Raw genomic sequence first — 144,179 nt, forward strand, 5'->3', positions numbered from 1 at the left:
CCTGAATTCTTTCTTCCCAGGGCTCGTAACTTCCACAGCTATGGGCTTAGAAGGGGAATATATGACTGGAGGGAGACCTCCCTTTTCTCTTCCTTTCTCCTTATTTCTTCTCAAACTAGGATTTGTGTGGGGGAGAGGGTAGGAAATCTTGTGCTTAAAAGTAATTAAATATTGACACCTTCTGTATGCAAGATATTGCCTTTAGAATTACATATGCATTAACTCCTTTATGATTAACAAAACCCTGATGAGGTAGGTGCTCTTTCAGAACTGGGAAAGCAAGAGATGTAGAGCAGAAAAGAAATTTCCCCTGGGCAACTAATTAGTGTTAGCACTCTGATTCAGAACCTGCTCTGTCTCGCTCTAGAAATGAAAAATCCTTAATACTCCTCTTTTAGCTTTAATTTTCCAATAGGGATTGAACTGGGTTGAAGCTGAGTCTTTGATTTAACATGATTCAAGTCTGTCTGTTTCATCCCCATTCCACTAAGACACCAGGTCTGTTTCTCCTTAGCCCTTAGAAATGCAACTGTGTGGATGAAAGACATCAATGTGAGATAGGAATCCACCAAAATCCTTGAGGAGAACATGGGCAGCAACCTCTTTGACCTCAGCTGGAACAACCAAGGGAAGCAAGGGCAAAAATGAACTACTGGGACTTCATTATGATCAAAAGCTTTTGCACAGCAAAGGAAACAGTCAACAAAACCAAAAGACAACTGGCAGAATGGGAGAAGATGTTTGCAAATGACATATCAGATAAGGAGCTAGTATCTAAAATCTGTAAAGAACTTATCAAACTCAATACCCAAAGAACAAATAATCCAATCAAGAAATGGGCAGAAGACAAAAATGGACATTTCTGCAAAGAAGACATCCAGATGGCCAACAGACATATGAGGACGTGTTCAACATCACTTGGCATTAGGGAAATACAAAGAAAGCCACAGTGAGATAACACCCCACACCAGTCAGAATGGCTAAAATTAACAAGTCAGGGAAATGACAGATCTTGGTGAGGATGTGGAGAAAGGGGACCCTCCTATACTGTTGCTGGGAATGCAACCTGGTGTAGCCACTCTTTGAAATGGTACAGAGGTTCTTCAAAAAGTTGAAAATAGAGGTACTCTACAACCCAGCAATAGCACTATTAGGTATTAGCCAATGTCCCCAATAGCCAAACTATAGAAAGAACCTAGATGTCCAACAGATGAATGGATAAAGGAGATGTGGTATAGATATACAATGGAATACTACGTAGCCATCAAAACGCTGAAGTCTTGCCATTGGCAATGACGTGGATGGAACTAGAGGGTATTATGCTAAGTGAAGTAAGTCAATTAGAGAAACAATTATCATATGATCGCTCTGATATGAGGAATTTGAGAGGCAGGGTGGGAGGTCGTGGGGGAGCAGGGAGGGAAAAAATGGAACAAGACAGGCTCGGGGAGACAAACCATAAGAGAGTCTTCATCTCACAAAACAAATTGAGGGTTGCTGGAGGGTGAGCGGTAGGGTTAGGGTGGCCGGATTATGGACATTGAGGAGGGTATATGTAATCATGAGTGCTGTGAAATGTTTAAGCCTGATGCTTCGCAGCCCTGCACCCCTGGGTCAAATAATACATTATATGTTAAGAAAAAACAACAACAACATTAAAATGACACTAAAGCACTTTAAGATTGGCTTCTTTAAACATACTAATTTTTAAAAAAGATTTTATTTATTTATTTGAGAGAGAGAGAGAGAGCGAGCGAGAGAGAAAGTGAGAGCAAGCATGAGCAGGAGAGAGGGGCAGAGTGATAGGAAGAAAAATAATCCTTGATGATCAGGAGCCCAACCCTGAGGTCATGACCTGAGCTGAAAGCAGACACTTAAATGACTCAGCCACCCAGACAGCCCTTAAGCATATTGATTATATCAGAGTTAACCATTTTCAGCTATATAGTCAGTATGTGCCAGGCTCAAGCATGAATCCTTCCACGTGCTTTGCTGTCCTTGTACCTTCTAAATCCATAACTTCTACTTTCAGCTACTCTGAATGATAACACTATGAACATTCGTGAACAAGTCCTTGAAGGCACATAGGGTTTCATTTCTTTTCGGTAGACACCTACAAAGTGAAATGCCAAGCTGCTTTCCAAGAACTCTACCTTTATATCAGCACCACTGGAAAGGATTCCCATTACTCCATGTCCTCACTAATGTGAGTTACTTCCAGTCTTTGTGATATAGCCATTCAGTACAGTAGGAAGTGAGATATCATTTTGCTGGAGGAAGTTCAAGGATATTGGAGGGGTGCCTGGGTGGCACAGTTAGAGGAGTGTCAGCTTCCTGGTTTTAGCTTGGGTTTTGATCTCAGGGTGGTGAGATGAAGCCCCACAGGAGCTCTCTGCTCAGCTGGGAGTCTGCTTCAGATTCTCTCTCTTTCTTTCTCTGCCCCTCCCCAACATGCTCTCTCTCAAATAAATAAGTAAATCTTTAAGAAATATATTGGAGAAAGATACCAAGTTAGAATTGCAAATCATAGTGACAAGGATATTGTCTCCCGAATCAAAAGCACTGCTCAATCTAATAAGTAGACATTTTACCTACCATGGATTTTTTTTATAATCATTTTTTTAATTTATTTTCAGCATAACAGTATTCATTGTTTTTGTACCACACCCAGTGCTCCATGCAGTCCATGCCTTCTCTAATACCCACCACTTGGTTCCCCCAACCTCCCACACCCCCACCTCTTCAAACCCTTCAGATTGTTTTTTATCTACATTAATTTTTATTTTTTTAAGGACTGCAGTAAAATATAATTTATCCCAATTACTGAGATTTGGGTGCTCCCTTACATTTGGCACCAGATATAGGTGACTCAATCCCTTTACCACAGTCCTTGGGAGTTCAATAGGACTTTCCGAGTTTCCTGGCCTCCACCTTCCAAAGCATTTGGTATTTGCCACCGCCAGCTTTGCACAATGCCTCTAGATTCTGCATTACCTCATATTTTTGTGCCAGCAAGGATGCCATAGGAAAAAAGTGGATACATACTCATCTAAGGCAAACCCAAGGAAAGGGTTACATGAACATTTCCTAATGGAGGTAAAACCAGGAAGAGTGATCCATAACAGCCCTTACGGATACGAAGTATGAGTTCATGGATTGTACTGTCACAAAGTCCAGAGATATCTTTGCCAAGAAGCAAAGTGATGCATTCTTGGATTCAGGAAAAAGGAGAACGGTGGGTTCAATATTTATGTGCTTGCCCATTATTACTGTTAAACACAAGCTTGGCAAACAACCTCCAGTAGCTCACAGTGTTTGTCCTTCAGAGATCATACATATCTGACAGCAAAGGTAGACAGTGTATGATTATATACCAGAACAGGTCACACACTTCCAGAACTGTAGGGAGCAATTTTAGAGAGACCATTGAGTTCTAACGAGATAGGAAAGATTTTCACGAATGACACCTAGAGTACAAGTCCATAGAAATACGTAAATGGGAAGGATATTAACTTGGTGCTTCTTTAGGGCCTATGTCAGGGTAACAGAGATAGAGAATGCTTCCAAAAAGATACACTGTGTTATTTTCAGGTTTTTGTTTCCCGTCACCCTTTTTGGGCAAAGCGCTTGGTACAAAAAAAAAAAAAAAAAAAAAAAAAAAGGAGATGGGGAGTGATGTGGGCTGGGAATGCATAATTTAGTGCATCCTCCACTTAACAAATGATGGGGAAATAATGGGAAGGTTTCAAAAATATCTTGAGGGACAAAGGTCCTAGAGTTGAGAGGAAGGAGTCCAAGATGGTGGAAGAGTAGGAGACCTTAGCCGTAGTTTTGTCCTGGTCCTAGAAATTCAGCCGATAGCTATTAAATCCTTCTGAACACCTGTGAACTCAACCAGAGATCAAAGAAAAGAATAGCTGCGACCCTACAAATAGAAAAGTTACCACTTTCTGCAAGGTAGGAGGTGCAGATAAGTGAATCCGAGGTGATATATGGGGAGATTAACCACGGGGCAGGGGCGGGGGTGGGGGTGGCCTCTTTGAGCTGGCTACCAGAAAGTGATAGAGCAGCAGAGCACAAAACTGGAAGTTTTAGAAGCCTCCTCTGGTAAGGGATATCACTCAGGGTGCTAAGTGGGGGGCGGAACCCTCGCTGGCACAGTGTGCTCTCAGGATCCGCGGGGTCATGGGAAGACCCGGGGTGCCTGAGTGTGGCAGAGCTCCCAGGCATTGGATTGGGGAAGCCAGCTGCAATCAGTGAGCCCAGGACTCAGCTCGGAGTTGCCAGAAACCAGAAACCACCAGATGGTCAGACCACTTCTCTCTGAGCGGGGCCCCAACAAATGGCAGAACTGGCGAGCCACTCCCATCCTCCCTTGAGAGGAGTGGGGCAGAAACACACCACAGGAGTCTGCAGGGTTTGGAGACTCGAAATGGGGTTGCCCTTCTAAGATAGAAACACTGGTTCACAGGCTGGGAAAGCACAGAGAGCAGATGGAGACCAGGGAGACAGGAGTGATTGTGGCTTTTTCCCTGCGGGTGCAATGAGGAGTGGGGCCCTGAGCTCTCAAGCTCTCTCCTTGGATGGAGGCTGGATCAATATTGGGAGACTGCCATTTCATTCCCATCCACTAGAGCTGCTCCTGGAGAGCGTTCATGGAACAGAAGCTACAAAGACCAATCCAGAGCCCCTTATTTTAACCTGGCCCCTGGGAAGGGCAGAGCAGTTCCACCAGGGGAAAAGACACCTGAGAATCACTCCAGGAGGTCCCTCCCCCAGAAGATCAGAAAGAATTTCCAGCTAAGATCAAGTTTGCTGGTCACAAAGAACTGCAAAACTCCACCACTAGCCCAAGATGGCATATAAAATCCACATTTTTTGTGCCCATGATTATTTAGTCTTTCCATTTTAATTTTTTTCCTTCATTTTTCAATCAATTTCTTATTTGATCAACTCTCTTAAGTCTTTTTTCATTTTCATTCTATCCTTTCAATGTATTTAATTTTATTTTTGTATATACATAAATTTTTCCTTCTTTCTTTACAACAAGATGCAGTTTCTTCTAACAAACAGACCAAAATACACCCAGGATACAGGGTATTGCTGTTCTGTTCACCTGTCTGTTTTAGTCCCTTTTTTATTTTTTTGTCTTTTAAATTCAGTTTTACAGTTGCATTCCATCCTTTCACCATACCTTAACTATACTTTTGTACATATCTACATTTCTCTTTCTTTACAATTTTGGGATCAAAATAGACCAAAATACACACAGGATCTAGTGTATTGCTCTGGATGATTCAACAACTTGATGGTATTTTTTTTTTTCCAGTTTTGATCTCCACTGGTCTGTTTAGTATATATTTCTCTGGTGTATTTGATCTTGCCATTTTAGCATTTTGTTCTGTCATTCCTCTGTTCTTCTCTGGACAGAATGACAAGATGGAAATACTCACCTCGAACAAGAGAACAAGAGGCGGTCCTGATTTGCCAGGGACCTAATCAGTATACAAGTACGAGATACCAGAACTAGAGTTTAAAACAATGATTAGAAAGATACAGGCCGGGCTTGAAAAAAGCCCATAGAAGGCAATAGGGAATCCTTTTCTGAGGCAGTAAAAGAACTGAAATCTAATGCCTATGCTTCTGAAGCACTTTGTAAAAATAAAAATGGGAGGAATCCTCCCATATTCTTCCAATAGGCCAGCATTACCTTGATGCCAAACCCAGACAAAGACCCCTCCAAAAAGGAGAATTACAGACTAGTATCTCTGATGAACATGGATGCAGAAGTTCTCACCAAGATCCTAGCCAATAGGATCCAACTGTACATTAAAATGACTATTCACCACGCCCAAGTGGGATTTATTCCTGGGATGCAAACATGGTTCAACTTCTGCAAATCAACCAATGTGATACACTACGTTCATAAAAGAAAGGACAAGAACTATATGGTTCTCTCAATAGATGCTGAAGAAGCATTTGACAAAGTAAAGCAACCTTTCTTCATCAAAACTGGAAGTCCTAACTCAGCAATCAGACCACAAAAAGAAATAAAAAGCATCTGAATCGGCAAAGATTCAAACCCCGACTATTTGCAGATGACATGATACACTATGTGGAAAACCCAAAAGACTCCACCCCAAAATTGTGAGAACTCATACAGGAATTCAGCAAAGTGGCAGGATATAAAATCAATGCCACACAAATCAGTTGCATTTCCACACACTAACAGTGAGACCGAAGAAAGAGAAATTAAGGAGTCAGTCCCATTTACAATTGTGCCAAAAAAAAAAAAAAAAACAACCCATAAGATACCTGGAAACAAACCTAACAGAGGAGCAAAGAACTATATTCAGAAAACTATAGAACATCGTGAAAGAAATTGAGGAAAACACAAAGAAACGGAAAAATGTTCCATGTTCACCTACTGGAAGAACAAATATTGTTAAAATGTCCACATACCTACAGCAATCTATACATTCAAAGAAATTCCTGTAAAATACCAACAACTTTTTTTCACAGAGCTGAGCAAATAATCCTAAAATTTGTATGGAAGCAGAAAAGACCCCTGGAAAGCCAAAGGAATGCTGCAAAAGAAAACCACAGCTGGTGGCCTCACAGTTCCAGACTTCAAGCTCTATTACAAAGCTGTGATCATCGAGACTCTATGGCACTGGCACAAAAAACAGACACTTAGATCAGTGGAACAAAATAAAGAACCCAGAAATGGTCCCCCAACTCTATGGTCAACTGACCTTTGACAAAGCAGGGAAGAAGAATGTCCAAGGGAAAAGAGACCATCTCCTCAACAAATGGTGTAAGGAAAATTGGACAGAGACATGCAGAAGAATGAAACTAGACCACTTTCTTGCACCATACACAAATTTAGACTCAGAATGGATGAAAGACCTAAAGGTGAGACAGGAATCCATCAAAATCCTAGAGGAGAACACAGGCAGCAACCTCTGTGTCCTCGACCGCAGCCAATTCTTGCTAGACACGTCTCCAAAGGCAAGGGAAACAAAGCCAAAAATGAACTATTGGGACTCCATCCAGATCAAAAGCTTTAGCACAGCAAAGGGAACAGTGGAGAAAACCAAAACACAACCAACAGAATGGGAGAAGATATTTGCAAATGTCCTATCAGATAAAGGGCTAGTATCGCAATCAATATAAAGAATTTATCAGGGGTGCCTGGGTGACTCAGGGTTAAGCGCTGGCCTTTTCTCAGGTCATGATCCCAGGAGCTTGGGATTGAGCCTCTCGTTGCATCAGGCTCCCTGCTCAGTGAGGAGCTTCTTCCTCTGACCTTCCCGGTGCTAGTTCTCCCCCACCCCCACCTCTCTCTTAAATAAATAAATAAAATCTTAAAAAAAGAAAGAACTTACAAACTCAACACCCAAAAACAATCAAGTCAAGAAATGAGCAGAAGACGCGCACAGACATTTCTCCAAAAAAGACATACAAATGGCCAACGGACACGTGAAAAAAAATGCTCAACGTCCCTCAGCATCAGCAAAACACAAATCAAAACCACAGTGAGTTACGACTTCACACAGGTCCGAAGTCAAAAGTGGACTACTGGGACTCCACCCAGATAAGCAGCTTTTGCTGAGCAAAGGAAACTGTGGACAAAACCCAAGGACAACCAACAGAATGGAAGAAGATATTTGCAAATGTCTTATCAGATAAAGGGCTGGTAATCTAAATCTATAAAGAACTTTCCAAACTCAACACCCCCCAAACAAATAATCTGGTAAAGAAATGGGCAGAGACATGAACAGAGACTTCCCCAAGAAGACACAGAAATGGCCAAAAGACACATGAAGAAACCACTCCACTGTGCATCAGGGAAGCACAAATAAAAAACACAATGAGATTTCACCTCCCATCAGTCAGAATGGTTCAACTATTAAGTCAGGAATTGACAGGTGTTGGTGAGGATGGGGAAAGGGGGGAACCCTCTCACACTGTTGGTGGGAATGCAAAGTGGTGCTGCCACTCAGCAAAACAGTATGGAGGTTACTTTCAAATTTGAAAATGGAGCTATCTTCTGACCCAGTAATTGCCCTACTAGGTATTTACTTGAAGAATACAAATAGTGATCCGAAGAGGCACCTGCCCCCCAATGTTAATAGCAGCACTGTCCACAGTAGCAAACCATGGAAAGAGCCCAGATGTCCATTGACAGTTGAATGCGTAAAGAAGAGGTGGTATATATATATATATATATATATGCAGTGGAGTACTACTCAGCCACCAAAAATGAAATCTTGTCCCGTGAAAGAACATGGAGAGAACTAGAGGGTATTGTGCTAAGTGAAATGATTCAATCAGTGAAAGACAATTATCCTAGGATCTCATTCATTTGTGGAATTTAAGTAACAAAACAGAGGATTATAGGGGAAGGGAGTGAAAAAGAAAATAAGACAAAGTCAGAGAGGGAGACAAACCATAAGATATGTTTTTTTCCCCCAAAGATTATTTATTTATTTGTCAGAGAGAGAGAAAGTAGCGAGCACACAGAGGGAGAGGGAGAAGAAGTCTCCTTGCTCAGTAATGCAGGGCTTGATTCTTGGACCCTGGACTCATTACCTGAGCTGATGTTAGATGCTTATCCAACTGAGCCACCCAGATGTCCCAAGATACTCTTTTTTTTTTTTTTTAAGATTTTTATTTATTTATTTATTTATTTGACAGACAGAGATCACAAGCAGGCAGAGAGGCAGGCAGAGAGAGAGGAGGAAGCAGGCTCCCCGCCGAGCAGAGAGCCAGATGCGGGGCTCGATCCCAGGACCCTGAGATCATGACCTGAGCAGAAGGCAGCGGCTTAACCCACTAAGCCACCCAGGCACCCCCCAAGATACTCTTAATCATAGGAAACAAAATGAGGGTTGCTGGATGGGAGGTGGAGGGGATTAGGAAATTGGGTGATAGGCATTAAGGAGGACACTTGATATAATGAGCACTGGGTGTTATATGCTTCTGATGAATCACAAAACTTTGTCTGAAATTAATAATACACTATATGTTAATTAATTGAATTTAAATTTTTGAAAATGGGCAAAATGTAGGGGCACCTGTGTGGCTCAGTCAGTTAAGCATCAGACTTGATTTCAGCTCAGGTTATGATCTCGGGGTTGTGAGTTCATGCCCAGCTCAGGGTCATGATCTCAGGTTGTGAGTTTAAGGTCCACAGTGGGCATGGAGCCTGCTTAAGATTATCTCTCTTTCTCACCCGCTGTCCCCCACCCCTGCTCATGTGTGGGCATGCTCCCTCTCTCTTAAAAAAAAAAAAAAAGCAAAATGTTGAATAGATATTTTGGCAAGATATACAAATGATTAGAAACACATGAGAAGGTGATCAGCACCACTTTGTTATTAGGGAAATGAAAAGTAAGACAATGATATACTACTTCATATCCCCAAGAATAGCTATATTAAAAAGGCCAGACAATAACAAACATTACAAGGATGTAGAGAAGTAATAGTACTCCTCTTGGTAAACAGATTTGCATTTCCACATCTAGGAGTCTACCCAAAAGAAAGGTAAATACGTGTCTACTCAAAGATTTGTACTTACGTGTTCAAAGCAGTATTATTCATTGCAGCACAAAATAGCAACAAGTGGGCTGCTCTTCAGCACCTTCAGAATTGTTTTAACTTGAGGTAGTTTTGCTGTTGCAGTTGGAATGCAGGGCAACATCTGTGCAACCACCACGAAAGGATGTGCCACGTGCACTGCTAAATAATTTTTTGCTTTTTCCTGGGTTAGAGTTTTTGATAAAATAATAGCAAGAGCAAGATTGTCTTAGTCCATTTAGGCTGTTCGCACATGACACAGACTGGGTGGCTTATAAAAAAGACACTTACTTCTCACAGTTCAGAGGTTGAGAAATCGAAGACAATGCCACCAGGATTTCGTGTCTGGAGAGAATCCCATCCCTTCCTGGTCTTCTCACTGTGACCTCACATGGCAGAAGTGACAAGGGTGTGCAAGGCAGCTTTGACAAGGGCACTAATCCCAATCATTACCTCCCCAAACCCGCCTCCTAGCATCATCATGTTGAGGATTATGATCTCAACATATGACTTTCTGGGGGACAAAAACATACTGTCCATGACAGTACACTTCTTACCTATAACTTAACTATTCAAGCTAGGGGTACAAGGGGAGTTGGAAATGTGGGGAGATTTGGCAAAGACCCATAAATAACTTCACCGATAACTGATCCATCTGAACATGTTTCTTAACCATCTTTTTTGAATAAAACACGAATAAAATATTTACGTTTAGAAAGTATAATAATCCTCAACTTATAAGTGAGGAATTGAAGATCAGAGGCTAATTCATTAATTTCCCAAGCTCCCAGTTAGGAGAATAAACTATTTTTCCAGTTCTCACCTTTCTACCAGAACCATCTCATATTTTTCATACTATAGAAGGCATTAACTTTCAGTGGTGAACTAAAATATTAAGTATTAAACACTAAATCTTCATTTTTTTCCCCTTGTGCTCCAGTTTTCTGAGACTGGCTCAGGTGTGTGGCTTTGTTATCAAAGGGGCACCAATGTCAGAGAGCTCCTTTCATAAACACTATATGGGAAGAGGGATACTTTCTATCACAAAAGTATCCCAAAACATTAGTTGATAATAGCAAGAAAAGGGACAGACAAAAAAGAGAATTTGAGAATTGCCAAACACTCTAATGTCATTTTCAAGGGCCTTGGCACTAAATACCTATTAATTTTTACATGAAGAATTTTAAATTTTATCATATTTACCTTTAAAAAAACATCCTTAATTACTGATCTTAATTTCTTGTGGGCCTTGATATGAATAGAGATGGATCTGTCTGATCTTTCAATACAAAATTTAAGTATCAGAAGATACATCCCAATTGCATCAAGAAGTTCTTTTTTAAAAAACTTTATTCGATTTTAGTTTTTTCAGTGTTGCAAAATTAACTGCTTATGCACCACACCCAGTGCTCCATGCAATACATGCCTTCCTTAATACCCACCACCAGGCTCACCCCCCCCCCACTCACCTCCCCTACAAAACCCTCAGTTTGTTTCTCAGAGTCCACAGTCTCTCATGGTTCATCTCCCCTCTGATTTCCCCCAATTCAGTTTTCTTTCCTTCTCCTAATGTCCTCCACTTTATTCCTTATATTCCACATGTAAGTGAAGCCATATAATTGACTTTCTCTGTTTGACTTATTTCACTCAGAATAATCTCTTCCAGTCCCATCCATGTTGATACAAAAATTGGGCATTCATCCTTTCTGATGGAGGCATAATACTCCTTTGTAGGTATGGACCATATCTTCTTTATCCATTCATCTGTTGAAGGGCATCTTGGTTTTTTCCAGTTTGGTGACTGTGGCCATTGCTGCTATGAACATTGGGGTACAGGTGGCCCTTCTTTTCACTACATCTGTATCTTTGGGGTAAATACCCAGTAGTGTGCAATTGCAGGATTATAGGGTAGCTCTATTTTTAATTTTTTGAGGCATCTCCATACTGTTTTCCAACGTGGCTGTATCAACTTGCATTTCCACTAACAATGTAAGAGGCTTCCCCTGTCTCCACATCCTCTCCAATACTTATTGTTTACTGTCTTGTTGATTTTGGCCATTCTAACTGGTGTAAGGTGGTATCTCAATGTAGTTTTGATTTGAATTTCCCTGATGGCTAATGACGATGAACATTTTTTCATGTCTCTGTTAGCCATTTGTAAGTCTTCTTTGGAGAAGTGTCTGTTCATGTCTTCTGCCCATTTTTTGAGGTGATTATCTGTTTTGTGTGTATTGAGTTTGAGAAGTTCTTTATAGATCTTGGATATCAGCCCTTTGTCTGTAGTGCCATTTGCAAATATCTTCTATAGCACCAAGAACCAAAAGATACCTGGGAATAAACCTAACCAAAGAGGCAAAGGATCTGTACTCAAGGAACTGCAATTTCTTTCTCATGAAAGAAATTGAAGAAGACACAAAAACATGGAAGAGCATTCCATGCTCATGGATCAGAAGAATAAACATTGTTAAAATGTCTATACTGCCTAGAGCAATCTATACTTTCAATGCCATCCCAATCAAAATTCCACCAGCATTTTTCACGGTGCTGGAACAAACAATCCTAAAATTTGTATGGAACCAGAAGAGACCCAAAATTGCTAAGGTAATGTTGAAAAAGAAAAACAAAACTGGTGGCATCACGTTGCCTGATTTCAAACTTTACTACAAAGCTGTGATCACCAAGACAGCATGGTACTGGCACAAGACAGACACATAGATTAGTGGAACAGAGTAGAGAGTCCAGATATGGACCCTCAACTCTATGTTCAAATAATCTTTGACAAAGCAGGAAAAATTATCCAGTGGGAAAAAGTCTCTTCAATAAATGTTTCTGGGAAAATTTAACAACTATATATAGAAGAATGAAATTCGACCATTATCTCACACCATACACAAAGATAAACTCAAAATGGATAAAATGCCTCAACGTGAGGCAAGAATCTATCAAAATCCTCAAGGAGAACATAGGCAGTAACCTCTCAAACATCGGCCACAGCAACTTCTTTCAAGACATGTCCCCAAAGGCAAAGGAAACAAAAGTGAAAATAAACTTTTGGGACTCGATCAAGATCAAAAGTTTCTGCACAGCAAAGGAAACAGTCAACAAAACAAAGAGGCAACCCATGGAATGGGAGAAGATATTCACAAATGACACTACAGACGAAGTTCTTTTAGGGGCACCTGGGTGGCTTAGTGGGTTAAAGCCTCTGCCTTCAGCTCAAGTCATGATCTCAGTGTCCTGGGATCAAGCCCTGAGTCAGGCTCTCTGCTCAGCGGGGAGCCTGCTTCCCTTCCTCTCTCTCTGCCTACTTGTGATCTCTGTCAAATGAATAAATAAAATCTTAAAAAAAGAGAACTTATTTTAAAGAACTTTATCCTTAAAGTATAGGTGAAAATGTTCTAGATCCATACTAACTAGACAACCTAAGTTCCACATGGATGAAATAAAGATATAATCAAATTTGGAGTATAATTCATTTATTTTACTGATTGTATCACATTTAGAAATGTTTTAAGTAACTAATCACCATTTTCCTGCCATTAAACCCCTCCATTGTGTTACTATTGACAAAGTCTTCATACCACTATGTCACGGAGTGAGAGATAGGTCTTGGGGTTGGCTCCTCAGGTATGTTCTTGTCCTCTATTTCAGGAGTTCCACACTCTCTCCAGCCAGTTTGTCTTCCAAACAGAATGGTCATAAAAGATAAACATTCAAAGGTTTATTCAAGTTCCCTCTCTATGTACTTGGATTCTTGACCTTGCATGCTCTTCTCTTCTATTGTTACTTCTTCCTGAACAACAAGCATCTCTTCACAAGTGTTCATATAAATCACCACTCACTGGTGTTTGTTGATTTCATGGCATGCACACTATCAGATTTGGAACATGACTTAAGCCCTTCCTAACCTATCTCCTCTCACTCCTCTTCTGTAAACACTTCACCAGGCAAAGGTAGCTTGTGTTTCTCACTTAGAACGACTCTCAGGAACTTTAGAGTTCATCTTTGGTTTCATCTTTCCTATTGTCACCTTTCATTAAAAAGAAATTTGATCTAAGGAAGGCTTTAATCCCTTTTGTTGGAGAAGTTTCACTGTTCAGAAAATAAGTGTTTAATGGGACAGAAATTTGACCTGGCAATTATTCAGAAAACCTTTTCCTCACAGTTTTCTCTGATTAAAATGTAACACATTCCATGAAGTAAAAGTTGTCCATTGCTAGAACAGAATAGTTGTGATTCCCTAAAATAAATAACTCGAGGAAAGTAAACTGAAACTTACGGTTATTACAAACTTTCATTATTTGCCAAACTTAGGGTGAAAAGTGGAAAAATTACCTATTTAAGGGGTGTAAGCACAACCTCTGACCCATTATTGACTGATTGCTAAGCTATGTTGGTCTTGTCTTAAACAGAACACAGGAATTAAAAAAAAAATTGAGTAGTAACATCAGAGTATGCATAATGCTGGGGATAGACTCCATTCAGTTAGTTCCAGTAAGTCACTATACAAAAAAAATTAAAAATAAAATAAAGCAAAAAAGCAGAACAGCCTCTTTCAGGACAAGATTAGAATCCTAAAATGTCCACTTTTCTAAAAAAATGTACCATATGCCAAAAGATAGGAAAGTATGACACACATGCAGGAAACAAATATCAATTAATAAAAATTGTGTCTGAATGGATCCAGACACTGGACTTAGAAAACAGAACAGCTATAAAAAATTTGTCAAATTTAATGAGTCACCAAATCTCAAAAAATGTTTGATCTAACAGAAGCATCAGGAAACATGAAGACAGATCAATAGAAAAAAGAATTACAGTGAAAAAAATAGAAGGACAAAGAATTAAAAACTGAACATAGCCTCAGAAACCTATAGAAAATATCAAATATGCCAACATGGGTGCAAGGAGTAAAGGAAAGGTCAGAAAATATCTTTGAAGAAATTATGGCCAAGATCTTCCCAAATTTGATGAAAAATATTAATCTGCACATCCATGAAGCTCGACATCCAGTATGATCATCATCGACATGAAGAGATTTAGAACTACCCATATCATAGTTAAACCACTGAACCATACATTTTAGGGTTGTTTCCTTTATTTCTGTGAAGGAGGCTTTTGGTATTTGGATGAGAATTGTATTGAATCATAGATGGCTTTGGGTAGTGGGGACATTTAATGATATTCATTCTTTCAGTCCACAGACATGAACAGCAGTGGTAAGAGTGGGCACCCTTGTCGTGTTCCTGATCTCAGTGGGAAGGCTGTTAGCTTTTCCTCATTGAGAACGGTATTTGCTGTGGGTTTTTCATAGGTGGATTTTATGAAGTTGAGCAATTTTCCCTCTATCCCTATACTTTGAAGAGTTTTAATCAGGAGAAGATGCTATATTTTGTCAAATGTTTTTTCTGCATCAGTTGAGAGGACCATGTGGTTCCTCTCTCTTCTTTTATTGATTTGTTCTATCACACTGATTGATTTGCGAATGTTGAGCCACCTTACATCCTATAGATCAATCCCACCTGGTTATGGTGGATAATCTTTTTACTGTACTGTTGGATCCTATTAGCTAGGATCTTGTTGAGAATTTTGGCATCCATATTCATCAGGGATATAGGTCTGAAATTCTCCTTTTTGATGGGGACTTTGCCTGGTTTGGGGATCAGGGTAATGCTGGCTTAATAGAAAGAGTCTGGAAGTTTTCTTTCTGTTTCTATTTTTTGAAACAGCTTCAGGAGAAAACAGATAATCATGTCAAAAAAATGGGCAGAAGAAATGAACAGACACTTCTCCAAAGAAGACACACAAATGGCTGGCAGACACATGAAAAAATGTTAATCATCATTAGCCATCAGGGAAATTCAAATCAAAACTACATTGAGATACCACCTTACACCAGTTAGAATGGCCAAAATCAACAAGACAGTAAACAACAAGTATTGGAGAGGATGTGGCGACAGGGGAAGCCTCTTACACTGTTGGTGGAAATGCAAGTTGGTACAGCCATGTTGGAAAATGTATGGAGATTCCTTAAGAAATTAAAAATAGAGCTACCCTATGACATTGCAATTGGACTACTGGGTATTTACTCCAAAAATACAGATGTAGTGAAAAGAAGGGCCATATGTACCCTAATGTTCATAGCAGCAATGGCCACAATTGTCAAACTGTGAAAAGAACTGAGATGCCCTTCAACAGATGAACAGATAAAGAAGATGTGGTCCATATATACAATGGAATATTACCCAGCCATCATAAAGGATGAATACACAAATTTTGCATCAATATGGATGGGGCTGGAGAAGATTATGTTGAGTGAAACAAGTCAAGCAGAAAAAGTCAATTATATGGTTTCACTTACTTGTGAAACATAAGGAATAAGATGGAGGACATTAGGAGAAGGAATGGAAAAGTGAATTGGGGGAAATTGGAAGGGGAGACAACCATGAGAGACTTTGGACTCTGAGAATCAAACTGAGGGTTGTAGAGGGGGTGGGGGTGAGTGGAAGGGTGAGCCTAGTGGTGGGTATTAAGGAGGGCATATATTGCATAGAGCACTGGGTGTGGTGCATAAATAATGAATCTTGGAACGCTGAAAAAATAAAGTAAAATTATTTTTTAAAAATCCACAAACATAGGGTACCTGGGTGGATCAGTGCGTTAAGCCTCTGCCTTCAGCTCAGGTCATGATGTCAGGGTCCTGGGATTGAGCCCCACATTGGGCTCTCTGCTCAGCAGGGAGCCTGCTTACCCCGTCTCTCTTCCTGCCTCTCTGCCTACTTGTGATCTCTCTGTCAAAAAAAAAAAAAAATCCACAAACACGAGATGTCTTTCCATTTGTTTGTGTCTTCTTTGATTTCCTTCAGCAAAGTCTTGTAGATTTTGTTGTACAGATCTTTTCCTTCCCTCATTAAATTTATTAAGATTTCATTTTTATTTTTTTAAGATTTTACTCATTTATTTATTTGACAGTGAGAGAGACAGTGAAAGCACAAGCAGGGGGAGCAGCAGGCAGAGTAAGAGGGAGAAAAAGACTCCCCGCTGAGCAGGGACTCCAATGTGGAGATCCATCCCAGGACCCTGAGATCATGACCTTAGCTGAAGGCAGACGTGAAAGCAACTGAGCCATTCAGGCACCCCAGATTTTATTGTTTTTGATGCTACTATTTCTTCTCCAGAAGTTTATTAGTGTAAAGGAATTAAGTGGATTTCTGTCTGTTGATTTTGTATCCTGCAACTTTACTCTGATTGTTGATTCATTTCAACAGTTTTTTGATTGACTCTTTGGAATGTTCTATATATAAAATCATATCATCTGCCAATAGTGACATTTTACTTCTTTTTTTCTGATATGGATGCCTTTTATTTCTTTGTCCTATCTAATGGATCTAGCCAGAACTTCTACTACCACGGAAGTGGTAAGAGTGGGCATCTATGTCTTCCTCTTGATTTTAGAGGAAAAGCTTTCAACCTTTCACCATTGAATATATTAACTGTGGTTTATCATATATCATCTTTATTATGTTGAGGTATATTCCTTCTACACTCAATCTATTAAGGGTTTTTAGCATAAAATGTTGTATGTTATCAGTTGCATTTTCAGTGTCTATTGAGATAATCATGGTATATTATCTTTTATTTTATTGGTACATTACATTTATTGAGTTGTGTGTGTTGAACAAAACTTGCATCCTAGAGATAAATCTCAGTTGGTCCATGGGTATAATATGTTAATGTGCTCTTGAATTTGGCTTTCTATTTTGTGGAGAATTTTTGCATCAAGGACAGTGGTCTATTGTTTTCTTATGATGTCCTTATCTGAAGACATCAGTAGCCCCACCCAATGAGTTTGTAATTGTGCCTTCCTCCTTTATATTATGGAAGACTTTGTGGAGGATTGGTATTGTTTCTTTAAATATTTGCCAGTATTCACCTGTAAAGTCATCTGATCCTGGAGATTTTGTGTTGGGTTGACAACTGATTTAATCTGTTTATTCCTAATTTGTTAAGATTTTCTATATCATCTTGATTCAGTCTTTTTAGGTTGTGTGTTTCTAGAAATGCACCATTTCTTCTAGATTGTGTAATTTGCTGGCATATAATTGTTCATGGTAGTCTTTTATGCTCCGATGTATTATTGCTTTAGTATCACTTGCAATGTCTCCTCCTTAAATTCTAATTTTATTTGAGTCATCTCTCTTTTCTTCTTAGTTAATCTACTTAAAGTTTGTCAATTTAGTTGATCTTTTTGAAGAAACAGATCTTAGTTTTATTGATTCCTTTTATGGTTTTTCTGATCTCTATTTCATTTATTTCTGCTCTGATCTTCTACCTTTATTATTTCTTTCTACTGCTAACTTTGGGCTTAACTTTTTCTTCCCTAGTTCTTCAAGCTATAAAATGAGATACTTTATTTGATATCTTTTGAATTTATATGTGATTATTGGTATTAAATATCCATTCAAAACTGTTCTTGTTGCATCCCATAAGATTTGATATGATTTCTTTACAGATTTGGATCTCAGCCCTTTATCTGTAATGTCATTTGCAAATATCTTCTCCCATTCCATGAGTTGCCTATAATCAAGTCAAAAAATGGGCAGAAGACATGAACAGACATTTCTCCGAAGAAGACATACAAATGGCTAACCAGACACATGAAAAAATGTTCCACATCATTAGCCATCAGAGAAACTCAAGTCAAAACCTCACTGGGATACCACTTTATGCCAGTTAGATTGGCAAAAATTAACAAGTCAGGAAACAACAAATGCTGAAGAGGATGTGGAGTAAGGGGAACTCTTACACTGTTGGTGGAATGCAAGTTGGTACAGCCACTTTGGAAAACAGTAGGGATATTCCTCAAAAAGTTAAAACTAGAGTTACCTTTTGATCCTGCAATTGCACTCCTGGGTATTTACCCCGAAGATACAGATGTAGTGAAAAGAAGGGGCACACGCACCCCAATGTCCATAGCAGCAATGTCCACAATAGCCAAACTGTGGAAGGAACTTAGATGCCCTTCAACAGATGAATGGATAAAGAACAGATAGAACTGGAGGGGATTATGCTAAGTGAAATAAATCAAGCAGAGAAAGACATTTAGTATATGGTTTCACTCATATGTGGAACGTAAGGAATAGCATGAAGAACATTAGGGAAGGAAGGGAAAACTGAAAGGGGGAAATCAGAGATGGAGATGAACCCTGAGTGACTATGTACTCTGGGAAACAATCTGAGGGTTTCGGAAGGGAAGGGATTGAGGGGATGGGTTAGCCTGGTGGTGAGTATTGAGGAGGGCACGTGTTGCAATGAGCACTGGGTATTATGTGCAAACAATGAATCATAGAACACTACATTAAAAACTAATGATGTACTGTATGGTGACTAGCAGAACATAATAATAAAAGAGGAATTAGGTTCACGTATTACCATTGAAAATTTCATTGTGACAAAAAAAGAAAAGGAGATTTAACATGGGGAATATATTGAACATTTTTGAAGTTAATATTTTTGAGGTATCAGTTTTAATCTTTGTGAAATATGTACTTATTACATCAACTGAGATTTTGTTTTTAAGTTGTTTCTATTATCCCCAGTTTACAAAATTGACTGTGCTCTGTTGATTTTGACTTGCTTGGGTATTATAGGATATTTCATCCTCCATCTTCTTAGTGTGGCCCTAATCATCTCACCATTGGTCTATTTTAATAGAAAACCTTCCACATTCTATAAAATTAGAGAACAGTGTTTCCCTGTTCTTTATTACTATTTTAAACTCCAATATTTAGGTTTAACATCTGTTTACAGAGACATCTGGCTCATCACAAAAAAAGTTTTTGAGAATGAACTTTTGAGTGATACTCTAAAGAGAGCACAAGGAGTAAATTCATGTGTAATTAACACTATTTTGGAAAATCATTTCAAACACTGAAAAGAAACAAAATAAATGTAGTTAATAAGTTTAACATAGTGAGCTTTTCCTCATGTGCCTCATGTGTTTTGAAATAAAATTTTTTACCAAGATAGGAATCAGATGAAGTAGTTGCCTTACATTTAGGGGTCATGAAGTATAAAACATACATAATATGTCTTAATACATTCTTAGTTAATATTGGATTGGTACAGTTGATTGTGCATAAAGTAATTGTTTATGTGATTGACTTCTCTATATTTCCCTTTTCTATTCATTAAAGTATTTTGAATGAAAAAAATGTGATTTCTAAAAATGACTTGATATGTTGTATTTCCATTTTTTTTTGAGACAATGTTTTCTTTGGCTTTTGATTTAGTTTTGACCCATTGGTTATTCAGAAGTGTATTGTTCAATTTTCAGATATTTGTGGATCTTCTTATTTTGTTATTGTCAGTATCGTAGAAAGTCAGCAAAAATAGTTGGTATAAATTTAATTTTCTGAAATTTCTGAAAACTTTTGTGCCGTATTATATAATTCTCTAGCAGAATAATGAAATGAATGAATATTTTGCACATATTGGATGGAATGATCTGTGAATATCCCTTAGGTCCATTTCTTCTAAGATATGGTGCCATTCTGGTGTGGTGTTTTCTGGTTGCTTCTCTGTTGGGATAATGTATCTACTACTGGTAGTGGAACAATGAAGACAATGAAGTCCCCTGTTATTGCCAGATTGCTGTATATTTCAGTCTTAAAAAATCCGTTAGTATTTGCTTAATATATTTCAATGCTTGAATGCTGGGAGTAGACATCCTTGTAGTTTTATATTTTCTTGATGTATGGACCCTTACATTCATATAATGACCTTCTTATCTTTTTTGCCACTTTTGACATGAAATCCTTTCTTTTTGATATAAAATGGGAGCCTGCACTTATTCTTTTGGTTACTTGTTTGGAAAGTCATCTTCTGTCCCTTGACTTTGAGCTTATGTATGTCTTTAGAGCTGTCTCTTCTAGGCAGCATATAGTTAGGTCTTACTTTCTTTTATGACTCCAGCCACTGTGTGCTTTATAATGGATGAGCTCATCCATTTATAATTAGGGTGGTTATTAATATGTAGGACTCTCTAGTCTTCTTTTATCTTTTGCTTTCTGGTTATTTTCTATCTATATTGTTTCTTTTTCATTCTGTTTCTATTCTCATTTGTTTAGTGGTGGGTTTTGTCATGATTTGCTCAGTCTTCCCATTTTGCTTTGTTTTGTGTCTGCTCTAGATTTTTGCTTTGTGGTTTATCTGAGCCTTACATTAAAATGCTAGTTCTTTTTTATGGCTAGGAACACATATTACTCTATAATGATGCCACACTGCCACTTCTCCACTTTTTTTTTACTACACATGTATAAATATTTTTTTTAAATTTTATTTTTTATAAACATATATTTTTATCCCCAGGGGTACAGGTCTGTGAATCGCCAGGTTTACACACTTCACAGCACTCACCATAGCACATACCCTCCCCAATGTCCATAACCCCACCCGCCCAACCCCCCTCCCCCCATCAACCCTCAAGTTTGTTTTGTGAGATTGAGAGTCACTTATGGTTTGTCTCCCTCCCAATCCCATCTTGTTTCATTTACTCTTCTCCTACCCCCTTAACCCCCCATGTTGCATCCCCTCTCTCTCATATCAGGGAGATCATATGATAGTTGTCTTTCTCCGATTGACTTATTTCGCTAAGCATGATGCCCTCTAGTTCCATCCACGTCGTCGCAAATGGCAAGATTTCATTTTTTTTGATGGCTGCATAGTATTCCATTGTGTATATATACCACATCTTCTTTATCCATTCGTCTGTAGATGGACATCTAGGTTCTTTCCATAGTTTGGCTATTGTAGACATTGCTGCTGTAAACATTCAGGTGCACGTGCCCCTTTGGATCACTACATTTGTATCTTTAGGGTAAATACCCAGCAGTGCAATTGCAGGTTCTATTTTCAACATTTTTGAGGAACCTCCATGCTGTTTTCCAGAGTGGTTGCACCAGCTTGCATTCCCACCAACAGTGTAGGAGGGTTCCCCTTTCTCTGCATCCTCACCAGCATCTGTCACTTCCTGACTTGTTAATTTTAGCCATTCTGACTGGTGTGAGGTGATATCTCATGGTGGTTTTGATTTGTATTTCCCTGATGCCGAGTGATGTGGAGCACTTTTTCATGTGTCTGTTGGCCATCTGCAGGTCTTCTTGCAGAAATGTCTGTTCATGTCTTCTGCCCATTTCTTGATTGGATTATTTGTTCTTTGGGTGTTGAGTTTGCTAAGTTCTTTATAGATTTTGGACACTAGCCCTTTATCTGATATGTCATTTGCAAATATCTTCTCCCATTCTGTCAGTTGTCTTTTGGTTTTGTTCACTGTTTCCTTTGCTGTGCAAAAGCTTTTGATCTTGATAAAATCCCAATAGTTCATTTTTGCCCTTGCTTCCCTTGCTTTTGGCGATGTTCCTAGGAAGATGTTGCTGTAGCTGAGGTCGAAGAGGTTGCTGCCTGTGTTCTCCTCAAGGATTTTGATGGCTTCCTTTCTCACATTGAGGTCCTTGATCCATTTTGAGTCTATTTTCGTGTGTGGTGTAAGGAAATGATCCAATTTCATTTTTCTGCATGTGGCTGTCCGATTTTCCCAACACCATTTATTGTAGAGGCTGTCTTTTTTCCATTGGACATTCTTTCCTGCTTTGTCGAAGATGAGTTGACCATAGAGTTGAGGGTCTATTTCTGGGCTCTCTATTCTGTTCCATTGATCTATGTGTCTGTATTTGTGCCAGTACCATGCTGTCTTGATGATGACAGCTTTGTAATAGAGCTTGAAGTCCGGAATTGTGATGCCACCAACTTTGGCTTTCTTTTTCAATATTCCTTTGGCTATTCGAGGTCTTTTCTGGTTCCATATAAATTTTAGGATGATTTGTTCCATTTCTTTGAAAAAAATGGATGGTACTTTGATAGGAATTGCATTAAATGTGTAGATTGCTTTAGGTAGCATAGACATTTTCACAATATTTATTCTTCCAATCCAGGAGCATGGAACATTTTTCCATTTCTTTGTGTCTTCCTCAATTTCTTTCATGAGTACTTTATAGTTTTCTGAGTACAGATTCTTAGTCTCTTTGGTTAGGTTTATTCCTAGGTATCTTATAGTTTTGGGTGCAATTGTAAATGGGATGGACTCCTTAATTTCTCTTTCTTCTGTCTTGTTGTTGGTGTAGAGAAATGCAACTGATTTCTGTGCATTGATTTTATATCCTGACACTTTACTGAATTCCTGTACAAGTTCTAGCAGTTTTGGAGTTGAGTCTTTTGGGTTTTCCACATATAGTATCATATCATCTGCGAAGAGTGATAGTTTGACTTCTTCTTTGCCGATTTGGATGCCTTTAATTTCCTTTTGTTGTCTGACTGCTGAGGCTAGGACTTCTAGTACTATGTTGAATAGCAGTGGTGATAACGGACATCCCTGCCGTGTTCCTGACCTTAGCGGAAAAGCTTTCAGTTTTTCTCCATTGAGAATGATATTTGCTGTGGGTTTTTCATAGATGGCTTTGATAATATTGAGGTATGTACCCTCTATCCCTACACTTTGAAGAGTTTTGATCAGGAAGGGATGCTGTACTTTGTCAAATGCTTTTTCAGCATCTATGGAGAGTATCATATGGTTCTTGTTCTTTCTTTTATTAATGTGTTGTATCACATTGATTGATTTGCGGATGTTGAACCAACCTTGCAGCCCTGGAACAAATCCCACTTGGTCGTGGTGAATAATCCTTTTAATGTACTGTTGAATCCTATTGGCTAGTATTTTGGTGAGAATTTTTGCATCTGTGTTCATCAAGGCTATTGGTCTGTAGTTCTCTTTTTTGATAGGATCCTTGTCTGGTTTTGGGATCAAGGTGATGCTGGCCTCATAAAATGAGTTTGGAAGTTTTCCTTCTATTTCTATTTTTTGGAACAGTTTCAGGAGAATAGGAATTTGTTCTTCTTTAAATGTTTGGTAGAATTCCCCCGGGAAGCCGTCTGGCCCTGGGCTTTTGTTTGTTTGGAGATTTTTGATGACTGTTTCAATCTCCTTACTGGTTATGGGTCTGTTGTGGCTTTCTATTTCTTCCTGGTTCAGTTGTGGTAGTTTATATGTCTCTAGGAATGCATCCATTTCTTCCAGATTGTCAAATTTGTTGGCATAGAGTGGCTCATAGTATGTTCTCATAATTGTCTGTATTTCTTTGGTGTTAGTTGTGATCTCTCCTCTTTCATTCCTGATTTTATTTATTTGGGTCCTTTCTCTTTTCTTTTTGATAAGTCTGGCCAGGGGTTTATCAATCTTATTAATTCTTTTAAAGAACCAGCTCCTAGTTTCATTGATTTGTTCTGTTGTTTGTTTTTTTTTTTTTTTTTTTTTTTTTTTTGGTTTCTATGTCATTGATTTCTGCTCTGATCTTTATGATTTCTCTTCTCCTGATGGGTTCAGGGTTTCTTTCTTGTTCTTTCTCCAGCTCCTTTAGGTGTATGTTGTGTACCTGAGACCTTTCTTGTTTCTTGAGAAAGGCTTGTACCGCTATATATTTTCATCTCAGGACTGCCTTTGTTGTGTCCCACAGATTCTGAACTGTTGTGTTTTCATTATCATTTGTTTCCATAAATTTTTTCAATTCTTCTTTGATTTCCTGGTTGACCCATTCATTCTTTAGAAGGATGCTGTTTAATCTCCATGTATTTCGGTTCTTTCCAAATTTCCTCTTGTGATTGAGTTCTAGCTTCAGAGCATTGTGGTCTGAAAATATGCAGGGAATGATTCCAATCTTTTGATGCCGGTTGAGACCTGATTTAGGACCGAGGATGTGATCTATTCTGGAGAATGTTCCATGTGCACTAGAGAAGAATGTGTATTCTGTTGCTTTGGGATGAAATGTTCTGAATATATCTGTGATGTCCATCTGGTCCAGTGTGTTATTTAAGGCCTCTATTTCCTTGTTGATCTTTTGTTTAGATGATCTGTCCATTTCAGTGAGGGGAGTGTTAAAGTCCCCTACTATTATTGTATTACTGTTGATGTGTTTCTTTGATTTTGTTATTAATTGGTTTATATAGTTGGCTGCTCCCACGTTAGGGGCATAGATATTTAAAACTGTTAGATCTTCTTGTTGGACAGACCCTTTGAGTATGATATAGTGTCCTTCCTCATCTCTTATTATAGTCTTTGGTTTGAAATCTAATTGATCTGATATAAGGATTGCCACTCCTGCTTTCTTCTGATGTCCATTAGCATGGTAAATTCTTTTCCACCCCCTCACTTTAAACCTGGAGGTGTCTTCAGGTCTAAAATGAGTTTCTTGTAGGCAACATATAGATGGGTTTTGTTTTTTTATCCATTTTTATCCATTCTGATACCCTGTGTCTTTTGATTGGGGCATTTAGCCCATTAACATTCAGGGTAACTATTGAGAGATATGAATTTAGTGCCATTATATTGCCTGTAAGGTGACTGTTATTGTATATTGTTTCTGTTCCTTTCTTATCTACTAGTTTTAGGGTCTCTCTTTGCTTAGAGGACCCCTTTCAATATTTCCTGTAGAGCTGGTTTGGTGTTTGCAAATTCTTTCAGTTTTTGTTTGTCCTGGAAGTTTTTAATCTCTCCTTCTATTTTCAATGATAGCCTAGCTGGATATAGTATTCTTGGCTGCATGTTTTTCTTGTTTAGTGCTCTGTATATATTATGCCAGCTCTTTCTGGCCTGCCAGGTCTCTGTGGATAAGTCTGCTGCCAATCTAATATTTTTACCATTGTATGTTACAGCCTTCTTTTCCCAGGCTGCTTTCAGGATTTTCTCTTTGTCACTAAGACTTGTAAATTTTACTATTAGGTGATGGGGTGTGGACCTATTCTTATTGATCTTTAGGGGGGTTCTCTGAACCTCCTGGATTGTGATGCTTGTTCCGTTTACCATATTGGGGAAATTGTCTCCAATAATTCTCTCCAATATACCTTCTGCTCCCCTCTCTCTTTCTTCTTCTTCTGGAATCCCAATGATTCTAATGTTGTTTCATCTTATGGTGTCACTTATCTCTCGAATTCTCCCCTCATGGTCCAGTAGCTGTTTGTCCCTCTTTTGCTCAGCTTCTTTATTCTCTGTCATTTGGTCTTCTATATTGCTAATTCTTTCTTCTGCCTCATTTATCCTAGCCGTGAGAGCCTCCATTTTTGATTGCACCTCATTAATAGCTTTTTTTTATTTCAACATGGTTATATTTTAGTTCTTTTATTTCTCCAGAAAGGGCTTTTATATCTCCCGAGAGGGTTTCTCTAATATCTTCCATGCCTTTTTCAAGCCCGGCTAGAACCTTGAGAATCATCATTCTGAACTCTACATCTGACATATTACCAATGTCTGTATTGATTAGGTCCCTAGCCTTGGTACTGCCTCTTGTTCTTTTTTTTTTGTGGTGAATTTTTCCGCCTTGTCATTTTGTCCAGATAAGAGTATATGAAGGAGCGAGTAAAATACTAGAAGGATGGCAACAACCCCAGGAAAATATGCTTTAGCCAAATCAGAAGAGATCCCAAATCATGACGGGGGAGAAAGGGGATAAAAAGTTTCAGAAAGAAGGAAAAAAAAAAAAAAAGAAACAATTAGAAAAAGAAAACCAATAAAGAAAAAATATAAAAAGGAATAAAAATATATATATATTAGATAAACTAGTTAAAAAAACGTTAAAAAAGAAATGGGTAAAATTTAAAATAATTTAGCAAAAGAAGAGAAAAAAATTGAAAAAGAAAATAAAAATTAAATTAACTGCAATGCTAAAGAATCATGGGGAGAAAGCCATGAGTTTCGTGCTTTGCTTTCTCCTCCTCTGGAATTCTGCTGCTCTCCTTTGTATTGAAACTGCACTCCTTGGTAGGTGAACTTGGTCCTGGCTGGGTTTCCCGTTGATCTTCTGGGGGAGGGGTCTGTTGTAGTGATTCTCAAGTGTCTTTGCCCCAGGTGGAGTTGCACCGCCCTTACCAGTGCCCGGGCTGAGTAATCCGCTTGGGTTTGCTTTCGGGAGCTTTTGTTCCCTGAGCGCTTTCCGTAGAGTTCTGGAGGACGGGAATAAAGAAGGCGGCCTCCCAGTCTCCAGCCCGGAGGAGCTGAGAGCCCGGGGCCCCACTCCTCAGTGTGCCCTCTGAGAACAGCTCCCAATTACTCCCATCACCCTGCCTCCGGCCGCGCTCCTAGCTGACCGAGCCTGTGACCGGTTCAAGGTAACCCCGAGCTGAGAGCTCACTCCTCGGCTCTGTCTCTGTAGCCGGCTTCCCCGTTCTAATACCTGTAAGCTCTGCAACACTCAGTCTGTGACCCTGTGGGACCCGAGGCCACGCTGACCCCGCGTAGGCTTCAACCCAGTTAAGCCTCTGGAGCGATGTCCCTCAGCGGAACAGACTTTTAAAAGTCCTGATTTTGTGCTCTGTTGCTCCTCCACTTGCCGGGAGCCGGCTCCTCCCCCCGCGGTCTATCTTCCCGTCGCTTTGGATTCACTTCTCCACCAGTCCTACCTTTCAGAAAGTGGTTGATTTTCTGTTTCTAGAATTGCTGTTCTTCTTCTGTTCTATCTCCCATTGGATTTGTAGGTGTTTGCAATCTTTAGATAAGCTATCTAGCTGATCTCCCGCTACCTGAAGTAGTCTCAGCCTGCTACTTCGCCATCTTGACTCCTCCCCCACTTCTCCACTTTTATGTTTTTGATATCAACTGACCTCTTATTAGCTTGTGAAATTGTTACCAGTTGTAGTCCCTCTCATTTTTTTCAATGCTCTCCTCCTTTAATCTTTATTACGTACTTGTTTAACAAACTATTCTTAAACTGAGTGAATCTTTCTATTTGACGGTCTATATCACCTTTATCAGAGTTTTGTGTGATTTCATTTTTTGCATGTCATTAGTGTCTTTTCATTTCAGCTTAAAGAGCTCTTTCAGCCTCTCTTACAAGGCAGGTCTAGTGTGGCAAACACCCTCAGCTTCTGTTTGTCTGGGAAAGCCCTTATTTTCCTTCATTTCTGACCTCTTTGGTGGACAGATTATTCATGACTGCCATTTGTATCTTTCAGTAACTTGAATCTGTCTCTCCTTTGTTTCCTGGCCTGTAGTGTTCCTGCTGAGAAATCTGCCCAGAGGCTAAGGGGTGAGGTATTCCTTTGTGCACCAATTCTTTTCCCCCTGCCTCGAATTCTTTACCCTTGGTTTTGGACACTTAGAATGTCTCCTTGAGAAAGACTTTTTGGCATTGAGATAATAAAGTGTTCTATTAGCTCTGTGGACTTGTATGTTAAGTTCCTTCCGCAGATTTGGGAAGCTCTCAGCAATTATTTCTTTAAATAAATGCTGTCTCCTTCTTTTCTTCTTCTGGTATACTCATTATTCCTATATTGGCTTTTTTCAGTGTCTGATAACTCACATAAGCTTTCTTGACATGTTGAAAATCTTAGTCTCTCTCCTCTTCTACTGGAATCATTTTTAAATTCCTTTAATACAGATAGTCTATTTCCTTCCATCTGACCTGCTATATTTCCGATGCTTTCTAATTCATTTTCATCTCACTTGTTGAGTTCCTCAGATCCAGAATTTGTTTGGTTCCTTTATATAATTTCAATCTCGTTGGTAAAGTACTCCTGTTCATTAATTTTATGCCTGAGTTCTCAGAACTGCCTTCTAAATGTACTGTAGCTGAGTTTATTCATGAAAGCTGTTTTTAATTATATATGAATAGGATCACAATATTCATTGTCTTTGAATTTAGTTGTCATCATTTTCTTTATGATGCCATCATGCTATAATTTTTCATACCAGATGAAATGTGCCTTTGTCAACTCACTTGAATGTTCAAGCATCTTTCTTATTTAGGAAAGCCTTTGTTGATTTTGATTGTAAGAATTAAGCACATTGACAATCAGAAACTTTGATTTTGTTTCCCAGAAGGTCATAATATTGCACAATATTTCATTTTCTCTTGCTAGAGCTGACTCACCACGAAAATTAGGAGCACAGCTAAGAGACCTGACATGAAGGGGGAAAAATGTTGGTGGTAGAGTGGCAGGAGAGTTGTGGGCTTTAGCACTTGGGTCATGGATGTGCTCAAGGCCAGTGGGATGGGAGGGTGGGGTCTCACAAGTCCTAGACTTCTTGAAACCCCAAGGGGGGAGCAGGAAACACCTTCCTTCAATTCTCTTAGTCTTCCTTCTTCTCTTTCCTTACTTTCTGCCAGTCACAGAGCTCTCCTCAGAAATACAGGTGTTGCTAAAGAGCAATAGGTCCTTCCATGCACCTGAGCAGCCAGGGGGACTCCAACTTATTCTGCTTTTTGCCTCCTCAATTTCTTCTGCTAGGACCAGCACTACCACTGTTGCTGCTGTACCTTCCTTGGCCCCACAGCCTCTCTGATTCCCAGTATACCCACTTTGGGATGCAGATGGAAGATCTCTCAGTATCCTTTAATGCTCTGTAGGGGCACTTCCATCATCACGAATGTCCAATTAGATGTAAATGGATTCCTGCCCCTCGATGAGGTCTTTTGTCCATTTTGAGCTTATCTTTGTGTATGATGTAAGAGAATGGTCGACTTTCATTCTTCCATTCATAGCTGTTCAATTTTCCCAGCATCACTTATTGAAGAGACTGTCTTTTTTCCACTGGATATATTTTCCTGCCTTGTCAAAGATTATTTGACCTTAGAGATGAGGGTCCATATCTGGACTCTCTACTCTGTTCCTCTGGTCTATGTGTCTGTTTTTGTGCCAGTACCATGCAGTTTTGGTGATCATAGCTTTGTAATAAAGCTTGAAATCCCGCAACGTGATACTCCCAGTTTTGTTTTTATTTTTCAACATTTCCTTAGTGATTTCAGGTCTTTTCTGGTTCCATACAAATTTTAAGATTGTTTGTTCCAGCATTTTGAAAAATGCCACTGGTATTTTGATCAAGATGGCATTGAAAATACAGACTGCTCTGGGCAGCATAGACATTTAACAATGTTTATTTTCCAATCCATCAGCACGGAATGTTTTCCCATCTTTTTGTGTCTTCTTTAATATCTTTCTTGAGCGTTCTATAGTTCCTTGAGTATAGTTCCTTTAACACTTTGGTTAGGTTTATCCCAAGGTATCTTATGGCTTTTGGTGTTATTGTAAATGGAATCGATTCTCTAATTGCACTTTCTACAGGTTCATTGTTAGTGTATGAGAAAACAACTGATTTCTTTGCCTTGATTTTTATCCTGCCACATTGCTGTATGAGTTCTAGTAATTTGGGAGTGGAGTCTTTTGGGTTTTCCACATAAAATATCATATCATCTGTGAAGAGAGAGAGAATTTAACTTCTTCTTTGCCAATTTGAATAACTTTAACTTCTTTCTTTTTGTCTGATTGCTGTTGCTAGGACTTCTAGTACTATGTTGAATAACGGTGGTGAGAGTGGGCATCCTTGCCATGTTCCTGATCTCAGTGGGAGGTAACCTCTTTGACATGGGCCACAGCAAATTCTTCCAAGACATGCCTCAAAAGGCAAAGGAAACAAAAGCAAAAATGAACTTTTGGGACTTCATCAAGATCAAAAGCTTCTGCCCAGCAAAGGAAATAGTAAAAGAAAAACAAAGAGGCAACCCATAGAGTGGGAGAAGATATTCGCAAATGACACTAGAGACAAAGGGCTGATATCCAAGATAGATATCCAAGATCTATAAAGAACTTCTCAAACTCAACACACACAAAACAGATAATCAAGTCAAAAAATGGGACACTTCTCCAATGAAGATATACAAATAGCTAGCAGACACATAAGAAAATGTTCTTCATCATTAGCCATCAGGGATATTCAAATCAAAACCACATTGAGATACCACCTTACACCAGTCAGAATGGCAAAGATTAACAAGACAAGAAACAACAAATGTTGGAGAGCATGTGGGGAAAGAGAAACCTTACACTGTTGGTGGGAGTACAAGCTGGTGTAGCTACATTGGAAAACAGTATGGAGATTCCTCAAAAAATTAAAAATAGAGCTACCCTATAACCCAGTAATTGCATTACTGGGTATTTACCCCAGAGATACAGATGTAGTTAAAAGAAGGGCCATCTGTACCCCAATGTTCATAGCAGTAATGGCTGCAGTTGCCAAACTGGAAGATGCCAAGATGCCCTTCAACAGATGAAAGGATAAGGAAGATGTGGTTCATATATACAATGGAATATTACCCAGCCATCATAAAGGATGAATACCCAACTATTGCATCAACATGGATGGGACTGGAGGAGATTATGGTGAGTGAAATAAGTCAAGCAGAGAAAGTCAATTATCATATGGTTTCACTTAGGTGTGGAACATAAGGAATAAAGTGGAGGACATTAGGAAAAGGAAAGAAAAAGTGAATTGGGGGAAATCAGAGGGGGAGAAAACCATGAGACTGTGGACTCTGAGAAACATACTGAGAGTGTAGAAGGGCAGGGGTGGGGGAATGGGTGAGTCTGCTGGTGTATATTAAGAGGGGCATGTTTTGCATAGAGTACTGGGTGTTGTACGTAAACAATGAATCTTGGAACACTGCATCAAAAACTAATGATGTATTGTATGGTGACTAACATAACACAATAAAAAAAAGATGTAGATGAAAAGGGAAAGAAAATGCACTACTCACACTGTGAAGATGCTGATGGCACCCCTCTTACTCTCATTTCAATAGAATTGAATGAGAAATTTTGGATGAGGAATTTTTTCTGTCTGGCGTTTTATCTAAATGAGAACTGAGATGAGTTTGAAAGGCAGTACAGGTGTTACATGGGAAAAAGAGGCATACAGGAAATGTAGGAAAGAACCAGAGAAAGGCCAAGTTCCAGGGATAACCACAGGTGCTTGTTTTTCTCTACAAATATATGACTAACACTGGTCAGTAAGAACCCTTCCAGGATGCCATGACTTTATCTGAGACCAATCCATCCTAGAGCAACCTAAGACACCCATAATTTCCCAAACTCCATTTAACCATTTAATCATAAATCTATCACTCTATCTCTGGTTCCAGAATAATGGCACAAACTCCTTCCAGTTCATCTTTCATCTCTAAATTCTGAACAAATGTAAAAAAGCTCCACAACTAGCCACAGATACCAAAGACTGGTGGGAGACAAAACATGAACACATGGCCAGCAAAAGGAATAAGGTTTCCGAGTTTCTGTATCTTTATTTTTGTGCCTTTTGTTTCTGCAACAGCCCTTCAAGTTTAGGATCTCTGGATTCTTCCCATCCTGATAGGTTGTGACAAACAGAAATGCTTCCACATATTTCCAGGCCACACCCAGAACCAGTTTCCTAGCACCATCTGGGATCTCTGAGGAGCAAGGACCCTGGCTCAACACCTGTCCCACCAAACTCAGTCCTCAGTGGGCTCCATTCCAGTGCTGTCCACCATCGGGTCACCAGGCTGCTTTAATTGAAATAATTTCATAGGATGCTTTCCTTTGGGATCCTCTGAGGACACAGACTGAGATTTGCATGCAGACAAGGAAGGGCTCTTGGGTACACCACCTGTGAGGGAGTGATGGCAGCTACTCTGGACAGAGAAAGAAGTTAAACTGCAATGACAGAGCAGTAACTCCCACAAGTGATCAAACAGGGAGCTAAGGAGCTGGGCTGCCCTTCAAGTTGCTTTAACTTGAGGCGGTTTTGCTGCTAGAGTTGGAATGCAGGGTGTCAGCTGTGGCCCTGCAGCTGAAGGACTCACCATCTGCACTGCTACATGTTTTGTTTGCCCCTGGATCATTTTCATTATTATTATTATTTTTTGATGAAATAAAGGTAAAGAGAAGATGAGGAGTATTTGTCTGAGTCCATTCAGGCTGCCATCACAAGAGGGCAGACGGGTGACTTATAACTGCAGACACACATTTCTCACAGTTCAGAGGCTGGGAAGTCCAAGACAGTGCCACCAGGATTTCGTGTCTGGAGAGAATCCCCCTCCTTCCTGGTCTTCTCACTGTGACCTCATATGGCAGAAGTGGCAAGGGAACTCAAGGCAGCTTTGACAAGGGCACTAATCCCAGTTGTCCCCTCCCAGAGCTCACTCCCTAACCTCATCACCACAGGGCTCAGGATTTCAATGTATGAATTTCTGGGAAAAACAAACATCAGCCCATGGCAGTACACTTCTCCCCTACAATTTCGTTTGTGTGACAGGAGGACAAGGTGGAATGGGAAATCTGGGGACATTTGGAGACAAGGACCCATGAACTGCTGCAGTGTTAACTCACCAATGTGAACATATCTATTAGTTGTCATTTTAAAGTAAATTTTTCATGTTCAGGAAGTATTATAATCCTTACCTTTGAAATGAGGAAACAGGATCAGAGGCTAAGTGCATGATTTCCCAGGCTCCCAGTTAGGAAAAGAAACTATTATTCCAGTTCTCACGCTTTCCACCAGAACCACCTCACATGTTTCATACTATGTAAGACATTAACTTTCAGTGGCAAACTAAAATATGAAATATTAAACATTAAATCTTCGTTTTTATCCTCTGGTGTTCTAGCTCCTAGGGCTGGGCAATGTGTGTTGGTTCATTATCAAAGGAGCACCAAGGTCAGAGATAATCCCAAGCTCCTTTCATAAAATGTACAGAGGGATGTGTCTGTCTCAAAAGGGTCCTCCAAATTAGCTCATAACGACAAGGAAAAGTATAGACATTAATGCATACCTTTGAGAACGTGCCAAATACTCACCTTTAATGTCATTTTCAAGGGTGTAATGTCAACATTTACCTTTTAAAACAAACACCTTTAGTAACAGATGGTAATGTTCAAAAACCTTTTAATAAATACAGATGGATCTGTCTGACCATTGAGAAAAATTAAAAACTTAAAGAAGATAGACCCAAATTAATGTAAAGAGGTTCTTTTAAAAAACATTTTCCCAAATATATAGGTGGAAAATATCCTAGATCCACACTTCTCAACACTCCGAGTTCCACAAGAATCAATCTATTAACAATATCACCAAATTTAAAGTACAAATCATTTTAATTTAATGATTATACTGGATTGAAATATGTTTGGAGTGCTATGGTCCAACTCATACCAGTTATTTTATTTAACATCTCTGACATGTGGCATTAGCCCCCAGTCCAGTAATTTCTAGGTCTTTAATTATTTTGGCTTAACTATCTGCTTGGGGCCATAAGATAGCTTCATTTTCTTTATCCTCTGAGCACCTTCCTTTACATAAAGAATCCACCCTTACCTACAACTCCACATGGTGCCACCTCCAGAGATTTCTCCCCAGTATTCTTAAGATGGAGGCCAGGGAACACTGAAAGCCTTTTGGCTCTACCAAGGACTACAGTACTGTGAGTGAGGCACTGATCTTGGGTGCACAATTGAAGGAGGGACCAAGTTCAGCTGTTAGGATGAATAATATTGTAATAAAGTAGTAAAAAGATTTACATTAACATAAAATCTGTGACAGATACAATGTGAAAACTTTAAAATATTACTGATTTTTTCTTTTACCTCAGGTGCCAAGGTGACATTGCACAGCACTGTTATTTAAAATTTAAGTTCAAATCCCTCTAAAATATTATTTACTCTCAACAGATTTTTAAAATTTAAATTCAATCAATTGACATATAATGTATTATTAGTTTCAGAGGAAGAGTTCAGTGACTCATCAGTCTTATGTATTACCAGAGCTCATTACACCAAGTTGCCTTCCTTAATGTCCCTCACCCTGTTACCCCATCCTCCCAAGATCCTCCCCTCCAGCAACCCTCAGTTTGTTTCCTTCAGTTAGAAGTTTCTTATAGTTTGTCTCCCTCTCGGGTTTTGTCTTATTTTCTTTTTCCGTCCCTTCCCCTATAAACCTCTGTTTTGTTACTTAAATTCCACAAATGAATGAGGTCCTAGAATAATTGTCTTTTGCTGATTGACTTATTTCACTTAGCATAATACCCTCTAGTTCTCTCCATGTTCTTTCACGGGATAAGATTTCATTTTTGGTGGCTGAGTAGTACTCCACTGCATACATATATACCACACCTTCTTTATCCATTCAACTGTCAATGGACATCTGGGTTCTTTCCATGGTTTGGCTATTGTGGACAATGCTGCTATTAACATTGGGACACAGGTGCCCCTTCAAATCGCCATTTGTATTCTTCAAGTAAATATCTAGTAGGGCAATTACTGGGTCAGAAGATAGCTCCATTTTCAAATTTGAAAGTAACCTCCATACTGTTTTGCTGAGTGGCAGCACCACTTTGCATTCCCACCAACAGTGTGAGAGGGTTCCCCCCTTTCCCCATCCTCACCAACACCTGTCAATTCCTGACTTAATAGTTGAACCATTCTGACTGATGGGAGGTGAAATCTCATTGTGTTTTTTATTTGTGCTTCCCTGATGCACAGTGGAGTGGTTTCTTCATGTGTCTTTTGGCCATTTCTGTGTCTTCTTGGGGAAGTCTCTGTTCATGTCTCTGCCCATTTCTTTACCAGATTATTTGTTTGGGGGGTGTTGAGTTTGGAAAGTTCTTTATAGATTTAGATTACCAGCCCTTTATCTGATAAGACATTTGCAAATATCTTCTTCCATTCTGTTGGTTGTCCTTGGGTTTTGTCCACAGTTTCCTTTGCTCAGCAAAAGCTGCTTATCTGGGTGGAGTCCCAGTAGTCCACTTTTGACTTCGGACCTGTGTGAAGTTGTAACTCACTGTGGTTTTGATTTGTGTTTTGCTGATGCTGAGGGACGTTGAGCATTTTTTTTCACGTGTCCGTTGGCCATTTGTATGTCTTTTTTGGAGAAATGTCTGTGCGCGTCTTCTGCTCATTTCTTGACTTGATTGTTTTTGGGTGTTGAGTTTGTAAGTTCTTTCTTTTTTTAAGATTTTATTTATTTATTTAAGAGAGAGGTGGGGGTGGGGGAGAACTAGCACCGGGAAGGTCAGAGGAAGAAGCTCCTCACTGAGCAGGGAGCCTGATGCAACGAGAGGCTCAATCCCAAGCTCCTGGGATCATGACCTGAGAAAAGGCCAGCGCTTAACCCTGAGTCACCCAGGCACCCCTGATAAATTCTTTATATTGATTGCGATACTAGCCCTTTATCTGATAGGACATTTGCAAATATCTTCTCCCATTCTGTTGGTTGTGTTTTGGTTTTCTCCACTGTTCCCTTTGCTGTGCTAAAGCTTTTGATCTGGATGGAGTCCCAATAGTTCATTTTTGGCTTTGTTTCCCTTGCCTTTGGAGACGTGTCTAGCAAGAATTGGCTGCGGTCGAGGACACAGAGGTTGCTGCCTGTGTTCTCCTCTAGGATTTTGATGGATTCCTGTCTCACCTTTAGGTCTTTCATCCATTCTGAGTCTAAATTTGTGTATGGTGCAAGAAAGTGGTCTAGTTTCATTCTTCTGCATGTCTCTGTCCAATTTTCCTTACACCATTTGTTGAGGAGATGGTCTCTTTTCCCTTGGACATTCTTCTTCCCTGCTTTGTCAAAGGTCAGTTGACCATAGAGTTGGGGGACCATTTCTGGGTTCTTTATTTTGTTCCACTGATCTAAGTGTCTGTTTTTTGTGCCAGTGCCATAGAGTCTCGATGATCACAGCTTTGTAATAGAGCTTGAAGTCTGGAACTGTGAGGCCACCAGCTGTGGTTTTCTTTTGCAGCATTCCTTTGGCTTTCCAGGGGTCTTTTCTGCTTCCATACAAATTTTAGGATTATTTGCTCAGCTCTGTGAAAAAAAGTTGTTGGTATTTTACAGGAATTTCTTTGAATGTATAGATTGCTGTAGGTATGTGGACATTTTAACAATATTTGTTCTTCCAGTAGGTGAACATGGAACATTTTTCCGTTTCTTTGTGTTTTCCTCAATTTCTTTCACGATGTTCTATAGTTTTCTGAATATAGTTCTTTGCTCCTCTGTTAGGTTTGTTTCCAGGTATCTTATGGGTTGTTTTTTTTTTTTTTTGGCACAATTGTAAATGGGACTGACTCCTTAATTTCTCTTTCTTCGGTCTCACTGTTAGTGTGTGGAAATGCAACTGATTTGTGTGGCATTGATTTTATATCCTGCCACTTTGCTGAATTCCTGTATGAGTTCTCACAATTTTGGGGTGGAGTCTTTTGGGTTTTCCACATAGTGTATCATGTCATCTGCAAATAGTCGGGGTTTGAATCTTTGCCGATTCAGATGCTTTTTATTTCTTTTTGTTGTCTGATTGCTGATGTTAGGACTTCCAGTTTTAATGAAGAAAGGATGCTATACTTTGTCAAATGCTTCTTCAGCATCTATTGAGAGAACCATATGGTTCTTGTCCTTTCTTTTACAAATGTCTACATTTGCTGTCAGATATGTATGATCTCTGAAGGACAAACACTGTGAGCTACTGGAGGTCATTTGCCAAGTTTGTGTTGTAACAGTAATAATGGGCAAGCACATAAATATTGAACCGCCCGTTCTCCTTTTTCCTGAATCCAAGAATGCGTCACTTTGCTTCTTGGCAAAGATATCTCTGGACTTTGTGACAGTACAATCCATGAACTCATACTTTGTATCTGTAAGAGCTGTTATGGATCACTCTTCTTGGTTTTACCTCCAGTAGGAAATGTTCCTGTTACCCTTTCCTTGGGTTTGCCTTTGATTAGTATGTATCCACTTTTTATCCTATGGCATCCTTGCTGGCACAAAAGATGAGGTAATGCATAATCCAGAGGCATTGTGCAAAGCTGCCAGTGGCAAATACTGAATGCTTTGGGAGGTGGAGTCCAGGAAACTTGGAAAGCGCGGTTGAACTCCCAAGGACTGTGGTGAAGGGATTGAGTCACCTATATCTGGTGCCAAATTTAAGGAGGCATCCCAATCTCTGTAACTGGGATAAATTGTGTTTTAATATAGTCCTTAAAAAATAAAAATTAATGTAGATAAAATTCATGATAAGTAAAATATGTACACATTAGATTGGACAGTGCTCTTGATTCAGGAGAAAATATCCTTGTCACTGATTTGCAATTCTAACTTGGTATCCTTCTCCAATATTTTTTTAAAAGGTTTACTTATTCATTTGAGAGAGAGCATGTTGGGGAGGGGCAGGGAGAGAGAAGGAGAGAGAATCCGAAGCAGACTCCCAGCTGAGCAGAGAGCTCATAGGGGCTCCATCTCACCTTCCTGAGATCAAAACCCAAGCTAAAACCAGGAAGCTGACACTCTTCTGACTGTGCCACCCAGGCGCCCCTCCCATACCCTTGAGCTTCCTCCAGCAAAATGATATCTCACTTCCTACTGTACTGAATGGCTATATCACAAAGACTGGAAGTAACTTGCATTAGTGAGGACATGGAGTAATGGGAATCCTTTCCAGTGGTGCTGATGTAAAGGTAGAGTCCTTGGAAAGCAGTTTGGCATTTCAACTTGGAGGTGTCTACCGAAAAGGGATGAAACCCTATGTGCCTTCAACGACTTGTTCACGAATGTTCATAGCGTTATCATTCAGAGTAGCCAAAAGTAGAAGTTATGGATTTAGAAGGTACAAGGACAGCAAAGCACATGGAAGGATTCATGCTTGAGCCTGGCACATATTGACTATATAGCTGAAAATGGTTAACTCTTACATAATCAATATGTTTAAGGTGTGTCTGGGTGGCTCAGTCGTTTAAGTGTCTGCTTTCGGCTCAGGTCATGACCTCAGGGTTGGGGTCCCTCCTCAGGGAAGATTCTGCTTCTCCCTATCACTCTGCCCCTCCCTCCTGTTCATGCTTGGTCTCTCTCTCTCACTCTTTCTCTCAAATAAATAAATAAATAAAATCTTTAAAAAAATTAATATGTTTAAAGAAGCAAATCTTAAAGTGATTTTGTGTCATTCTAATGTTTTTTTTTTTTTAATTAACATATAATGTATTATTTGACCCAGGGGTGCAGGGCTGTGAAGCTTCAGGCTTAAACATTTCACGGCACATCACACATACTGTCCTCAATGTCCATAACTCAGCCATCCTAACCCTACCCCTCACTCTCCAGAAACCCTCAATTTGTTTTGTGAGATAAAGACTCTCTTATGGTTTGTCTCCCTCCTGAGCCTGTCTTGTTTCATTTTTTCCCTCCCTGCCCCCCATGATCCCCCACCCTGCCTCTCAAATTCTTCATATCAGAGTTATCATATGATAATTGTCTTTCTCTGATTGACTTATTTCACTTAGCATAATACCCTCTAGTTCCTTCCACGTCATTGCCAATGGCAAGACTTCGTGTTTTGATGGCTGCATAATATTCCATTGTATATCAATACCACATTTTCTTTATCCATTCATCTGTTGATGGACATCTAGGTTCTTTCCATAGTTTGGCTATTGTGGACACTGCTGCAATAAACAGGTACACGTGCCCCTTCTGATCACTACATTTGTATCTTTAGGGTAAATACCTAATAGTGCAATTGCTGGGTTGTAGGGAGCCTCTATTTTCGACTTTTTGAGGAAACTCTGTACCGTTTGCAAGAGTGGCTATACCAGCTTGCATTCCCAGCAACGGTGTGGGAGGGTCCCCTTTCTCCACAGCCTCACCAACATCTGTTGTTTCCTGACTTGTTAATTTTAGCCATTCTGACTGGTGTGAGGTGGTATCTCACTGTGGTTTTATTTGTATTTCCTGAATGCCGAGTGATATTGAACACTTTCTCATGTGTCTGTTGGCCATTTGAATGTCTTCTTTGCTTAAATATCTGTTTTTGTCTTCTGCCCATTTCTTGATTGGATTATTTGTTTTTTGGGTATTGAGTTTGTTAAGTTCATTTTTTTGGTAACTTTTTTTTATTTTATTTATTTTCAGCATAACAGTATTCATTGTTTTTGTACCACACCCAGTGCTCCATGCAGTCCGTGCCCTCTCTAATACCCACCAATTGGTTCCCCCAACCTCCCACCCCCCTACCTCTTCAAACCCTTCAGATTGTTTTTCAGAGTCCATAGTCTCTCATTGTTCACCTCCCCTTCCAATTTCCCCCAAATGCCTTCTCCTAACTCCCCATGTCCTTCATGCTATTTGTTATGCTCCACAAATAAGTGAAACCATATGATAATTGACTCTCTCTGCTTGACTTATTTCACTCAGCATAATCTCTTCCAGTCCCGTCCATGTTGCTACAAAAGTTGGGTATTCATCCTTTCTGATGGAGGCATAATACTCCATAGTGTATATGGACCACATCTTCCTTATCCATTCGTCCATTGAAGGGCATCTTGGTTCTTTCCACAGTTTGACAACCGTGGCCATTGCTGCTATAAACATTGGGGTACAGATGGCCCTTCTTTTCACTACATCTGTATCCTTGGGGTAAATACCCAGTAGTGCAATTGCAGGGTCATAGGGAAGCTCTATTTTTAATTTCTTGAGGAATCTCCACACTGTCCTCCAAAGAGGCTGCACCAACTTGCATTCCCACCAACAGTGTAAGAGGGTTCCCCTTTCTCCACATCCCCTCCAACACATGTTGTTTCCTGTCTTGCTGATTTTGGCCATTCTAACTGGTGTAAGGTGTTATCTCAATGTGGTTTTAATTTGAATCTCCCTGATGGCTAGTGATGATGAACATTTTTTCATGTGTCTGATAGTCATTTGTATGTCTTCATTGGAGAAGTGTCTGTTCATATCTTCTGCCCATTTTTTGATATTAGATTATGGATACTAGCTCTTTATCTGATATGTTATTTGCAAATATCTTCTCCCATTCTGTCAATTATCTTTTAGTTTTGTTGACTGTTTCCTTTGCTGTGCAAAAGCTTTTGATCATAATGAAGTCCTAGTAGATCATTTTTGCCCTTGCTTCCCTTGGTTGTTCCAGCTGAGGTCAAAGAGGTTGCTGCCCATGTTCTTCTCAAGGATTTTGGTGGATTCCTATCTCACATTGATGTCTTTCATCCACACAGTTGCATTTCTAAATGCTAAGGAGAAACAGACCTCTTGGTGTCTTAGTGGAATGGGGATGAAGCAGACAGACTTGAGTCATGTTAAATCGAAGACTCAGCTTCAACCCAGTTCAATCCCTAATGGGAAATTACAAGCTAAAAGAGGGGGTATTAAGGATTTTTCATTTCTAGAGTGAAACAGAGCAGTTTCTGAATCAGAGTGCTAACACTAATTAGTTGCCCAGGGGAAATTTCTTTTCTGCTCTACACCTCTTGCTTTCCCAGTTTTGAAAGAGCACCTACCTCATCAGGGTTTTGTTAATCATAAAGGAGTTAATGCATATGTAATTCTAAAGGCAATATCTTGCATACAGAAGGTGTCAATATTTAATTACTTTTAAGTACAAGATTTCCTACCCTCTCCCCCACACAAATCCTAGTTTGAGAAGAAATAAGGAGAAAAGAAGAGAAAAGGGAAGTCTCCCTCCAGTCATATATTCCCCTTCTAAGCCCATAGCTGTGGAAGTTACGAGCCCTGGGAAGAAAGGATTCAGGAAGGCAGGAAGTGGTATACCAGAAGCTGCCCTGGAAGAGGAGAAATCCCTCCCAATGCAAGGACCAGGGGCCCTTTATATCCTTGTGTAAAGCTGCAGCTCAGGAAAGAAATGAGGTGTGTTTCTTAGGAACAATAAAGAGAGCGAGGTTCAATGGAAGTCAAGACACATAAGGCAGCCAGCAACCCCAAGCTGGGCACAAAAAAGCAGACATATGTCAGCTGGTCTGCAGAATCTGATAGGTGACCACACCCACACCCACACACTCCTGCGGGCCGTAGTGACTGCCCTGTTTCCACTCAGCCAGCCTTACTACCAGAAACCCAGGAGATACGTGAACAGGCAAAACTCCTGGAGCAGTGATCAGCAGTTGGAAAACATAACTCAAAAATATGCTCCTCCCATATTATGTTTAGCGAAATATTTCTATTGGAGAAAGACAACTATCATATGATCTCCCTGATATGAGGAGGTGGAGATGCAACGTGGGGGGGTTTGGGAGGTAGGAAAAGAATAAATGAAAGCAGATGGGATCGGGAGGGAGACAAACCATAAGAGACTCTTAATCTCACAAACAAACTGAGGGTAGCGGAAGGGAGGAGTGTAGGGAGGAGGTGGTGGGGTTATGGATATCGGAGAGAATATGTGCTATGGTGAGTGCTGTGAAGTGTGTAAACTTGGCAATTTACAGACCTGTACCGCGGGGCTAATAATACATTATATGCTTATTAAAAAATTAAAGAAAAATTAGTAAAAAAAATCCTCCTCCCAATACCTACAAATACCACAGAGCCCTGCTTAGGATAAACTGCACAGGAAATAAGTGAGGCTTGTATGAGGCCCATGCATCTGTACCAAATGACAGGAAAGAAAACACAAATTAATGCTGAGGGTACAATATCTTTGAGTGGGAAGATAATCAATTAGTGGTGATGCCAGTTTTTAAATGACTTTTTTGGAATAAATCAGTACTCAGCAACATTCTAACACAACTCATTATGACAGTTGATTAACTTCTTTGAGAAATTATGGTGTTGTAAGAAACGTATATCAGCAGAAAAATAGGTCCTTTTGCCTGAGTCTGCTCACGTGCATGGAACTCATTGGAACGAGGTCATGTCTCTTTGAATTATTGAAAATCAAAAGCTTCTGCACAGGAAAGGAAACAGTCAAGAAAAGAAAGAGGCAACCCACGGAATGGGAGAAGATATTTGCAAATGACAGTACAGACAAAAGGTTGATATCCAGGATCTTTGAATTTATTGAAATGCCTTTTTAAAATGGTGGCTCTTTGATAAATGGTCTTGGGTCAATTTGTTATGTGTGAGAAAAATATAGATTTCTTACAACATAAGAGAAAGAAAGATAGGATTTATGAATGCATAAAATACTTGTGATGGCAACACTCAAAGTCAGACACAAAACCTAGAAGCCATAAAATGTAAGGTTGACTCACTACATAAAAATTAAAACCTGACATATGAAGAAAGGCCACAAGTACCCTTTTTTATAAATGATAAGACTTCTATTACAAGATGTAAATTGATCACATATTACGACCTCTTATTTGGCCGAAGACCTTTGGAATTTCTGGATATAAAATAAAAACTCTTCCCTAATTATATGCCAAAACCAAGAGGAAACCCTCTGCTGAACAGACACTGGGGGATCCCTGCCAATGATGGCATCTGATGGAGAGTTGGAATATTCATAGTTATTCATCACTCAGGTTTTCCAGTAATGATTCAGTGACAGTCAAAGATCAACATGGACAATTCAATATGTTTCCTTCTGACAGTGCTTTCTTAAAGGATCTGTGCTTTGCTTCGCATTCTAGTTTCATTCATGTCCCAGGTGAACTCCAGGGGAAAATCTTTCATCTCTCTTTGGAAAGTCTTGTCAAAACTTTCATTCTGCTCAACAGTCAGGTGATTTTTCCAGTCTCCAATGGTACCTGGGAGGAAAAACAAGGCAATTGCAACCGTGAAGATTCCGCGGAAGAGGGGGCTTGATACCTTAGTGCTGATGGGAGAAGCATTGCTGGCACTCTCCTTTTTCTCCCCATACTTACTCCTGCACACGGCCACACCCCATCACTCTCTCACCTCCTGGCCAGGGGACAAACTCATCCTGGCAGTTCTGGTGTAATTGAAGATCATTAGCCCAACTTCTCAGCTGGCAGCCAGCTGGAAAAGAAGAAAACCCTGGCAACTTGTTTACTATTGCGTTCCAGGCTAGCTTGGGCTCTGGTAGTTTTCTGAACTCCTTCAAAGCTCCATACAATCACATATCGATGAGCTAACATTTATTGATGAGGACACGGATGCTCAGAGAGACTTAGAAAATGCCGCCCGTGGTCCTACACTTTGGATCAGCTCACCTGTAATTACTCCTTCTTTACCCACTTTAGGTTCACAACAGTCTTACTTTAAACTTCTAGACACGGAGGGCTGATGACACACAGAAGCTGACAGAAGCAGAGGCAAGAAAAGAGACACTGATCTTCAAACACACTGCACTGTAAACAAATAACTGAAACAAATGGAAACTCTAAGGAAACCAGAGACACAAACCACAACAGTGCAGGACGCTCACGCTAGTGCAACTGATGTCCCGCCCCGTTGCACCTCACCTAAGAGAAGAGTGCGTGTGAGCACACAATAAACCTAAGGGGACGTAAGTCACTTCCACAGGTGGTTTGGCTCCTCCTAGTTTTCCTCTTAGCCATTCCAGTCTGTCATTTTCAGGTGTGTGAAAGATGGAGGAACACAGAACATTTTCTATTTTCAAAGAGAAACAAGTTGCAGGTGCAAGGACAGGGCAGTTGAGAAGGGCCTTAGCCTGGACAACACGGTAGAGTGTGCAGGGCATAACGGGAAGGCAAGTCCCCACCTCAAGTGGGCTCCCAGGTACCAGTGGTCATATTTTCGAGTTGAATAAGAAAAGACATAGGAAGAGGTTAAGTGAAGGAAATCCTAATTTAGAGAACTCAAAGCGAATATTTCTTGTTACTTGACATAGAGGCATAGAACCCTATGATTGACTGTAAAATTTATGTTTCTAATTCTGTATTATATATTTTCCATGTTTTAAAATAATAAAATATCATTAGAATGATGGTATAAAATAAAAAAAAATTTTTAACATGTTCCAATGTATTAGTTATATAAAGAGTTACTCATTTAAAATCCCAGTCACCAGAAGAATCAGATATTTCCTATACCTTTCTATGATGTAAAAATTTGGTTTCCTAGAGGACACATGACAGTCCTGCCCAGGAACAAAAGTGCAGTGAATGTGTGTTCTTAAGTCATCCCTGGAGGAGCTTGAGGGTAAAGCGCAGAGAAGGAAGAACAGCCAGTGAGGGCCACAGACCTGTCATTAACTCTCCAACAGGAGCTGAGCACACGCTAATGATGGGAAGCAGTCTAATACTAAATAAACAACCAATTGTGGAGACATTGTGCTAAGAATCAGTAGATTGTCAGGGGGCCATGAAGAAGACCTTGTGATTATAAGTTACTCATTAGATTCATTCAGAGAACAAATAACAGAGTCTCCTTGTAGAACACCAGAAGAAATCACAGGAAATAATCTTTCTAGCCAAATGAACAGGCCCATGAGGGCTCATGATGTTAGGAAAGTCCACCAACAAGCTTAGAAGCTACACTCTGGCCCATTGCTACCACAGTGCAACATGGCCGCTCACTGTTCACCCTCACCTTTGCGAAGGAAATGACCTTTTGCATTCGGCCCATATCCAGTGGCTATTATATTGTCATAATTTGCCAGTGGGTCATACTTCATGTTCTCAAATGTGGCCTGTCTCACAACCACATCCATATCCTCTTCACTCAATCCTTTCCCCAGAAACTTGCAGATTTTTAACACAGAACCTCTGAGATCCTGAAAAAAATCAGAGTATGGTAAATTATGCACATTATAAGAAAGAAGACTTCAATAAAAGTCACAGCTAAGTATTGTTATGGGAGTGAAAAATGTAGGTGCTTATGCTGGCTAGAAAAATGGAGTTAGACCATGAAGTGACTTGCTTATGCTTTCTTGGTAAATTCATCTTTCACTGTGCACTGTTCTAGAGCACATTTGGGTTCATTTAGGAACACTCATGTTCATTTTATCTGCGTTAACTCAGCAAGTATTGGGGGAGCAGATACCTATGTCAGACACTGCTCGTGTGAAGGAGCAAGTGCACAGAGACACAACAGGGAATTGGAGCTGGGAAATCAGTACGCAGACCTGTGGGCAGAGAGTAGCTGTGTAACAGAATTCAGAGAAAGTATCAACAGCGATGACAAATTTGTCCTGAGAATTCAAGCAAAAAGAGGTGTTTTCTAGATAGTCACATTGAAGGGGTGGAGTCCAGACAAAAGCAAGAATATACGCCGTGTTGCGGTTGCATGGAAGGTATGAGATACCAGGTCACAGGACCATCAGAATTTGAGTTTCCCTGGTGTAGCTTCACAGGCGCTGGGCTCAGATGAGAAAATGGGGAGAAGAGGCTGGAGGCAATGGAGAGGCCATAGTGTGAAGAATGTTACAAGGCCAATCAGAGTCGGAGTCTCTCTTTGGTAGGAGTTACAGATTCAACAAGAGAGTCCAGGCAGGGTGTCAAGAGCTTGGGGCAGGGTAACAGAAACCAGGGACGAATACTCAGCAGGTGGCAGCCCTTATTCTTGCCTGGCTTGCAGCTTTTTCTCCTCTTTCCTGCTTAGAGATCTTTGATGGTGTTCGGGCAGCAGTGCGCAGCCCCTGTCCCGTAATCATCCTGATTGATCCAAGATCCTCATGCACTCCCATTGCTCTCTACAAGACATTCGTCTAGGGTGGTCACAATGCCCCAATTTTGGTATTGAAACAGAAAGATGAAGTCAAACAGAAGCTTAAAAGAGTGATTTTCCTCCCAGTGATGAGATGGTAGCAATGCAAGGCAAGGAAGTCCTTCTTGTCCCACTTCCTCTCTTTCTGCCATACATGCTGTCATCTGAGGACATGACTTTGGAGCTACAACAACCATCCTGCTACTATGAGAGGAGACATCATTGCCACACTAGATATGATAGGAAAGAAGGACAGAAAATGCCTAGGACATTCACGACATGCTGAAGATGCCACAAACAATATCAGGCTAGCCTGCCTCTGGGATTCAATCAGTAATAGAAGTTCTTCTGTTTTAATGCGTTCATCATTGACTAATGGGAGCTGTATTCCTTCTAATCATACACAGACATTCCACTTAATTTTTCGTGCAATGCTTAACCATACACAGATAAGATTAAAGTTTCCCATGGGATGCATTCCGCAACGATGAATATAACATCTAGAAAGTTACCAGAATCAAAATGCAGAAAATTGATTTCATAATCCATCAATGGGTGACCAAAAATCTGGCTCACGAGAGTCAAACACGTGTATGGCCTCATAGATTAAGAGACAATGTCTCACATCCAAGTACTAACCAGGCCCGACCCTGCTTAGCTTCCGAGATCAGACGAGATCGGGCGCGTTCAGGGTGGTATGGGGGTTAAGGGGGTAGGAGAAGAATAAATGAAACAAGATGGGATTGGGAGGGAGACAAACCATAAGTGACTCGTAGTCTCACAAAACAAACTGAGGGTTGCTGGGGGGAGGGGGGTTGGAAGAGGGGGGTGGGGTTATGGACATTGGGGAGGGTATGTGCTGGGGTGAGTGCTGTGAACTGTGTAAACCTGGCGATTCATAGACCTGTGCCCCTGCTGATAAAAATATATGTTTATAAAAAATAAAAATAAAAAATAAATTAAAAAAAAAAGAGAGACAATGCCTCCCACACAGTCAGTTTTTGAAAAGAAAGTTCCAGTTAATTAATTGTAAATGACAACCTAGTAATCAAGGTCCAGGTTGATAGAAGAAAGAGGTCTCCTGTACACCTAATCTGGGATCTCAAATTTGATATTGTTTTTGGGTGTAATACCCACTAAGGATCAATTCATTCGTTCAAGGTGCCTTTCAGCTGCCATGAAGTCTCTGACGTCATGTTTCTCACCTTCTTTGTCTCCTCGTAGGTCATGAACTGAATGTTGAAGAGGCTTCTGTGCTCATACCAACCTTTGATGTGGTCAAACCAAAGACTTCCCATCACTGTGGAAAAAACAGATACATAATTCGATAATTAAGTTGAACAGGTTGAGAAGAAGCTACAGTTATGGGAGGTGCAGGAATTTTATAACATAGAAGGAAAAAGAAGTCTGTTTGCAGATACCTGATTTCCTCTGGCACCTGGTTATGGGAGAGCTATCCACTTTTCCATGGGAAACAATTACATGAGCTCAAGGAGCAATCGGTCTCTTAAAAATGCATTTCATATAGACAGAAAATCATCTACCCACAGGAAGAGAAAAACTGAACCCAGAGAACAGAGAAAGGAATCCTCTCCTCTTTGCTTCTCTCCCTGTCCCCAAAGATACACAGAGCTATTTCCCTGTTGCATGTAACATGAAGGCTCCCCGATGGGTTACTTGAGCTCTGCACAGAGACTAATGTTAGTTAAGTCTCCTGTTCCAGATCATCATCCCTATGTCTGTAGGTGTTTCTCTTGCTCAAGCAGGCACACTGGCACCTCAGAAAAGAATGCAGGGGGCACCTGGCTACCTCCCAGGATAGAGTATGCAACGCTTGATCATGGGGTTGTGAGTTCAAGACCCACACTGGGCTTAGAGGACACTTAAAAATTAAAAAAATTTAAAAAATTTTAAAAAGAGAAAGGAATGTGGAACAGAACTTTGTCAAGTAGAGCTCCCCATGCAATAGGCTGTGCACAGCCCAATCTTGTGATCTAAATTGAGATACTTCTCTCTGAGCTAGACTGGAAAACTGTAAGCTCATGAATCCCTTTTGCCATGGTTAGATGTAAATTTAAATAATTTCTGGTGATATAACTGTAACCTGACGGTCTCCTGAGAGGGAGCAGGAGTAAGCAAAATTTGTAACAATGCCTGGTCATAGTCATCCAAGACAACCCTACCAACTGCCTTGATACATTGATTACTGACCCCTGTTCAACTTAATTTCATCATCTTCTCCCTGCCAAATTCACTAAGCTTAAAAATTTACCACAGGATGCCAAACATGTCGCTTATGCTATAAATTATAGTTACCTCTTCCTTCGAGAAATCGTTTCATGAATTCCTCAAAGGTACCTGTAAATTGTGATGTCACATTCTTTGCAAAGTGAAAATATGAGCACATAACATCCTTAGGGTTTCTGTATACATAAATAATCTGGAAAGAAAGGAGGTATTCATTATTTCTGAGGCTTTCATTCTCTCATATTTTTACCCTACTACCTTCCAATCGGATGAAGCCTATTGTCTTCACTTTACACTTCCCTAATCATGCCGTGTATATACTCAGCCCTCTTTGTATTTTGGGTTTCCCCTTCTCAGCCATGCCTCTCCCTTTACGATTGGCCTGGTGACTCTCAATTACTCCTCAAGACACACCTCCCACGGTACCTCTTCTCAGCTCACCCTGACAGAGAGCAACAGTAGTCTCTTGTCCCTATAGCAACAAGCTAATACATGCCACAATGACCCATACCCATAAAATTGCATATCAATAGGAAAAACGTACTAAGATATTTTCAAATCATCTTAGAAAATTCAGAGTGTGTTTTTTCATCCTTCAGCATATGGCTTACATAGTTCTTATTTATGTATCTTCATAGTGTAAACTACAGGTACTTTTCATGCAGTACTTACTTCAGTATTTTTTGTATTGGAGGAATATAGGATTCGTTCAAAAAGTTGTTTCCTTTAAACAATCCAAAGGCACACTTTCATAGAACACCTAAGCAACCCATTGACATTAGAATATAAAATATCATCAATCTCTGTCCAACCCACATTTAAGTGGCTTATTTGCTGTGTGTACAGAATATTCAGGGGCCCTGGATGAAACCCAAGGCTTGTATTTTCACTGTGCAATGGCATGTATATATTGTGTGCCTCCTTCGGAAAGCATCTAGGAAAGCTTTCATTCACTTACTGCCTCCCTGCACATTGCCCGGAGCCAACCTTAAGCTAGGCGATGGGAAGATGGATGTGAGCACTGAGTGGTCCCATTGTACTGGAAATAGAGCCCTTTTCGCATGGGGATTACCTGATATCAACAAAGTGATTGATAATATGAAACAACTGTCACCAGTGGTTGATATCTCCATAATGAAAGAAAAGATCCTCCTAAAGATGAAGGAAGAAGTTCTTTTTATTCCCTTTCTGTGACTCTTCCTGTCTCCTACTTTGGCCTTGAAAATGGCTTCTTGTCATTAATCTATATGTTTAGAGAAGTAAAATGTGACCTAGACCCAATGGTACAACTGAGTCACTTAATGCCACCTGTCCTGATACTAACTCTCTTAGGTAGATAATGACACATTTTTTAATACAGGGAATGTTGGAAATGGAATGATTTGAAGATAAAATCAAAATACCATCAGGATGTACACATACCACCTTTCTTCTTAAGGAGGGAAGGCAATGAGTGGAGGTTTCTAATGTGGAGGTCATTGACTTTTGAGAGCCATTTACTGCGATAGTTGGAGCAGATGCTACTGAGGTTTTTGAAGACAGAAGACAATAGCAAGCAGTTATTTTAGAAAGGGGAGAGGGGAGCAAAACATTTAAAATGTAAATTTGAGAATTGAGGCCATAAAAGTAAAATGAAGATACAACTTTTAAGTGTACTGGTTTTTTCCTAGCACACTACCAGATTCATGAACACAGGCACAAATATACACGTACTGGGTTTCACCAGAATTAGGGGTTGGCAGCTGATCATAATAGAGTTGGCGAGAGCAAGGGAATTGAGACAAAAGTGATTTGAATGTCAAATATGGAGCCATTGGTGGATGCAGAGAAGTGGAAGAGATGGATGAGAGAATGTGGAGAAGGAGTGGAGAGGTGGAGGGGGAGGGGACTGGAGATCTGAATGTGGTGACTGGTCACTCCAGGGACAACTGAAAGGAGTGGGAGGCAAAGGAGGCAGCTCTCAGAGAACAAGGTGCTTCAAGTCAGGATTCAAGTTAGGGCAATTACTGGTGATGCCTTTGTTCATTCACTCAACTCTACTACCCTCTGGACACTGTTCCATGTACTGCAAACTCCATCTCTCTCATGTTTACACTCTGGCCAGAAATGAACAATAAATAAACAGGTACACAGATGGCAAATGGTGTCATGAATAAAGGCAGGTTTATACCACCTTATAAACTCTGGGGGTTGGTGGAGGAAAAGGTTGCTGGAGGTGGTGTCAATACTAAGAGGTTTGGCAGGGGTAGAGGTATGGGAGGCCAGTGCAGAGCCTGAGGAGGTCAACATGAAGGAGGCAATCCTGCACTTGCATGACCCTGAGAATGACTGCCTCCTTCCCATTGACCCCGCTGGGGCAATTTGGCTCAACTTTGTCTGGTGCTGACAAAACACCATTCGCTTCAAGTTAGAAATAATGCCATGAGAAACAGGAGTAGAGGGAGAGGAGAAAGTCACGAGTCAAGAGCTGAAATTATCAGTGGAGGGAGGTGACTGATCCAGGGAGACAGAGAGACAATTCTTCAGCAGAGACGAATGATTGCCTCTGAGGTTCCCTTGGAATTCCAAGGAACAAGGTACATTTGAAGAGAAAGTAGGCAAAAGAGGTGAAGTGTGAAAAGGAAAGAAGGAGGGCACGCAGAGCAAATAGAAGGAACTGTTAGCATTTTATATGTCCTTGCTAATACAGCTGATTCAAAAATGAAAGGATATATATTATACATGATATTATAACACCCTGTATAAAGTAAATTAAATGGACACATATATACTCTTTCATTTTCTAATGGCTGCATTACTTGTATAATCAGAAAACAAAGGGTGCAAGATACAAATCTGATACTATGAGATAAGAAAAGAGATGGATATTGAAAATTGAAGTAAAGCGGTCCTTTAGTGGCTTAGTTGGTTTAGTGTCTGCCTTCAGCCCAGGTCATGATCCCAGGGTCCTGAGATCAAGCCCATATGGGAGTGGGGGTGTGGGGAGGGGTCCTTTATAGCAGGGAGCCTGTTTCTCCCTCAACCTGCCCTGCATGTTCCCTCTCTCTCTCTCTCTCAAATAAATAAAGTCTTTAAAACAAAAAAGAAAACTAAAGTGTGTAAAATGCTACATTTGCCAACAGCTGGATGAGTGCACAGTGTTGATGTCCTGAAATGAAATGAAATAGTGAAAAAGAGCAGTTAGCTCTCAGTAGTCAAGAGTCCATTTCCTACTTTGGCTTTTTTGTTTTTCAGCCCACTTGGAACCAAGTAGTATGGGAGATGGGTAGAGAAGAGACGAGGCGATGGTCTTTCCTCAAAATCCATTGCTGGAGTTTTGTACTCAAAGAAGGGGACTCGGTCCATGGTTTCCAGTTTTCCAGTGCCTTTGCGATGTTCCTCAGAATAAATCAGACTTAATAATTGCTGAAACCAGATGGTTCCTGTAAAGAAATAATTTTGTTTTCAATGATAATCCAAAATGGAGGTAGATGTATCATGAATTTTTAATCAGCGTTTGTTACTATAAAGAGTACAATGTAATTTTATCTGAATGGAATTGTTAATGTATGTAAAGTGCAGTGTGGGAGAAAGAAAGCAAATGTGGCCTTTCTATTTCTGTTTCAGGAGATGCTCCATTTGAAACTCCGTGGGCATTTGTCCCACAGATTTATTCCTTGACTCTTCTGTGTTTTCTTCTGCTTCACATATGGGACTTTCAAATGATGGTTTATGCCTGCCTCTCTACTTCCTTCCCCAACCCCACTCCTAGAACATGAGTCAAAAGAAGCCAAGGAAAAGGATTTCCATGTAAGGAGGCACTTCCCAGCTGTTGCCCTTCCCGCCATTTGCTTCTGTTCCTGTGATCTCCATTTCAGGAAACAAAGTACATTATAAATCCCTAAAGGAGGCTCCTGGACACCTACATGGAGACGGGAAGGGAAAGACGATGCAGAATGTTGGACATTTCGCTTAAGAGGGATGTGACAATTCTTATGATGGCTATTTCACCTAATTTCACTTAGAGTGGACATTTGTCACAAAGTATGTGGGTGTAATTGCCTGGTAATTTTCCTTATGGTTCATGTGCGTGCTTCATATAGGAGGCTTTAAGGTTGAAAACACACTTCATACAGGTAATCTTTCTGACATACCCAGGCAATGCCTTAAAAGACTTAGCACAACAAAAAGTCACAGGTCCCAGAAAGACTCAAATCAGCTTCTGAAATGAGAAAACCCACTGGCCCCTTGTCAATTCCCATCCCAGGCTTGCTTCCTAAGACCATCCCATTACCCATGCTAAGTAGCAGCACCCAGTGAGCAAGATCACGGTTGGGCATGCATTCCCTGTGACAGGTACAGCTGGTGTGCCCCTTATCTGGTCCACCTAGGACCTTATTATAGGTGTTGTAGTCCTCCAGTGTTGCCCAGGGAAGACCAAGGACACAGAGGCCTTTGTGTTACCACAGCTGGAGCTCAAACTGAATGAAAACTCTTTGTTGCAAAGCTCTGAAAGTCTTTCTGGCATCCTTTCAGCTTTCCCAGATAACAGACACTCCTTCTGCAGGAGGGATCACAGCTTCAGGGTAGCTGAGAAGTTATGTAGAATGCCACAGTTCTATAGAGACTCAAGGAGAGAATACAAAATCTCTGCACAGATTCAAAAATTCAAACGTGTTCAGCTTCTTCTCCCACTCCACCTTTCTTTTTGTTTTTTAAGATTTTATTTCTTTATTTGAGAGAGGGAGAGTGACGGAGAGGGATAACAATAGGGGGAAAGGGTAGAGAGAGAAGCAGAGTCCCCATCTAGCAGGGACCCCGATGTGAAACTCAATCCCAGGATCCTGGGATCATGAACTCAGCCAAAGGCGGAAGTTAACTAAGGCACCCAGGTGCCCATGCCACTTTCATTCATATTGAGTCCTTCTGTCTCTCTTTCTTTCCTTCTTCCTTTTTTTCTCTTTCTTCCTTTCTTTTCCTTCCTTTCTTCCTTCTTCCCTTTCTCCTCCCTTCATTCTTTTCTTTTTTTTCCACCTATTTCATGGTCAGGTGTTAGCATGATGATGTACTAAGCTTTTCCCTTCAGTTCTTCATAGAGTAACATCACTGATACTCAGTAGGCCCTCTCTGATCTGTTTATTCCTTTATCTCATCTCCTGCTTCCATCCTACCCCTAGCCCCACCACAGACAAGCAGGCTTTGGGGCTTAAAATGCATACTTTACTGGAATGTGTTCTTATGAAGTAGGTATTATTGTATGTGTTTGTATTTTCTTTTCTTTTTTTTCAGATTTTTTAAAATTTATTTATTTGACAGACAGACAGAGATTACAAGTAGACAGAGAGGCAGGCAGAGAGAGAGAGAGAGGGAAGCAGGCTCCCTGCTCAGCAGAGAGCCCGATGCTGGGCTCGATCCCAGGACCCTGAGATCACGACCTGAGCCGAAGGCAGAGGCTTAACCCACTGAGCCTCCCAGGAGCCCTGTGTTTGTATTTTCAATCCATGGGCATCATATGTTTCTGTTTACCACTGTACACTGTAGTTTAACATTTATTTATATGCTACGTCTGATCCATTGTGTCTAACAGATGCTGTTTCAGGATGTGCATTCCCACACTGTCCTGTCTGCTCTTCCCCAACGGACACCCCCCCCAAACAATCTGCAGTGTTCACTCTCACTACTGCTCCCTAGGCACCTCCATGAGGTTTTCTTGGAGGCAAATAGGCAAGACAGGAATTGCCTCCTACGTCTGGACTGTGGTCGTGCAGGGAGTACCAGATGGCTCTTTGGAGAATCTGCTTCAATCTGTTCTCTCAGGGGAATATATTAATGCATGCAGATTTCTATGCACTCCCTGTCAGCATTCAGAGTTATCCACCCCTCCAGTGTTGTTCAGTCCAGGAGATGTAAATGAACACATCATTGTTTCCCAGTTTGGGGAAGTTGTTGGTATTGGTGGAGGGTGATTTTTTTCTGCACATTTCCCGCTCATTTCTTTGGCTCTTTTTATAAAGTCAGATTGCTGTGTCCTACTTCTTGATTTATAGTCCTACTACATTATAGATCATTTTAAATTGTCAACATTGCAAATATTTCCTTTCTTCCTGTCCCCTATTATACGAACATCACCAAGATAATAAGCTTCTGCACGGTGAAGGAAAAAATCAATAAAACTAAAAGGCAATCTTCAGGATCACGTGGGTGGCTCAGTGGGTTAAGCCTCTGCCTTCTGCTCAGGTAATGATCCCAGGGTCCTGGGATCGAGTCCCACATTGGGCTCTCTGCTCAGTGGGGAGCCTGCTTTCCCCCCTCTCTCTGCCTGCTTCTCTGCCTACTTCTGATCTCTGTCCGTCAAATGAATGAATAAAATCTTTTAAAAAATTTTTAAAAAGGCAATCATCAGAATGGGAGAAGATACATGCAAATGACATATCTCATAAAGGGTTAGTATCTGAAGTCTCTAAAGAACTTTTCTAACTCAATGCTCAAAAAACAAATAATCCAGTTAAGAAATGGGCAAAAGAAATGAATAGACTTTTTTTTTCCAAAGAAGACATACAGATGCCTGACAGACACATGAAAGATGCTCAACATCACTCATCATCAGGGATACGAACCAAAAGTGCAACGAGATAAAATGACACACCTGTCAGATGGCTGAAATTACAGCCCAGGACACAACACATATTGGGAGGATGACATAAAGGAGAACCCTCTTGCACTGTTGGTGGGAATGTAAACTGGTGTAGCCAGTTGGAGAACAGTATGGAGGTTCCTCAAAAAATTAAAAATAGAACTATCCTATAACTCTGCAATTGCACTATCAGATATTTACCCAAACGTACAAAAATCCTGAAAGAAAGGGATAAATGCACCCCCTATGTTTGTAGCAGCATTATCAACAAAAGCCAAATGATGGAAAGAACCCAAACATCCATTGACTGATAAGCAGATAAAGAAGATGAACAATGGAATATTATTCAACCATCAAAAAGGATGAAACCTTGCCATTGCTATGCTGTGGATGGAGCTATAGTATATTATGCTAAACAAGACACGTCAGTCAGGGAAAGACAATATGATTTCGCTCATATTGTGGAATTTTAGAAACAAAACAGATTAACATGGTCGGGAGAAGAGAGAGAGGGAAACCATACAACAATCTCTTACTACAGAAAACAACTACAGGGAACAGAGTTGAATGACAAGAATGATGAGATGGAGGAGGTCCATAATAAACTGCGACACCAACAGGGAAATGACCCATTTACAGAAGGAGGTCACAGCCACAGTGACCAAGCTTGAACAGAAATGTAGTGACCACCACAATCTGCTACCAGATGCAGGACATCATGTGGGCACTGTGTAAGGACACTATGGATGGCATTAGTCAGGGAGAGAGTAGGTCCCAGAGGGAGGAATTAGTGAGTGTTCCCAGTGAACCTCCAGTAACTGTGTGAGAAGCCCTCATTGAGCTTAACTATAGTGACCTGTGTGAAGATCCGAGGATGCCCAGGCTGAGGAGATCAAATAGGAGGTGAGTACACTGCAGCAGAAGCTGAGTGAGCAGCGAGTGTACTCCAGCATATAGCTGGCCCTAACATGAAAGCTGTGGAAAATCTAGGAAGTATCTGAGATAAGTTTTAGGAGACCTCAGATGAGTTGGAGGGAGCCCAAATGCAAGCCAGGAAAGTCAAGCAGGCATTTGAACAGATCAAAAGGAGCACCTTGACTGCTTCAATGTTTGCTTTGAATGTGTGGCCACCAAAATTAATGAGATCTACAAGCCTTATCTGACAACAGAGTACTCAGACATTTCTGAGCCCTGAGAACCCTGAGGAGTTCTACTGGGATGGCACCAACTACAACTCTCTGGCTCCTGGAAAACTCTTATGGTCTATGGACAACTTGTCAGTGCTTGAGAGAACAGTGGCTGCTCTAGCCTTGTTCCTGGCCATCCAAAATAACAAGCCAGCCCCCTTCATTATCCTGGATGAGATTGATGCTGCCCTGGATGACACCAACATTGGCAAGATGGTCAATTACATCAAAGAATAATCAACTTGCCACATCCAGGCCATTGTCTTCTCCTACAAGCAGGAGTTCGACACCAAGGCTGAGAGCCTCTTTGCAGTCTACCTTGAGCAAAGAAACTGTGTCAACAGCAAAATCCTGACCTTCCACCTCAACAAGTACCCAGAGGCTCCCCCCAACCCCAATGAACAGTAGCAATAATTCTGCCCTATCTCTGTCCCTATGCTACACCTATTCCAACCTCTGGATATTTAGCCCCACCTTCCCCTACCTCTTGTCCCTAACTGGTATAATTATGGGATTCAGGCACAGCTGTCAATTACCAAGTGGAACAGAGGTGATACTAGGTCTGGAGCAAAAATTCCTCAGGTACAAGGAGCACCCAGGCCTTTGGAAGAAGGTGCTAAACTGAACTGAGCTGAACAGGGCCATCTGTCCATTAACCCTATCTCTTCTCCCAAACCTCCCCCCATCATCACCCATAATCATGGGTCTCTTGGGCCCCTTGCATCTTCCTTGTATATGTGTATGTATATGTGTATATATGTGTCTTCGTGTGTATATATGAATGTGTTTGCCAAATAATAAAGATATTGGAGACCCATCCTTAGAAAAGCCTAGGCTGAATCTGATCTCAAGAGAGATCTGTATGAGAGCATCCCAGGGCTGGGCAGAGGTATTTAGGGACTCAATGGAATCAGTCAGGTGAAATTGCCCTCATTCACTCATTGGTGTTTTCATTCATTTGTTATCCATCAGGCATATCCTGAGCATTCTTTATTTGTCAGGCTCTTTTCTCGAAATACAGAGCTGAATCAGGTATAATCTCTACCCTCCTACTGAGGAGATGCAGTGGGTTCCGGATTTCTCATGGTCAGCCGAATCATATTTGTACATACTTTGAATGACAGAAGAGGATGATCACCTCCAGGCTTCCTGAGCTGAAGCTTGATGAATTGGTAGGATTTGGTTAGGTACTAGGAGCAGAGCCTGGGCTCTAAGGACAGACAGCTGTGGGTTCTAGTTTTCTTTTTAAATCACTTACCTGTTTGTTGTTGGGCACATCTTTTGACATTTCCGTGCCTCCATTTCCTTGTCTGTAAAAATGGAGCTAACAATATGACCTACCCCATAGGATTTAATGATGTCAAGCTCCTTGCTGGGGGCCTTATCCGTGCTTGGTGCCCAGTATGCACTGACCCATCAGAAGACAAGCCTTCTCATACCTAGACCCCTGAGAGCTCTGATCCCAGTTATTGGGGACAGAAGGAGCCTCCAAATCTGGAACATGCTAAATGCCTTGGTTATTGAGAAAGTTCCACGGCCCCACTGGGATTTACCTGGTAACTGAAGGGCCTAAGGAAGCCTCTAGCTTTAGTCATGTATGGTATCCAGGTGCCTGGGCTCCAACCTGGATTGTGAGGAAGTAGAGGAGAGGTAGACTGGGCCACATCCTGGCCGAATGTGTGTGAAGGTCCTTCTGAGAACTAGGTGTGTCAGCTGCAGGGACCGTGCAGAGGAAGCACAGCCTGCTGCCATGAGGTCAGCATTTGCTCGTCACGTACACTGTCAGACCGTCACCTTGTCCTGATTGTCTACTGCATTGTGCTTTGTAAATGTTCAACCAGATCTAATTACTCAAGTGTCCCATGAATCCATTCTCTAAAGACATAGATTTATAAAAGATCTAGCCCCTTTGGACTACCATTGGCTGTCTCTCTCAAATGCTGTTATGTATGTTAGACTCTTTTAAAAGACTTTGATATATGAGTTCATTGAAACTATTATGGTGTATATCATACAAATGGTATCTTGAGTTGATCTGAAATTTGCTTTTTTCACTTAACCTTGTTTTTGAGATCTATGTGTGTTGTTTTTGCTAAATGTAGCTTCAACTCATCCTTTGCAACTGCCTCATAGAGTGTCATCATATGGCTCTATCAGACCTTCCCCATTTCTTTTGTGATATCTAGTTAAGACAATTTTCCACTTTTGCTATTATAAAACACGACACAGGAACATTGTGTGTGTGTGTGTGTGTTTGTGCATGCATGTGTATGTATGTTTACCAAGGGTTGCTTCCTTGAAGTTCAATGCAGAGTCATAGGCTATTTAAATTTTTGTTTTAAATAGATACTTCTTGTGTAAACCTGGTGATTCACAGACCTGTACCCCAGGGCATAAAAATACATTATATGTTTATAAAAAATTAAAAAAAAATTATAGATAGATACTTCTAAATTGCCCTCCTGTATTATTATTTTTCTTGAGGTTATCTTAAGTGTAACATTGTTATCTCCTTTAGTTTCATCCTAAATAATGACATCTGTAAAACTATGGATTTGATGTGCTAATTATATATTTTTCTAATACATATTAAAAGGCATAACTCAAAAAAGTTTTCTGTACAGCAAAGAAAACTATCCACAAAAAGAAAAAGCAGCCAATGAAGAGAGAAAAATATTTGCAAATCATTTTAGATAAGGGGTTAACATCAAAATATATCAAGAACTCATAGGACACAACAGCAAATATAACAAAAACAAAACATGAGCAAAGGCTGTGAAGAGACGTGCATGTATATATACACGCACAAAGATGAACATATGCATTATACATATGTCTATATGTTTCAGTCTGATCTGAGTGCTATAGCAAAAGTAGACCCAAATAGTTGGGGATTTTTACACATTATGGAATTAGTATATGTTAATTTTCCTCCTTCTCATGCACTTGGTTATTAGATACAATTTCAACTGTCCAAAGTAGGTGCCTAAATGGTAAATATTTCTACATCCTTTCCAAGCCCATTTTATCACCTTAGTGTTTGATAGGGTGTCTTCAACATAGTTACTTCAGTATTCTCTCCGTTTCCTTGTCCACATCAAAAATAACTTCTAGGGACACCTGGGTGGCTCAGTTGGTTTAGCATCTGCCTCAGGTCAGGTCATGATCCCAGGGTCCTGCTTCTTCCTCTGCCTGCCACTCCCCCTGCTTGTGTGCTCTCTTGCTGTCTCTGTCTCTCTGACAAATAAATAAATAAATCTTAAAAAAAATAACTTCTACCTACATTGTAAAAGACCTGCTTCAAAAGATATTAAATTCAGTTGACACTATTATATCCAATTGATTATGTGTATATGTCCGTATAGAATACTACGAAAAATCAGAGTTCCCACATTATAAAAGTATCATGTTATTCCTTAGATTAACTATTAGAATAGAGAACTTACCAGATTTGGGATATGTGACTATGAAGACATCATTTTCTCTGATTTCAAAATTATCTAAATTCTCTATAAAGCCAATATCAAGTGGTAATCGATTAAAATAATATCCCTTAAATTTGAATAAGAATTTGTCCATGTCTTCCATACTTCAGTCACCTGCAAAAGAGAGACAAAACGATTGGAAAGAAATTAGTAAAATTATATGTTTTCTTCCCTTCTGTCTCTCAGTTGCTGACCATATGCTGAGAAAAGAAATTGATACCTTGTCTTCTTCACAGTCACTGACAACTGGCTGGCTCTGAAAGTTACTGTCCTGGGTTCTGAGTGTGAGTTTGGTCTAATGCCAAGAGCCAGCTGTTCATGGGCTAGAGGTTAGTTTTATGGGTATGTGCTCCATTTTTATAGCTACAGAGAAAATGGTTTAAAAATAATTTTTTTTAAATTTTATTTTTTATAAACATATAGTATATTTTTATCCCCAGGGTACACGTCTGTGAATCGCCAGGTTTACACACTTCACAGCACGCACCATAGCACATACCCTCCCCAATGTCCATAATCCCACCCCCCCTCCCAAACTCCCTCCCCCCATCAACCCTCAGTTTGTTTTGTGAGATTAAGAGTCACTTATGGTTTGTCTCCCTCCCAATTCCATCTTGTTTCATTTAATCTTCTCCTACCCCCTTTACCCCCCATGTTGCATCTCCTCTCTCTCATATCAGGGAGATCATATGATAGTTGTCTTTCTCCGATTGACTTATTTCTCTAAGCATGATACCCTCTAGTTCCATCCACGTTGTAGCAAATGGCAAGATTTCATTTCTTTTGATGGCTGCATAGTATTCCATTGTGTATATATACCACATCTTCTTTATCCATTCGTCTGTTGATGGACATCTAGGTTCTTTCCATAGTTTGGCTATTGTAGACATTGCTGCTGTAAACATTCGGGTGCACGTGCCCCTTTGGATCACTACGTTTGTATCTTTAGGGTAAATACCCAGCAGTGCAATTGCTGGGTCACAGGTTAGTTCTATTTTCAACATTTTGAGGAACCTCCATGCTGTGTTCCAGAGTGGTGCAACCAGCTTGCATTCCCACCAACAGTGTAGGAGGGTTCCCCTTTCTCCGCATCCTCGCCAGCATCTGTCATTTCCTGACTTGTTAATTTTAGCCATTCTGACTGGTGTGAGGTGATATCTCATGGTGGTTTTGATTTGTATTTCCCTGATGCCGAGTGATATGGAGCACTTTTTCATGTGTCTGTTGGCCATCTCGAGGTCTTCTTTGCAGAAATGTCTGTTCATGTCTTCTGCCCATTTCTTGATAGGATTATTTGTTCTTTGGGTGTTGAGTTTGCTAAGTTCTTTATAGATTTTGGACACTAGCCCTTTATCTGATATGTCATTTGCAAATATCTTCTCCCATTCTGTCAGTTGTCTTTTGGTTTTGTTCACTGTTTCCTTTGCTGTGCAAAAGCTTTTGATCTTGATAAAATCCCAATAGTTCATTTTTGCCCTTGCTTCCCTTGCTTTTGGCGATGTTCCTAGGAAGATGTTGCTGTGGCTGAGGTCGAAGAGGTTGCTGCCTGTGTTCTCCTCAAGGATTTTGATGGATTCCTTTCTCACATTGAGGTCCTTGATCCATTTTGAGTCTATTTTCGTGTGTGGTATAAGGAAATGATCCAATTTCATTTTTCTGCATGTGGCTGTCCAATTTTCCCAACACCATTTATTGAAGAGGCTGTCTTTTTTCCATTGGACATTCTTTCCTGCTTTGTCGAAGATGAGTTGACCATAGAGTTGAGGGTCTATTTCTGGGCTCTCTATTCTGTTCCATTGATCTATGTGTCTGTTTTTGTGCCAGTACCATGCTGTCTTGATGATGACAGCTTTGTAATAGAGCTTGAAGTCCGGGATTGTGATGCCACCAACTTTGGCTTTCTTTTTCAATATTCCTTTGGCTATTCGAGGTCTTTTCTGGTTCCATATAAATTTTAGGATTATTTGTTCTATTTCTTTGAAAAAAATGGATGGTACTTTGATAGGAATCGCATTAAATGTGTAGACTGCTTTAGGTAGCATAGACATTTTCACAATATTTATTCTTCCAATCCAGGAGCATGGAACATTTTTCCATTTCTTTGTGTCTTCCTGAATTTCTTTCATGAGTACTTTATAGTTTTCTGAGTATAGATTCTTAGTCTCTTTGGTTAGGTTTATTCCTAGGTATCTTATAGTTTTGGTTGCAATTGTAAATGGGATGGACTCCTTAATTTCTCTTTCTTCTGTCTTGTTGTTGGTGTAGAGAAATGCAACTGATTTCTGTGCATTGATTTTATATCCTGACACTTGACTGAATTCCTGTACAAGTTCTAGCAGTTTTGGAGTGGAGTCTTTTGGGTTTTCCACATATAGTATCATATCATCTGCGAAGAGTGATAGCTTGACTTCTTTGCCGATTTGGATGCCTTTAATTTCCTTTTGTTGTCTGATTGCTGAGGCTAGGACTTCTAGTACTATGTTGAATAGCAGTGGTGATAACATACATCCCTGCCGTGTTCCTGACCTTAGCGGAAAAGCTTTCAGTTTTTCTCCATTGAGAATGATATTTGTGGTGGGTTTGTCATAGATGGCTTTGATAATATTGAGGTATGTGCCGTCTATCCCTACACTTTGAAGATTTTTGAGCAGGAAGGGATGCTGTACTTTGTCAAATGCTTTTTCAGCATCTATGGAGAGTATCATATGATTCTTGTTCTTTCTTTTATTAATGTGTTGTATCACATTGATTGATTTGAGGATGTTGAACCAACCTTGCAGCCCTGGAACAAATCCCACTTGGTCGTGGTGAACAATCCTTTTAATGTACTGTTTAATCCTATTGGCTGGTATTTTGGTGAGAATTTTTGCATCTGTGTTCATCAAGGATATTGGTCTGTAGTTCCCTTTTTTGATGGGGTCCTTGTCTGGTTTTGGGATCAAGGTGATGCTGGCCTCATAAAATGAGTTTGGAAGTTTTCCTTCTATTTCTATTTTTTGGAACAGTTTCAGGAGAATAGGAATTTGTTCTTTTTTAAATGTTTGGTAGAATTCCCCCAGGAAGCCATCTGGCCCCGGGCTTTTGTTTGTTTGGAGATTTTTGATGACTGTTTCAATCTCCTTACTGGTTATGGGTCTGTTGAGGCTTTCTATTTCTTCCTGGTTCAGTTGTGGTAGTTTATATGTCTCTAGGAATGCATCCATTTCTTCCAGATTGTCAAATTTGTTGGCGTAGAGTTGCTCATAGTATTTTCTCATAATTGTCGGTATTTCTTTGGTGTTAGTTGTGATCTCTCCTCTTTCATTCATGATTTTATTTATTTGGGTCCTCTCTCTTTTCTTTTTGATAAGTCTGGCCAGGGGTTTATCGATCTTATTAATTCTTTCAAAGAACCAGCTCCTAGTTTCGTTGATTTGTTCTATTGTTTTTTTGGTTTCTATTTCATTGATTTCTGCTCTGATCTTTATGATTTCTCTTCTCCTGCTGGGTTTAGGGTTTCTTTCTTGTTCTTTCTCCAGCTCCTTTAGGTGTAGGGTTAGGTTGTGTACCTGAGACCTTTCTTGTTTCTTGAGAAAGGCTTGTACCGCTATATATTTTCCTCTCAGGACTGCCTTTGTTGTGTCCCACAGATTTTGAACCATTGTGTTTTCATTTTCATTTGTTTCCATGAATTTTTTCAATTCTTCTTTAATCTCCTGGTTGACCCATTCATTCTTTAGAAGGATGCTGTTTAATCTCCATGTATTTGGGTTCTTTCCAAATTTCCTCTTGTGATTGAGTTCTAGCTTCAGAGCATTATGGTCTGAAAATATGCAGGGAATGATTCCAATCTTTTGATAACAGTTGAGACCTGTATTAGGACCAAGAATGTGATCTATTCTGGAGAACGTTCCATGTGCACTAGAGAAGAATGTGTATTCTGTTGCTTTGGGATGAAATGTTCTGAATATATCTGTGATGTCCATCTGGTCCAGTGTGTCATTTAAGGCCTTGATTTCCTTGTTGATCTTTTGTTTGGATGATCTGTCCATTTCAGTGAGGGGAGTGTTAAAGTCCCCTACTATTATTGTATTATTGTCGATATGTTTCTTTGATTTTGTTATTAATTGGTTTATATAGTTGGCTGCTCCCACGTTAGGGGCATAGATATTTAAAATTGTTAGATCTTCTTGTTGGATAGTTCCTTTGAGTATGATATAGTGTCCTTCCTCATCTCTTATTATAGTCTTTGGCTTAAAATCTAATTGATGTGATATAAGGATTGCCACTCCTGCTTTCTTCTGATGTCCATTAGCATGGTAAATTCTTTTCCACCCCCTCACTTTAAATCTGGAGGTGTCTTCGGGTTTAAGATGAGTTTCTTGTACGCAACATATAGATGGGTTTTGTTTTTTTATCCATTCTGATACCCTGTGCCTTTTGATTGGGGCATTTAGCCCATTAACATTCAGGGTAAGTATTGAGAGATATGAATTTAGTGCCATTGTATTGCCTGTAAGGTGACTGTTATTGTATATTGTCTCTCTTCCTTTCTGATCTACTACTTTTAGGGTCTCTCTTTGCTTAGAGGACCGCTTTCAATATTTCCTGTAGAGCTGGTTTGGTATTTGCAAATTCTTTCAGTTTTTGTTTGTCCTGGAAGCTTTTAACCTCTCCTTCTATTTTCAATGATAGCCTAGCTGGATATAGTATTCTTGGCTGCATGTTTTTCTCGTTTAGTACTCTGAATATATCATGCCAGCTCTTTCTGGCCTGCCCGGTCTCTGTGCATAAGTCTGCTGCCAATCTAATATTTTTACCATTGTATGTTACAGACTTCTTTTCCCGGGCTGCTTTCAGGATCTTCTCTTTGTCACTAAGACTTGTAACTTTTACTATTAGGTGACGGGGTGTGGACCTATTCTTATTGATTTTGAGGGGGGGGTTCTCTGAACCTCCTGGATTTTGATGCTTGTTCCCTTTGCCATATTGGGGAAATTCTCTCCAATAATTCTCTCCAATATACCTTCTGCTCCCCTCTCTGTTTCCTCTTCTTCTGGAATCCCAATGATTCTAATGTTGTTTCATCTTATGGTGTCACTTATCTCTCGAATTCTCCCCTCGTGGTCCAGTAGCTGTTTGTCCCTCTTTTGCTCAGCTTCTTTTCTCTGTCATTTGGTCTTCTATATCGCTAATTCTTTCTTCTGCCTCATTTATCCTAGCAGTGAGAGCCTCCATTTTTGATTGCACCTCATTAATAGCTTTTTTGATTTCAACTTGGTTAGATTTTAGTTCTTTTATTTCTCCAGAAAGGGCTTTTATATCTCCCGAGAGGGTTTCTCTAATATATTGAAACTACACGCCTTGGTAGGTGAACTTAGTCCTGGCTGGGTTTCTTGTTGATCTCTGGGGGAGGGGCCTGTTGTAGTGATTCCCAAGTGTCTTTGCCCCAGGCAGAGTTGCACCGCCCTTACCCGGGCCGGTCTGAGTAATCATCTCGGGTTTGCTTCGGGAGCTTTTGTTCCCTGAGCGCTTTCCCTAGAGTTCCGGAGGGCGGGAGTGAAGATGGCGGCCTCCCGGTCTCCGGCCTGGAGGAGCCGAGAGCCCAGGGCCCTACTCCTCAGTGCACCCTCAGAGAACAGCGCCCAATTACTCCATCACCCTGGCCTTTGCCCGCGCTCCGAGCTGACTGAGGCTGCCACCGGTTCAAGGTAACCCCGAGATTAGAGCTTACTCCTCGGCTCTGTGTCTGTAGCTGGCTTCCCCGTTCTAATACCTGTAAGCTCTGTGACACTCAGACACCCCCGATCCTTCTGTGACCCTGCGGGACCTGAGGCCACGCTGACCCTGTGTGGGCTTCACCCCGGTTAAGCCTCTGGAGCGATGTCCCTCAGCGGAACAGACTTTTAAAAGTCCTGATTTTGTGCTCTGTTGCTCTGCTGCTTGCCAGGAGCTGGCCCCTCCCCCCGCAGTCTATCTTCCCGTCGCTTTGGATTCACTTCTCCGCCAGTCCTACCTTTCAGAAAGTGGTTGATTTTCTGTTTCTAGAGTTGCTGTTCTTCTTCTCTTTGATCTCCCATTGGATTTATAGGTGTTTGCAATCTTTAGATAAGCTATCTAGCTGATCTCCCGCTACCTAAAGTAGTCTCAGCCTGCTACTTCTCTGCCATCTTGACTCCTCCCCTCCCAAAAATAATTTTTGTAGTTGCAAAAAAGATACTTTAATCAGAAAGCATACATATATATGTATATATATGAACACACATACAAATGAACATACAAGTTGGACTTGAACAGGCTTTAGACACACTTTTCCCCCAGCCACCCCTTAATCACCTGGGAATTATCCCCCACCCCGTAACCGAAGTACAATGTGTTAGCTTCCAGCAGGTTTCTTGAAGCTTTTCTTTATATATTTTCTGAGTGTGATTTATTTATTCATGTTCTCTTTGGTAACTTGAAATTTTGTTTTCTTTCTTAACATGACACTTTTTAGATTGACTGGGGTAGAGCAAGCATGAGTTAACAGACATGACTATCTTCCAGTTTGCATTTGAGCAATTCAACTGTCCATTATGACAAAATGAACAAAGGCACAAAGTAAAAGTCTGAGAGAAAACACTCAAATAATGGTTGACACACAGAAAGTGCAAAACCGGCCTCATGAATCATCTTTTATGTGTACTTTTTGCCATTCATTATTACCCCTCACTAACCATATGGAAGATAACCTTGAAGGCTATGAATCCTGAGGTTACAGTGGACTTGGGGGTTCTTCAGGTGACTTTTTTCTGTTTCCCAAAGTAGTTGGACATAGGAATAGCTGAGAAAATCAGAGCTTCAGTATCCCACAATTTGAAAGCAATTCCAGGATGCCCCAGAAAGGGTCATTATAAGACAAGGGGAAATAAGAAATCTTTCAAATATATTGTGACAGTCACACTGTTAATAAAAAACAGAGAACTGAAAATTCTCTTTACAAAGGAGATTTGGGAAAGCTGCAAAGTAGTTGGAATCATCAACATGAATTGGTAGCCAGGGAAGAAAGGGGGACCAGACAGGGAAGGGTAGAGGAAGAGAGAGGAGATAAGTTACTCTGCCACTAGAGTTATTTAAGGCTCCTCATCTTTGCCGTCCTTGGTGTTCAAAGAAACAACCTCATTTACAACTCCATACCCATTGGGCTCTAATGTTAACTTCCATTATCAAGGAGCACTGGCTCCCTAACAGAAGCTAATTCCATGTTTTGGGATCAAAACAATAACAATTAAGTTTAACATGTTGACTTTTTCATGAACAAAACATAATTCTACTACCTTATATTCTACTTATATTACATCCTAGTATAATTACTACACTCATGGTGAATTAAATATTTATTTTAGTGTATGTTCTTAAATGTCTAAATAAATATTTAGAATCAGAAAATGGCTCAGTTCATTGGAAATCAAAGCACAAGAAGGACAGTGTAGTCTTGCTTCCTGCAGAGGAGCTGATACCTTACACATTTTTAGCCTAGTGTTTAGAAAAACACCAAACACCTAAAACTGCATAACTAGTAAGTACAGACAATAGAAAGGAAGCAGAGAGTATATTATCCCAAAAGTATCAATCTGGCATGTGGATGATGTTTTAGTTGAAAGCAATTAAGACCCAGCAGACTCTCAACAGCTTTCTACCTTCTGCTTAAACAGATTTAGATAGGGAGCTACATCAGGTATAGAGCTCCTACCACATGTAACTTTTTCTTAGAAAGACTCTTTTGGTGGCATGGTACACATCTCTACCACATATGAGCTCTCCTCATCTTCCTGTGAATTGTCTTCCTCCTTGACTTCTGAAGCATTTCACCCCCTTCTCCTTACCTTAGGATGATTTATAAGACTAAAATTTCAGACTGCCTTTGACTCATCATGACTTTGTGGGTCTCCCACACACATGTAGTTATATTTCTGTTCTGGTAATTTATCTGACTTATGTCAATTTGATTATTAGACCATCCAGAGAACCTAGAAGGGAGAAGGGAAAAGTGGATCATCCCCAAGGTAGAACGAAGCCACTTACCTTAGAGTTCTTTGAAATGAAGTATGAACTTCTGATATGAAGGCAAGTGAGAAGAACAATTGTGTGCTGCTGAAGGAGAAAGACACAGGTAAAAACTATGTTTGCACAGAGATTTAATACTTCACCAGTTAGAGTTCCCAGAATCAATAAATCACTAAAAAGGAGGGGTTAGGCTGATGTTATCCATTAGATCGTCCAAAGGTCTAGTGAATAGCACTGAGGCATTTACAATAAGTATTTGAAAATAAATGCTTCAAGCAACTCAGCGATGCTGAGTAGGGTTCAAAGTCTGTGGTTTTGAATTATAGCAAAAAATGTGCATGTATGCTTGCTGTCCCACTCCTGATACTGTAATGGCCAGAGACCAGTAGTACAATGGATAAGGTTGCTTCTTCTTCAATAGCAGGAGTATCGGTGTCTTTGATTCTTTGTGTTGTGTCTTATGGAACAGAATGGAGAAAAAGTGTAGTGTGAAGAATTGAGAAGTTGAGGGGAGAAATCCATGTCTGCAAGAAGAAAGTACATGTATTTTGAGGGATTAGAAACTCTCCCAAATTCCACAATATGTTGGACACAAATGTAATATCATTTAACCCCCAAACACCACTTGCCTGTATTAAACCCCTTGATGGTCTTACTGTTGGCAAGGTCTTCATACCACTATACCACAGAGCGGAAGATAGGTCCTGGGTTGGCTCTTCAGGGACTGTTTTGTGTCCTCTTTCTCAGGGGTTCCACACTCTGTCTAGTTTGTCCTCCAAATAGAATGGTCATAAAGTCTAGACATTCATGGGTTTATTCGAATTCCTTTTCTATGTACTTGGACTATTGACCCTAGATGCTGCTTCTCTTCTATTGTAATCTCTTCCTGAATAATAAACATCTCTTCACATCCACACAGATAAATCACCATGCGCTGGCATTTGTTGATGTCATGGCATGCACACTATCAGATTTGGAACATGACTCAAGCCTTCCTAATGCATGTCTTCTCACCCCTTTTCTGTAAATGCTCCACCAGGAAAAGGTAGCTTGTGTCTCTCACTTAGAATGACTCTCAGGAACTTTAGAGTTCATCTTTGGTTTCATCTTTCCTATTGTCTCCATTCACTAAATAAAGTTTGATCTAAGGAAGGCTTTAATCCCTTTTATTGGAGAAATTTTACTGCCCAGAAAATAAATGCTTAATGTGACAGAAATTTGACCTGGCAGTTATTCAGAAAATCTTCTCCTCACAGTGTTGTCTAGATTAAAATGTAACACATTCCATGAATGAATGAATGGAATGAAGCAAAAATCATCATTCCTAGAAAGCAATCATTGAGAGTCCCCAAAATAAGTAACTTCAGGGAAGTAAACTGAAACTTCTGGTTATGCAACTTCTCATTATTTGCCAAATTATGAGGGTGAGAAATGGAAAATTACCTGCTTAAGGGGGTTACGCACAACCTCTGACCCAGAATTGGCTGACTGCTAAGCTATATTGGCCTTGTCTTAAATATAACCCAAGAATTAAGAAAAGAAATCTAAGCAGTAACATCAGAGTGTGCACATGCTGGGGATAGACTGCATAGAATTAGTTCTCATAAGTCACTATACGATAAAATTAAAAATAGAATAAAGCAGAGAAGCAACAACCACTTCCAGGATCAGTTCAGAATCCTAAAGTGCCCAGTTTTCACAAAAAAGTACCATATGCTGAAAAACAGGAAAGGAGGACATACATGCAGGAAAAAAAGAACAATTAAAAACTGTGTGTTGGGCTTAAAGTAAAGCATGAAATCATCCCTAATACCTGGCTTGCTAAAAGGTAACAGGGAGGTCACTAAGGACAGGGAGGGTTTCTGGGAAGGACATAGGCCTTTGGAATGCAGAGACCACTGTGACCATTGTGCCCTGGGAATGCTGAGGGCAGTTGCCTTTCCCAAAGCTTTCTTAGCCCAAACAGCCACCCTGTGATCTGAGAGATGAATGCATTGTCCCTTAGGCTATGTGTAGCAAACTCATAGAATATTCAGATTAACATATCGTATTTTTCCCATAAACAGACCCTCCTACTTCCAGTAAGACCCCTTGTCACACATCACGGGTTTGAAAACCAGTGTTAAAGATTTATGATTTCAAAAAACCACCTTGTAGTTTCATTGATACATTCTACTGTATCTCTAGTTTCTATCCCATTGATCTCTGCTCTAGTCCTGATTATTTCCCTTCTTCTGTGTGGAGTTGGTTTAATTTGTTATTGATTCCCCGGTTCTTTAAGGTGTAGAGACAGCTGGTGTATTCTGGATTTTTCAATTTTTTTGAGAGAGGCTTGGATGGCTATGTATTTCCCCCTTAGGACTGCCTTTGGTGTATCCCATAGGTTTTGGACCCAAGTGTCTTCATTCTCATTGGTTTCCATGAATTGTTTAAGTTCTTCTTTGATCTCTTGGTTGATCCAAGCATTCTTTTTTTTTTTTTTAAGATTTTATTTATTTGACAGACAGAGATCACAAGTAGGCAGAGAAGCAGGCAGAGATAGAGCAGGAAGCAGGCTCCCCGCTGAGCAGAGAGTCCGATGCGGGGCTCGATCCCAGAACCCTGGGATCATGACCTGAGCCAAAGGCAGGGGCTCCAACCCACTGAGCCACCCAGGCACCCCAATCCAAGCATTCTTAAGCAAGGTGGTCTTTAACTTCCAGGTGTTTGAGGTCCTTCCAAACTTTTCCTTGTGATTGAGCTCCAGTTTCAAAGCATTGTGATCTGAGAATATGCAGGGAATAATCTCAGTCCTTTGGTATTGGTTGAGCCCTGATTTGTGACCCAGTATGTGGTCTATTCTGGAGAAGGTTCCATGTGCACTTGAAAAGAATGAGTATTCTGTTGTTTTAGGGTGGAATGTTGTGTATATATTTAGGAGGTCCATCTGGTCCAATGTGTCATTCAATGCTCTTGTTTCTTTATTGATTTTCTGCTTGGAATGTCTGTCTATTACTGAGAGAGGCATGTTAATATCGATAAACCATTGGCCACACTAATCCAAAAGAAAGGAGAGAAAGCTCAAATTAATAAAATCATGAATGAAAAGGGAGAGATCACAATTAACACCAAGGAAATAGAAACAACCATCAGAAGTTATTATCAACAGTTATATGCCAATAAGTAAAGCAATTTAGATGAAATGGATGCATTCCTAGAAAACTATAAACTCCCAAAATTGAACCAGGAAGAAATTGACAACCTGAATAGACTGATATCTAGTAACGAGATTGAAGCAGTGATCAAAAACCTCCCACAAAACAAGAGCCCAGGACTGATGGATTCCCTGGGGAATTCTACCAAACTTTTAAAGAAGAAATAACACCTATTCTCCTGAAGCTGTTTCAAAAATTGAAACAGAAGGAAAACTTCCAGACTCTTTTTATGAAGTGAGCATTACCCTGATCCCCAAACCAGACAAAGACCCTACCAAAAAGGAGAATTTCAGACCAATGTGCCTGATGAATATGGATGCTAAGATTCTCAACAAGATCCTAGCAAACAGGATCCAACAGCACATTAAAAAGATTCTCCACCATGACCAGGTGGGATTGATCCCTGGGTTACAAGGATGATTCAACATTCACAAATCAATCAATGTGATAGAACAAATCAATAAGAGAAGAGAGAAGAACCACATGGTCCTCTCAATTGATGCAGAAAAAGCATTTGACAAAATCCAGCATCCGTTCCTGATTAAAACGCTTCAAAGTATAGGGATAGAGGGAACATTCCTGAACTTCATAAAATCTATCTATGAAATACCCACAGCAAATATCATCCTCAATGGGAAAAAGCTTGCAGCCCTCCCATTGGGCTCAGGAACACAAGAAGGATGCCCACTCTCACCACTTTTGTTCAATATAGTATTAGAAATCCTAGCAACAGCAATCAGACAACAAAGAGAAATAAAAAGTATCCAATTTGGCAATGAAGAAGTCAAACTCTCTCTCTTCGCAGATGACATGATTCTTTATATGGAAAACCCAAAAGACTCCACCCCCAAACTACTAGAACTCATACAGCGATTCAGTTACGTGGCAGGATACAAAGTCAATGTACAGAAATCAGTGGCTTTCTTATACACTAACAATGAAAATACAGAAAGGGAAATTAGAGAAACAATTCCATTTACTATGCAACAAGAACTATAAGATACCTGGGAATAAACCTAACCAAAGTGGTAAAGGATCTGTACTCAAGGAACTACAGAACACTCATGAAAGAAATTGAAGAAGACACAAAAAGATGGAAGACCAGTCCATGCTCTTGGATCGGAAGAATAAACATTGTTAAAATGTCTATACTGCCTAGAGCAATCTATACCTTTAATGCCATTCCAATCAAAATTCCACCAGTATTTTTCAAAGAGCTGGAGCAAATAATCCAAAAATTTGTATGGAATCAGAAGAGACCCCGAATTGCTAAGGAAATGTTGAAAAAGAAAAACAAAACTGGGGTCATCACATTACCTGATTTCAAGCTTTACTACAAAGATCACCAAGACAACATGGTACTGGCATAAAAACAGACACATAGACCAGTGGAACAAAGTAGAGAGCCCAGATATGGACCCTCAACTCTACGGTCAAATAATCTTCAACAAAACAGGAAAAAATATACATAGAAAAAAGACAGTCTCTTCAATAAATGGTGCTGGGAAAACTGGACAGCTATATGTAGAAGAATGAAACTCGACCATTCTCTTACACCGTACACAAAGATAAACTCAAAATGGAAAAAGACCTCAACGTGAGACAGGAATCATCAGAATCCTAGAGGAGAACATAGGCAGTAAACTCTTCGATGTCAGCCAACAAAACTTCTTTCAAGATAGGTCTCCAAAGGCAAAGGAAACAAAAGCAAAGATGAACTTTTGGGACTTTCTCAAGATCAAAAGCTTCTGCACAGCAAAGGAAACAGTCAACGAAACAAAGAGGCAACCCACGGAATGGGAGAAGATATTTGCAAATGACAGTACAGACCAAAGGTTGATATCCAGGATCTATAAAGAACTTCTCAAACTCAACACACACAAAATAGATAAAATAGATAATCATGTCAAAAAATGGGCAGAAGACATGAACACACACTTCTCCAATGAAGACATACAAATCGCTATCAAACACATGAAAAAATGTTTATCATCAGTAGCCATCGGGGAGATTCAAATTAAAAACACATTGAGATACCACCTCACAGCAGTTAGAATGGCCAAAATTAGCAAGACAGGAAACAACATGTGTTGGAGGGGATGTGGAGAAAGGGGAACCCTCTTACACTGTTGGTGGGAATGCAAGTTGGTGCAGCCACTTTGGAAAACAGTGTGGATATTCCTCAAGAAATTAAAAATAGAGCTTCCCTATGACCCTGCCATTGCACTACTGGGTATTTACCCCAAAGATACAGATGGAGTAAAAAGAAGGGCCATCTGTACCCCAATGTTTATAGCAGCAATGGCCACGGTCACCAAACTGTGGAAAGAACCAAAATGCCCTTGAACGGACAAACGGATAAGGAAGATGTGGTCCATATACACTATGGAGTATTATGCCTCCATCAGAAAGGATGAATACCCAACTTTTGTAGCAACATGGACGGGACTGGAAGAGATGATGCTGAGTGAAATAAGTCAAGCAGAGAGAGTCAATTATCATATGGTTTCACTTATTTGTGGAGCATAACAAATAGCATGGAGCACAAGGGGAGTTAGAGAGGAGAAGGGAGTTGGGGGAAACTGGAAGGGGAGGTAAACCATGAGAGACTATGGACTCTGAAAAACAATCTGAGGGGTTTGAAGTGGTGGGGGGTTGGAGGTTGGGGGAACCAGGTGGTGGGTATTAGAGAGGGCAGGTATTGCGTGGAGCACTGAGTGTGGTGCAAAAAAAAGGAACACTGTTATGCTGAAAATAAAAAAAAAAAAAAACATGGATGGAACTGGAAGAGATTATGCTGAGTGAAATAAGTCAAGCAGAGAGAGTCAATTATCATATGGTTTCACTTATTTGTGGAGCATAACAAATAACATGGAGATGGAGAGTTGAAGGGAGTTGAGGGAAATTGGAGGGGGAGATGAACCATGAGAGACTATCAACTCTGAAAAACAATCTGAGGTTTTTAAAGGGGCGGGGGGCGGTTGGTTGGGGGAGCCAGGTTGTGGGTATTAAGGAGGGCAGGTATTGCGTGGAGCACTGGGTGTGGTGCATAAACAATGAATTCTGTTATGCTGAAAAGAAATTAAAAAAAGAAAAAAAAGAATGAAAAGAATAATGTCGTGATCTTTCATGTTTAAAGAAAATAAAGAATAAACCTCATAATCTTAAAAAAAAATATTTATGATTATCCTGAAAGAGCAAGCAGGAGCGAAGAAAAGCACTTCTTCTCTGAGTGCTGCCCTCCTTGCCTTCTCCTCTCCTTCCCACCGAAGTCAGGAGAAATCTTCCATCCATTGGTGCAGGGTTTGCTGGCCATTCCTGGCAACCGTGGCCAAACAGACCCCAACCCCGGGCTTAGCGAACAAGCAGCTATAAAAAATACGCCCTATTTGTTGAGTCACTCCATCTCAAAAATATGTTTGACCAGACAGAAGAAAGAATTAGGATACACGAAGAGGACAGAGAAGAATTACAATGAAAAGACTGGAAAGACAAAGAATGAAGAAAACTGAACATAGCCTCAGAGACCTGGAGGAAACGTCCAGCATGCCAATGTAAGTGCAAGGAGAGGAAAGATCAGAGAAGAATCTTTGAAGAACTTATGACCCAGATCTTCCCAAAGTTGATGGAAAACACTAATCTGCACATCCATGATGCTCAACAAACAGGCAGGATCAATGCGAAGGGATTTAAAGCTACACGGATCATAGTTAAATCACCAAAACATACATTTTAGGGTCCTTTGCTTTCTGGGAAGGGTGCTTTCGGTATTTTGAGGAGGATTGCGTTGCATCTGTCAACGGTGTTGGCGGGTAGGGACATTCAATGATACGCATCCTTCCAGTCCACAAACATGAGATGTCTTTCCATTTGTATGTGTCTTCTTGGGCTTCCTTCAGCAAAGTCTTGTAGTTTACCTTGTGCAGGTCCTTCACTTCCCTAGTTACATTACAGAGATTTCATTGGTTTTGCTCCTCTGAATGAGATACCTGTATTTCTTTTTCAGATATTTCATTATTAGTGTAAAGGAACGAAACCTTTCTATATATTGATTGTGTATCCTACAACTTTACTCTGATTATGGATTAGTTTCAACAGTTTTTTGATGGGTTCATTGGGATTTTCTATATATAAAGTCATTTCATCTGCAAGTGGTGGCTATTTTACTTCCACTTTCTGACTTGGATGCCATTTATTTCCTTGTCTTGCCTAAAGGCTCAAGCTAGGGCTTTTAGTATGAAAAGAGTGGTGAGAGTGGGCATTCATGTCTTGTTCCTGATCTTGGAGGAAAACCTTTAAATCTTTTACTATTGAACATGATATTTGCTGTGGCTCCTCATAGATAGTATTAATTATGTTGAGCTATATTCCACACTCTGTCTGTTTAGGGTTTTAAACATGAAAGGATGTTGTGTGTTTTCATTTGCATTTTCAGTGTCTGTTGAGATAATCATGGTATATTATCTTTGAGTCTATTGGTATATGACATTTACTGAGTTGTGTGTGTTGAATGAAACTTGCATTGTAGAGATAAATCTCACTTGGCCCAGCGGTCTACTACTTCAAGGTGTTATTGAATTTGGTTTGCTTTCTTGCGGAGAATTTTTGCATCACGTCAGGGTTATTGGTCTATAGCTTTTTGTTTGTTTGTTTTTAATTTGTATCAATTAACCAACATAGAGTACACCATTAGTTTCAGATGTAGTGTTTAGTGATTCATCACTTGCACGTAACACGCAGTGCTCATCACATCACGTTCCCTCCTTAATGCCCATCACCCATTGCCCCACGCATCTCCCTTCCAGAAATCCTCAGTTTGTTCCCTATAGTTGTGACTCTCTCATGGTTTGGCTCCCTCTCTGAATCTTCCCATTCACCTTTCCCTGCTTACAAATAGCAAAAACCCCACAACTAGCCGCAGATACCAAAGAGCGTACGGGAGACAAAACTTGAACAAGGGGCCAGCAAAGGGAATAAGCTTTCCAGGTTTCTGTTTATTTTTGTGCCTTTTGTTTCTGCAACAGCCCTTCCCATTGTGGGGCTGTCCTCACATCTCACAGAATGTGTTTGGGATCCCTGGCTTCTTCCCACCCTGATAGCTTGTAACAAACAGAAATGCACCCACATATTTCCACATATTTCCAGGCCACACTCAGAACCAGTTTCCTAGCACCATTTGGGGGCTTGGGGAGCAAGGACCCTGGCTAAACACCCATCCCACCAAACTCTGTCCTCAGTGGGCTCCACTCCAGTGCTGTTCCGCCAACAGGTCACCGGGCTGCTTTAATTGAAGTCATTTCATAGGATGCTTTCTTTTGGGATCCTCTGAGGCACAGACTGAGATTTGCATGGGGACTGGGAAGGACCTTCAGGAACACCACCTGTGAGGGAGTGATGGCAGCTACTCTGGGAAGAGGAAGAAATTGAACTGCAATGACAGAGCAGTAAGACCCACAAGGTTTCAAACAGGGAGCTAAGCAGCTGGGCTGCCCTTCAAGTTGCTTTAACTTGAGGCAGTTTCGCTGATGGAGTTGGAATTCAGGGCATCAGCTGTGGCCCTGCAGCTGAAGGACTCACCACCTGCACTGCTGCATGTTTTGTTTGTTCCTTGATTCACTTTTTTGAAGAAATAAAGGCAAAAGAAAGATGAGGAGTATTTGTCCATTCAGGCTGCCATCACAGGACAGCACAGACTGGGTGGCTTATAACAGCAGACAGACACTTCTCACAGTTCAGAGGCTGAGAAGTCCAAGGCAATGCCACCAGGATTTTGTGTCTGGAGAGAATCCCCTTCCTTCCTGGTCGTCTCACTGTGACCTCATATGGCAGAAGTGGCAAGGGAGCACAAGGCAGCTTTGACTAGGGCACTAATCCCAGTTGTATCCTTCCAGAGTCCACTTTCCCACATCATCACCATGGGGCTCAGGATCTCAACGTATGAATTTCTTGTTGACACAAACATCGGCCCATGGCGCTACACTTCTCCCCTACAATTTCATTGTGGTGGCAGGGGGAAGGTGGAGTGGGAAATGTGGGGAGTATTGGACAAAAGCCCGTGAACAACTGCAGTGTGTACTCACCAATTTGAACATGTTTATTCGTGGTCATTTTTCATGTTCAGGAAGTATTATAATCCTCACGTTTGAGATGAGGAAATTGAGGACCCGAGGCTAAGAGCATGATTTCCCAGGCTCCCAGTTAGGAGAAAGAACTATTATTCCAGTTCTCACGCTTTCCACCAGAACCATCTCACATGTTTTCATGCTAAGCAAGACATTACCTTTCAGTGGTGAACTAAAATCTTTGTTTTTATCCTCTGGTGTTCCAGCTCTCTATGGCTGGGCAATGTGTGTTGGTTCATGATCAAGGGAACACTATCTACCAGAAAGTGATAGATCAGTGGAGTTAGGACTCAATGGTTTCTCTGAAAGTACTTCCTGCTATTCTGGAAGTGTGTGACCCGTCTTGATATATAATCATACAGTGTCTACCTTTGCTGCCAGATATGTATGCTCTCCCAAGGACAAGCACTGTGAGCTACAGGAGGTCATTGCCGAGCTTGTTTTGTAACAGTAAGAACGGGCTAGCACATGATTATTGAAATATTGAAAACCCATATTATCCTTCTTCCTGAATCCAAGAATGCATTGCTTGGCTTCTTGGCAAAGATATCTCTGGACTTTGTGACAGTACAATCCATGAACTCTTACTTTGTATCCATAGGAGCTGTTGTGGATCACTCTTCCTGGTTTTACCTCCAGCAGGAAATGTTCATGTAACCCTTTCCTTGGGTTTGCCTTAGGCCACTATGTATCCACTTTTTATCCTATGGCATCCTTGCTGGCCCAAAAATATGAGGTAAGCAGAATCTGGAGGCATTGTGCAAAGCTTCAGGTGGCAAATACTGAATGCTTTGGGAGGTGGAGGCCAGGAAACTTGGAAAGCCCTGTTAAACTCCCAAGGACTGTGGTGAAGGGATTGAGTCACCTATATCTGGTGCCAAATTTTAGGGGGCACCCATTTCTCAGTAATTGGGATAAATAATGTTTTAATGCAGTCCTTAAAAAATAAAAATTAATGTAGACAAAACCCATAGTAAGTAAAATATCCACATATTAGATTGGAGAGTGCTTTTGATCCAGGTGACAATATCCATGTCTCTATGATTTGAAATTCTAACTTGGTATCCTTCTCCAATATTTTTTTAGAAGATTTACTTTCTTATTTGAGAGAGAGCATGTTGGGGGCATTTCAGAGGGAGAGGGAGAGAGAATCTGAAGTGGACTCCCTGCTGAGGAGAGAGCTCATATGGGGTTTCATCTCACCACCCTGAGATCAAAACCCAAGATAAAGCAGGAAGCTGACACTCACGTGACTGTGCCACCAGGCGCCCCTCCAATATTCTTGAAATTCCTCCAGAAAATAATATCCCACTTCCTACTGTACTGGATGGCTATATCACAAAGACTGGAAGTAACTCAGACTAGTGAGGACGTGGAGAAATGGGAATCCTTTCCAGTGGTGCTAATGTAAGATAGAGTCCTTGAGGGGAGTTTGGCATTTCAACTTGGAGGTCTCTACCGAAAAGAAATGAAAAAAAAACATGTCCCTTCCATGACTTGTTTGTGAATGTTCTTAGTGGTATCATTCAGAATAGCCAAAAGCAGAAGTTATGTGTTTTGGTACAAGGACAACAAAATACATGGAAGGAGTCGTGCTTGAGCCTGGCACATATTGACTATATAGCTGGAAACGGCTAGCTATTATACGATTAATATGTTTATGGGGTGTCTGGGTGGACCAGGGCCCTTTATATCCTTGTGTAAAGCTGCAGCTCGGGAAAAAAATGAGGTGTGTTTCTTAGGAAAGATAAACAGAGCAAAGGTCCGTGGAAGTCAAGGCACACGAGGCAGCCAGCAACCGCAAGCTGGACTGAAACACATAGCCATATGAAGCGGGCCTGCAGAATCTGATGGGTGGCCCCACCCACACCCCCACACCCCTGCAGGCCTGCACTGACTGCCCTGCTTCCTCTCAGCCAGCCTTACTACCAGAAACCCAGGGGATACATGAGCAGGCAAAGCTCCAGGAGCAGCGATCAGCATTTGGAAAACATAACTCAAAAATAGCCTCCTCCCAATAGCTACAAATACCACAGAGGCCTGCTTAGAGTAAACTCCAGAGGAAATAAGTGGAGCTTGGATAAGGCCCCAGTCTCTGTACCAAATGACAGGAAAGAAAACACAAATTAATGCTGAGGGTACAAATATCTCTGAATGGGAATACTCAATTAGTAGTGATGCCGGTTTTTAAATGACTTTTTAGCATGGAGGACATGGGGAGTTAGGAGAAGGCATTTGGGGGAAATTGGAAGGGGAGGTTAACAATGAGAGACTATGGACTCTGAAAAAACAATCTGAAGGGTTTGAAGAGGTGGGGGGTGGGAGGTTGGGGAAACCAGGTGGTGGGTATTAGAGAGGGCACGGACTGCATGGAGCACTGGGTGTGGTACAAAAACAATGAATACTGTTATGCTGAAAATAAATTTAAAATTAAATTAAATTAAATTAAATTAAAAAAATGACTTTTTAGGAATAAAGCAATACTCAGCAACATTTCTTTTTTTTTAATTTTTATTTTACTTTTTCAGTGTTCCAACATTCATTGTTTATGCACTACACCCAGTGCTACATGGAATACGTGCCCTCCTTAATACCCACCACCAGGCTCACACTTCCCCGGGTCTTCCTCCCCTCCAAAATCCTCGGTTTGTTCCTCAGAGTCTACAGTCTCTCATGCGTCACCTCTCCCTCCAATTCCCCCTAATTCACGTTTCCTTCCCTTCTCCTAATGCCCTCCGTGTTATTCCCTATGCTCCACAAGTAAGTAAAAACATATGATAATTGACTTTCTCTACTCAGCAACATTTCAATACAACTCGTCATGATGTTTATTAACTTATTTAAGAAATTCTGGCGTGGTTATGGGAAAAGTACATCATCAGAAAAATAAGTCGGCTCACGTGCATGAAACTGGGATGAGGTCATGTCTCTTTGAATTTATTAAAATGCCTATTTAAAATGGTGGCTCTTTGATCAATGGTCTTGGGTCAATTTGTTATGTGTGAGAAAAATATAGTTTTCTTACAACATAAGAGAAAGAAAGATAGGATTTATGAATGCATGAAAATATGCTAATAATGGGAAGCAGTGTAACAGTAAATGAACAACCAATTGTGGAGACATTGTGCTAGGAATCGGTAGATTGTCAGGGGGCCATGAAGAAGACCTTGTGACTATAAGTTACTCATTAGATTCATTCAGAGAACAAATAACAGAGTCTCCTTGTAGAACACCAGAAGAAATCACAGGAAATCATCTTTCTAGCCAAATGAACAGGCCCATGAGGGCCCATGATGTTAGGAAAGTCCACCAACAAGCTTAGAAGCTACACTCTGGCCCATTGCTACCACAGTGCAACATGGCCACTCACTGTTCACCCTCACCTTTGCGAAGAAAATGACCTTTTGCATTCGGCCCATATCCAATGGCTATTATATTGTCATAATTTGCTAGTGGGTCATACTTCATGTTCTCAAATGTGGCCTGTCTCACAACCGCATCCATATCCTCTTCACTCAATCCTTTCCCCAGAAACTTGCATATTTTTGACACAGAACCTCTGAGATCCTGAAATAAATCAGAGTATGATAAATTTTGCACATTATAAGAAAGAAGACTTCAGCAAAGGTCACAGCTAAGTATTGTTATGGGAGTGAAAAATGTAGGTGCTTATGCTGGCTGGAAAAACGGAGTTAGACCATGAAGTGACTTGCTTATTCCTTCTTGGTAAATTCGTCTTTCACTGTGCACTGTTTTAGAGCACATTTGGGTTCATTTAGGAACACTCACATTCATTTTATCTGTGTTAACTCAGCAAGAATTGGGGGAACAGATACCTACGTCAGACACTGCCCGTGCGAAGGAGCAAGTGCACAGAGGCACAACAGGGAATTGGAGCTGGGAAGTCAGTTTGCAGACCTATGGGCAGGGAGTCATTGTGTGACAGAATTCAGAGAAAGTCTCAACAGAGATGACAAATTTGTTCTGAGAATTCAAGCAAAAAGAGGCATTTTCTAGATAGTCATACTGAAGGGGTGGAGTCCAGACAAAAGAAAGAATATATGCAGTGTTGGGGATGCATGGAAAGTATGAGATACCAGGTCACAGGACCATCAGAATTCGATTTTCCCTGGTGGGGCTTCACAGGCACATGGCTTGGGTGAGAAAGTGGAGAGAAGAGGCTGGAGGCAATGGAGAAGCCATAGTGTGGGAAAGGTTGTAAAGCCAATCATGGTCGGAGTCTCCCTTCTGTAGGTGTTAAAGACTCAACGAGAGAGTCCAGGCATGGTGTCATGAGCTTGGGGTAGGGGTAACAGAAACCAGGGACAAATACTCAGCAGGTGGCAGCCCTTAATCTTGCCTGGCTTGCAGCTCTTTATCTTCTTTCCTGCTTAAAGATCCCTGGTGGTGTTCGGGCAGCAGTGCCCAGTCCCTGTCCCGTAATGATCATGATTGATTGAAGATCCTCAGGAAATCCCATTGCCCTCTAGGAGATATTCACCTGGGTTGGTCACATGACCCAATTTTGGTATTGAAACAGAAAGATGAAGTCAAACAGAAGCTTAAAAGAGTGATTTTCCTCTTAGTGATGAGATGGTAGCAAAGCAAGGCAAGGAAGTCCTCTTGTCTCACTTCCCTCTCTTTCTGCCATACATGCTGTCATCTGAGGTCATGACTTTGGAGCTACAACAACCATCCCGCTACTATGAGAGGAGACATCATTGCCACACTATATATGATAGGAAAGAAGGACAGAAAATGCCTGGGACATTCATGACATGCTGAAGATGCCACAAATAATATCAGGCTAGCCTGCCTCAGGGATTCAGTCAATAAGTAATAGAAGTTCTTCTGTTTTAATGCATTCATCATTGACTACTGGGAGCTGTATTCCTTCTAATCATACAAAGACATTTCACTTAATTTTTCGTGCAGTGCTTAACCATACACAGATAAGATTAAAATTTCCCATGAGATGCATCCCACAATGATGAATATAACATCTAGAAACTTACCAGAATCAAAATGCAGAAAATTGATTTCATAATCCATCAACGGGTGACCCAAAATCTGACTCATGAGAGTCAAACACGTGTATGGCCTCACAGATTAACAGACAATGCTTCACGCACAGTCAGTTTTTGAAAAGAAAGTTCCAGTTAATTAATTGTAAATGACAACCTGGTAATCAAGGTCCAGGTTGATAGAAGAAAGAGGTCTCCTGTATACCTAATCTGGGATCTCAAATTTGATATTGTTTTTGGGTGTTCTACCCACGAACGATCAACTCATTCGTTCAAGGTGCCTTTCAGCTGCCATAAAGTCTCTGACGTCATGTTTCTCACCTTCTTCATCTCCTTGTAGGTCATGAACTGAATGTTGAAAAGGCTTCTGTGCTCATACCAACCCTTGATGTGGTCAAACCAAAGGCTTCCTCTCACTGTGAGAAAAACAGGTGCATATTAGGGTAAATATGTTGAATAGGTTGAGAAGAAGCTACAGTTGTGGGAGGTGCAGGAATCTTATTAACATAGAAGGAAAAGGAAGTCTGTTTGCAGATACCTGATTTCCTCTGGCACCTGGTTATGGGAGAGCTATCCACTTTTCCATGGGAAACAATTACATGAGCTCAAGGAGCAATTGGTCTCTTAAAAATGCATTTCATGAAGTTGGGAATGAAGCAGATGGGTGACTTGGGGAGGATTCTGGCCAACATGCACCCATTACATAGACTGAAGCTTTCCCGTCACCTCTCCTGCCATACTCTGTCAGGAAGACACTGGGCATCACAACCTTCTTGGTCACACTGTGTCTCTCTAAAACTGTGATAAGACACAGGATCTCCCACCAGGGTGCAATGACCAACTTGTGGGTCTGGACGTTCACTCCAAGAATGAGCACAAGACCAGTTCATTATTATGTGGTTTTACCTTGAATGAGTTACACCCTGACTGAGGAAGTCTTGGCATTGTGCATTCAGTGTCACTAAGGAACACCTGGATTTGGGGAATGTTACTTCTGGTTCCTAAACTCTAGTTGTCTGTATGATTTTGTATTAACCAGACACTGAGGGACAAACAACCATAGACTATGCTGGAACCAGAATGGATCAGGCAAAGACACTCAGCTTCCAGTCCCCTGTTCTGCCCAGAGCTTGTGTTCAGCTCCCCCTACAGTCTCTGCCACTGTGTCAGTCACCGCACAGTAGTAAAAAACATTGTAGATTAATAATACAATATATCTCTTGATTTCTCTAAAACTGTTTTAAAAAGATAGTGAAGATACTCCAAAGGGCAGAAAGCCACAAAAATAGAGAGAAACAAGAAAGAAGCTATCAGCAGACAGTGACATCAATCACTTTTAGAAAATAGGCTCTTTATGGATAGAGGCACCCTTGAAGGAAAGACTAGATAAGAGGACACCGGGGCCTACTGTGAAAGCACCTCAGTGTGTGCTGTGCCCTCTGGAAAGGGTCAGGGAAAAGAAGCACCACATGATTTTGGGTAATTGAGGAAGATGTTGGTGCCCATGTTGGTGCATGGGTGGGTGCGTGCATGTGTTTGCATATATGGAAGGTATTAAGGTGGAGGGAAGTAAAATATGTGGACCCAGTGAGGCAATTTTCCAAGTCACAGAACAGCTATGCATCCACAACCCTATAAGAAACAATGATCATCTTCTAAACCCAGCAGAAAATGGGATTTTGGTCTTTGAGGAATTGAGAAGAGGACATAAAACATTTTCCCCAAATTTTGTGCATTACGGAGCTTTTTGATTTTTGCTCACCAGTTCAACTTTCCTTTACTTAAAATGTTCTTCTGTTCCTGCCTCTAATCCCTGGCAACCACTGGTCTTTTTATTGTCTGCATAGTTTTCCTCTTCCAGAATGTCCTATCTTGGGTGTCAAACAGAATGCAGCCTTTCCAGATTAGCTTCTTTCACTTTGAAGTATGCATGTAGGGCCCCTGGGTAGCTCAGCGGATTAGCCATCTGCCTTCAGCTCACCTCATGATCCCAGAGTCCTGAGATCAAGTCCCAGGTTGGGGTCTCTGCTCAGCAGAAAGCCTGCTTCTCCCTTCCCTCTGCCTACTACTACCCCTGCTTGTGCTTTCTCTCTGTCAAATAAGCAAATAAACTCTTAAAAAAAGAAAAGAGGAAAATATGCACGTATGTTTCCTCCATGTCTTTCCATGGCCTGATAGCTCATTTCTTTTCAGCACTGAATAAGATTCCCTTGTCTGGCTTACCATAGTTTACTTACCCTTTCTTCTACTGAAGGATGTCTTGGTTGCTTTCATGTTTTGGCAATTACTAATAAAGGTGCTATAAACAAAAAAAATGTATTTCATATAGACAGAAAATCATCTACCCACAGGAAGAGAAAAACTGAACCCAGAGAACAGAGAAAGGAATCCTCTCCTCTTTGCTTCTCTCCCTGTCCCCAAAGATACACAGAGCTATTTCCCTGTTGCATGTAACATGAAGGCTCCCCGATGGGTTACTTGAGCTCTGCACAGAGACTAATGTTAGTTAAGTCTCCTGTTCCAGATCATCATCCCTATGTCTGTAGGTGTTTCTCTTGCTCAAGCAGGCACACTGGCACCTCAGAAAAGAATGCAGGGGGCACCTGGCTACCTCCCAGGATAGAGTATGCAACGCTTGATCATGGGGTTGTGAGTTCAAGACCCACACTGGGCTTAGAGGACACTTAAAAATTAAAAAAATTTAAAAAATTTTAAAAAGAGAAAGGAATGTGGAACAGAACTTTGTCAAGTAGAGCTCCCCATGCAATAGGCTGTGCACAGCCCAATCTTGTGATCTAAATTGAGATACTTCTCTCTGAGCTAGACTGGAAAACTGTAAGCTCATGAATCCCTTTTGCCATGGTTAGATGTAAATTTAAATAATTTCTGGTGATATAACTGTAACCTGACGGTCTCCTGAGAGGGAGCAGGAGTAAGCAAAATTTGTAACAATGCCTGGTCATAGTCATCCAAGACAACCCTACCAACTGCCTTGATACATTGATTACTGACCCCTGTTCAACTTAATTTCATCATCTTCTCCCTGCCAAATTCACTAAGCTTAAAAATTTACCACAGGATGCCAAACATGTCGCTTATGCTATAAATTATAGTTACCTCTTCCTTCGAGAAATCGTTTCATGAATTCCTCAAAGGTACCTGTAAATTGTGATGTCACATTCTTTGCAAAGTGAAAATATGAGCACATAACATCCTTAGGGTTTCTGTATACATAAATAATCTGGAAAGAAAGGAGGTATTCATTATTTCTGAGGCTTTCATTCTCTCATATTTTTACCCTACTACCTTCCAATCGGATGAAGCCTATTGTCTTCACTTTACACTTCCCTAATCATGCCGTGTATATACTCAGCCCTCTTTGTATTTTGGGTTTCCCCTTCTCAGCCATGCCTCTCCCTTTACGATTGGCCTGGTGACTCTCAATTACTCCTCAAGACACACCTCCCACGGTACCTCTTCTCAGCTCACCCTGACAGAGAGCAACAGTAGTCTCTTGTCCCTATAGCAACAAGCTAATACATGCCACAATGACCCATACCCATAAAATTGCATATCAATAGGAAAAACGTACTAAGATATTTTCAAATCATCTTAGAAAATTCAGAGTGTGTTTTTTCATCCTTCAGCATATGGCTTACATAGTTCTTATTTATGTATCTTCATAGTGTAAACTACAGGTACTTTTCATGCAGTACTTACTTCAGTATTTTTTGTATTGGAGGAATATAGGATTCGTTCAAAAAGTTGTTTCCTTTAAACAATCCAAAGGCACACTTTCATAGAACACCTAAGCAACCCATTGACATTAGAATATAAAATATCATCAATCTCTGTCCAACCCACATTTAAGTGGCTTATTTGCTGTGTGTACAGAATATTCAGGGGCCCTGGATGAAACCCAAGGCTTGTATTTTCACTGTGCAATGGCATGTATATATTGTGTGCCTCCTTCGGAAAGCATCTAGGAAAGCTTTCATTCACTTACTGCCTCCCTGCACATTGCCCGGAGCCAACCTTAAGCTAGGCGATGGGAAGATGGATGTGAGCACTGAGTGGTCCCATTGTACTGGAAATAGAGCCCTTTTCGCATGGGGATTACCTGATATCAACAAAGTGATTGATAATATGAAACAACTGTCACCAGTGGTTGATATCTCCATAATGAAAGAAAAGATCCTCCTAAAGATGAAGGAAGAAGTTCTTTTTATTCCCTTTCTGTGACTCTTCCTGTCTCCTACTTTGGCCTTGAAAATGGCTTCTTGTCATTAATCTATATGTTTAGAGAAGTAAAATGTGACCTAGACCCAATGGTACAACTGAGTCACTTAATGCCACCTGTCCTGATACTAACTCTCTTAGGTAGATAATGACACATTTTTTAATACAGGGAATGTTGGAAATGGAATGATTTGAAGATAAAATCAAAATACCATCAGGATGTACACATACCACCTTTCTTCTTAAGGAGGGAAGGCAATGAGTGGAGGTTTCTAATGTGGAGGTCATTGACTTTTGAGAGCCATTTACTGCGATAGTTGGAGCAGATGCTACTGAGGTTTTTGAAGACAGAAGACAATAGCAAGCAGTTATTTTAGAAAGGGGAGAGGGGAGCAAAACATTTAAAATGTAAATTTGAGAATTGAGGCCATAAAAGTAAAATGAAGATACAACTTTTAAGTGTACTGGTTTTTTCCTAGCACACTACCAGATTCATGAACACAGGCACAAATATACACGTACTGGGTTTCACCAGAATTAGGGGTTGGCAGCTGATCATAATAGAGTTGGCGAGAGCAAGGGAATTGAGACAAAAGTGATTTGAATGTCAAATATGGAGCCATTGGTGGATGCAGAGAAGTGGAAGAGATGGATGAGAGAATGTGGAGAAGGAGTGGAGAGGTGGAGGGGGAGGGGACTGGAGATCTGAATGTGGTGACTGGTCACTCCAGGGACAACTGAAAGGAGTGGGAGGCAAAGGAGGCAGCTCTCAGAGAACAAGGTGCTTCAAGTCAGGATTCAAGTTAGGGCAATTACTGGTGATGCCTTTGTTCATTCACTCAACTCTACTACCCTCTGGACACTGTTCCATGTACTGCAAACTCCATCTCTCTCATGTTTACACTCTGGCCAGAAATGAACAATAAATAAACAGGTACACAGATGGCAAATGGTGTCATGAATAAAGGCAGGTTTATACCACCTTATAAACTCTGGGGGTTGGTGGAGGAAAAGGTTGCTGGAGGTGGTGTCAATACTAAGAGGTTTGGCAGGGGTAGAGGTATGGGAGGCCAGTGCAGAGCCTGAGGAGGTCAACATGAAGGAGGCAATCCTGCACTTGCATGACCCTGAGAATGACTGCCTCCTTCCCATTGACCCCGCTGGGGCAATTTGGCTCAACTTTGTCTGGTGCTGACAAAACACCATTCGCTTCAAGTTAGAAATAATGCCATGAGAAACAGGAGTAGAGGGAGAGGAGAAAGTCACGAGTCAAGAGCTGAAATTATCAGTGGAGGGAGGTGACTGATCCAGGGAGACAGAGAGACAATTCTTCAGCAGAGACGAATGATTGCCTCTGAGGTTCCCTTGGAATTCCAAGGAACAAGGTACATTTGAAGAGAAAGTAGGCAAAAGAGGTGAAGTGTGAAAAGGAAAGAAGGAGGGCACGCAGAGCAAATAGAAGGAACTGTTAGCATTTTATATGTCCTTGCTAATACAGCTGATTCAAAAATGAAAGGATATATATTATACATGATATTATAACACCCTGTATAAAGTAAATTAAATGGACACATATATACTCTTTCATTTTCTAATGGCTGCATTACTTGTATAATCAGAAAACAAAGGGTGCCTTCAATGGACGAATGAATAAGGAAGATGTGGTCCATATACACTATGGAGTATTATGCCTCCATCAGAAAGGATGAATACCCAACTTTTGTAGCAACATGGACGGGACTGGAAGAGATTATGCTGAGTGAAATAAGTCAAGCAGAGAGAGTCAATTATCACATGGTTTCACTTATCTGTGGAGCATAACAAATAGCATAGAGACAAGGGAAGATGGAGAGGAGAAGGGAGTTGAGGGAAATTGGAAGGGGAGGTGAACCATGAGAGACTATGGACTCTGAAAAACAACCTGAGGGTTTTGAAGGGGCGGGGGGTGGGAGTTTGGGGGAACCAGGTGGTGGGTATTGGAGAGGGCACGGATTGCATGGAGCACTGGGTGTGGTGCAAAAACAATGAATACTGTTACGCTGAAAAGAAATAAAAAATTAGAAAAAAAAAGAAAACTAAGGTGCAAGATACAAATCTGATAATATGAGATAAGAAAACAGATGGCTCTTGAAAATTGAAGTAAAGGGGTGCCTGAGCAGTTTAGTTGGTTTAGTGTCTGCCTTCAGCCCAGGTCATGATCCCAGGGTCCTGAGATCAAGCCCTGCATGGGAGTGGGGATGGGGGGAGGGGGTCCTTTACAGCAGGGAGCCTGTTTCTCCCTCAACCTGCCCTGCTTGTTCCCTCTCTCTCTCTCTCTCAAATAAATAAAGTCTTTAAAACAAAAAAGAAAACTAAAGTGTGTAAAATGCTACATTTGCCAACAGCTGGATGAGTGCACAGTGTTGATGTCCTGAAATGAAATGAAATATTGAAAAAGAGCAGTTAGCTCTCAGCAGTCAGAGTCCATTTCCTACTTTGGCTTTTTTGTTCTTCAGCCCACTGGGAACCAAGTAGTATGGGAGATGGGTAGAGAAGAGACGAGGCGATGGTCTTTCCTCAAAATCCATTGCTGGGGTTTTGTACTCAAAGAAGGGGACTCGGGGGGCGCCTGGGTGGCTCAGTGGGTTAAAGCCTCTGCCTTCGGCTCAGGTCATGATCCCAGGGTCCTGGGATCGAGCCCCACATCGGACTCTCTGCTCAGCAGGGAGCCTGCTTCCTCCTCTCTCTCTGCTTGCCTCTCTGCCTACCTGTGATCTCTGTCAAATAAATAAATAAATCTTTAAAAAAAAAAAAAAGAAGAAGGGGACTCGGTCCATGGTTTCCAGTTTTCCAGTGCCTTTGCGATGTTCCTCAGAATAAATCAGACTTAATAATTGCTGAAACCAGATGGTTCCTGTAAAGAAATAATTTTGTTTTCAATGATGATCCAAAATGGAGGTAGATGTATCATGAATTTTTAATCAGCGTTTGTTACTATAAAGAGTACAATGTAATTTTATCTGAATGGAATTGTATGTAAAGTGCAGTGTGGGAGAAAGAAAGCAAACGTGGCCTTTCTATTTCTGTTTCAGGAGATGCTCCATTTGAAACTCCGTGGGCATTTGTCCCACAGATTTATTCCTTGACTCTTCTGTGTTTTCTTCTGCTTCACATATGGGACTTTCAAATGATGGTTTATGCCTGCCTCTCTACTTCCTTCCCCAACCCCACTCCTAGAACATGAGCCAAAAGAAGCCAAGGAAAAGGATTTCCATGTAAGGAGGCACTTCCCAGCTGTTGCCCTTCCAGCCATTTGCTTCTGTTCCTGTGATCTCCACTTCGGGAAACAATGTTCATTTTGAATCCTTAAAGGAGGCTCCTGGACACCTACATGGAGACGGGAAGGGAAAGACGATGCAGAATGTTGGACCTTTCGCTTAAGTGGGATGTGACAATTCTTACGATGACTATGTCACCTAATTTCACTTAGAGTGGACATTTGTCACAAAGTATGTGGGTGTAATTGCCTGGTTATTTTCCTTACGGTTCATGTGCATGCTTCATGTATGGGGCTTTAAGGTTGAAAACACACTTCATACAGGTAATCTTTCTGACATACCCAGGCAATGCCTTAAAAGACTTAGCACAACAAAAAGTCACAGGTCCCAGAAAGACTCAAATCAGCTTCTGAAATGAGAAAACCCACTGGCCCCTTGTCAATTCCCATCCCAGGCTTGCTTCCTAAGACCATCCCATCATCCATGCTAAGTAGCAGCACCCAGTGAGCAAGATCACGGTTGGGCATACATTCCCTGCGACTGGTGCAGCTGGTGTGCCCCTTATCTGGTCCACCCAGGACCTTATTATAGGTGTTGTAGTCCCCACTGTTGCCCAGGGAAGACCAAGGACACAGAGGCCTTTGTGTTACCACAGCTGGAGCTCAAACTGAATGAAAACTCTTTGTTGCAAAGCTCTGAAAGTCTTTCTGGCATCCTTTCAGCTTTCCCAGATAACAGACACTCCTTCTGCAGGAGGGATCACAGCTTCAGGGTAGCTGAGAAGTTATGTAGAATGCCACAGTTCTATAGAGACTCAATGAGAGAATGCAAAATCTCTGCACAGATTCAAAAATTCAAATGTGTTCAGCTTCTTCTCCCACTCCACTTTTCCTTTTGTTTTTTAAGATTTTATTTCTTTATTCTTTATTTGAGAGAGGGAGAATGACAGAGAAGGATAACAATAGGGGGAAAGGGTAGAGAGAGAAGCAGAGTCTCCACTGAGCAGAAACCCTGAGGTGAAACTCAATTCCAGGATCCTGGGATCATGATCTGAGCTGAAGGCAGAAGTTAACTGAGGCACCCAGGTGTCCATGCCACTTTCATTCATATTGAGTCCTTCTGTCTCTCTTTCTTTCCTTCTTCCTTTCTTTCTCTTTCTTCCTTTCTTTTCCTTCCTTCCTTCCTTCCTTCCTTCCTTCCTTCATTCATTCCTTCATTCCTTCTTCCCTTTCTCCTCCCTTCATTCCTTTCTCTTTTTTTCACCTATTTCATGGTCAGGTGTTAGCATGATGATGTACTAAGCTTTTCCCTTCAGTTCTTCATAGAGTAACATCACTGATTCTCAGTAGGCCCTCCCTGATCTGTTTATTCCTTCCTTTATCTCATCTCTTGCTTTCATCGAACCCATAACCCACCACAGACAAGCAGGCTTTGGGGCTTTGGGGCTTAAAATGCATACTTTACTGGAATGTGTCCTTATGAAATAGGTATTATTGTATGTGTTTGTATTTTCTTTTCTTTTTTTATAACTTATTTATTTTAAAGAAAGAGATTACAAGCAGAAAGAGAGAGGGAAGCAGAATCCCTGCTGAGCAGAGAGCCCGATATGGAGCTCGATCCCAGGACCCTGAGATCACGACCTGAGCCGAAGGCAGAGGCTTAACCCACTGAGCCTCCCAGGAGCCCTGTGTTTGTATTTTCAATCCATGGGCATCATATGTTTCTGTTTACCACTGTACACTGTAGTTTAACATTTATTTATATGCTACGTCTGATCCATTATGTCTAACAGATGCTGTTTCAGGGTGTGCATTCCCACACTGTCCTGTCTGTTCTCCCCCAATGGACACCCCCCCACCAAACAATCTGCAGTGTACACTCTCACTACTGCTCCCTAGGCACCTGCATGAGATTTTCTTGGAGGCAAGTAGCAAGACAGGAATTGCCTCCTATGTCTGGACTGTGGTCGTGCAGGGAGTACCAGATGGCTCTTTGGAGAATCTGCTTCAATCTGCTCTCTCAGGGGAATATATTAATGCATGCAGATTTCTATCCACTCCCTGTCAGCATTCAGAGTTATCCACCCCTCCAGTGTTGTTCAGTCCAGGAGATGTAAATGAACACATCATTGTTTTCCAGTTTGGGGAAGTTGTTGGTATTGGTGGAGGGTGACTTTTTTCTGCACATTTCCCGCTCGTTTCTTTGGCTCTTTTTATAAAGTCAGATTGCTGTGTCCTACTTCTTGATTTATAGTCCTACTACATTGTAGATCATTTTAAATTGTCAACATTGGAAATATTTCCTTTCTTCCTGTCCCCTATTATACAAACATCACTAAGATAATAAGCTTCTGCACGGTGAAGGAAAAAATCAATAAAACTAAAAGGCAATCTTCAGGATCACGTGGGTGGCTCAGTGGGTTAAGCCTCTGCCTTCTGCTCAGGTCGTGATCCCAGGGTCCTGGGATCAAGCCACGCATTGGTCTCTCTGCTCAGCGGGGAGCCTGCTTCCCCTCTCTCTCTGCCTGCTTCTCTGCCTACTTCTGATCCCTGTCTTTCAAATGAATGAATAAAATCTTTAAAAAAAATTTTTAAAAAGGCAATCATCAGAATGGGAGAAGATACATGCAAATGACATATCTCATAAAGGGTTAGTATCTGAAGTCTCTAAAGAACTTTTCTAACTCAACACTCAAAAAACAAATAATCCAGTTAAGAAATGGGCAAAAGAAATGAATAGACTTTTTTTCCAAAGAAGACATACAGATGCCTGACAGACACATGAAAGATGCTCAACATCACTCATCATCAGGGATACGAACCAAAAGTGCAACGAGATAAAATGACACACCTGTCAGATGGCTGAAATTACAGCCCAGGACACAACACATATTGGGAGGATGACATAAAGGAGAACCATCTTGCATTGTTGGTGGGAATGTAAACTGGTGTAGCCAGTTGGAGAACAGTATGGAGGTTCATCAAAAAATTAAAAATAGGACTATCCTATACCTCTGCAATTGCACTATCAGGTATTTACCCAAACGTACAAAAATCCTGAAATAAAGGGATAAATGCACCCCCCATGTTTGTAGCAGCATTATCAACAAGAGCCAAATATTGGAAAGAGCCCAAACATCCATTGACTGATAAGCAGATAAAGAAGACGAACAATGAAATATTACTCAACCATCAAAAGGATGAAATCTTGCTATTGCTATGATATGGATGGAGCTAGAGTATATTATACTAAACAAAAAATGTCAGAGAAAGACAATACCATTTCACTCATATTGTGGAATTTTAGAAACAAAACAGATTAACATGGTCAGGAGAAGAGAGAGAGGGAAACCATACAACAGTCTCTTACTAGAGAAAACAACTACAGGGAACAGAGTTGAATGACAAGAATGATGAGATGGAGGAGGTCCATAATAATCTGGGACACCAACAGGGAAATGACCCATTTACAGAAGGAGGTCACAGCCATTGAGATCAAGCTTGAACAGAAATGTAGTGACCACCACAATCTGCTACAGGCCTGCCAGATGTAGGACATCAGGTGGGCATTGTCTAAGGACACTATGGATGGATGGCATTAGTCAGGGAGAGTGTAGGTCCCAGAGGGAGGATTTAGTGAGTAGTTCCCAGTGAACCTCCAGTAACTCTGTGTGAGAAGCCCTCATTGAGTTTGACTACAGTGACCTGTGTGAAGATCCGGGGATGCCCAGGCTGAGGAGATCGAGCAGGAGGTGAGTACACTGCGGCAGAAGCTGAATGAGCAGCGTGTGTACTCCGGCATATAGCTGGCCCTAACATGAAAGCTGTGGAAAATCTAGGAAGTATCTGAGATAAGTTTTAGGAGACCTCAGATGAGTTGGAGGGAGCTCAAATGCAAGCCATGAAGGCCAAGCAGGCATTTGAACAGATCAAGAAGGAGGCCCTTGACTGCTTCAATGTTTGCTTTGGATGTGAGGCCACCAAAATTAGTGAGATTTACAAGCCTTATATGACAACAGACATTTCTGAGCCCTGAGAACCCTGAGGAGTCCTACTGGGATGGCACCAACTACAACTCTCTGGCTCCTGGCAAATGCTTCTGGTCTATGGACAACTTGTTAGTGCTTGAGAGAACAGTGGCTGCTCTAGCCTTGTTCCTGGCCATCCACAATAACAAGCCAGCCCCCTTCATTATCCTGGATGAGATTGATGCTGCCCTGGATGACACCAACATTGGCAAGATGGTCATTTACATCAAGGAATAATCAACTTGCCACATCCAGGCCATTGTCTTCTCTTACAGCAGGAGTTCGATACCAAGGCTGAGAGCCTCTTTGCAGTCTACCTTGAGCAAAGAAACTGTGTCAACAGCAAAATCCTGACCTTCCAACTCACCAAGTACCCAGATGCTGCCCCCAACCCCAATGAACAGTAACAATAATTCTGCCCTATCTCTGTCCCTATGCTACACCTCTCCCAACCTCTGGATATTTAGCCCCACCTTCCCCTACTTCTTGTCCCTAACTGGTATAATTATGGGATTCAGGCACAGCTGTCAATTACCAAGTGGAACAGAGGTGATACTAGGTTTGGAGCAAAATTTCCTCAGCTACAAGGAGCACCCAGGCCTTTGGAGGAAAGTGCTAAACTGAACTGAGCTGAACAGGGCCATCTGTCCATTAACCCTATCCCCTCTCCCAGACTTCCCCCCATCATCACCCATAATCGTGGGTCCCTTGGGCCCCTTGCATCTTCCTTGTATTTGTGTATGTATATGTGTATATATGTGTCTACGTCTGTGTATATGAATGTGTTTGCCAAATTATAAAGCTTTGGAGAACAATCCTTAGAAAAGCCTAGGCGGAATCTGATCTCAAGAGAGCTCTGTATGACAGCACTCCAGGGCTGGGCAGAGGTATTTAGGGACTCATCAGAATCAGTCAGGTGAAACTGCCCTCATTCACTCATTGGTGTTTTCACTCATTGGTTACCCATCAGGCATATCCTGAGCATTCTTTATTTGTCAGGTTCTTTCCTCGAGATACAGAGCTGAATCAGATATAATCTCTACCCTCCTACTGAGGAGATGCAGTGGGTTCCAGATTTCTCATGATCAGCCGAATCATATTTGTACATACTTTGAATGACAGAAGAGGATGATCACCTCCAGGCTTCCTGAGCTGAAGCTTGATAAATTGGTAGGGTTTGGGTGGGCACTAGGAGCAGAGCCTGGGCTCTATAAGGACAGACAGCTCTTGGTTCTAGTCTCTTTTTTAAATCACTTACCTGTTTGTTGTTGGGCACAACTTTTGACATTTCCGTGCCTCTGATTCCTTGTCTGTAAAAATGGAGCTAACAATATGACCTACCCCATAGGATTTAATGATGTCAAGCTCCTTGCTGGGGGCCTTATCCATGCTTGGTGCCCAGTATGCGCTGACCCATCAGAAGACAAGCCTTCTCATACCTAGACCCTGAGAGCTCTGATCCCAGTTATTGGGGACAGAAGGAGCCTCCAAATCTGGAACATGCTAAATGCCTTGGTTATTGAGAAAGTTCCACGGCCCCACTGGGATTTACCTGGTAACTGAAGGGCCTAAGGAAGCCTCTAGCTTTAGTCATGTATGGTATCCAGGTGCCTGGGCTCCAACCTGGATTGTGAGGAAGTAGAGGAGAGGTAGACTGGGCCACATCCTGGCCGAATGTGTGTGAAGGTCCTTCTGAGAACTAGGTGTGTCAGCTGCAAGGACCGTGCAGAGGAAGCACAGCCTGCTGCCATGAGGTCAGCATTTGCTCATTTATGTACAGTGTCAGACCGTCACCTTGTCCCGATAGTCTACTGCATTCTTGTTTTGTAAATGTTCAACCAGATCTAATAACTCAAGTGTCCCATGAATCCATTCTCTAAGACATAGATTTATAAAAGATCTAGCCCCTGTTGACTACCATTGGCCATCTCTCTCAAATTGCTGTTATGTATGCTAGACTCTTTTAAGAATTCTATATATATGAGTTCATTGAAACTATTATGGTGTATTTAATACAAATGGTATCTTGAGTTGTTCTGCAATTTGCTTTTTTCACTTAACCTTGTTTTTGAGATCTATGTGTGTTGTTTTTGCTAAATGTAGCTTCAACTCATCCTTTGCAACTGCCTCATAGAGTGTCATCATATGGCTCTATCAGACCTTCCCCATTTCTTTTGTGATATCTAGTTAAGACAGTTTTCCACTTTTGCTATTACAAAACACGGCACAGGAACATTGTGTGTGTGTGTGTGTGTGTGTGTGTGTGTGTGTGTGTGCATGCGTGTGTATGTGTGTGTGTTTACCAAGGGTTGCTTCCTTGAAGTTCAATGCAGAGTCATAGGCTATTTAAATTTTTGTTTTAAATAGATACTTCTTGTGTAAACCTGGCGATTCACAGACCTGTACCCTAGGGGATAAAAATACATTATATGTTTATAAAAAATTTAAAAAAAATTATAGATAGATACTTCTAAATTGCCCTCCTGTATTATTATTTTTCTTGAGGTTATCTTAAGTGTAACATTGTTATCTCCTTTAGTTTCATCCTAAATAGTGACATCTGTAAAACTATGGATTTGATGTGCTAATTATATATTTTTCTAATACATATTAAAAGGCATAACTCAAAAAAGTTTTCTGTACAGCAAAGAAAACTATCCACAAAAAGAAAAAGCAGCCAATGAAGAGAGAAAAATATTTGCAAATCATTTTAGATAAGGGATTAACATCAAAATATATCAAGAACTCATAGGACACAACAGCGAATATAACCAAAACAAACACAAGCAAAGGCTATGAAGAGACGTGCATGTATATATACACGCACAAAGATGAACATATGCATTATACATATGTCTATATGTTTCAGTCCGATCTGAGTGCTATAGCAAAAGTAGACCCAAATAGTTGGGGATTATTACACATTATGGAATTAGTATATGTTAATTTTCCTCCTTCTCATGCACTTGGTTATTAGATACAATTTCAACTGTCTGTCCAAAGTAGGTGCCTAAATGGTAAATATTTCTACATCCTTTCCAAGCCCATTTTATCACCTTAGTGTTTGATAGGGTGTCTTCAACATAGTTACTTCAGTATTCTCTCCGTTTCCTTGTCCATATCAAAAATAACTTCTAGGGACACCTGGGTGGCTCAGTTGGTTTAGCATCTGCCTCAGGTCAGGTCATGATCCCAGGGTCCTGCTTCTTCCTCTGCCTGCCACTCCCCCTGCTTGTGTGCTCTCTTGCTGTCTCTCTCTGACAAATAAATAAATAAATCTTAAAAAAAATAACTTCTACCTACATTGTAAAAGACCTGCTTCATAAGATATTAAATTCAGTTGACACTATTATATCCAATTGATTATGTGTATATGTCCGTATAGAATACTACGAAAAATCAGAGTTCCCACATTATAAAAGTATCATGTTATTCCTTAGATTAACTATTAGAATAGAGAACTTACCAGATTTGGGATATGTGACTATGAAGACATCATTTTCTCTGATTTCAAAATTATCTAAATTCTCTATAAAGCCAATATCAAGTGGTAATCGATTAAAATAATATCCCTTAAATTTGAATAAGAATTTGTCCATGTCTTCCATACTTCAGTCACCTGCAAAGGAGATACAAACCGATTGGAAAGAAATTAGTAAAATTTTATGTTTTCTTCCCTTCTGTCCCTCAGTTGTTGACCATATGCTGAGAAAAGAAATTGGTACCTTGTTTTCTCCACAGTCACTGAAAACTGGCTGGCTCTGAAAGTTACTGCCCTGGGTTCTGAGTGTGAGTTTGGTCTAATGCCAAGAGCCAGCTATTCACGGGCTAGAGGCTAGTTTTATGGGTTGTGCTCCATTTTTATAGCTACAGAGAAATGGTTTAAAAATAATTTTTGTAGGAGGAGGAGTCAAGATGGCGGAGAAGTAGCAGGCTGAGACTACTTCAGGTAGCGGGAGATCAGCTAGATAGCTTATCTAAAGATTGCAAACACCTACAAATCCAACGGGAGATCGAAGAGAAGAAGAACAGCAACTCTAGAAACAGAAAATCAACCACTTTCTGAAAGGTAGGACTGGCGGAGAAGTGAATCCAAAGCGACGGGAAGATAGACCGCGGCGGGAGGGGCCGGCTCCCGGCAAGCAGCGGAGCAACGGAGCACAAAATCGGGACTTTTAAAAGTCTGTTCCGCTGAGGGACATCGCTCCAGAGGCTTAACCAGGGTGAAGCCCGCGCGGGGTCAGCGTGGCCTCAGGTCCCGCAGGGTCACAAGAGGATCGGGGTGTCTGAGTGTCGCAGAGCTCACAGGTATTAGAACGGGGAAGCCGGCTACAGAGACAGAGCCGAGGAGTGACTCTCAGCTCGGGGTTACCTTGAACCAGTAGCAGGCTCGGTCAGCTCGGAGCGCGGCCGGAGGCCAGGGTGGCGGGAGTCATTGGGCGCTGTTCTCTGGGGGCGCACTGAGGAGTGGGGCCCCGGGCTCTCGGCTCCTCCAGGCCAGAGACTGGGAGGCCGCCATTTCATTCACGCCCTCCGGAACTCTACGGAAAGCGCTCAGGGAACAAAATCTCCCGAAAGCAACCCCAGCAAACCCGAGCGGATTACTCAGCCCGGCCCCAGGTAAGGGCGGTGCAACTCCGCCTGGGGCAAAGACGCTTGAAAAACACTACAACAGGGCCCTCCCCCAGATGATCAGCGAGAAACCCAGCCAGGACCAAGTTCACTTACCAAGGAGTGTAGTTTCAATACCAAGGAGAGCAGCGGAATTCCAGAGGAGGAGAAAGCAAAGCACGGAACTCATGGCTTTCTCCCCATGATTCTTTAGCCTTGCAGTTAATTTAATTTTTTTTTTCAATTTTTTTCTTCCTATGCTAAATTTTTTTTAACTTTTACCCTTTTCTTTTTTAACATTTTTTAACTAGTTTATCTAATATATATATTTTTTTCCTTTTTATACTTTTTCTTTATTAGTTTTCTTTTTTTAATTTTTTTTTCTTTCTTTCTGAACCTCTTTTTATCCCCTTTCTCCCCCCTCACGATTGGGGATATCTTCTGATTTGGCTAAATCATAATTTCCTGGGGTTGTTGCCACCCTTTTAGTATTTTACTTGCTCCTTCATATACTCTTATCTGGACAAAATGACAAGGCAGAAAAATTCACCACAAAAAAAAGAGCAAGAGGCAGTACCAAAGGCTAGGGACCTAATCAATACAGACATTGGTAATATGTCAGATCCAGAGTTCAGAATGACGATTCTCAAGGTTCTAGACGGGCTCAAAAAAGGCATGGAAGATATTAGAGAAACCCTCTCGGGAGATATAAAAGCCCTTTCTGGAGAAATAAAAGAACTAAAATCTAACCAAGTTGAAATCAAAAAAGCTATTAATGAGGTGCAATCAAAAATGGAGGCTCTCACTGCTAGGATAAATGAGGTAGAAGATAGAATTAGCGTTATAGAAGACCAAATGACAGAGAATAAAGAAGCTGAGCAAAAGAGGGACAAACAGCTACTGGATCACGAGGGGAGAATTCGAGAGATAAGTGACACCATAAGACGAAACAATATTAGAATAATTGGGATTCCAGAAGAAGAGGAAAGAGAGAGGGGAGCAGAAAGTATATTGGAGAGAATTATTGGAGAGAATTTCCCCAATATGGCAAAGGGAACAAGCATCAAAATCCAGGAGGCTCAAGAACCCCCCTCAAGATCAATAAGAATAGGTCCACACCCCATCACCTAATAGTAAAAGTTACAAGTCTTAGTGACAAAGAGAAGATCCTGAAAGCAGCCCGGGAAAAGAAGTCTGTAAGGTACAATGGTAAAAATTTTAGATTGGCAGCAGACTTATCCACAGAGACCTGGCAGGCCAGAAAGAGCTGGCATGATATATTCAGATACTAAACGAGAAAAACATGCAGCCAAGAATACTATATCCAGCTAGGCTATCATTGAAAATAGAAGGAGAGATTAAAAGCTTCCAGGACAAACAAAAACTGAAAGAATTTGCAAATACCAAACCAGCTCTACAGGAAATATTGAAAGGGGTCCTCTAAGCAAAGAGAGACCCTAAAAGAAGTAGATCAGAAAGAAACAGAGACAATATACAATAACAGTCACCTTACAGGCAATACAATGGCACTAAATTCATATCTCTCAATATTACCCTGAATGTTAATGGGCTAAATGCCCCAATCAAAAGACACAGGGTATCAGAATGGATAAAAATGGATAAAAAAAAACAAAACCCATCTATATGTTGCCTACAAGAAACTCATTTTAGACCCGAAGACACCTCCAGATTTAAAGTGAGGGGGTGGAAAAGAATTTACCATGCTAATGGACATCAGAAGAAAGCAGGAGTGGCAATCCTTATATCACATCAATTAGATTTTAAGCCAAAACTATAATAAGAGATGAGGAAGGACACTATATCATACTCAAAGGAACTATCCAACAAGAAGATCTAACAATTTTAAATATCTATGCCCCTAACGTGGGAGCAGCCAACTATATAAACCAATTAATAACTAAATCAAAGAAACACATCGACAAGAATACAATAATAGTAGGGGATTTTAACACTCCCCTCACTGAAATGGACAGATCATCCAAGCAAAAGATCAACAAGGAAATCAAGGCCTTAAATGACACACTGGACCAGATGGACATCACAGATATATTCAGAACTTTTCATCCCAAGGAAACAGAATACACATTCTTCTCTAGTGCACATGGAGCATTCTCCAGAATAGATCACATTCTTGGTCCTAAATCAGGTCTCAACCATTATCAAAAGATTGGAATCATTCCCTGCATATTTTCAGACCACAATGCTCTGAAGCTCGAACTCAATCACAAGAGGAAATTTGGAAAGAACCCAAATACATGGAGACTAAACAGCATCCTTCTAAAGAATGAATGGGTCAACCAGGAAATTAAAGAAGAATTGAAAAAATTCATGGAAACAAATGAAAATGAAAACACAACGGTTCAAAATCTGTGGGACACAACAAAGGCAGTCCTGAGAGGAAAATATATAGCGGTACAAGCCTTTCTCAAGAAACAAGAAAGGTCTCAGGTACACAACCTAACCCTACACCTAAAGGAGCTGGAGAAAGAACAAGAAAGAAACCCTAAATGCAGCAGGAGAAGAGAAATCATAAAGACCAGAGCAGAAAACAATGAAATAGAAACCAAAAAAACAATAGAACAAATCAACGAAACTAGGAGCTGGTTCTTTGAAAGAATTAATAAGATAGATAAACCCCTGGCCAGACTTATCAAAAAGAAAAGAGAGAGGACACAAATAAATAAAATCATGAACGAAAGAGGAGAGATCACAACGAACACCAAAGAAATACAGACAATTATAAGAACATACTATGAGCAACTCTATGCCAACAAATTTGACAATCTGGAAGAAATGGATGCATTCCTAGAGACATATAAACTACCACAACTGAACCAGGAAGAAATAGAAAGCCTCAACAGACCCATAACCAGTAAGGAGATTGAAACAGTCATCAAAAATCTCCAAACAAACAAAAGCCCAGGACCAGAGGGCTTCCCGGGGCAATTCTACCAAACATTTAATAAGAACTAATTCCTATTCTCCTGAAACTGTTCCAAAAAATAGAAATGGAAGGAAAACTTCCAAACTCATTTTATGAGGCCAGCATCACCTTGATCCCAAAACCAGACAAGGATCCCATCAAAAAAGAGAACTACAGACCAATATCCTTGATGAACACAGATGCAAAAATTCTCGCCAAAATACTAGCCAATAGTATTCTACAGTACATTAAAAGGATTATTCACCACGGCCAAGTGGGATTTATTCCAGGGCTGCAAGGTTGGTTCAACATCCGCAAATCAATCAATGTGATACAACACATTAATAAAAGAAAGAACAAGAACCATATGATAGTCTCCATAGATGCTGAAAAAGCATTTGACAAAGTACAGCATCCCTTCCTGATCAAAACGCTTCAAAGTGTAGGGAATAGATGGCACATACCTCAATATTATCAAAGCCATCTATGACAAACCCACCGCAAATATCAATCACAATGGAAAAAAACTGAAAGCTTTTCCGCTAAGGTCAGGAACACGGCAGGGATGTCCGTTATCACCACTGCTATTCAACATAGTACTAGAAGTCCTAGCCTCAGCAATCAGACAACAAAAGGAAATTAAAGGCATCCAAATCGGCAAAGAAGAAGTCAAACTACCACTCTTCGCAGATGATATGATACTATATGTGGAAAACCCAAAAGACTCCACTCCAAAACTGCTAGAACTTGTACAGGAATTCAGTCAAGTGTCAGGATATAAAATCAATGCACAGAAATCAGTTGCATTTCTCTACACCAACAACAAGACAGAAGAAAGAGAAATTAAGGAGCCCATCACATTTACAATTGCACCCAAAACTATAAGATACCTAGGAATAAACCTAACCAAAGAGACTAAGAATCTATACACAGAAAACTATAAAGTACTCATGAAAGAAATTGAGGAAGACACAAAGAAATGGAAAAATGTTCCATGCTCCTGGATTGGAAGAATAAATATTGTGAAAATGTCTATGCTACCTAAAGCAGTCTACACATTTAATGCGATTCCTATCAAAGTACCATCCATTTTTTTTCAAAGAAATGGAACAAATAATCCTAAAATTTATATGGAACCAGAAAAGACCTCGAATAGCCAAAGAAATATTGAAAAAGAAAGCCAAAGTTGGTGGCATCACAATTCCGGACTTCAAGCTCTATTACCAAGCTGTCATCATCAAGACAGCATGGTACTGGCACAAAAACAGACACATAGATCAATGGAACAGAATAGAGAGCCCAGAAATAGACCCTCAACTCTATGGTCAACTCATCTTCGACAAAGCAGGAAAGAATGTCCAATGGAAAAAAGACTGCCTCTTCAATAAATGGTGTTGGGAAAATTGGACAGCCACATGCAGAAAAATGAAATTGGATCATTTCCTTATACCACACACGAAAATAGACTCAAAATGGATCAAGGACCTCAATGTGAGAAAGGAATCCATCGAAATCCTTGAGGAGAACACAGGCAGCAACCTCTTCGACCTCAACCGCAGCAACATCTTCCTACGAACATCACCAAAGGCAAGGGAAGCAAGGGCAAAAATGAACTATTGGGATTTTATCAAGATCAAAAGCTTTTGCACAGCAAAGGAAACAGTGAACAAAACCAAAAGACAACTGACAGAATGGGAGAAGATATTTGCAAATATCTTCAGGGCTAGTGTCCAAAATCTATAAAGAACTTAGCAAACTCAACACCCAAAGAACAAATAATCCAATCAAGAAATGGGCAGAAGACATGAACAGACATTTCTGCAAAGAAGACCTCGAGATGGCCAACAGACACATGAAAAACTGCTCCACATCACTCGGCATCAGGGAAATACAAATCAAAACCACCATGAGATATCACCTCACAACAGTCAGAATGCCTAAAATTAACAAGTCAGGAAATGACAGATGCTGGCGAGGATGCGGAGAAAGGGGAACCCTCCTACACTGTTGGTGGGAATGCAAGCTGGTGCAACCACTCTGGAAAACAGCATGGAGGTTCCTCAAAAATGTTGAAAATAGAACTACCCTATGACCCAGCAATTGCACTGCTGGGTATTTACCCTAAAGATACAAACGTAGTGATCCAAAGGGGCACGTGCACCCGAATGTTTACAGCAGCAATGTCTACAATAGCCAAACTATGGAAAGAACCTAGATGTCAATCAACAGACGAATGGATAAAGAAGATGTGGTATATATACACAATGGAATACTATGCAGCCATCAAAAGAAATGAAATCTTGCCATTTGCGACGACGTGGATGGAACTAGAGGGTATCATGCTTAGCGAAATAAGTCAATCGGAGAAAGATAACTATCATATGATCTCCCTGATATGAGGGAGAGGAGATGCAACATGTGGGGTTAAGGAGGTAGGAGAAGAGTAAATGAAACAAGATGGAATTGGGAGGGAGACAAACCATAAGTGACTCTTAATCTCACAAAACAAACTGAGGGTTGATGGGGGGAGGGGGGTTGGGAGGGGGTGGGTTTATGGACACTGGGGAGGGTATGTGCTATGGTGAGTGCTGTGAAGTCTGTAAACCTGGTGATTCGCAGACCTGTACCTCTGGGGATAAAAATATATTATATGTTTATAAAAAATAAATAAATAAATAAATAAATATATAAATATATAAATATATAAATATATAAATAAAAGAAAAAAGAAAACAAAAAAAATAATTTTTGTAGTTGCAAAAAAGAGACTTTAATCAGAAAGCATACATATATATGTATATATACAAACACACATACAAATGAACATACAAGTTGGACTTGAACAGGCTTTAGACACACTCGTCTCTCAGCACCCCTTCATCACCTGGGATTTACCCCCACCCCCGTAACTGAAGTACAACCTGTTAGCTTCCAGCAGGTTTCTTGAAGCTTTTCTTTATATATTTTCTGAGTGGGATTTATTTATTCATGTTCTCTTTGGTAACTTGAAATTTTGTTTTCTTTCTTAACGTGACACTTGTTTAGAATGACTGGGGTAGGGCAAGCATAAATTCATAGACATGACTGTCTTCTAGTTTGCATGTGATCAATTCAGCTGTTCATTATGACAAAATGAACAAAGGCACAAAGTAAAAGTCTGAGAGAAAACACTCAAATAATGGTTGACACACAGAAAGTGCAAAACCGGCCTCATGAATCATCTTTTATGTGTACATTTTGCCATTCATTATTACCCCTCACTAACCATATGGAAGATAACCTTGAAGGCTATGAATCCTGAGGTTACAGTGGACTTGGGGGTTCTTCAGGTGACTTTTTTCTGTTTCCCAAAGTAGTTGGACATAGGAACAGCTGAGAAAATCAGAGCTTCAGAATCCCACAATTTGAAAGCAATTCAGGATGCCCCAGAAAGGGTCATTATAAGACAAAGGGAAATAAGAAATCTTTCAAAAATATTGTGACCGTCACACTGTTAATAAAAGACAGTAGACAGGGGCGCCTGGGTGGCTCAGTGGGTTAAGCCGCTGCCTTCAGCTCAGGTCATGATCTCAGGGTCCTGGGATCGAGTCCCGCATTGGGCTCTCTGCTCAGCAGGGAGCCTGCTTCCCTCTCTCTCTCTGCCTGCCTCTCTGCCTGCTTGTGATCTCTCTCTGTCAAATAAATAAATAAAATCTAAAAAAAAAAAAAGACAGTAGACTGAAGATTCTCTTTACAAAGGAGATTTGGGAAAGCTGCAAAGTAGTTGGAATCATCAACATGAATTGGTAGCCAGGGTAGAAAGGGGGACCAGACAGGGAAGGGTAGAGGAAGAGAGAGGAGATAAGTTACTCTGCCACTAGAGTTATTTAAGGCTCCTCATCTTTGCCGTCCTTGGTATTCAAAGAAACAACCTCATTTACAACTCCATACCCATTGGGCTCTAATGTTAACTTCCATTATCAAGGAGCACTGGCTCCCTAACAGAAGCCAATTCCATGTCTTGGGATCAAAACAATACCAATGAGCCTTAACATCTTGACCTTCTCATGAAGGAAACATAATTTTACCGCCTTATATTCTACTTATATTATCCTAGTATAATTACTACACTTATGGTGAATTAAATATTTCTTTTAGTGTATGTTCTTAAATGTCTAAATAAATATTTAGGATCAGAAAATGGCTCAGTTCATTGGAAATCAAAGCAAAAGAAGGACAGTATAGTCTTGCTTCCTACAGAGGAGCTGATATTTTACACATTTTTAGCCTAGTGTTTAGAAAACACCTAAAACTGCATAACTAGTGAGTTCAGACAAGAGAAAGGAAGCAGAGAGTATGTTATCCCAAAAGTATCAATTTGGCATGTGGATAATGTTTTAGTTGAAAGCAATTAAGACCCAGCACTCTCAACAGCTTTCTACCCTCTGCCTAAAAGGATTTAGATAGGGAGCTACATCAGGTATAGAGCTCCTACCACATGTAACTTTGTCTATTAGAAAGACTCTTTTGGTGGTATAGTGCACATCTCTACCACATATGAGCTCTCCTCATCTTCCTGTGAATTGTCTCCCTCCTCCTAGACTTCTGAAGCATTTCACCCCCTTCTCCTTACCTTAGGATGATTTATAAGACTAAAATTTCAGACTGCCTTTGACTCATCATGACTTTGTGGGTCTCCCACACACATGTAGTTATATTTCTGTTCTGTTACTTTATCTGACTTATATCAATTTGATTATTAGGCCATCCAGAGACCTAGAAGGGAGAAGGGAAAAGTGGTTCATCCCCAAGGTAGAATGAATCCACTTACCTTAGAGTTCTTTGAAATGAAGTATGAACTTCTGATATGAAGGCAAGTGAGAACAATTGTGTGCTGCTGAAGGAGAAAGACACAGGTAAAAACTATGTTTGCACAGATATTTAATACTTCACCAGTTAGAGTTCCCAGAATCAAGAAATCACTAAAGAGGAGGGGTTAGGCTGATGTTATCCATTAGATCGTCCAAAGGTCTAGTGAATAACACTGAGGCATTTGCAATAAATATTTGAAAATAAATGCTTCAAGCAATTCAGTGATGCTGGATAGGATTCAATGTGTCTGCTTTTGAATTATAGCAGAAAATATGCATGTATTTGCTTGCTGTCCCACTCATGATACTTTAATGGTCAGAAATCAGTAGTACAATGGATAAGGTTGCTTCTTCTTCAATAACAGAAGGATTGGTGTCTTTGATTCTTTGTGTTGTATCTTACGGAAAAGAATGAAGAAAAGTGTAGTTACCCCAAAGATAAAGATGTAGTGAAAAGAAGGACCATCTATACCCCAATGTTTATAGCAGCAAGGGCCACGGTCACCAAACTATGGAAAGAACCAAGATGCCCTTCAACGGACGAATGGATAAGGAAGATGTGGTCCATATACACTATGGAGTATTATGCCTCCATCAGAAAGGATGAATACCCAACTTTTGTAGCAACATGGATGGAACTGGAAGAGATTATGCTGAGTGAAAATAAGTCAAGCAGAGAGAGTCAATTACCATATGGTTTTACTTATTTGTGGAGCATAACAAATAACATGGAGGATATGGGGAGATGGAGATGTGAAGGGAGTTGAGGGAAATTGGAGGGGTAGATGAACCATGAGAGACTATGGACTCTGAAAAACAACCTGAGAGTTTTGAACGGGTGGGGGGTGGGAGGTTGGGGGAGACTGGTGGTGGGTATTAGGGAGGGCAGGTATTGCATGGAGCACTGGGTGTGGTGCAAAAACAATGAATTCTGTTATGCTGAAAAGAAATTTAAAAAAGAATAAAAATAATAATGTCATGATCTTTCATTTTTTTAAAAAATAAAGAATAAACCTCATAATCTTAAAAAAAGAAAAAAAAATTTATGATTATCCTGAAAGAGGAAGCAGGAGCAAAGAAGAGCAAAGGGGCTTCTTCTCTGACTGCTGCCCTTCTTGCCTTCTCCTCTCCTTCCCACCGAAGTCAGGAGAAATCTTCCATCCATTGGTGCAGGGTTTGCTGGCCATTCCTGGGAACCGTGTCCAAACAGACCCCAACCCCGGGCTTAGCGAACAAGCAGCTATAAAAAATACGCCCTATTTGTTGAGTCACTCCATCTCAAAAATATGTTTGACCAGACAGAAGAAAGAATTAGGAAACACGAAGAGGACAGAGAAGAATTACAATGAAAAGACTGGAAAGACAAAGAATGAAGAAAACTGAACATAGCCTCAGAGACCTGGAGGAAACGTCCAGCATGCCAACGTAAGTGCAAGGAGAGGAAAGGTCAGAGAAGAATCTTTGAAGAACTTATGACCCAGATCTTCCCAAAGTTGATGGAAAACACTAATCTGCACATCCATGATGCTCAACAAACAGGCAGGATCAATGCGAAGGGATTTAAAGCTACACGGATCATAGTTAAATCACCAAAACATACATCTTAGGGTCCTTTGCTTTCTGGGAAGGGTGCTTTCGGTATTTTGAGGAGGATTGCGTTGCATCTGTCAACGGTGTTGGCGGGTAGGGACATTCAATGATATGCATCCTTCCAGTACACAAACATGAGATGTCTTTCCATTTGTATGTGTCTTCTTGAGCTTCCTCAGCAGTCTTGTAGTTTACATTGTGCAGGTCCTTCACTTCCCCGGTTACATTACAGAGATTTCATTGGTTTTGTTGCTCCTCTGAATGAGATACCTGTATTTCTTTTTCAGATATTTCATTATTAGTGTAAAGGAACGAAACCTTTCTATATATTGATTGTGTGTCCTACAACTTTACTCTGATTATGGATTAGTTTCAACAGTGTTTTGATGGGTTCATTGGGATTTTCTATATATAAAGTCATTTCATCTGCAAGTGGTGGCTATTTTACTTCCACTTTCTGACTTGGATGCCATTTATTTCTTTGTCTTGCCTAAAGGCTCTAGCTAGGGCTTTTAGTAGGGAAAGAGTGGTGAGAATGGGCATGTCTTGTTCCTGATCTTGGAGGAAAACCATGAAATCTTTTGCTATTGAAAATGATATATGCTGTGGCTACTCATAGATAGTCTTAATTATGTTGAGCTATATTCCACACTCTGTCTGTTTAGGGTTTTAAATATGAAAGGATGTTGTGTGTTTTCATTTGCATTTTCAGTGTCTGCTGAGATAATCATGGTATATTATCTTTTTTAAAATTTTTTAATTTTTATTTCTTTTCAGCGTAACAGTATTCATTGTTTTTGTACCGCACCCAGTGCTCCATGCAATCTGTGCCCTCTCTAATACCCACCACCTGGTTCCCCCAACCTCCCACCCTCCACCCCTTTAAAACCCTCAGATTGTTTTTCAGAGTCCATAGTCTCTCATATTATCTTTGATTCTATTGGTATATGACATTTACTGAGTTGTGTGTGTTGAATTAAACTTGCATTGTAGAGATAAATCTCACTTGGTCCAGCGGTCTACTACTGACAGGTATTATTGAATTTGGTTTGCTTTCTTGGGAAGAATTTTTGCATCACGTCAGGGTTATTGGTCTATAGCTTTTTGTTTGTTTGTTTTTAATTTGTATCAATTAACCAACATAGAGTACACCATTAGTTTCAGATGTAGCGTTCAGTGATTCATCACTTGCATGTAACACCCAGTGCTCATCACATCACGTTCCCTCCTTAATGCCCATCACCCAGTTACCCAATCGCCTCCCTTCCAGAAATCCTCAGTTTGTTCCCTATAGTTGTGACTCTCTCATGGTTGTCTCCCACTCTGATTTCTTCCCATTTACCTTTCCCTCCTTTCCCCTGTGATCCTCTGCACTGCTTACAAATAGCAAAAACCCCACAACTAGCCACAGATACCAAAGAGTGTATAGGAGACAAAACTTGAACAAGGGGCCAGCAAAGGGAATAAGGTTTCCAGGTTTCTGTTTATTTTGTGCCTTTTGTTTCTGCAACAGCCCTTCCAGTTGTGGGGCTGTCCTTACATCTCATGGAACATGTTTGGGATCCCGGGCTTCTTCCCACCCTGATAGCTTGTGACAAAGAGAAATGCATCTACATATTTCCAGGCCACACTCAGAACCAGTTTCCTAGCTCACCTGGGGTCTTGGGGAGCAAGGACCCTGGCTCAACACCCATCCCACCAAGCTCTGTCCTCAGTGGACTCTGCTTCTGTTCTGCCATCGGGTCACCACGTTGCTTTAATTGAAGTCATTTCATAGGATGCTTTCTTTTGGGATCCTCTGAGGACAGAGACTGACACTCGCATGGGGACTGGAAAGGGCCCTCAGGAACCCCACCTGTGAGGGAGCTACTCTGGGCAGAGGAGGAACTGAACTGCAATGACAGAGCAGTAAGACCCACAAATGATCAAACAGGGAGCTAAGGAGCTGGGCTGCCCTTCAAGTTGCTTTAACTTGAGGCAGTTTTGCTGCTAGAGTTGCAATACAGGGCGTCAGTTGTGGCCCCACAGCAGAAGGACACACCACCTGCACTGCTACATGGTTTGTTTGTTCTTGGATTCACTTTTTTGATGAAATAAAGGCAAAAGAAAGATGAGGAGTATTTGTCTGAGTCCATTCAGGCTGCCATCACAAGAGGGCAGACGGGTGGCTTATAACAGCAGACATACACTTCTCACAGTTCTTGGACTGGAAAGTCCAAGACAATGCCACCAGGATTTCTTGTCTGGAGAGAATCCCCTTCCTTCTTTGTCTTCTCACTGTGACCTCACGTGGCAGAAGTGGCAAGGGAGCACAAGGCAGCTTTGACTAGGGCACTAATCCCAGTAGTCCCCTCCCAGAGACCACTTCCTCACATCATCACCACGGAGCTCATGATTTCAACGTATGAATTTCTGGGAAACACAAACATCAGCCCATGGCAGTACACTTCTCCCCTACAATTTCATTTGTGTGACAGGAGGACAAGGTGGAATGGGAAATCTGGGGACATTTGGAGACAAGGACCCATGAACAGCTGCACTGTTAACTCATCAATCTGAATATGTTTATTAGTTGTCATTTTTAAGTAAATTTTTCATGTTCAGGAAGTATTATAATCCTCACCTTTGAAATGAGGAAACTGAGGATCAGAGGCTAAGAGCATGATTTCCCAGGCTCCCAGTTAGGAGAAAGAACTATTATCCCAGTTCTCATGCTTTCCACTTGAATCATCTCACATGTTTTCATGCTATGCAAGACATTAACTTTCAGTGGTGAACTAAAATATGAAGTATTAAACATTAAATCTTCGTTTTTATCCTCTGGTGTTCTAGCTCCTAGGGCTGGGCAATGTGTGTTGGATCATGATCAAAGGAGCACCAAGGTCAGAGAGAATCCCAAGCTCCTTTTATCAAATGTACAGAGGGATGTGTCTATCTCAAAAGGATCCTCCAAATTAGCTCATAATGACAAGGAAAAGAACAGACATTAATGCATACCTTTGAGAACGTACCAAACACTCACCTTTATGATAATTTTCAAGGGTGTAACATCAACATTTACCTTTTAAAACAAATACCTTTAGTAACAGATGGCAATGTTCAAAGGTCTTTTAATAAATACAGATGGATCTGTCTGACCATTAAGAACATTTAAATGTCAGAAGATAGATCCAAATTAATGTAAAGAAGTTTTTTAAAAAAACATTTTCCCAAATATATAGGTGGAAAATATCCTAGAGCCACACCTCTCAACACTCTGAGTTCCGCAAGAATCATGTGGAGAAAGGGGAACCCTCTTACACCATTAAGAATATCAGGAAACTTAAAGCATAAATCATTTTATTTTATTTTTTAATTTAATTTTTTAATGTTCCAAGATCCATTGTTTATGCACCACACCCAGTGCGCCATGCAATACATGCCCTCCTTAATACCCACCACCAGGTTTGCCCATCCCTCCACATCCCTCCCCTCCAAAACACTCAGGTTGTTCCTCAGGGTCCATAGTCTCTCATAAACATCTCCCCCTCCGATTTCCCCCAATTCATTTTTCCAAATCATTTTAATTTAATGATTATACTGAATTGAGATATGTCTGAAGTGGTATGGTCCAACTCATACCAGTTATTTTATTAGCGCACAGTCCAGTAATTTCTAGACTTTGAATTGCCTTGGCTTAACTATCTGCTTAGGGCCATAAGATGGCTTCATCTTCTTTGTCCCCTGAGCACCGTCCTTTACACAAAGAAGGCCCCCTTACCTACAACTCCACATGGTTCCACCTCCAGAGATATCTATCTGGTATTCTTAAGATGGAGGCCAGGGAACACTGAAAGCATTTTGGCTCTACCAAGGACTACAGTACTGTGAGTGAGGTACTGATCTTGGGTGCACAATTGAAGGAGAGACCAAATTCAGTTATTAGGATGAATAATATTGTAATGCAGTAGTAAAAATATTTAAATTAACAAAACCTATGACAGATAAAATGTCCAAAGTTTAAAATATTACTGATTTTTCCTTTTACCTCAGGTGTCAAGATGACATTGCACATCACTGTTATTTAAAACTTAAGTTCATTGTTTTTGTACCACACCCAGTGCTCCATGCAATCCGTGCCCTCTCTAATACCCACCACCTGGTTCCCCCAACCTCCCACCCCCCACTTCTTCAAACCCTTCAGATTGTTTTTCAGAGTCCATAGTCTCTCATTGTTCACCTCCCATGGAGCACTGGGTGTGGTACAAAAACAATGAATACTGTTATGCTGAAAACAAATTAAAAAAATGCTTATAAAAAAAAGTAAGCAAAATTTATAGAAAGCTACTTGAAAAGAGGATTCTAATAAAATATATTTGAAGGGAGATCAAATATATATTTGAAAAGAAGGGAACTCACACAGCAGCAATGGCCACAGTTGCCAAACTGTGGAAAGAACCAAGATGCCCTTCAATGGACGAATGGATAAAGAAGATATGGTCCATATATACAGTGGAGTATTATGCCTCCATCAGAAAGGATGAATACCCAACTTTTGCATCAACTTGGACGGGACTGGAAGAGATTATGCTGAGTGAAATAAGTCAAGCAGAGAGACTCAATTATCATATGGCTTCACTTGTGGAGCATAAGGAATGGGGGGTTAGGTGAGCCTGGCTGTGGTGCATAAACAATAAATTTTGGAACACTGAAAAAATTAAAAAAAAAACTTAAGTTCAAATACCTCTAAAATATTCTTATTTACTCTCAACATATTTTTAAAATTTAAATTCAGTCAATTAACATATGATGTATTATTAGTTTCAGAGGTAGAGTTCAGTGATTCTTCAGTCTTATATATAACCCAGAGCTCAATTCATCAAGTATCCTCCTCAATGTCCATCACCTTGTTACCCCATCCTCCCAAACTCTTCCCCTCCAGCAACCCTCAGTTTGTTTCTTTCAATTAGGAGTGTCTTCTAGCTTGTTTTTTTTTTTAAAGATTTTTATTTATTTAATTGATGGAGAGAAAGACACAGTGAGAGAGAGAACACAAGCAGGGGTCGTGGGAGAGGGAGAAGCTTCCTCTGCAGGAAGGGTGTGGGAGAGGGAGAAGCTTCCTCTGCAGGAAGCCTGATGTGGGGCTCAATCCCAGACCTGGGCCAGAGGCAGACGCTTAGTGACTGAGCCACCCAGGCACCCCAGGAATGTCTTCTAGTTTGTCTCTCTCTGTGATTTTGTCTTATTTTCTTTCCTCCCTTCCCCTACAATCCTCTGCCTTGTTTCTTAAATTCTGCATATCAGTGAGATCATATTTGATATTTGTCTTTCTCTGATTGATTTATTTCACTTAGCACAATACCCTCTAGTTCCATCCACATCTTTGCAACTGGCAAGATTTCATTTTTTATGGCTGAGTAGTATTCCTGTGTGTGTGTGTGTGTGTGTGTGTGTGTGTGTGTGTGTGTGTGTATAAAACCTCCTCTTTATCCATTCATCTGTCAATGTGCATCTGGGCACTTTCCATAGTTTGGTTATTGTGAACATAGCTGCTATAAACATTGGGGTGTGTGTGTCCCTTTGAATCACTATTTTTGTATCCTTTGGGTAAATACCTAATAGGGCAATTGCTGGGTCATACCCTAGCTTTATTTTCAACTTTTGGAGGAACCTCCATACTGTTTTTCAGAGTGGCTGCTCCAGCTTGCATTTCCACCAACAGTGTAGGATGGTTCCCCTTTCTCCCCATCCTCGCCACCATCTGTCATTTCCTGGCTTGTTAATTTTAGCCATTTTGGCTGGTGTGTTGTGGTATCTCATTGTGGTTTTGATTTGTATTTTCCTGATGCTGAGTACTGTAGAGCACTTTTTCATGTGTCTGATGGCCATTTGTATGTTGTCTTTGTAGGAATGTCTGTGCCTGTCTTTTGCCCATTTCTTGGTTTGATTATTTGTTTTTGAGGTGTTGAGTTTGATAAGTTTTTTTTTTAATGGATGAAAATAGGTATGCTCATAAGCTTTATTTTGCTTTTTTTTAAAATTTTTTATTTCTTTTCAGCGTAACAGTATTCACTGTTTTTGCACCACACCCAGTGCTCCATGCAATCGTGCCTGCATTTTTAAAATTTTTTTTGTTTTATTTTTTAAAAATTTTTTCAGTGTTCCAAGATTCATTGCTTATGCAATACACCCAGTGCTCCATGAATATGTTCCCTCTTTAATACCCACCACCAGGCTCACCTAACCCCCCACCTCCTCCCCTCCAAAACCCTCAGTTTGTTTCTCAGAGTCCACAGTCTCTCATGGTTTGTCTCCCACCTCCAATTTACCCCAATTCAATTTCTTTTTTTTTTGTTGTTAAAGATTTTATATATATATATATTTATATATATATATAATATATATATATATATAAATATATATATATATAAAGATTTTATATATATTTTATATATATTTGAGAGTGGGAGAGGGAGAGCATTGGGAGGGGCAGTGGAATAAGTAGAATCCCTGCTGAGCAGGGAGCCTGATGGGCTTTGAGGCTAGATCACAGGCCCCTGGGATAATGACCGGAGACAAGAAAGAAGCTTAACCAACTGAACCACTCAGGCACCATCCCTGATAAGTTCTTAATAGATTTTGGATACTTTATCTGATAAGACATTTGCAAATATCTTCTCCCACTCTGTTGGTTGTCTTTTGGTTTTGTTCACTATTTCCTTTGCTGTGCTAAAGCTTTTTATCTGGATGGAGTCCCAATAATTCACCTTTCCCTTTGTTTCCCTTCCCTTTGGAGACATGTCTAGCAAGAACTTGCTGTGGCCCAGGTCACAGCAGGTTGCTGCCTGTGTTCTCCTCTAGGATTTTGATGGATTTCTGTCTTACATTTAAGTCTTTCATTCATCCTGAGTTTGTCTTTGTGTATGGTGTAAGAAGGTGGTCCAGTTTCATTCTTCTGCATATGGTAATCCAATTTTCCCCATACCAGTTGCTGAAGGGACTGTCTTTTTTCCATTGGATCTTCTTTTCTGCTTTGTCAAATATCAGTTGACCATAGAATTGAGGGTCCATTTCCAGGTCCTCTATTCTTGTCCATTAATCTATGTATCCATTTTTGTGCCAGTACCGTACTGATTTTGCTCATTCTTTAAAAAGTGTTGTTTATCTTCTTACTATTGAGTGTAAGAGTTTCACATGTGAGGACCTAGATAATTTTCTAAGTATACATGCTTAACAATCCCATGATATGGCTGGATTATTTCCATTTGGTCCTTCAAATTGTGTTTCTACCATTCTCTACTCTGCTGTTTACTTGGAGCTAGCCATTATATCAATGGGCAGCCTTACCTTCTGGCTTCTGGTTTAATTTTATCAATGGCCTTGGATGGAGGTTTGAGGGAGGTAGGAGGGAGAAATGAGAGTGCTTACTCCTGGTTCCCCTCTTGGAATATCTCAGAGGGCTAACTGTGCCCCTGAGTCCTGTCAGGAAGCCTTCTACACACAGCTATCTGGGTTCTGTTTACAGATATTTTGTCTTTTCCCAATTAGTCTTGGGTACCCTTGTGATTTCCTTGCCACCAACCCACATCAGCATGGAAAAATGTCTTTATTAATGAGACTTCATCAATCTGAGGGTGTCATCTAGTTCCTGTGGGGGAAAGCATAATATGTGCTCTTATAATTCCAATTTAAAAAAGCATTATTTGTAATTCTTACTAAGAAACTTGGGGCTAAGAATAGGTGACCCAAGATCCAGTGACTTGCAGAAATGGAATTCAAACACAGCCCTCATGCTTAATCATCATCCTGGACAGCAATACAAAACATGTTGGAATTAGAGCTGAATAATATATGATGGATTGCTTTAACTAAAATAATTCTTAAGACTTTTAAGAGACATGGACTGATATAGAATCTTTGTGGGAAGATGTTTTATACATTTGCGATCTTGATTAGAAAGCAATGAATACAACAACTGAATTATTTATTTCTTATGAACAAGTATTTACTAGCTGCTCATTTTGTGCTAGACCCTGAGGTTATTTGGGAACATGAAACTAGTTTCTGCCTTCAAGGAAATTAAAACCTATACCCCAAATAATTTTGTAATCATTGAACAATAAATCAGACAAGTAGGTAGAAGAAAACTAGTTAAAAAATTAAGCCAAGTGATAACTAAGGTATCAAGTCATAGGGTTGTTCCCATTTATTGCTAGAAAATTTGGACATATGGCTTTGGGATAGTACTAAGAACTGATTTCAAGAACAGCTAGATTTAGAATTGTGTACCTGGTCCTACCATATATTTTAATTCCCAACATTTTATAGTTTTGGAGATTGAGATTTAGATAGCTTAGATAACCTGCCATACAATTAGTAATTCATAGAACTGAAATTAGACCAGGGCTATTCCTCACATGAAGCCTAAGTGGTTTTCATCTACTACATAATTCCTAGTCCTGGACACACACATCCAAGGGAGAACTTTGTACCCAGTACCCTCAAGTTCTACCTCTTCCTTTGTCTTACATGCACATCTTCCTGACCAGCTGATGGGAAGAAAGGTAGCTCCTCCAAATTATCAATTAATGTTCTTTGCATTTTAATATGGTTTTATACAAAAACATGTAGATTTAGCTAAAACACTAATACAACTAATGAGAAAATTCAGTAAGATGGCTGAAAATAAAATATACAAAATTAATTGATTACTTTACATGGGCGCATGTCAATTTGTGTTGTTTCAGCAGTGGTCACTAAAAAAATGGACAGAATTAGACACGTGATTTACTGGGGATGTATCTGTGAAGAGGAGAGAGAGCAGGAGCTGGTGAGAAGTTCCTTCAGACAGTAGCACAATTCTGTTATTTGTGCCAGGAGAAAGGAAAAGAAGGATAAGAAGGGCCTCAAACTTTCATGAAGTGCTGAGAAATTCTTGACAAGGCCAATGGGAGGGCCAGGGACAAGATTTTCTATGACAGGAGCCCTATGTCAGGAAGAAATGGCCTGGAACTAATACCATTTCCAGACACAGTCATTTCCTTGAAGTGACTGGGCGGGGTGGCGGGGGGGCGGTTCCTGCGGCGGGGACGTGACTTCAGTACTGAAGCTGAGGCAGATCCAAAGCTATAAACTGAAGGCCTTCAACCAACTACCATCTTTACAATAGGTTCTCCTGAAGAGCAACTAGAGAGGTGCACTTCTAGGGTTGAGAGAAAGCAACACCAGTTAGAAATAGAAAAGGGGAAGAAAACCCCCAAAACTTACAAGAGATGTGAAAACTGTAAGATACCTACACAAGAAATTTAACAAAAATTCTACAAAAACTTAATAAAAAAGAATTGGAAAAAAAGAAAAACATGCCTGAAGTGTACTTCCTGTAGTGAGATGTACTTCCTGTAGAAAGAAAAATAAGATAAAAAAGGATGTTCACATTCTTTATATTTGCATATGCATTTCACTTAATGAGATGTACTTCCTGTAGAGAGATAAATAAGATAAAAAAGGATGTTAATGTTTTTTATATTTGCACATACATTTCACTTAATGACAATCAAAAGCTCAATAAACTTTTTGAAAAACTGAATGTAAAGTAAACATTGAAAACGTGTATAAGACTATTCAAGGACATTTTCAAAAATAGTGATTAGAGAATAAGCAACATATCTTACTATATATTTAAAACATTATAAAATGAGTAATATCAATATAGTGTAGCACGAGTAAAAAAATAGGTGGAAGTATAAAAATGAGTCTATATATAAGAAAATAATACGTGTTTTCAACTCATAGGTGGATTTACTCATAAAATGATTGAATACTTGGTGTTGTGAAAGAAAATTAAATCATACACATTATCAATTATGAAACTAATATTCCTGTAAACTAAATATCTAACATTGAAAAATCATAACAGCAATGGTAAGTAAATATAACACACTGTTTTTCAGTCTTCGTTTAGGTTAGACTTTTCTAAGCAAGACATCAACTCTCAATGTCATAAATGAAAAGGTTAATAGAAATGATTATCTAAAAATGTACAATTTCTGTCACAGAAAGATTTCATAAATAACACAAATGACAAGCCACTAATCCACAGAGGTAATGACTATACCATACCAGCATCCAGATCTCAAGCCCATATAAGAAACTCCAGCAGCCAGGAGAGAAAAATGAGGAAAATTGAAAAGAAAAATAGATCACTTTAAAAGACTCAACACGTATATATTTTTAAAGTTCCTCTGAAGCTTAAAAAACATGGTTATCCAATTAATGACTGTCTGAATATATTCACTGGAGATAAAACTGATCATCCCAGTTGAGACTGGAATTAATGACCTGAAAGATTAAAAAATATTCAAAACAGATAGACATGGACATTAAGAGGTAAAGATTTGAGCCTTTTAAAATTTGAGAATAGGTCAAGGAGAGTTGCTGTGATAGTAGCAATTCTAGAAGTCGCATTATTGAGTTTTATTTCCATGGTCTGATCTAGTTTCTAAATCAGCTCACCACTTATCAGTGGTCTGATTGACAGTTAATCTCTGGATATCTCAGTTTTCATGGTGATGTTGCAAGATCTAACTCACTGAGTTGTTTTGAAATCAAAATATAATGAGTATTAATTTCCTGTTGTTGCATAACAGATTACCTGTGTACAGTTCAGAGGTCCCGGATGGCATGGCAGAGTTAACTTAATATCTTTAGGGCTGAAGTCAAGGTGTTGGCAGGGTTTCCTCCTTAAAGGCTCTGAGGACTAATCCTTTTCCCTCTGCCTTCTTCTTTTGCCTTATAAGCTCATTGGATTACATTGGGTCCACCCAGAAAATCCAGTGTTATCCAGTCTTCCAGTTTTAAAGTCAACTAATAAGTAAACATGAATTACCTCTTCCAAGTCCACTTTGCCATGTAAGGCCACAGATGCCTCCGCACAGCTGTGGGGAGTAGGCCATGGCACTTTCTCGGGAAAGGAGGTCATAACTTACCCTACCACATAATGCATGTTTTAAGACAAATGTTTAACACATGGCAAGTGCTTGTCAGCCTTTTCTCCCAATTCCTTTAAATAGAGCATGGTATTTAGAAACCAAGATCTTGGCTTTAGGTGTGGTAATTGCTCTGACTTCCCATTGCTTTTGGGTCTTCCAGCAAGCAGAGCTAGGAAATACGACATGATATAATTTGATGTGATATGATATGATATGCTCTGATTTCCCTCAATTCTTTGAGCTCTTAAAAGATGTAAAAATATAAGATGAATTGATTATTTGGTGTACAGAAGAGGAAAAAGTTATTATATCACTATTACAAAGGGATTTCCAAATCTTTTCTTCCATTTTGCCTTTAGTTTTTTTTTATCATTTTTTAAATTTATTTTCAGCATAACAGTATTCATTGTTTTTGTACCACACCCAGTGCTCCATGCAATCCGTGCCCTCTCTAATACCCACCACCTGGTTCCCCCAACCTCCCACCCTCCCACCTCTTCAAACCCTTCAGATTGTTTTCTTTTTGATTAAAGCTTTTTATTGTAATTTTTATTAGCATTATCTTTAACGTGATCATTATTGCTGTTAGAGTAGGTCATTAATCATATTGATAGAGGTAAGAAGTTTAACTGTGCTGACATCAGCCATATAAATTGCCTTTAGTTTATATATTAGACAGACCATTATTAGGATAGGGTACCCCCTCCAAAGTGTTAGAAAACTAAGATATCACTAAGCATTGGAAGGTTCCATGAAGACAAAAAGATTAGTTGCTACATATTATTCTTTGGTATTGAAATGAAACAAATAATTCCTTTGGTCACAGATTTGGTACTGTCTTTTAAACTCTGGTGTCACTACAGAATGGTCTAGAGAGAGAGAACAGGGAAAATATCTCAAACATCTCAAAAGGCCCCTAAAGCATTCAGTTCAATGAAAATTCATGTTATAAAATCAGATATTCTTGACTGAGCTATTTCTTTTGATATGTAGTCTACGCCCATTAATTTCTACTTTTCAGGCTATGCCAGTCCCTCAAAATGGATTGTCTCAATTTACAAACACTATATGAAACATGAGATCTTTCTAAGCTTAAAGTATCCACAGGTTAAACCCTATGTCCTTACAGGTGAAGATTTGGACATTGAAAGGATTAAAATTCTCCCCTGGGATAGGATTCTATGTTTAGTGAAAGCCCAAGAATGATTATCAAAGGGCAGCTTGTGTAGGCAGGATGACTGAAGAATGGGCAAAAGTTCTGATATAAATGCCCGTTATTGTAGAATACAGAAAAGGTGGGCTGAATATTCTGTAATGTCTACTTAAAACAAAAAGAAAAACAAAAGTGGAAGGGCATCACTTAAGATGGACAACCCTGGGCATTTCGGAAAATTTAAGTAGTAAGTTTATGAGGTGTGGGAGGCCACAGTAAGGCTTGAGATGAGGACCAAACCAGGCCCTGACTTGTGCCTCCTTTAAAGGCTGAATAGCCGAACAAAAGGCTTAGATCGATAAAGTTGAGTAGCACTGAGAAAGGGTCTGTGCTATGTGTTGTGGGCTCACCTACGTGACTTCCCACACGTTTGCTAGTCAGATAGAGATGATTTGGCCGGGGTCAGAAATTCTTGGCTGGTCCTTGCTGTCTTTGCACGGGCTATAGACTATACCACTGTAAGACTGTGCTGTGCTTACACAAACTATGTCTTGAGTGGCCTTGAAGTCAGTACATCTGGCGCTAGAAGGTCTGCTATTGGTGCTTGGGAAATAGATAATGGGAAAGCTTGAAGGATTTTCTGTGCATGTTGCAAACTCTTTAGTAATCAGGTAAAAATAGATACTTTCTTATGATTGTTTCTGTTAGCTATATAATGCCTCACAGCCTTGAATAAAATTGGCACTATTGGACATCCTCCTTGGTGCTCCTCCTGCCCCCATCTCTTTGTCTCTTAATTTCTTTTCACCATCCTCTTACCCTCTTGACCCTGGTTGATTTGTCGCACCGGCTGCGACAATGAGACCTTTGGAAACTTCCATAGCCATAGCCAGTTTTATAGAGGATGGTGCAAATAAAGACCTGAAGAATATGTGTAAGATGGGTCTGAAAGATTCTAAATTTCACCAATTTCACTTATTTCTAAAAAATTTCACCTCTGTGTCCACGAAAGTTGTTGCTCTCAAAAAAGATCTTGTTTGTTGCAAGGTTGCCAAAGATAAGTGAATATGAAACCTGTTTATCTGTGGTTCTTTTTAATATCTTCAGAGAGTTTGATTTCCTTGCTCTTTTGAGTAAGTAAACAGATATCCTTTTCCCAATATCAACAAAATCTTACACAATTTATGTATCCAAATTGAGCTACCTGCTGACTCTGTAGAACATGGTTCATTGACCAAGACGAATTCTATAGGGAGTATTTCTTAGGAACACATCAATCCCTATTATCCTAGAAATTATATCAGAAGTGGATTTTGTTTCAACAGTTGATCTGAAATAATGAGTAGTAAAAGGGTAGACTTAAGCCTCTTCCATGACTCACCCTCTTTTCAACATACAAATGGGTTTTTTTTTTCTGATTTTTCTGTTTTTCCTCTATTTTTCTGTCTTTCTCTGATTGATTTATTTCACTTAGCACAATACCCTCTAGTTCCATCCACATCTTTGCAACTGGCAAGATTTCATTTTTTATGGCTGAGTAGTATTCCTGTGTGTGTGTGTGTGTGTGTGTGTGTGTGTGTGTATAAAACCTCCTCTTTATCCATTCATCTGTCAATGTGCATCTGGGCACTTTCCATAGTTTGGTTATTGTGAACATAGCTGCTATAAACATTGGGGTGTGTGTGTCCCTTTGAATCAATATTTTTTTTTCTTTTGAACTTCAAAGTGAGAATAAGAGGGAGACACAAGACTTCCTTTCCTTCACACAATCACTTTCTTCTGTGTTCATCAAGGAGAAGCAAACAATATACAACTGCCAGTGCTGAGATCCTCCATGAGTCCACCCACTCTTTTTCTCTTGTTTCTGTGACACAGCAGCTTTTTAAATTTCCTCTCTCCTGAGACTGTGCAGGACAGACTGAACATAATAAGTAGCAAAAGACTAGTGATGTTCAGAGTGCTTGTGCAGGCTGCTGACAACTTTTTCCTCTTTTCCTCCTTCAGAGTTTCTGAAATTGTTTTTTGCTTGTGTGTGTGGGGGGGGGGAATGTGTGTGTGTAGCATTGTGGGGTGTCAGGAGGAGTATGAACCGTGATTCACAATTTCACCTTTACCTTTCACTTCAACTGTATTTCCTACTTACGGTTTCTCCAGTTGTCCAAGTTACATAATATAAATTCTCCCAACCACACCACAAAGGCTGAGTTCTCCCAAGATTTTTTCCTGGAAAATTTGTGATGCCAAAGTCAAAAGAACTCTCTACCTACTTCAATTGAAGCTATTCTTTGTGATTTATAGTTTGTCTATTCTATTCTCTATTCTCTCTAGTGGAGGTTTCCTGAATTTCAGCTTAAATGAGGAACTCCTGGCAGATCAGTAGGGACTTAATTGGATCTTTTAATTGGAGACAAATAACATCCCACAAAGCTTCTACAGAGGTTGACGTAAAACATTCATTAAAACCAAGACAGTGCTTCATCACTATTTTGCTTCTCATTTTTTGGTTGTCATGGAGAGGTTGTCAGGATGGGTATTTCTAGGTCACACTCCCCTGATTCTGATCTACCAGTCTGGTATAGGACCTAGAACCATGAACATTCACCTAGAAACCCAGGTGATTGTAACACAAGTGATTTTCCACTCTGACTCGGCAAAACTCTAACCTCTGACATCTTTCTATTGATCAGGTGAGTTTCATAGTTTATACATATTGCTTGACGTGCAATTTAGAAAAGCCATATTTGCAAATTTTTTTAAAAATTATTTTATTTTATTTTATTTTATTTTATTTTATTTTATTTTATTTTATTTTATTTTTTCAGTGTTCCAAGATTCATTGTTTATGCACCACACCCAGTGCTCCATGCAAAATGTGCCCTCCTTAATAACCACCACAAAACTTTTAACAAGTTCATTTTCTTGATGGCACAAAGATTTTTAAAACCTATCTAACTGAAATATATGCTGGTTCTAACCTAATATTAAAACTTCTGAGATTCTCTCATCTATTTGATTCAAGAATAGATTTCTCAAAAAAAAAAAAAAGAATAGATTTCTCAGAGCTAATGAAGAAAAGCCTGGCTGGCTCAATTTTTAAATGTATGTTTTTAGATTATTTGCTTCCTATTTTTATTTTTACTTCCTTCTCTAGATTTATTTCAGATTTATGAAAAAACACTTACTGGAAAATATAGTAACTACCATACAGTATCTTGCAACTATATGAGGGTAAAATTTCCATAGTAAAGCTGATTATTATACTCATACAAGGCATTTTCCACAACACATTTGAAAAGGCATTTCAGATTTCAAAGCCTTAGAAACTGCTTTTCAGAGATAGCAGCTTCTTCATGTTCTAGGGGGAGAAAAGAAAAAGAAATAAAAAGTACATTCATTAAAACATTTTCTATAACAATTTAAAAAATATAAAATTCCAATAACCTACATGGTAAAAAGATAAAAAGCATGAACTCTGTGCCCAAGTTGTTTGTCACCACATCTTGCCAGCTTTGATAGATGGCAACCTTGGACTCTTGGCTGACCCCCCTTGTGCCTTGCTTTCCAAATCGATATGTTTGAAATCATGGTAATACCTCCACCCCTGGGTTTTAGGAGAAGCTATTTAACCTCTTAGTATCTAAGTTCCCTCATCTATAAGATAGTAATAAAATAACAACACTATTAGCAATGTTAGGTGAAAGTATTTAGTATGGTCAATGAGTTGGTACACTGGTGACATTTGAATGGTATGTGGCCATACTGAATATTCCTTTAGTGTTAGTCATTATTATAAAGTCCTAAGGAGTTGAAAAGAATTGTATCTGTTTTTACTTCTAGGTGAATAATTATGGACAACACAGACAAATATTTATTTATTTATTTGAGACAGAGAGAAAGAGAGAGAGAGAGAGAGAGAGAGAGCAAGCGAGCACAAGAAAGGGCAGAGGGAAAAGCAGACTCCCCACTGAGCAGGAAGCCCAATGCAGGGCTCCATCCCAGGACCCTGAGATCATGACCTGAGCTGAAGGCAGATCCTTAACTGCCTGAACCACCCAGGCGCCCCCTAATTTGTGCTCTTTAGAATACAGGATGATTGGTGCCCTTGAAGCAATGTTGTATAGAGTGGTTAATGTTGCTGAAAGATATATTGGGCCTAAATCAATACAAAAAAAATTATTATTCTTGATTTTCAAGAAAATGCTCCAGTTTCTCCCTTTTGCCATCTACTCTGAAATTCATGGTCTTGTTTACTTTCCCTAAATTAGTAACACAGTCTGATAGATCTTTCCTTGTACTTTCTGATCTGGTGAGATGTTCCTCTAAAAATGGGATTTTCAGATTAAAGTGTCCAAATATTTTAATTGATTACCAAATATTTAGTTACTACCTACTTGCCTTCTGTAATCTGTCAACTAATACTTCATCAAATACTAAGGAATGATTTTTTCCTCACATGCTCACCAATGATTGGAATCACCGATCTTCACTATTGTGCTAGATTAAAAAAACAAAAACTATGGACTCTGAAAAACAATCTGAGGGGTTTGAAGCGGCGGGGGGTGGGAGGTTGGGGGATCCAGGTGGTGGGTATTGGAGAGGGCACGGATTGCATGGAGCACTAGGTGTGGTGCCAAAACAAGGAATACTGTTATGCTGAAAAAAAAATTAAATTAAAAAAATTTTAAAAAAAGAAAACAACCCCCCCAAAACAAACAAAAAACCCCTTATTCTTGGCTAATTTGCTGTCCTTTTGATTTTAATAACCTGGAGTCTCTTTTTATATATTTCTGGCTTTGGAAGGGTCTTTATATTCTCTACCCATTTTTCTTTTCTTTTTTTAAAGATTTATTTATTCATTTATTTGAGAGAGAGAGTGAGAGCAGGGGGAGGAGCACAGGAAGAGGAGAGAGAATCTCCAGCTGACTCACCTCTGAGCACAGAGTTTGACACAGGGTGGATCCCACAGCCCTGAGATCATGACCAATAGTTGGCTCTCAACCGCCTGAGCACCAAGGTTGACTTGCCCATTTTTCTTTAACTTGTTTGTTATTTACTGATTTGGTGAAGCATTTCTTTGGGACAAATACTTTGGCAATTAGTAGTCTACCTTTAAAATCATTGAATGTTTTAAATTTTGTATTATCAATCTATTCACATTTACTTCATAGATCTGTCTCTTGTGTCTCGCTAAGAAAATGCTTCCACACCACAAAGATTATATAAATTCTCCCCAGGTTTTTTTCTAATTAACTTTATGTTTTTCTTGTTTGCATTTAATTGTAAAGTGTATCTGATACTGAATGTGATTTGAAGGATGACTGTAGAATGATATTTGCCAAGTGGTTAGCTGATTGACCCAATATGATTTGCTTAAGCATCTACTCTTTCCCTGCTATTTTGAAGTCTATCTTTTCATATACTAAGATTCCATAGTCTCTCATTCTGTGTTGTTTATTCCAATAATTGATAGATCTGTTTAATATGTCATAGTTCTTCATTCTTTAAACATTGTAACTGATAAGGCAAATTTCACTGACTTGATTTTTTTTTAATCTTTTAAATTTATTTTCAGCATAACAGTATTCCTTGTTTTTGCACCACACCCAGTGCTCCATGCAATCCGTGCCCTCTCCAATACCCACCACCGGGTTCCCGCAACCTCCCACCCCCCGCCCTTTCAAAACCCTCAGGTTGTTTTTCAGAGTCCATAGTCTCTCATGGTTCACCTCCCCTTCCAATTTCCCTCAATTCCCTTTTCCTCTCTAACTCCCCTTGTCCTCCATGCTATTTGTTATGCTCCACAAATAAGTAAAACCATATGATAATTGACTCTCTCTGCTTGACCTATTTCACTTGGCATAATCTCTTCCAGTCCCGTCCATGTTGCTACAAAAGTTGGGTATTCATCCTTTCTGATGGAGCCATAATACTTATAGTGTATGTGGACCACATCTTCCTTATCCATTCGTCTGTTGAAGGGCACCTTGGTTCTTTCCACAGTTTGGCGACCATGGCAATTGCTGCTATAAACATTGGGGTACAGATGGCCCTTCTTTTCACTACATCTGTATCTTTGGGGTAAATACCCAGTAGTGCAATTGCAGGGTCCTAGGGAAGCTCTATTTTTAATTTCTTGAGGAATTGCCACACTGTTCTCCAAAGTGGCTGCACCAACTTGCATTCCCACCAACAGTGTAAGAGGGTTCCCCTTTCTCCACATTCCCTCCAACACATATTGTTTCCTGTCTTGCTAATTTTGGCCATTCTAACTGGTGTAAGTTGGTATCTCAATGTGGTTTTAATTTGAATCTCCCTGATGGCTAGTGATGATGAACATTTTTTCATGTGTCTGATAGCCATTTGTATGTCTTCATTGGAGCAGTGTCTGTTCATATCTTCTGCCCATTTTTTGATATGATTATCTATTTTGTGTGTGTTGAGTTTGAGGAATCCTTTATAGATCCGGGATATCAACCTTTTGTCTATACTGTCATTTGCAAATATCTTCTCCCATTCCGTGGGTTACCTCTTTGTTTTGTTGACCGTTTCCTTTGCTGTGCAGAAGCTTTTGATTTTGATGAAGTCCCAAAAGTTCATTTTCGCTTTTGTTTCCATTGCCTTTGGAGACATATCTTGAAAGAAGTTGCTGTGGCTGATATCAAAGAGGTTACTGCCTATGTTCTCCTCTAGGATTCTGATGGATTCCTGTCTCACGTTGAGGTCTTTTATCCATTTTGAGTTTATTTTTGTGTATGGTGTAAGAGAATGTCGAGTTTCATTCTTCTACATATAGCTGTCCAGTTTTCCCAGCACCATTTATTGAAGAGACTGTCTTTTTTCCCACCCTATATGAGAGAACACAACTAACACCAAGGAAGTAGAAACAATCATCAGAAGTTATTATCAACAGTTATATGCCAATAAGCTAAACAACCTAGATGAAATGGATGCATTCCTGGAAAACTATAAACTCCCAAAATTGAACCAAGAAGAAATTGACAACCTGAATAGACCAATATCTAGTAACGAGATTGAAGCAGTGATCAAAAACCTCCCACAAAACAAGAGCCCAGGACTGATGGATTCCCTGGGGAATTCTACCAAACTTTTAAAGAAGAAATAACACCTATTCTCTTGAAGCTGTTTCAAAAAAATTGAAGCAGAATGAAAACTTCCAGACTCTTTCTATGAAGCCAGCATTACCTTGATCCCCAAACCAGGCAAAGACACCTACCAAAAAGGAGAATTTCAGACCAATGTGCCTGATGAATATGGATGCTAAGATTCTCAACAAGATCCTAGCAAACAGGATCCAACAGCACATTAAAAAGATTCTCCACCATGACCAGGTGGGATTGATCCCTGGGTTACAAGGATGATTCAACATTCACAAATCAATCAATGTGATAGAACAAATCAACAAGAGAAGAGAGAAGAACCACATGGTCCTCTCAATTGATGCAGAAAAAGCATTTGACAAAATCCAGCATCTGTTCCTGATTAAAACGCTTCAAAGTATAGGGATAGAGGGAACATTCCTGAACTTCATAAAATCTATCTATGAAATACCCACAGCAAATATCATCCTCAATGGGAAAAAGCTTGCAGCCCTCCCATTGAGCTCAGGAACACAAGAAGGATGCCCACTCTCACCACTCTTGTTCAATATAGTATTAGAAATCCTAGCAACAGCAATCAGACAACAAAGAGAAATAAAAAGTATCCAATTTGGCAATGAAGAAGTCAAACTCTCTCTCTTCGCAGATGACATGATTCTTTATATGGAAAACCCAAAAGACTCCACCCCCAAACTACTAGAACTCATACAGCGATTCAGTTACGTGGCAGGATACAAAGTCAATGTACAGAAATCAGTGGCTTTCTTATACACTAACAATGAAAATACAGAAAGGGAAATTAGAGAATTGATTCCATTTACTATAGCACCAAGAACCATAAGATACCTGGGAATAGACCTAACCAAAGAGATAAAGGATCTGTACTCGAGGAACTACAGAACACTCATGAAAGAAATTGAAGAAGACACAAAAAGATGGAAGACCATTCCATGCTCTTGGATCGGAAGAATAAACATTGTTAAAATGTCTATACTGCCTAGAGCAATCTATACCTTTAATGCCATTCCAATCAAAATTCCACCAGTATTTTTCAAAGAGCTGGAGCAAATAATCCAAAAATTTGTATAGAATCAGAAGAGACCCCGAATCACTAAGGAAATGTTGAAAAACAAAAATAAAACTGGGGGCATCATGTTACCTGATTTCAAGCTTTACTACAAAGCTGTGATCACCAAGACAACATGGTACTGGCATAAAAACAGACACATAGACCAGTGGAACAAAGTAGAGAGCCCAGATATGGACCCTCTATGACCACAACTCTATGGTCAAATAATCTTCGATAAAACTGAGTTGATTTTTTTAATAGGCAAATTCCCCAGATGATCTTAGATGCCAATTAGAATTGTTTAAATGTATCGATTAATTCCACAACAATTGGCATTGCAATAGTCCAACATTCCATCCAGCATCCTTCTATTGCTGTTTATTTTATCATCTTTACTTCTATACCCCCTAAATGTGCCATGGTGTTCTTTGTATGCTTCCTACACATTTTTCCCCCTCAATTTCTAGGTTTTTTTTGTTAATTTTGTTATGGTTATTGTGAACTGAAAATTTCTCTCACTGGTGTCTTTTCTATTTGGTTATTGTTACTATAAAGATTTCAGGGTTGTGGGATCAAGCCCCCTGGAGGGCTCTGCACTCAGCAGGGAGTCTGAGAGAGTTTTCTCTCTCCTCTCTCTGTGCCCCTCCTCCCACTCACACACTCTCTCTCTCCCTCACTCCCTCTCAAATAAATGAATAAATAAATTTCTTTTTACATTTTTCAAGATATCAGCGATCTTCTATTAAATTGGGGGTTTTCCTCCAAAGAATTAGCTTCTGTTTTGAAATATACTTGTTTTCTATTTTTTTTAAGATTTTTTATTTATTTATTTGAAACAGAGAGAGAGAGAGATCACAAGTATGCAGAGAGTCAGGCATAGAGAGAGAGAGGAGAAAGCAGCCTCCCCACTGAGCAGAGAGCCCGATGCGGGCCTCGATCCCAGGACCCTGAGATCATGACCTGAGCCGAAGGCAGAGGCTTAACCCACTGAGCCACCCAGGCGCCCTGTTTTCTATTTTTTAATTTCTGCTTTCATTTGAATTATTTCTTCATATTTTGTTTGTATTTTTCCCTCTCTTTAAATGAATATCATTATCTTTACCCAATGTTTGATTTTTAAGTATTGGTATTTTAAAATGATGAGTATCTTCTTCAGTAAAACTATAGATAAACTCTTGTTAATATCTGAACAATCTATCATTTTGATTTTAATTTTCTAGTTGGTTCAAGTTATTTTGAAAATGTTTTCCTCAACTGTTTAATAATAATTTCTTTTTAGCTTCTTCATTGTTGATTATTAGAATTACAGCTCTATCAATAGGTAATAGTACTATAAGACCTCTAATTTTTGAAATTTATAGTGAATTACATGATCAGTTTTTCAAAATGTTCCATGACTATATGAGAAAATGGTGTATATTCTCTGTGTGGGGCACTAACACAAACACATACATATAAAATAATTTTAAATAATTTTGTTAAATAATTTTGTAAATTAGTTGTTAATCCTTTTATCTTCATGTCTAGAGATAAGTGTGTATAAATCCCCCACTATGATTGTTGCTTAATCAAAATCTTTACAGACTTACTAGCATCTGTGCATTTAAATTTTTCTATTACATAATTCAGTATACAAAGATTCCTGTTGTGTTGTTCACTGCAAACAAATTATATGTTGTTCTGCTAAATCATTTGGCTTTAAATTTTATCGAACTTTATATTTTCATTTGTATTCTTTTTCCATGGGATTTGCCCATATGCCTGTGTTTTTCCTTGATTTTCAATATTATTTTTCAAAGTGGTATAATTTTACAAGTTGTGTAAGTAATTCTATCAGATCTATGCTTTCTCTTCATTGAATAATTAGGTCACTGCAATATTTTGTTATTGTAACACGTGCTGCTATGAACATTTTTTAAAAGATTTTATTTACTTATTTGACACAGAGAGAGAGATCACAAGTAGGCAGAGAGGCAGACAGAGACAGAGAGGGAAGCAGGCTCCCTGCTGAGCAGAGAGCCCAGGACCCTGAAATCATGACCTAAGCTGAAGGCAGAGACTTAACCCACTGAGCCACCCAAGCGCCCCTGCTATGAACATTCTTGATTGTGTTGCCTGGTGTATATCTGCACAAGCTTCCATGGAGCAACAAGAATAGAACTGCAAAGCCACAAAGTTAAAAAAAATGTTCAACTTCATAAGATGCTGCTATTTTTTAATACAAAACAGTTGTACCAGCTTATGCTAACACCAGTAATTTTTTACTGGTGAGTTCTTATTTTTCCCCTTGTCAATTTTTCTATCAGACTTTTTTCATTTTTATCTATATGGCAATTATAAAATGGTTTCTCAAACTGATCTTAATTTGCATTTCCCTAATTATTTATGAGATTAAGCACTTTTTGATAGGTTTGTTGATCATAATTATTATTTATTCTGTGAAATAATTGTGATGTGTGCCCAGTTTGTAATTCATTGTCTTGTTCTTACTCATTTCATATATACTTTGGATACTAATCTAGTATTAGTTATAAGCATTGCTTCTCTCATATTTTGTTGCTTTTGCAACTTTATGGTGTATTTTAACAGCATTCTTAAATTTAATGTAGTCCAGTTCATTGATTTTTATTTTAAATATTTTTTTCCTGTTTAGAAAATATTTCTCTTCTCCAAGCCCAGAAATGTATCATTTATTTTTTAGATGTTAGTTTTGTTCTCATATTTAAATTCTAATCTATTTGTAAATGATTTTTGTGTATGGTGTGAGGTTGAACTCCATTTTCTTTCTTTTTTTCTATGTAATTATTTGTCCCAACATCATCCGTTAAGGTTTTCTTTTTCCACTGATTTATAGTGCTATCTTGGTTGTATATCAAATGTTAATGCACACAGAGGGTAAACTGAAATAGCCTTTATGCAGGGTAATTTGCAATCTAAATCAATCTTACTAATAAGTAATTTCACTTTTAGAAGTTAGTCCTATAAGCTTGCACATGTGAAATGACTTGTGAATAAAGTTATTTACTGCAACAGTCTTCATATTGCCAAGTATTGGGAACAACCTAAATTCTAATGAATAATAAAGAAGACAGAATAAATTTTCATGCATTCATTTAATGGAATACTATGTAAATGTTTTATAGAACTGGTAAGAACAACCAGGAATTGTTAAAACTTGTATTATTTCCCCCTGCAGATCCTTTGCATCTATAGAAACCCCAAGGATGTTATGAACTCATATTTTTATTTTTCAAAATAATTAATTATATTAGAAGATTCAGATAACCTGGAAGATTTCATGGAAAGATGTCTAGATGAAAAAGATAATTATGAATTTTTTGTTAAGTAAAATGTTTATGAGGCAATGTTACCATTCAATTAAATTCTCAAACTTAGGGGACATATTTTACAGAGATGGAGAAGGTTAATAACTGAAGGTGGGATTCACATAAGTGGATACTAGAGTCTGTCAACTTAATCTGTCCCTCAATGGCTTTTCCATTCTCACCAGCACTTCAGGGATTGTCAGGGTTTCAAAGGCGTATTGTTTTAAAAAAAAAAAAAAAAGAAGAAGAAGTATTTTGACTGGGGACACTAGGGTGGCTCAGTCATTAAGCATCTGCCTTTGGCTCAGGTCATCAAGCCCCACATCCCTGGTCAGCAGGAAGCCTGCTTCTCCCTCTCCCACTCCCCCTGCTTGTGTTCCCTCTCTCTCTGTGCTTCTGTCAAATAAATAAATAAAATCTTTAAAAAAAAGAATATTTTGACCAGATAGTAAGAGAGCCACAAATAGTCTAGCAGTTCAAACTAGCTAGATCCAGAGCTAGATCCATGTTCTTGTTTTTTTTTTTTAAGACTTTATTTATTTATTTGACAGAGAGAGAGATCACAAGTAGGCAGAGAGGGAGGCAGAGGGAGAGGGGGAAGCAGGCTCCCCACTGAGAAGAAAGCCGGACATGAGGCTCTATTCCAGGACCCTGAGATCATGACCTAAGCAAAAGGCAGAGGCTTTAACGCACTGGACCACCTAGGCGCCCCTAGATCCATGTGTTTTAGAATAGTTGATATTCAGGGAGAGTTTAGTTTTCATCTTCTGTCGTGGACCCATTGTAGGCCTTATATCAGAGCTATAGAATTTTCTTTTCACTATGAGGAAGGATAGACTGATGCAAGAGGCTTGTGGAATGTGGAGTCAGAGCTCTCATTCATTTAGGAGATTCTGTTGCTCTCTAGATAGCTAATGTTGCTATCTAGAGATCTTAAAATAAGAAGAGAAATAAAGAAATGTTTTCAGGTGGCAAAAGTAAGGAAAAGTAGTGGGCTTACCTTAAAGAAATCTTCAGAATTAGTATTTGGGATTCTTTATTCTGCATTGCTCCTTTCCTACATACTTAGGGAAGATAGGTTTCTATTAAAATCATGTAATTGTTTCCCATAGTGCCTGGAACCCTTTGGTTTTATCATATCAGAGCCTGGTATGAGCACAGACATGACTTCAGTATTCTGTTCATGATGTATGAGGAGATGAAGAAAGTAAGAGGAAAAGGTTATTATTGTTTTAAATTACTTCTCTGAAACCTTTTCTTATCTTGGTTTCAGTGAACTACCTTCTAGTTATCTTCATACCTAAGGACTTCTCAGGCTTTTGGGGGGGTTTCTAATTTCCTGCCCATAATTACTGGTTTCCTCGGGCTCTCTTAGCACTTTACACTATCATCTTTTATGATTCTTTTCCAAGTAACCATTTGTAGCAATAATAGAGCAAGCACACCTTAAATAAGAGAAAAGGACAGCAGAGCAGGGGTGGGAGTGGGGGAGGCACTAAAATATGCTGAATTAGCCAGAGGTGGACGTATGTCCTTTCATGTAAGTCCGTCCATTCGTTGGTTCGTTTGTTCTTTCTTTCCCTCTTTCTTTCTTCCTTCTTTCTTGCTTTCACATAATGTTTACATGTTGGCATCCAAACAAACGTATCTTAAAACATTCTATAAACCAAGTAAAGTGCATTTGAAGTTCACTATTGCGTGGTCTTCATTGATTTATTTCAACAATTATCAAATGCCTACCATGTGACAGGTACTAAATCATGAGACAAAGAAGAAGAAACCCTTTATTTATAGAGCTTATAGTTCAACAGGGAAGACAGGTATTCACCAGCAGGTACATATAATCCAAAACTGTGATATGTGTTACTAAGGAAAACTATAGGTACAGTATCTGTACATGAAATGAAGAAAACTGGTAGAGTCAAAGTGATAGGCAATGTTTTCTAGAAAAAGTAACATGAAAACTATAAGCTAACAGATATGAGTTAACAAAAGGAGAGGTAAAAGAACTCTAAGCAAAAAACAACAACAAAAAAGAATGTGCAAATTGCCTGAAGCACTAAAGTGCAAGACATCTTTTAAGAAGTGAAGGAAAAAATTAAAGAACAAAGTGGAAGTGACAAAAGGCTAAGGTAGAGAGGTGCATAGGAGCCAGATTGTGCAAGGTCTTTAGATATGTTAACGATAGTGATTTCTTTCAATTTAAAAGCAGTAAGCCCTTTAAGAGTAATAAGATAGAGACCCATGAGTAATCCACTGAAAAACATTGGTGTTTTGGATTAGAATGGTATCATTGAGATTAGAGAACACAGTGCTCTAAAACATATTTAGGAGGTAAAAAGAAGAAAGGATTATGCAAAGGACAAATGAGAAGGAGAGGTGTCAAGAATGCTTCCTATATTCCTGGTTCATCTATCAGTGTAGATAATGGTGTCATTCATGAAGATGTTACAGGGATCACAGAAACAGGATAAGGGTTGAGAGAGAGGATTATCAGGTTGGTTTTGACACATGGAGTTTAAGATGCCTTGGAAGTATCAAGTACCCAAATGAAGACATTGGAAAAAAAATAGAAAATATAGGTCTAAAGGTCAAGGAAGAGCTGGGCTAAAATATCGGTGATATTAATTAGGGCATAATCACAGCATAGAATATAACTGATAACAAAGATATTCATTTGGGCATCATCACTGTATAGAATATAACTGAGACTACGGGGGCACCTGGGTGGCAAAGTTGGTTAAGCATCCAACTCTTGATTTCAGCTCTGGTCATGAGATCCGAGCCTGTCAGTCTCTGTGTTCTGTGTGGGGTCTGCTTAGGATTCTCTGTCTCCCTCTCCCTCTGCCCCCCAGCTCCCACCCCTCACTTTCTCTAAATAAATAAATAAATAAATACATCTTTTTTATGAACATGGATAAAATTGAGGATGGGAAGGGAGGGAAGAAAGGGAGAGGGAGGTAGGAAAAAGGGGAGAAATGGAGAAGGGAGAAGAGAAGAGAAAGGGAACTAGAATCTATTACTGAGAGACCTTAGGATACTAAGTTTGGGTGGAGAGGGATGAGCTCCCCAAGGAAACAGAAAAGGAACAGTCTGAGAGGTAGAAAGAAAATGAGAAATTTGTGGTGACATAGAAGCCAAGCAGGTGTATTAAATCAAGTGAAAAAGAGAATTTAAAATGTCCATTAAATCTAGTGACATGAAGTCTGGAATGAGGTATACAGAAAACCAGATTAGAGCAGGCTGGAAAATAAGTTGGTGAGTCCCAAACATATATATCACCAGCGCAGGTACATTTATACTGAATTGGTCTTTTATGCACCTATTTTTATGTCTAATATTTGGTCTTCAAACAAAACAGGTCCAAAATAGAACTTACCACCTCCCAACAAAAGCTACTTCTACCATGAATTGCACTGTAATTCAAGTGACCTGAATCATATTTCTTTTCTTGTAGTGTCTTTGTCTCACTCTTTGTATCAGGGCAATGCTGACCATATAAAGTAATTTTGGAAAAATTCTCTCCTCTTCAATTATTTGGAAGAGTATGAGGAGGATTGGTGTCAATTCTTTAATGTCTGGAAGAAGGCACCAGAAAGGTTATCTACACTAAGTTTTCTTCCTTGGGCCCATTATATTTAATTATTTGCTTTACTCATTCCTCATGAAATTGTGAGCTCTTAACAAGCACAAATAGCATATTATTATTCTCTTGAACTTCTCCAGCACCTAGCACAGCTCTGAAACAGAAAAGATAGTCTGAAAATGTTTCTTGCACGAATGAGTGATGTGCTATCCTTATAAAATTAAGCAGTAGGAAGCTATAACAAATCTGACAGCCAGAACCTTCATTTTCATAGAAGGAACAAAGAAGTAACACATTCCTGTGAAACTTAGAATAAACCCACACACCTTCAGTTTTCCACAATGTGGTAAGATTGTTAGGAGGTAACTCATGAATTTCTCAAATGCTGAATAGTTTCTCATATGATTCTTTCAGGATCTCGGAAGTGCTGTGCTTAAACTTAGCAGTGTTTTGGAGAAAGAACTGAGTGATGTGGATGCTAAAGCAATCGGAGGGTTTTGAAGGGGCAGGGGGTGGGAGGTTGGGGGATCCAGGTGGTGGGTATTGTAGAGGGCACGGATTGCATGGAGCGCTGGGTGTGGTGCAAAAATAATGAATACTGTTACGCTGAAAAAATAAAAAAAATTTAAAAAATAAATATATAAACAAATAAATAAAAAACAGGCTACACTTCAGAACAGGGTATATGATCCACAAATCAACTATGATTATATTCTAAAAGATGTAATCAAGACACAAGTAAATGAAAGAATTTTCCTGTGCAAAGGTGATGCTCAGTGGTTTATAGAAGTAAGTGTTGAGACTCCTCTTGAGTCCTTGGCCCCTAAGCTAAACAAGGAGAGCTTCCAACATGTCTCTCCTAGAACTATCATTGGGCCCTAAAAAGAATCAATTATCCTAACCAAAGTGGCTCTGAGAAATGTCCCAGAAAATAAAACAGGTCTTTAGTACAGAGCCTGACACTGGAACCTGATTAATAAATACAAGTTTTCTTCATTCTAGTCCATGTGACCCTACTCTTGAAAATTCGTTAGCAAGTCTTACCTGAGGGTAATGGATATATGTGACTAGAAGAGTTCCATTCTTGTTTTCTTTTATTTCTCCTAGAACATTCTAAAGTCAACTTAATATGAATTTTGTTGTGGAGTATGGGGTTTGGATTAATGTTATTTCCTCATGTGACAGATTTCTTCATTGAAAAAGTAGATTGATATACCATTAACCCAATTTGTTATGAATTCAAATATTCAACATGCAATAAATTTTTATTGTATTCCTTTAACATGCCAAGAGTCAACAATTCTATGCATTACTCAGTGCTCAAATAAGTGTACTCTTAATCCCCTTCCCCTATCTCCCCCATCTCCTCACTTACCTGCTCCCTGGTAACCAGCAGTTTGTTCTCCACTGTTAAGTGTCTGTTCTTGTTTATCTCTTCTTTTTTTGTTGTTCATTTGTTTTGTTTCTTTAAATATTTTTTTTTTATTTTTAAGTAAAATACCTACAGAAGTATTTCAAAGAGAGTACAAAGAATGCCAATGTTTCTATAAACATTGGGGTACACATGGCCCTTCTTTTCACTACATCTGTATCTTTGGGGTAAATACCCAGTAGTGCAATTGCAGGGTCCTAGGGAAGCTCTATTTTTAATTTCTTGAGGAATCTCCACACTGTTCTCCAAAGTGGCTGCACCAACTTGCATTCCCACCAACAGTGTAAGAGGGTTCCCCTTTCTCCACATCCTCTCCAACACATGTTGTTTCCTGTCTTGCTAATTTTGGCCATTCTAACTGGTGTAAGTTGGTATCTCAATGTGGTTTTAATTAGAATCTCTCTGATGGCTAGTGATGATGAACATTTTTTCATGTGTCTGATAGCCATTTGTATGTCTTCATTGGAGAAGTGTCTGTTCATATCTTCTGCCCATTTTTTGATATGATTGTCTGTTTTGTGCGTGTTGAGTTTGAGGAGTTCTTTATAGATCCGGGATATCAACCTTTGGTCTGTACTGTCATTTGCAAATATCTTCTCCCACTCCGTGGGTTGCCTCTTTGTTTTGTTGACCATTTCCTTTGCTGTGCAGAAGCTTTTGATTTTGATGAAGTCCCAAAAGTTTATTTTCGCTTTTGTTTCCTTTGCCTTTGGAGACATATCTTGAAAGAAGTTGTTGTGGCTGATATCGAAGAGATTACTGCCTATGTTCTCCTCTAGGATTCTGATGGATTCCTGTTTCACGTTGAGATCTTTTATCCATTTTGAGTTTATCTTTGTGTACGGTGTAAGAGAATGGTCGAGTTTCATTCTTCTGCATATAGCTGTCCAGTTTTCCCAGCACCATTTATTGAAGAGACTGTCTTTTTTCCACTGTATATTTTTTCCTGTTTTGTCAAAGATTATTTGACCATAGAGTTGAGGGTCCATATCTGGGCTCTCGACTCTGTTCCACTGGTCTATGTGTATGTTTTTATGCCAGTACCATGCTGTCTTGGTGATCACGGCTTTGTTTATAGCCGCAATGGCCACGGTTGCCAAACTGTGGAAAGAACCAAGATGCCCTTCAACGGACGAATGGATAAGGAAGATGTGGTCCATATACACTACGGAGTATTATGCCTCCATCAGAAAGGATGAATACCCAACTTTTGTAGCAACATGGACGGGACTGGAAGAGATTATGCTGAGTGAAATAAGTCAAGCAGAGAGAGTCAATTATCATATGGTTTCACTTATTTGTGGAGTATAACAAATAGCATGGAGGACAAGGGGAGATGGAGAGGAGAAGGGAGTTGGGGGAAAATGGAAGGTGAACCATGAGAGACTATGGACTCTGAAAAACAACCTGAGGGTTTTGAAGGGGCAGGGGGTGGGAGGTTGGGGGATCCAGGTGGTGGGTATTGGAGAGGGTATGGATTGCATTGAGCACTGGGTGTGGTGCAAAAATAATGAATACTGTTATGCTGAAAAATAAAAAAAATTAAAAAAAATTAAAAAAAAAGAAATTCCTACACACAAAAAAAAGGAAAGAAAGGAAAAGAAAAGAAAAAAAAAAGAATGCCAATGTTTCTTCCTTTTCTCAAAGTAAGAAACCTATACCTATAACACACTTGCTTATTTGTCCAACCCTAATATACACGTAAAGTAGTTTAGGAATTGCTACATCATATGTCTACGGGAAAAAACTTACCTACTGGAGTACAATGTTGGTATTCAGTTCTTTCTGTCTTTAGTCTTAACAGTACTTAGACAAAATACTGGTTCTTAAGTTATTTAAGATCAGATTTTTCCCCCTCACCCCATTCAGTAGTGTCATGTTACACATCTATAATAGATTCATCTGTCCCAGGTTCAATTCCATCCCGGTTCCTCTGACATCATGGCAGAGTTTTAAACTTACATACATCAAAAGCCACTTTTTGTGATGGAATGGATACATAGAGTCACATATCCCCCACCTCAGGATCTGCTATAGCCTAAAGTAGCTGGCCAGAAGTCTAGCCTATGTGGCTGACCTAGGTGTGACTGCAGGCTCCTCCTACCCTGCTGTCCCTTTCATTCTCTGCTCTACAGTCCCCTTGTCTCCCAGCATTTCCTACGGTGCCACACTTCGGACCAGTAGGCTTTTCACCCAGTCCATTTACTCTGCAAGAAATTTTCCCTGGTATCTCAGAGTAGGTCACTCAGTGACTAGTGCTATTGTTTCGTTTACCTTTTCATATTACATTTATTGCAGTCTCTAGTTTTATATTTACTTGTGCTTTTTCATTACCCTCTCACTTCCCTCCATCTTCATGCTGAGACTAAACAGTCTATGAGAAAAGGAACTTTGTTGGCCATTATATCACAGTGCCTGATACACAGCAGCCATGAACTAAATGTTCAATAAGTCAGTGGTTGAAGGAGAAATAAAAGTAACTAGGCAGACAGGGAAGAAAATTATTCCTCAGAGGGGAAAAGCAGGAATTATGAAAGCTTACAAGATGAGGAGAGCTTATTGCTCTTGTGAATCACTGAAGAGATCACTGGGGCCAGAGATCAGTGTGCATGCAGTAAAAGATAGATAGCCAAGAGAAAAGGTAGATTTCAGGACAGTTTCCAGAAAAATCATGGAAAATGATAGGAAAATGGTTATAGAAGTGAATAAACACATGAACCTGTCAGGCATTACAACTAATTCTTTTAATGGAAAGAAAATGCTAATTTTTCCATTATTATTTTGTTTTAATTATGAATGAATTTCCAAGTCAACAGCCAAATATGAAGAGTATATATGTATATGAATGAAAAGTAGTGTTAAAATGTTTTAAAGATTTTATTTATTTATTTGTCAGAGAGAGAGAGGGAGAGAGAGCGAGCACAGGCAGACAGAGTGGCAGGCAGAGGGAGAGGGAGAAGCAGGCTCCCTGCCAAGCAAGGATCCCGATGTGGGACTCGATCCCAGGACGCTGGGATAATGACCTGAGCCGAAGGCAGCTGCTTAACCAACTGAGCCACCCAGGCGTCCCTGTTAAAATGTTTTAAATCCAAATAATTACTGATACACAGAATCTTTTAGGGTCTTCTTAAAAATTATTCCTAAATGGAAAGCATCTTACTAAACAGACAATTTCTGAAAAATCTTTGACAAAGAAAAATCTATTGACTCTATCTGACCTTGTCCTCTGCAGAACAATTTGTGTTTCAGCCTGTAGTAGTTTCACTAATGTGTGTGTGTGTGTGTGTGTGTGTGTGTGTGTGTGTGTTGAGTGAGAGAGGGGAGGATAGCTATTGCAAATAGCTTAATTCTGCTGATCTAGCTATACATGGATGAATAATCAGACCAAACCAAATTCAGACGATTTGTTAATACAGTCATTTCGTTCAAGCTTTTCCATAAGCAAGAAATAAACAAAGTAGCTATTGCATGGTAAGGTTATTAAGGAGCTGTTGCAATAAAAGACAAACAAACAAAAAGCAAAAACAAAGGAAACGAAGATAGCTGTTGGCATTCAAGGCCTTTGGAATGATGGTAAACATAAATGGCTGACCGATACTAGTGTTACTTTGTTTTCAAAGAAAAAAAAAAAGAACCAGTATGAAGCACTCTGTTGGGAACAGACAGATCTATAACTTGAGGGACTATGTTCATGGAAAGGGTACTATGGAAGCAGTCTTTCCATTAGTCCCATATTTATATGTTTTTTCTCTTCTGGTAAATGGAGGCATAGAAGTTGTAAGTAGTCTGTAAGTTAAGAAGTAGGAAATCTTTCTCTCCCAAATAGCCAAGCCCAAGTTTATACCATCAAGTCAAGGGATAAAAAATGTGGCTAAGATTTAATTCAAAGCTTAAAAGAAGTAAACACAGAGCAAAATATCAATGAACCATAAAACCCACCACATCATTTTATATATTTGTGTAATTCTAATGCACAAATGTTATAGGTGATTTTCTGTTACCTTGACTTTAAAGTTCTCCATTAATATCACAGATAAATTTAATAGAAAAATTTTTCATCTTTTCTTTTAAAAAATTTCTCAAATCTCTCATTCTTTGGCAGTCTTGTGATTTTTCCAATCTCCAACTTAGAAAGAGATAAGACAAATTCATTTATCAATGTATTATCATGTGAATTAGAGTGAACACACACATGCATGAGCACATACATTATTGACAGAAGATAAGGCACAGTTCTAACATATTTTAGTTACCTCTAATATATCTGTTATATATGCTAAAGAGAAGGGGGCACTATAGTGAAACATGATTTTGTTGCTTTTAGCTGTCAGTAAGTGTATGCAATAGTGATGTGTACATATGGAAGAAAACAGAAAAGTGAGTTTTGCTCAGATAAGCTATATTTTGTTGAAAGTCTTCAGATCTCTGGATAATTTTATTGCATCTCTGCCACTTTCAATTTAGGGAGGTGTGGGGTAGTTCCTGGGTTAAGTCTACAAAGCTCAATTCTTCCTTAATGATCCTAAGTAGCAACTGGCTACATGGTCACACTACCTCAGTGAAAGCCTGGACTCTACACTATTTTAAATGAGTACAGAACATAAGGAATAACACGGTGGACGTTAGGAGAAGGAAAGGAAAAGTGAATTGGGGGAAATTGGAGGGAGAGACAAACCATGAGAGACTGTGGACTCTGAGAAATAAACTGAGGATTTGGGAGGGGAGAGGGGCAGGGAGTTAGGTGAGCCTGGTGGTGGGTATTAAGGAGGGCACGTATTGCATGGAGCACTGGGTATGGTGCATAAACAATGAATCTTGGAACACTGAAAAAATAAAATTAAATTTAAAAAAAGCTTAAAAATAAATAAATAAATGAGTACTGAAATTACTCTTGTTTACATTTTTAAACTTAAAATGGATTATTTATTTACATATAAATAAAATAAGTCAGCTGTATTATTTAAGGAAATAGTAACATGATATGGACCAATCCAGTTGATAAAATTAATATAATAAATAATATATTAATGTTAAGCTACTTGAAATACATTTCTGTAATGAATTGCCATCTCCTCTGTCCTTTGGTATGTCAGTATTGTCTTACAATTTATATCTTGTATTCATATCTTTTCCTCTTGTTTTCCAGCAGCACAATTACTACCGCAGGCACAGGTCCCCTTTGGACTATGAAAGTCCCACTAAAATTGGTTAGTATCTCTGAGATTGGCCATTGGAATAAGACTGCATTCCTCTGCCTCAGTTTAACTTTCTTTTCTCAGACAGATCTCTTCAGACTGTTCTTCTCTTTCATAATGCAAATGTCTGGTCTCAAGAACCCATTATGGACATGTCTGAGATATTATTTCTATCATCTAGTTCACCCCAATTGTGATTATAGACATAGAATACAAATTGGAATGAAGTCAAAGCTTAACTCCATTACAAAGGACTTGCCTCTAGCTCCTAATAGTTGGGATATCCTCTACGTATAACTCATCTTAGCTTTGCTATTAACTAGGTGGGTGACCATGGGCCAAAAACGCAAATCAAACTTTGTATTTCTGAGATATGTTAGAAAAACAAGATTGTACCTTATAAAATGTCTTGTAAATAAAGGGACGATTATAATTTAAATAGCTATAGGAAGAATTATCTTAAGTAGTTATATTCTATTTGTAGTATATTTTGTAAACACTGAGTTTACAAAAAGCCAGAGGGATTAGTGCTAGGCTTTCTATGGTTTAGAGGACTTTGAAGATACACCATTACTTCTGTAGAGAAGCTTTATATTCTAGTTTGTGTAAAGCTTGGTCAAATATAAAAGTGTATTCTATCATACAACTAATGGTAGAACTTAAAATATACCTTCCAAATGAGGTTAAATTGAATTAAATAAGATTGTGGATATAGTAGGTGATAAATTTTATGATGAATTATGAACTAGTAAGAAGGGATAGGTTAATAAGAAGTAGGCATAGAGCACAGAAGTGAGAGAAATCCTATATTTGGTTGGTAGAAAATGCTTGAAGCAGAGCCTGCAGCTCAGGTACAAACTCCAGGAGTTGAGAGAGAACTTAGAGATCTCCAAGTCAACCCCTCATGAAGAAGGAACCCTTTCAGCAACAGCCTAACAGAAGACCACACCATTTCTCATTAAACCCTACCATTCTAAAGGGCACATCACTCCCACAAGGCAGCCAATTCAATGTTCAGGCAATATAACTTGCTGTTATCTATAAAATGAGTCAAAACTTGGGCATGAGATGCCTTAAGTCTTTGAACATGTCTTGCCCTTGACCATGTCAGGACCTGAGCTCCATGGGGGGCACCTCTAGAAGCAAGGCAGTTTGCATCCTTCATTCAGTAAGTACACACAATGATCTCCTGCAGTGCCTGCTAAGATTCCCTTCCCTGTTTTACAGAAGGAACTAGGCTTTTAGATACACATTATGACCACAGATATACAGTTAAGAAGAGGCAGAGCCAGGATTTCAGCAGGTTTGATGGCAACGGTCACATCTCTCCTGTCCCCTAGTTAGCCATTGGAGGCTGATCAAATTAGCTAAGTGTGCTGCATGTTAGACCAATGGAAGAGAAGAGAGGCAAACGTGGGACGTGATGACGAACTTGAACGGAAAATGGAAATTCTAGAGATTGAGTGATTGAACTCTGAATGTAAGCTAATCTACTCAATATGAATACTTGTAATGACAAAGGAATCAGAGTTGACTAGAACTGCCCTAAGAAAATAAAGACGCCAATATAACATCAGACTATCAAAGTAATCGCAACTTTTCACAATAAAAGAGGAATATCCATCAAGAACACTGGCAGTCTTGCAGAAACAGTTCTTTAGGGGGAGTTAGGTGAAAGGGAGATGCTGAAGCGAGCCTCCGCGGGGCTCGGGGCAGCCGTTGGGTGGGCGCGGGGGCTCTGACGCCTCTGCCCGCTGCAGTGGGAGAGCTCGCCATCCACTCCGCCGGTTATGGTGCCCAGTCGCACCAACGTGGCTGCCGGGATCCCCAGTAGCAAAGTGAAATACTCAAAGCTCTCCAGCACTGACAGTGGACACATTCATCGTCAGAAGGAAACATTACCTGCCGAAGCGAGCTTTAAGTTGCAAAGATGTACAGTGAGAGCTCACATATTAAAGTTTAAGAGAAGCTCTACTAAGATTCCTTATAAGGCCATTGCCTGTGCCACCGCTCAGTTTTTGATTGGTACCTTTCTCATTATCGTGGGCTGCCTCCTGCTGGCGGGCCACATCAGCAAAGTGGGCGCCAACCGGGCCGTTCCGGTTCTGATTGTTGGTATCCTCGTGTTCCTGCCCGGGTTTTACCACCTGCTCATCGCCTACAGAGCGCACAGGGGCTGCCAGGGCTACTCCTTCAGTGACCTTCCAACCTGCGATGATTAGCCCCCACCGCAGCCAGGAGAAGAGGACTCACTGGGGGGCGGGGGGGGGGGGTGACGGGAGCCTTAAAGCCTTTGGATGAGGCTGTGGAAACCTATGCCTCGGGACTAAGGAACTCTGCAGCTTTGTATATATTTAGCAAAACTATGGCCAGGTCTTATAAATTCATCCCCAAAATGTTCACTGAGCTTACAGTTAGCCAAACAGAAAGCTAAGAAGTGAGCCATTTTTGTTTTCCTGGCCCTGGCTTAAACCCCTGACAAATGTTTCCACATGGATATACAGAGTGGAAGAAAAGCAATGTTAATTGTGCTGGAAAGTGATGTTATTTTGTAGAACAAAATGTTGCCCCCACCACCCTATTTAGAGCTGAACATCTCTTTTAAGTAGTTCTCGTTGATAATTTTATCTTGTGGCAAATGGAAAAATGCAGTATGTCTACTTTCATATTAGTTAAGTAACTTATTTGGAAAATTTCTGAGTATTTTATCCTCCATGCTTATCGTCAATTTTGTAGTCTATGGATATCTTGGTAAAATCAATATCAACGTAGGAGAAATAAAGAGAACAATACAGTTGTGTTGTGTGGAGCTGTAGAGTGAGATAAAAGTGGTTTTACATCCCAGATGCCAACTTTTTAGCTGTGTAACCCTGGACAAATTATCCTAATATTCTGAGACAGAGTTTGGGACCATAATTCTTACTGTTTGAGGTTTCTGTAGAGGTCAAATATAGTATTTATATTAACAACATTGCACAGAGGTGTTCGCCAAAGTGTTAATTCCTCACTGTAAGATAGGATTTTATGGAAGATTGCACATAAAATTGACTAAAGCCACAAGGGAAGTGCTT

At 39.9% G+C, this 144,179-nt stretch overlaps 3 protein-coding genes across 5 annotated transcripts in view; 1 reads left to right on the forward strand and 2 right to left on the reverse strand.

Moving 5' to 3' along the window:
* Nucleotides 1-35,586: 35,586 nt before the first annotated feature.
* Nucleotides 35,587-67,566, reverse strand: LOC125102912 (amine sulfotransferase-like). 3 transcript variants are annotated; one of them, XM_047734535.1, is made up of 8 exons: nt 67,423-67,566; nt 59,341-59,493; nt 51,308-51,516; nt 48,164-48,287; nt 47,053-47,147; nt 44,732-44,915; nt 42,808-42,963; nt 35,587-35,630 (listed from the first exon to the last, which is right to left on the reverse strand). In XM_047734535.1, the coding sequence occupies exons 2-7, from the start codon at nt 59,480-59,482 to the stop codon at nt 42,815-42,817; spliced, it is 903 nt and encodes a 300-aa protein (XP_047590491.1). In that variant the 5' UTR covers nt 59,483-59,493; nt 67,423-67,566; the 3' UTR covers nt 35,587-35,630; nt 42,808-42,814. The 3 variants fall into 3 exon arrangements, with proteins under 3 accessions (XP_047590491.1, XP_047590492.1, XP_047590490.1); XM_047734536.1 differs by lacking the exon at nt 35,587-35,630 and having other exon boundaries at nt 42,704-42,963; nt 48,206-48,287; XM_047734534.1 differs by lacking the exon at nt 35,587-35,630 and having other exon boundaries at nt 42,704-42,963.
* Nucleotides 67,567-80,071: 12,505 nt separating this feature from the next.
* Nucleotides 80,072-105,724, reverse strand: LOC125101610 (amine sulfotransferase-like). Its single transcript, XM_047732001.1, has 7 exons — nt 105,633-105,724; nt 96,734-96,886; nt 88,786-88,876; nt 88,458-88,575; nt 84,862-84,985; nt 82,066-82,160; nt 80,072-80,287 (listed from the first exon to the last, which is right to left on the reverse strand). The coding sequence occupies exons 2-7, from the start codon at nt 96,873-96,875 to the stop codon at nt 80,087-80,089; spliced, it is 771 nt and encodes a 256-aa protein (XP_047587957.1). The 5' UTR covers nt 96,876-96,886; nt 105,633-105,724; the 3' UTR covers nt 80,072-80,086.
* A 36,797-nt stretch (nt 105,725-142,521) lies between these two features.
* LOC125102755 (transmembrane protein 230-like) overlaps nt 142,522-144,179 on the forward strand; it is a 2,011-nt gene continuing 353 nt past the window's right edge. Inside the window, exon 1 of the mRNA XM_047734229.1 lies at nt 142,522-144,179. This exon is cut by the window's right edge and continues 353 nt beyond it. Coding sequence (XP_047590185.1) covers nt 142,899-143,330 — 432 coding nt within the window. The 5' untranslated portion in view covers nt 142,522-142,898 and the 3' untranslated portion in view covers nt 143,331-144,179.

The sequence above is a fragment of the Lutra lutra genome, chromosome 6, assembly GCF_902655055.1.
Source record: "Lutra lutra chromosome 6, mLutLut1.2, whole genome shotgun sequence".
Lineage (NCBI taxonomy): Eukaryota > Metazoa > Chordata > Mammalia > Carnivora > Mustelidae > Lutra > Lutra lutra.

Excerpts from the sequence above, each read along its gene's own strand:
- LOC125102912 (XM_047734535.1), bottom strand. The coding sequence starts at position 59,482 with ATGGAAGACATGGACAAATTCTTATTCAAATTTAAGGGATATTATTTT. Across the intron at positions 51,517-59,340 it reads AGTCACATATCCCAAATCTG|GAACCATCTGGTTTCAGCAA; the intron begins GTAAGTTCTCTA and ends ATTTCTTTACAG. Across the intron at positions 42,964-44,731 it reads AGGTCATTTCCTTCGCAAAG|GTACCATTGGAGACTGGAAA; the intron begins GTGAGGGTGAAC and ends TTTTCCTCCCAG.
- LOC125101610 (XM_047732001.1), bottom strand. The coding sequence starts at position 96,875 with ATGGAAGACATGGACAAATTCTTATTCAAATTTAAGGGATATTATTTT. Across the intron at positions 88,877-96,733 it reads AGTCACATATCCCAAATCTG|GAACCATCTGGTTTCAGCAA; the intron begins GTAAGTTCTCTA and ends ATTTCTTTACAG. Across the intron at positions 88,576-88,785 it reads GAAACCATGGACCGAGTCCC|CTTCTTTGAGTACAAAACCC; the intron begins CTTCTTCTTTTT and ends CCCCCGAGTCCC.